The sequence below is a fragment of the Mustela nigripes genome, chromosome 1 (genome assembly GCF_022355385.1).
Source record: "Mustela nigripes isolate SB6536 chromosome 1, MUSNIG.SB6536, whole genome shotgun sequence".
In the NCBI taxonomy this organism is placed as follows: Eukaryota; Metazoa; Chordata; class Mammalia; order Carnivora; family Mustelidae; genus Mustela; species Mustela nigripes.
This window is the reverse complement of record NC_081557.1, coordinates 7,036,345-7,168,467: the sequence shown is the minus strand read 5'-3', so window position 1 is coordinate 7,168,467 and position 132,123 is coordinate 7,036,345. Positions and strand designations below refer to the sequence as shown.

General features: G+C 53.9%; 6 protein-coding genes across 10 annotated transcripts; 1 reads left to right on the top strand and 5 right to left on the bottom strand.

Annotated features, from left to right (window-relative positions):
- Positions 1-6,173: 6,173 nt before the first annotated feature.
- Positions 6,174-28,576, bottom strand: EHD1 (EH domain containing 1). Its single transcript, XM_059402013.1, has 6 exons — positions 28,507-28,576; positions 26,890-27,316; positions 22,989-23,086; positions 11,286-11,698; positions 8,511-8,675; positions 6,174-8,150 (listed from the first exon to the last, which is right to left on the bottom strand). The coding sequence occupies exons 1-6, from the start codon at positions 28,532-28,534 to the stop codon at positions 7,626-7,628; spliced, it is 1,656 nt and encodes a 551-aa protein (XP_059257996.1). The 5' UTR covers positions 28,535-28,576; the 3' UTR covers positions 6,174-7,625.
- Positions 28,577-41,581: 13,005 nt separating this feature from the next.
- ATG2A (autophagy related 2A) lies at positions 41,582-61,302 on the bottom strand. Of its 3 annotated transcripts, none has more exons than XM_059401953.1 (41): positions 61,014-61,302; positions 58,750-58,912; positions 58,507-58,659; positions 58,247-58,349; positions 57,687-57,822; positions 57,448-57,546; positions 57,038-57,134; positions 56,785-56,949; positions 56,538-56,678; positions 55,756-55,993; positions 55,526-55,670; positions 55,339-55,431; positions 54,776-54,934; positions 54,418-54,661; positions 53,983-54,079; positions 53,711-53,870; positions 52,887-53,029; positions 52,659-52,798; positions 52,386-52,546; positions 51,608-51,758; positions 51,313-51,512; positions 51,131-51,211; positions 50,793-50,899; positions 50,609-50,701; positions 49,521-49,591; positions 49,217-49,293; positions 48,487-48,657; positions 48,242-48,368; positions 47,944-48,155; positions 47,142-47,350; positions 46,736-46,871; positions 45,109-45,315; positions 44,822-44,923; positions 44,657-44,741; positions 44,427-44,559; positions 44,270-44,342; positions 44,020-44,102; positions 43,659-43,780; positions 43,358-43,512; positions 42,343-42,495; positions 41,582-42,259 (listed from the first exon to the last, which is right to left on the bottom strand). In XM_059401953.1, exons 1-41 carry the CDS (start codon positions 61,182-61,184, stop codon positions 42,023-42,025), a joined length of 5,793 nt encoding a protein of 1,930 aa, XP_059257936.1. In that variant the 5' UTR covers positions 61,185-61,302; the 3' UTR covers positions 41,582-42,022. The 3 variants fall into 3 exon arrangements, with proteins under 3 accessions (XP_059257936.1, XP_059257945.1, XP_059257954.1); XM_059401962.1 differs by having other exon boundaries at positions 48,493-48,657; XM_059401971.1 differs by lacking the exon at positions 58,750-58,912 and having other exon boundaries at positions 61,014-61,301.
- A 4,358-nt stretch (positions 61,303-65,660) lies between these two features.
- On the top strand, positions 65,661-73,840 carry PPP2R5B (protein phosphatase 2 regulatory subunit B'beta). Its single transcript, XM_059401984.1, has 14 exons — positions 65,661-66,133; positions 66,608-67,066; positions 67,830-68,026; positions 68,517-68,618; positions 68,752-68,844; positions 68,971-69,101; positions 70,177-70,236; positions 70,335-70,443; positions 70,956-71,009; positions 71,081-71,131; positions 71,250-71,369; positions 72,250-72,377; positions 72,592-72,693; positions 73,055-73,840. Exons 2-14 carry the CDS (start codon positions 66,868-66,870, stop codon positions 73,200-73,202), a joined length of 1,494 nt encoding a protein of 497 aa, XP_059257967.1. The 5' UTR covers positions 65,661-66,133; positions 66,608-66,867; the 3' UTR covers positions 73,203-73,840.
- GPHA2 (glycoprotein hormone subunit alpha 2) lies at positions 73,834-75,010 on the bottom strand. The gene is made up of 4 exons (XM_059387041.1): positions 74,925-75,010; positions 74,645-74,817; positions 74,298-74,482; positions 73,834-74,167 (listed from the first exon to the last, which is right to left on the bottom strand). The coding sequence occupies exons 1-4, from the start codon at positions 75,008-75,010 to the stop codon at positions 74,066-74,068; spliced, it is 546 nt and encodes a 181-aa protein (XP_059243024.1). The 3' UTR covers positions 73,834-74,065.
- Positions 74,727-106,347, bottom strand: MAJIN (membrane anchored junction protein). Of its 2 annotated transcripts, XM_059401997.1 has the most exons (12): positions 106,163-106,347; positions 105,539-105,702; positions 97,399-97,515; positions 88,834-88,879; positions 85,829-85,904; positions 85,532-85,657; positions 84,445-84,476; positions 84,048-84,139; positions 82,726-82,789; positions 78,852-78,924; positions 77,986-78,103; positions 77,080-77,378 (listed from the first exon to the last, which is right to left on the bottom strand). In XM_059401997.1, the coding sequence occupies exons 3-12, from the start codon at positions 97,497-97,499 to the stop codon at positions 77,333-77,335; spliced, it is 774 nt and encodes a 257-aa protein (XP_059257980.1). In that variant the 5' UTR covers positions 97,500-97,515; positions 105,539-105,702; positions 106,163-106,347; the 3' UTR covers positions 77,080-77,332. The 2 variants fall into 2 exon arrangements, 1 of the variants encoding a protein (XP_059257980.1); XR_009404720.1 differs by lacking the exons at positions 77,080-77,378; positions 77,986-78,103; positions 84,445-84,476; positions 85,532-85,657 and adding exons at positions 74,727-74,817; positions 75,069-75,369 and having other exon boundaries at positions 84,048-84,180.
- A 12,290-nt stretch (positions 106,348-118,637) lies between these two features.
- BATF2 (basic leucine zipper ATF-like transcription factor 2) lies at positions 118,638-124,757 on the bottom strand. Of its 2 annotated transcripts, none has more exons than XM_059401931.1 (3): positions 124,631-124,757; positions 123,238-123,339; positions 118,638-120,301 (listed from the first exon to the last, which is right to left on the bottom strand). In XM_059401931.1, the coding sequence occupies exons 1-3, from the start codon at positions 124,667-124,669 to the stop codon at positions 119,615-119,617; spliced, it is 828 nt and encodes a 275-aa protein (XP_059257914.1). In that variant the 5' UTR covers positions 124,670-124,757; the 3' UTR covers positions 118,638-119,614. The 2 variants fall into 2 exon arrangements, with proteins under 2 accessions (XP_059257914.1, XP_059257922.1); XM_059401939.1 differs by having other exon boundaries at positions 118,638-120,298.
- Positions 124,758-132,123: the final 7,366 nt, after the last annotated feature.

The following is a 132,123-nucleotide window of genomic DNA, read 5'->3' as shown; positions in this document are numbered from 1 at the left end:
ACTCCTGGCTGGGCTGGACAGGGGGTTCTTTCCGTACGGGCCGGGAAGGCTGCCTACATCTCTGTGTGGTCCCAGGCCCAGCCCTACCGGGCCCTTCGCCGGCCCCTAACTAGGTAGGGGATGCCCGGGGCAGTTCAGCTTCCCTCGCTTCCTTGGGACAGCGACTGCGTCTTCCTTAGTTCAGGGAGAGGGGGCTGGAGACGCCCGCGGCCCCGGAGCCGGATGGGAGTTGTAGTCCCCTCGCTCCCCGGGATGCCCGCCGCGCTTGGCACACCCCCCTACCCCCAAGAGCGGGGCAGGGGTGGGAACCTCGCTAGTTTCTGATTTCATTTTATTTGTGTCGTTACAGCCGACCTGGGAGACAGGTAGGTGAGGCAGGGATGGTTACACCCATTTGGCAGATGGACACACTGAGGCTTGAGAAGGACGGAGGTGAATGGAGAGTCTGAGGGTGAGGAGGCCCCGCAGCTAGACCCTGGAGTGGAGCTGGGCTGGCAACTCCACCACAGGCTTTTCAAGCCTCGGCAGGAGCAAGGCCTGTGGCCAGCCTGGAACGTGAGGGCCAAGGAGAGGTGGAAGCTGGGCAGGAGGAGGTGGGAGGGGGAGGGACTGATTCTGTCCAGTGACATTTGATTTCTGCCCAGCTGTCTCCAGCTGGGCTGGACCGGACGCCAGGGGACTGTGGGTCTGTCCAAGAGGAGAGAACAAAGGGTGGGGCATTTTAGTGGCTTTAGACAACAAATTCTTCCATTAGGAGATCTCTTTGGGGATTTGCCTGCCCCCTCAGACGGGGACCTCGTTGAGTCCAGACAGGGTCATTGCCAGTGTTGGTGGAGGAGGCACTCTGTGAATGTCAGCGGATTTGAACCGAGCCTCCCTGGCGGGACACAGGGGACTTTCTCTCAGGTGTCCCATTTGCTGTCCTCTGAGACTTGCCCTGTGGCTTCCCTGTGCCCACCGTCAGCGAAATGGGGAAATGGAGTCAGGCTGTCTCACTCACTCCTGGCAGGGAGTGGGGGCAGGAGTTCTGGGGTGCTCTTACCTGAAGCATTCTGGGTCCTCCTCATGGGGCAGGGCTGGGGTGGAGCCCACAGGAAGAGTCCCCCCTCTACAGACCACAGGAGGGCGACAGAGACCAGAGAAGGGCCAGGTGCTCAGGACCAGTCCAAGTGCCCATTTCCTAAGGAACTAGAGGGTAGGCAAAGTGTCCTGGGTGGGAAGATGGGCCATTCCCCCTGCCCCTCTTGGACACCCTGATTCCCTGCTCCCAGCCCCCAGGGATTAGCAGTCACGGGCCAACCAGTGAGGCCTCTGGGTCCTGGATCACTCCCAAGTGCGACCTCTGGCAAGTCCCTAGCCTCTGACTGCTATTCTCAGACAAGGCTATCCTCTTGCCCAGAAGTCTCCATCCCCACAGGGACCTGAATGCCTGGAATTCCTGCCTTTTACTAGGGGCTCCCTATAAAAAACATCACAACAGGGGCACCTGACTTGGTCAGTCCCTAGACCCTGGGACTCTTGAAATCTTAGGGTTGTAAGTTCAAGCTCCAGGGTGTAGAGATTACTTTAAAAAATTAAAAATCTGGGGCATCTGGGTGGCTCAGTCATTAAGCCTCTGCCTTCGTCTCAGGTCATGATCCCAGGGTCCTGCTTAGCAGGGAGCCTGCTTCTCCCTTTGCCCCTTCCCCTTCTCATGCTTTCCTGTCTCTCTTTCTCAAATAAATAAAATATTTTATTAAAAATCTTAAAAAGAAAAGATTCCATGCCCACATTGGACAGCAGAGGGGAAACTGAGTCACGGGCCACAAAAATGGGAGTCCTGCCGAGGTCTGCTTGGGCTGAACTGGGACCAGGGCTCGGCACTCCCCCCTATCTGGTACTTGGTTCAGTTTGGTTCTGTATTCACTTTTGTCACATCCTTGTTCCAAGTCTCAGTTTCCTTATCTGTCAAAGGAGGTTGGGTGCTCTGCCCACTCCCGCGGGGCTCCAAGGTCGGAAAACCTCTCAGCACTCAGTCAGTGCCTGAACTCCTCCTCCAGCCTCCACAAGCACCTGTCCTCCAGCCCTGAGCCCAGAAAGCTCTTGTACCCAGGGTTGCTTTGTCTCAGTACATCTGTCTCTGAGCTTAGGTCCTTGCCCCAGGGACCCCTGTTGTGGGCCAGCCCGGTGGGTGCTCAGCGGGTGAGTCTGAGCAGGAAACCCCCCACTACTTCCCTCTTCCCTACTGCCATCTCGTTCACTGCTTGTGTGAGGCCCACCCAGATGTGGCACCTGCTGCCCTCATAACCTCTTCTCCCCTCTCTTACCCAGTCCGCAAAGAGCAGATCTCCGGATTACACCTCACATTCCATTCCTGCGGTGCTTCTGAGCATCTCAAAGGGACTGCAGATCTGTTATCTCCGCCAGGAGGGGGTTATTATTTCCCTCCTGTAATAAATTAATACCTTGAGCCTGGGGAGGGGGGAGGGGGGCAGTGCCAGCTTGCCTCCTGACCCAGGCTGCAGGTCTCCGCCAGCGCCGGGGAGCAGGAGGGCAGTGTGTTGTGCCTTTATGCTGGGGACAGGAGTGAGGAAAGACCAAATGACAGTGGACTTGACATAGAACTTCTGCAAAGGGCCTTAGACGGTGTGACCTGGGCTTAGTGGGGGACAGAGGCCAGCCCAGATAAGGGGGTCCCAAATAAGGGGCAGGGAACCCTACTTCTCCTGCCCCCCCGGAGTATAGCCCTCTGGGGCTGTGAGAAGCAAGACAGGTTCCAGGGTCTCTCACATTGACAGCCACATCGTAGGCCTCCCCAGCCTGGTCTGTGGCTCCCCTTTCCCCCAAAGTCGAGAGAGAGGCAGCCCCATGGCTGAGGCTGAACCCTTCCCAGCCGTGCTCGGGAAGCCGCTCTAGCAGATGGTCCCACAGGGGTGACTAGAGTGCCAGACTGCACTGGCCCTTGGCCGCCCCGGAAGCAGTGACCCACTCCTGCCCTAGAGGACTGGGGAAAACTGAGAGGCTGGCTGTGGCCTCATACAGCCCTCCCTACTGTTGACAGGGCATGTGGTCTGCGGCCCCTCTCTTTCTGGGCCGTGGTCTCTGTGCACCAGGGAGAACTGCCCAGCTCAGGCCAGAGACGCAAAAGAAGACGGACCACCAATGGCTGCTGGAGCTTGTCTGTCCAGGAAGAGTGTGTGGTTGTCGCGGAGGCAGGGTGGTTGCTGTGTCCTGCTGCTCAGGCACTCGGGTTTAAGGGCACTGTCTGTCTGTAGGGGTGGCTTTTCGGGGAAGAGCTGATGGAGATGGTGCAGTGGGGGCCCCCCCACTCCCCAAGCTAGTCTTGGCAGCCCAGCATGCCCACTCCCCTGCCCTCCCCAGCACACCGGGGGTGTGTCCTTTGAAAAGTCCAAAGCTCCAAATGGGTGGACATATGGTGATTTCATCATCCTGGTTTTTCTTCCAAAAACCTTCTCTGTGCTGCTCCAACACACTACAGGGGCTCCCACGCTCCACAGCCGTGGTGGCCCCACGTGGTTTTATAATTACCAATCCCTCTGGGTGCACAGGAAGCCAGGCCCAGGAGCCCCTCGGCCACCACCCCCTGACCCACGGGCGCCACCCAGTCTGTGAGCCGCTTCAGGGAAGGGTGGGCCCTGCCTGCTTTGTTCTGGGACTTGGGTGGGGTGCTGGGCTTCCCCGCACCAACCCTTAACACCCCACCCCCGCACCAACCATAGCGGGTGGCTGGAGTAGGGCACCCCAGGGACCCAGCCTCAGTGAAGCCGGGGTCCCTGCATTTGGCACCGAAAGAAAACAGTCTCGGGAAGGGAGAGGCTGAGTTCTGCCAAGTGGTGGAGCTGGGATTCTAACTCCTGCCTGCCTGGCCTGAGCCCCACAGTAGAAGAATAGAAGAAATGCTCATTCTGGTGTGTTCTCATGTGGAGCATGAATGTGTGAAACAGCTGCCACGAGGGCACCTAGGTGGCTCAGCTGGCTGGGCGTCTGTCTACCTTGGCATGGGTCTTGATCTGGGTCCTGGGATGGAGCCAGCTCCCTGCTCAGCAGAGCTCCCTCTGCCCCTGCCCCTCCCCCTGCTCGTCCTCAAGCTCCCGAGCGCACGCTCTCTCTCTCTCTCTCTCTCAAATAAATAAGATATTTTAAAAAGGGGCACCTGGATGGCTCAGTCGGCTGGGTGTCTGTCTGCCTTTGGCTCAAGTCATGATCCCAGTGTTCTGGGATCGAGTCCCGCATAAGGCTCCTCGCTCAGCGGTGAGTCTGCTTCTCCCTCTGCCTGCCACTCCCCCTGCTTGTGCTCTCACACTGTTGCTCTTTCCAGCAAATAAATGTTTTAAAAATATTATAAGAAAACAGAGCTGCAGAGTGCAGCTTAGACAGGGGTGGCACCCATGGCTCCCTGGGTGCTGGACTGAGGTGCCCCTCATTCCAGGAGCTCTGGGGGCCGAGTGCAAGCAGCCCCCTGTTCCCCAGACTAGGCTCTGAAGAGGGGTCTTTTGCCCAGAATTCTGGCCAGCTGTGGGGTGGGGAGGAGGAAGAGATGTAGCACCGGTCCTCAGGAGGGTTGGCCACACTTGAACCTCAGCCTGGGAGAAGACACCCCACTCCTCCCAGCTATAAAACACAGACTAGGGGGGCGCCTGGGTGGCTCAGTGTCTCAGTGGCTCAGTGGGTTAAAGCCTTCAGCTCACATGATCCCAGAGTCCTGGGATCGAGCCCTGCATCGAGCTCTCTGCTCGACAGGGAGCCTGCTTCCTCCTCTCTCTCTGCCTGCCTCTCTGCCTACTTGTGATCTCTATCTGTCAAATAAATAAATCTTAAAAAAACAACAACAACACACACACAGACTAGGGACACAGGCTCTGAAGCAGCAGTGGGGCAGACAGCTGCCGGGGGCCTCTCCTCCAAGCCTCAGATGGGCAGCACCCCTGTGCAGTGTGGGCCATGGCTGGAGGCGGCCGAGCCCGCCAGCAGCGCCTCTCACCCACTTTCCGTAAGAACTTGGAAGTTTTGTTTTCTTTCTCTAGCAGCTCGAACAGCACGCTCTACCTCTTGGGTGACCCCTGGAAATTAAGGACTGTCCTGAGCCTTCAAGGCCCTGGGCCGGAGTGACCGCAATGGACCTTCCGTGTGGGGTTCTCAAACCTGAGTCTTTCACACAGACTTTGGGAGCACAGCGAGCTTTTCTTTTCTAAGATTTTATTTGTCAGAGAGAGAACACAAGCAGGGGGAGAGGGCAGGCAGAGGGAGAAGCAGACTTCCCACTGAACAGGGAGCTGGATGCGAGGCTCGATCCCAGGACCCCAGGACTATGACCTGAGCTGAAGGCAGACGCTCAGCCGACTAAGCCCCCCAGGCGCCCCATGAGCGATTCCTTTTTAAAGGCTGCTTCCGAGCGCTGGTAGTCTGCAGTCGGGCCAACCGGGCTGGAGTCCCCAGTTCTCCCCAGTCTCCGGTTCCTGGCAGTGAAATGGGAAAAAGCGATTTCCTGGGTCTTGGTGGTCAAGGCAAACCCTCGGAGTGGTACCGGGAGGGCCGGCGAGCCCCCGCTAGCTCGGCCACTGGCCATCAGACCAGACACCTGCCCTGTGGGCTGCGGCCCACAGCCTGGCCCTCAGAAGCCACGGGCACCTCTCTGTGACCTGCTTTTTGCTCCGGCTTGACCGGTGTCCACCCCAACCACATCTCGAGTGTTCTACCTTCCAGGGTGCGTTAGTTTCAACTGGCCACGGTTCCCTCTGGAACCAGCCCTTCCTAATTGTGTTTTTGTCGCTGGTGTGCCTGCTGGGCCTCAGGGTCTCCAAGCCACCCTGAGGCTAGCAAGCCACCCTGAGGCTAGCATGTAGACCAGTAAACCCCTGTCTAGGTGATCCCTCCTGGGGCCGAGCGCCCCGTGGCACCCCCAACTGCCTGAGGCTAGGGAGGGGCCCTAGCCCCTACTCCCGCTTAGCCTGCACCAGCACAAGGACCAGAGGCCATCAGCAGCATGGCAGGCCTCACTCTGTGCTGCCGAGCTGAGCATCCCGGGGAGGGGACCCCCCCCCCACTGCACCCCGGCAGGCTTGCCCAGCGGCCTCTGTGGGCGCCTCCACCCTCCTAATGCTCGTCTGGCGTCCCAGCAGGTGCTGTGTGGGGCGCAGGCCCCAGGGAGAGACAACTCAGCACCAAAAGCCAGCTTCAGTGCAAGTCAACTTGTTTTTTAATGCAAGGGGGAAAAAAAAAAGTCGTCTTCTGTTGCTTTTCCTTGCCATAGGCAGGTGGGCATGAGCTAGGGTCCCTCACGGCGACTTCCCAATCAGGAGGCTGCCGCGGCCCTCAGCGGATACTGCACACACCCGTGGGCTGAAGCCAGCGCAGGTAACTTAGACCCTGCGAGAGCCCAGGGAGCAGCCCTGGGGGGCTGGGGTCAGGGGGCGCAGAAGAGGTCCGACGGAGGAGTCCCTGAGACCTGGCCTGGGGGGGTGCCCGGTGGGACGTGTGCTCCCCTGCCCGTGGCTCCAGCAGGAAGCCAGTGAGTGGGGTGTGTCCTGGGTCTCCCCCACCATGGCTCTGCTGGGAGAGCCCGGCCAAGGCAAAGCTGAGAGGTGGCCTGCCCCGGCTGCTCTGCTCACTGCCTCCAGTCCCGTCCCTCAGTCCGGGGGGATTGATTCTGAGGGCATCCGAGACATCCGCTGCCCTGCTTTGCTCGAGGGGAGAATGGAGGAGCGGGAAGGGGCGGGTTGTCCCTGGTCTCTGATGTCTGGACCTGAGGCCCCGGGCGGGAGCACCAAGCCAGGCCAGACTCATGGAGGCCACCACCCATCCGAGGTGGGGGAGGAGGAACACCAGAATGTTCCAGGAGCATGAAAGGGAGAAGGAGGAAACACAAACCCTGGGGTCCCCAACAGGGTGTGCTCTCCAGGTCCCACGGCGCCTGGGTGGAGCTGCCCCTAGTTGGGAAGTTACTGGAAAATTCGGTCAAGTAGGAAAGGTGTCACTTCACAGAATAAAAGTAGCTTATGTTTTCCTGAGGGACGTTCTCACATCCCCCCTCATTCCCTGGAGCTCATAAAAATGGGAGCTGGGCTCGTTTCTGTGACTTTCAAGCTGGGGTGGGGGGATGTGAGAGCGGAGAGCAGGGCCCGCGCACGGGGGCTGCCCGGGAGGGCGAGGTGGAAGGCACCAGACCAGCTTATTCCGGGAGCGTGGGGAGGGGGCAGAGCCGGACAGGGAAGGAGCCACGCGCTCAGCAAAGCAGCCCTCAGCTTAGAAACCAGCGGGAATGCTGGGGTTCCTGTCTACACATGGCCCCGGGGTCCCCACAGCTGCTGGGGGGGGGGCGTGTGCTGTACAGTAGAGCCGGGGGCGGGGAGGACAGGGGCTCACGTGCGTGGGGCTGTCAGACGGAGGCGGCAAGAAAGAACGCTGCCTCTAACGTTATATATTAAAAATATCCATAGTTCTTGTGCACAAAATTCCATCATTCACATACAAGTACCACCCGCCTCCCTGCTGGGCCCGAGAACAGCCTGAAAAGAAAGATGGTGGTTTTCCTTCGCAAGAGCCGAGGAACCGCGGCTCAGTCTTTATGGCTCCTCCCCCCCCGGGGGGGCCGCGCTGGCGGTCGCGCTGGCGGTCACTCAGGGCGGTCACTCGTGCCTCCGCTTGGAGGGTGGGACCAGGTGTGGAGGCAGGTCCGCGGGCAGCTCGTGGCCCTCCAGCTTGACCTTGATGAGGTGGTTGGCCAGGGCAAACTCCTCGTCGTCCAGCAGCCCGTCCTTGTCCACATCGGCCAGCTTCCAGATCTTCCCCAGCACCGTGTTGGGCAGCTTGGACTTGACCATCTCCTTCTTGGCGTTGGCGCCCGTGATCTTGCCGTTGACAGGCGACAGGGTGTAGAAGATCTCGTCGTAGGTGGGCTTGTCCTTGCCCACCACCCACTCCACGTCGTCGATGCCCTCGCCGGCGCCCTCGCCGTAGCCGTGCCCGAAGGGCCCGTTCATGGTGCCGTCGAAGGCGCCGCCCTTCACGGCCTGGGAGGGCATCAGGGACTCCTCCTGCCGCACCATCACCATGAGCCGGGCGATGTCGTTGGCCAGCATGTCGTCCACCGTGTCCAGCAGCTTGGGCTTCAAGGCCTGGAACTTGCTGAAGTCCTGAGTCTGCAGGAGCTCCTGTGGTGGGCAGGGGAGGGGGGAAGGCCGGGTTAGGTCCCCGCAGATGCCAGGCCAGGCAAGAGCTGGGCCCAGGTCACGACCCCACCCTGGCTCGCCCCTCAGCTTTGGCTCTGGAGCTTGTAAGGTCAAAGTGGCAACAGCACCTTCCCTTGAGGGCTGGGGTGGGGGCAGGCGGGGGGGAGGGGGGTGCAGCGAGGGAGGAGCCCTGAGGGTGCTGGGAGGCTTGGTGCTCCGCCCTTCCCCCCACCGCTCAGGGTGAGTCACCACATTCCCCTCTGCGATGTCATGGCCCGCAGCGGGGTGCTGCCACTGAACTCGGGGGGCCCCTGTGTGGGAGGCCAAGTGGGGCAGCCATACCTGCATCTTGCGGAGGCTCGGGAAGTCCCCGGGGGAGATCTGATGCTCCCGCTCGATCTTCTGATAGATCTCTCCCAAGTTATTCACCAGCTCCTTCTTTTTGCTCTCTTTCCCAAACACATTGGGCATCTCCTTCTTGAGGGAGCTGATGATGTAGGCGTGGACCTGGAAAACAGGAAGGGACACCATGTCGGGAGGGGCCGGAGATGGGCTGCCCCAGGAGGCTGAGGTCACCAGGGACCGCCCGCAGCCGCCCAGGGCCCGTGCTCTCTGCGGCACCGGGCACACCCCCAGCTCCGCACCCCACAGCAGAGATACAGGACCTGCTGTCCCGCCATCCGCAAGCACACGTTGGGGGCCGCTGATGTCAAGGTCACAAAACCCCAACGCAGCCCGAGCTCTGCTCAGTTTATCACCCGGAATGAGTAAGTGTTAAGAAAAGCACATAAGCTGCTGCCCAGATGTTTTGAAGTTCCTCTAAGCTCGGTACCTTACTTCAACGTCTGCCAACGAAGGGCGGCACACCCGTCATTCCCCGCAGTGAGCTGGTAGCGTTGGCCGCCCTCCAAGGCCACGGGCTCTCGGATCCCACTGCCTTGCCAAGGAACGTCCAGGCATGAAGGGCTGCAGGCAGCCAGCCTCACCCTCCTATTCCCAGCCCTGGCAACTCGATCCCCTCAAAACCCCCCTATAAGCTGGACCCTGTGTGTCCCAGGCTGGGAGCCCCACCGGCTGAGAACAGCTCGAGGGAAGCAGGCCCGCCGCGGCAGGGCAGCCCCCGCTCTGCCCGTCACCGGCCCGTGCGGCTTGGCACGAAGAGCCACTCGCTCCAGGAAAGGGAAGCCGTCTGGAACCCACAGGTGCGGGACAAGATCGGAAGCCTTGGGGTTTTCCGGGCACGGTGACTCAGGGTGCCCACAGGCCAGGCGATTACACACCACTTGTCGGTGAATGGAGAGCCCGCCCGTCGTTCCCTCCCTGAAGAAGGCTGCGGGAGGGCACAGGTGGCCCCTCTGGTGGGGGATGGTGTGGGGGGTGCACTGGACAAAGAGGGAGGAGCTCTGCCCTTCCCTGCAGCCTGGAAATGGGAGGCCAGGAGCCAGCGACATGGATTTTCTCACTGGTTCCCTTCCCAGAACCACCCCCCTCCCTGGGAAGCTTCCAGAAGTGAGACATGTGGAAAACTGAGGGTTCCTGGATCCCCCAGAGCAGATCCTGCGACCTCACTGTGCAGACAGATCCCCAGATGGTTCAGTGATGCAGGGTGGGGCCCGAGAGCTTGTCCTTCTAGCACATTCCGGTGGGATCCACGAGCACTCTAGGTAACCAGTGTGGAGACCAGGACTGGTGGTAGGTGAACGTTGAGTTCTTTTTACTCAAGACAGTAAGCACCGGGGCGCCTGGGTGGCTCAGTGGGTTAATGCCTCTGCCTTCAGCTCGGGTCATGATCTCAGAGTCCTGGGATCAAGCCCCGCATCGGGTTCTCTGCTCAGTGGGGAGCCTGCTTCCTCCTCTCTCTCTGCCTGCCTCTCTGCCTACTTGGATCTCTGTCAAATAAATAAATAAAATCTTTAAAAAAAAAAAAAAAAAAAAAAAAAGACAGCGAGCACCAAAATGCCACCTGACTTCAGACCTTGTGATGGCGTGGCGCAGCCTGAGCCACTGTGTGGGGCCCCTGGTGGACACTCAAAAGCCAGAACTGCACACGTGCGGTGCGTTCCCAGAGCCAGGAGCCCGGGACTCAGGGTTCCTCTTGGTTTTCGCCGGAGGGGGCCTGCCACTGGAGAGGAGGCACCCCTCCTCGGTCCTTTACTGGGGAGCCTGGGGTGACTGTCTTACCAGCCACAGTACTGCCTTTGCCAAAGCCCTAACCCCCACAGAACCCCTTCCTACACCTCCAGAGCCCCGAGGCAGGTGTGAACACCCCTGCCCTCCACGGCCAAGTCGTCAGAGAAGCAGTGATGCTCAGGGTCCCCGTTGAAGCCGAGCTTGGAGCTCCATGGATCCAGGATCTGCGCATGTGCACAGAGGTGGCCGGGCTACATTGTGGGATATGTTCTGCCCCTCCGTGACCGAAGGGGCCTGCTGGTGGCATCCACCTCCATTCCCAGCCCCAGCCAGTCTCCCTGAAGTCTGTAGGCAAGTGTCGAGATTCTAGGCTTTTGGGCGATCCAGATGCGCCAGCAGAGGCCAGCGGGCCCTGTGCCTCCCCAGGGGGGCAGGATGGCTCACAAGACCACTGGGGACCAAGGCCACCCAGGGTTCTCCCTCGGCTGACAGGCTTGCCCCCCATCTCTCTGCTAGCTCCCTCCTGTCCTGGCATATGTACCCATGCCCACCCGCGGCCTCCCAGTGGCCACCTTCTGCGGCATCCCACGACAGGACAAACGACTGGGCCTGGCTTTACTCCACACATTCCACCTTCCTGATACGACTAGGGCGCGCTGGAAGTGCGTGTCAGTCCCCACTGTGTCCCCAGCAGCCCACCCGTGCGGAATGCTCGACAGGCCTGGGCGGGGATGCCGGTAAGACCTGCCCTCGCCTCCTCCCCACTTCCCAGGCTGCCCCTGGCCCAGCGCACCCCTCCTGATTAACGTCTGCATGCACCAGGAGGACTCAGTTGAGAAAGGGCCGCACCCATGGGTGCAGAGAGGACCCATTTAGACACAGGGCAGAGGTGCGGCAGTGGGTTACGGGGATGGGTCTCGGGCACCCCAAGAGCCATGGCAGCTCGATCCTGGGGCCCTCCCCAGCAGTCCCCCCCCACAAGTCTACCTTGGCCAGCCGCGCCCGCTTGATGAGGTCATTGAGCTTCCGGAGGGCAGCGTTGCGGGGCAGAGACTGGATGTCTTTGAAGAGGTCCTGCTCCTCCGCCTCAAAGAGCTTGCGATTGTCAGGGATGAGCAGCGGGTGGGACCAGAAGGAGCCGATGTAGACCCTGACCACCTCAGGAGTGTTGATGATCTTGCCCAGGGACCACATGAGGGCCCCGTAGACCCGCATCAGCTGCTGGGTCTCGATCTGGTCCGCCTTGTTCAGCACCACGCGGATCTTGTCCTCGTGGTTCTTGAGGGCCTTGATGACCTCGGAGAACTCGTCCGAGATGTCCAGCTTGTGGGCGTCGAAGAGCAGGATGATGCGGTCCACCCGCTCGGCGAACCACTCCAGCACGGCGGCAAAGTCGTACCCTGCGGGAAGAGCGGGCTGAGCTCGGGGGCACCGGGGGCCAGGCTGCTCTGAGGCTCTCCTCCCCGACTCGACCTGGGACTGCCCAGCCTGGGCTCATTTAAATCCCCACCGTGTCCGCACGGGGCCAGCACAGCACCCAGAGCGCAGGGCCTTGGGTCCCCCTATTTCTGTGTCCGCCCGGTGTGACCCTCGCCCACAGAGCACCTGGCACGGAGAGGTGCGCCACAGATAACGCAGAAGTCGTCACAAAATCCAGGGGTGCCTGGGTGGCTCAGCGCGTTAAGCGTCTGCTGGCGGCTCAGGTCCTGGGATCCAGCCCCGCGTCGGGCTCCCTGCTCGGCAGGCAGTTCCCCCCCTCCCAATACCTCCCCCCCACTGTCCTGCTTATCCTCACTCTTGCTGTCAAATAAATATATAAAATCTCAAAAGAAAGAAAAGAAGTCACGAAGTCTGAGCTCTAAGGCGGCAAGGACAAGGAGGGGAGCTCAGCACAGAGAATAAGAGAGACCCGGCTGCAGCCTGCCCGCGACATGCTCTTGTATGACAAGGACAGTAAGGAACAGCCGTAACACCTGCAGCTGCTACTTGCGGGGCACCCGTGCCGGCACCCCCTCCTCTAGGAACCTCAATTATTCTCCACAGCAGGGGCCGGCCAACAGCAGCTGGCCCATCACCTGCTCCGTATGTCGGAGTTTGACTGGGATATGGCCACATTCCTCCGGACCGTCTGTGGCTGCCCGGGTCTACAGCAGCAGAGTTCAGCTGTAGGACGGAGACCACAGGCCTACGGCCCAAACCATGAACTCTAGCCCATCTCTGCCGCCCAGATAAGCCTACGCAATGCTACGCATCACCACCCCCAGGTCTTCAACACTTCTCTAAAATGAGGTAGCTGGACTACATCAAGTCTAGCTCTCAACTCCAAGTCCCCCACCGTCCAGTGGAAGCCTCCTGGTGGACGTGGCCATCTGTAGCAGAAACTGCTCATTGGAGCTCTCCCTCGAATGACAGAATGGACCAGTTCTAGCTGACTTCTGGCCCGCTAGTTTAAGACCGCATCTCCTAGCCTCTCCTGCAGCAGACATGAACAAGGTTTCTAAGACCTTTGTCCTCTTTTCCCTTCCTAAGGAATGGAATGCAGATGTGATAGCAGGAGCAGGAGCAACCACCTTGAGTTCGGAGATGAAAGCTGAACGTTCAGGATGGCCTTGAACTGTTACTTTTCACGTAAACTAGCGGATATCTGATTTAAGCCAAAGGATTTTTGGGTCTCTGCAACAGCACTTTAACCTGTACCCTATTTCTTTTTTAAGATTTTATTTATTTATTTGACAGAGAGAAATCACAAGTAGATGGAGAGGCAGGCAGAGAGAGAGGGAGGGAAGTGGGCTTCCTGCTGAGCAGAGAGCCCGATGCAGGACTCGATCCCAGGACCCTCAGATCATGACCTGAGCCGAAGGCAGCGGCTTAACCCACTGAGCCACCCAGGCGCCCCAAACCTGTACCCTATTCCACAGCCACGTCTCTTCGAAATGTTTCCACTTCTTCCACTGCCCCCAGAAGGAGGGAGGTTCTATTTCTCATCTTGTATTTTTTTACTTGTAATATTTCTTTCTTTGAGAGAGAGAGAGCGCGCACGTGCGAGCACAAGCCAAAGGGAGAAGCAGACTCCCTGCTGAGCAGGGAGCCCAGCACGGGGCTCGATCCCTGGACCCTAGGATCCTGAACCGAGCTGAAGACAGACACGTACCGACTGAGCCACCCAGGCGCCCCTATTTCTCAACTTTTAGGAATAAAGATGAGAAGATGTAGGAAGACCACGTGACAACAATGGCCTAAGAGTCTTTGGGAAGCTTGGCTCAAAGCCCCCGAGCTACCATTTCCTCTCCGGGTGATTCTGGGCAAGCCTCCTTTGTCCCTGGGCTCCTGGTTCTTCACCCAATCCCCACACGCCATGTCCGACACAGGCCGGGCCTCTTAAGCAGCAGCAAACATACCCCAGAGCACAGTCGAGCTCCTGAAAGTAAGCTGGAGAAGCTGTTTCCCCAGAGAAGAGCCTGAGACCCCGGCCAGCTACGGCACCCCCACCCCGGTCCTGACAGCCGGCCCCAGGCTAGCATTGCCTGCACAACATGCTCGCCACCCTGAACACACTGGGATGTCGCCATGCGCTGTGTGGACTACAGGTTACAGAAAAGTACCAGGTAGAGGGAGGGAACAGAGAAAAAGGACAGAGTGACCGACGGTGCCATGAGGAGGGAGGGCAGCCCTCCCTGGCCCCAGGGGAACCTGCTCAGTAGGTCAGCAGGGAGGTATTCAGCTGCTCCGGGTCCTGCCAAGGCTCCTGGACTGAATGCAGGTCCCCAAATGGGCTCCTCAAGAGACGACTTCTACTCAGGCCAGAACCGGGACCCCACTGCCAGGGCTTTAAGATATACAGTTAACAGTGGGGCGTGCCGAGGGGTGAAGCATAAACATTCTGGCCACCAGGTCCCCCAGGTTCAAGTGCACTGCAGAACTGTATGCCCGAAGCCACAGCGTTCCAAGCCTCGCCCCACACTTAAGGACTCAGAAAGACCGTGGGCTCTTAACCAAGATAGACCTGGATTCGACTCGCAGCGCCAGGCACTGACTGAGACCTGCTGTCCCTCACTCCTGAGTTACGATTTCTCGATCTGTGGAATTCCAGAAACAATTCCTCCTTCTATGACTATAGAGCAGATGAGATCAGGTCACACACCCACACACGCACGCGCACGAGCGCGCACACATGCTCCCACAGGCAGGAGCGGCCGAGGGGCCTGGGCCAGCACTACCAGTCAGAACTGAGAGTCACCAAAGTTCAGCCTGGTCCTGGGGCCAGAGGCCAGCTTTCGTCCTCGGGGTGAGACTGAAACCTCAGGAAAACCTCAAATTCACTATTTCCGTTGACTTAGCACGCAGCCTCGCCACAGCTCCAGTGGGCAATCCGTGCCCCCGCCCAGTGTGCCAGGGAGACAGGCCACCCTGATCAGAAGCGGCCCCTCGACCAGCTGGAGTTTCCAAAGGGGGTCAGTGGGAAGGGAGGTGGACCAGGGCGGAGGGGGCAGGGGTGGGGGAGGGGGCAGTAAGGCCTCGGAGAATCTGAACTTGAGCCCAGGCAGGGCAGCCATTCGCCTACCCGAGGCCCATGCTGAGGGTCAGAAACAGCCGGACCACCGAACTGTCCGTGCCCAGAAGGTGTGAGGAGGCCTGGAGCCAGCACCACAGGCCACCGGGGGCAGAGGATGCGGCCCCCACGGCCCCGGACACCACGCGGTTGGCTCCGAGAGAAACTCCTGGCAGAAACCGCGAAGGGAGGGCAGAGCAGCAGGCTAGGGAGACTCAGGACTGAATGACGGCTCCCGCTCAGCAAAAACAAGGCCCAACTCCTGCCCTCACCACCCTGCCTGTCCTCAGACCTCCACACGCTGAACGAGCCCAGATTCGCACGGCTGGGGAGGCAGCGGCGCCAGAGGCGAGGTGCTGGAACCAGGGGTTCCCTGATGGGCCGGGCTCCAGGCCAAGTTCATTTTGGCCCAGGAGTCAGGACAGCGCAGAGGGAGCTGAGCTCAGCCCCCGGCCTCCACCCAATGTCCCCCGCTGGTAGGGGCCCAGAAAGACTCCAGGAATGACAGAGAGGAGGAGGGGGAGCAGCCATCTCTGAATCGTGGCGCCCGAGTCGCCACGGGAAGAGCCAAGAACTCCAAGTGCTCCCTCCTGCCCGCCCCCCCCCCAAGCCCCGTTATCCGCCAACACCTGAAGCTGGAGCCAACAGAGCTAAGTCCATTTTTTTTTTGTGCAGGTGAATGAAATTTCCTGTTTATTATGAAAAATGCTCCAAGTTTTGGGGCGGGAGACATGGTGCCTGGCCAAGTACGTCCACGGGTCACGAAAAGGGTCACGGCACTTAGGCACATGGGACGTCATCACAGCTGTATGACCGCGCACAACCACGTGGCTGCAGCCTCTGCCACGCCCACCCGGCACCCATCTGTCCACCAAACCCTCACTCTGGCCTGATGGATGGTGTCTCCAGGGCTGGACCCACAGCAGCAGCAGCACCAAAGCCTCAATGGAGGCCAGTGCCCCCACCGTAGGCATCACCCAAGGCGGTGAGCCTCCAGGCTTCGGGACACACGAGGGGTCAGCCTCGGCCCCAGGACGCATTGGGCCCCTGAATCCACAGTGTGAGGAAAAGCCGGTGCCGTCTCTGATAAGGGGCAAGCCCTCGCACAGAAAGCTCTGGGACTTAGGAAAAATTTTAAAATAAGCCGGGCACAAAGGGACCAACGCTGCACGATTCCATGCATCCAACGTCCGCAGACACAGAAAGGAGAGCTGAGGGGGCCGGGGACTGCAGCGAGGGGGCCGGAGAACGAGTGGTTAACGGGGTGCTGTTTCTGTCTGGAAGACGGAGAAGTCGGAAAGGCAGATGGTGGGGACCGTCACACAACGCCACGAACGTACTCGATGCCACCGAACCGTGCACCGAGAAGGGTTATTACTGCGGTCAGTCTCAGCGCACAGGCACAGACCTGGGGACCCGGGAAGAGGGGACAAAGAAGAGTCGCTTGTGCCCTCGGGGCAACCTGGCTGAGGGCTGGGCTCGGCCTCGGGAAGCAAGCACACAGGGCCACGCGAACAGGACATCCAAACGTGCCGCCCGTCTCCGCTCTGTCCTCACCCGGCCTCGTCTGGGCCCCTCGGGCTCCTCACCAGGTCTGCCGTCCTGACAAGTGTCCCGCTCCCCGCCACGGGCACAGAGGTGAAAGAAAGGAAGTTGTGACAGGTCCTCGCCCTCTCCTGGCGCCCTCCAAATACAGGTAGTTCCAGCAGCTAGGGGAAAAGCTGCTTCATACATTCCAAGTTTCTAGAACATCAACAATAGAGGGCTTGTCTGCAAACGACTTTTGTTTCCTGCCATTCAAGCTGCGTGGGCCTTGGTATTTCTTGCCGTGGCTCCCACCACACACGTTTCCAACCGGTGCTGGGCACGGGAGAGGGGGCGCAGGACAGCAGGGGGACGATGAAGGAGATGAGAGAGAACCAACGTGGTGGCCGAGATTCCTCTGGCGGGCACTCTCTTCCGGGAAGGACTTTCCTGGTGTCACTCAGCGGCGAGGAGAAAGGGGCCTCCCCACTCCTAGGTATTTACCCAAGAGAAATTAAGAAACTGAACTCCATGGGGCGCCTGGGGGACTCAGTATGTTAAAGCCTCTGCCTTGGGCTCAGGTCATGATCCCAGGACCCTGGGATCAAGCCCCACATCGGACTCTCTGCTCAGTGGGGAGTCTGCTTCCTCCTCTCTCTCTCTGCCTGCCTCTCTGCCTACTTGTGATCTCTCTGTCAAAAAAATAAATAAATAAAATCTAAAAAAAAAAAGAAAGAAAGAAAGAAAGAAAGAAAGAAAGAAAGAAAGAAAGAAAGAAAGAAACTGAACTCCACACTGTACTATGCAAATGTCTGTAGGAACTTTATTCAAAAGGGCCCCCAATTGGAAACGCCAAGGCTCTTCGGCAGGTGAATGGATCAGGCATGAGGTACACAGGAGGAATGATGGGTCAATGTTCTCAAACATGACGAACACCCCCAAGCATGGAAGACTTGTACCGGGCATTCTAGAGAAGGCAAACCCTCACGGATAAGTATCAGGTCCGTTGATACTGCCGGGGACCAGAGGGGATTATGAAGGGGAGCAGGGAACTTTCCAGGCTGATGGAAAGACCAGACGCTGATCATGGCGATGGTTACGCAAATGCTTCCTTGAGCTGCGCGCCTAACAAGGGCGAAGACCTCAGTAGCTAGGACTGGGAAATGGGCAAAGGGCGGGGAAGGACCGATGGCCTCTGCAATCAGGCAGGCACTTGAATCCAGAGCCCTCTACTCCGCAAGCAGCTGTGTGACTCCAGCAGGCCGTGGCCCCTCTCGGAGCCCACTTCTCCGTCTGTGACGCGGGGATGTCCCGTCTCTAACACGTGGGGCTGCTGTGGGCACCGAAGTGGTGCCTGGTGGCCTGTAAGCGCTGGTAAATGTTTGTTCTCATTTACACCCAGGAACTGTATTTCGGGCTCAAGGAGTGCAGACTCAGAGGGCTGTGTGGGCAATGATCACCTCTCATGCTCAAAGAATGCCCCGTACCACCAAATATAAACAGAACATTCACAGGCGCCCGGGCCAGCTGCCAGCTCACAGCCCCCCGAAGCCAGCAGGTGCCGGGCGCCGGCTGGTCCCACTCCTCCGCAGCCAGCGGCCCACGCCCCTCGGCAGAGCTGCTGCATTCCCACCAAAGGCTGGGCCAAAAGCTGTCCGGGGACCAGAGTGGGGGTGGGGCGAGAGGGAGGCCTGGAGGCGGCCAGGGGGCCAGGAAGGGAAACTCCGGCTGAGTCAGTGCTTCCCTAGCCTCTGGACTCCTCAGGGTGTTAGTCAGAGAAAGGTCTTTCTAATCAAAGTCTGGGAATTCCTGGATTTTTTGGACATCTGTTTGTAATTAGCTGACGCTGCCTAAACATGTCACTGAGCATGAGATACTAGGGCAAGGGGCCAGCACACGGGCTGCAGGAACTCCCCAGGGTCCCTGGCTCAAGTACGGAGCTGGGGCCCGAACCTTCCGACCTCATCCACTCTGTGCGCATGCCGAATCCAAGAAGGGTGCAGCGCGTGGCCTAGCCAGAGGCTTGCAGGCCATGTCATGGAGCAGTCTACGGACTGCAGAGAACCCCGACCTCGAAGGAGGGCCTTTAGGGATGGGGCAGCTCTGGAGGCAGTCGCAAGGGTCAGCAGGAACAGGGGGCTGCCCACAGCGCGGGCCCCCTCAGAGTCAGAGGACTTCAGGTCTGCCCCTGGAAGGCCCTACCTGCCTACTGGGGCGGTTTCCAGGCTTGGAGGGAGCCTGGGAACCAGGGGTCAGTCAGTAGGAGGGCCAGTGAGAAGCCAGCCCTGGCCAGGGGTCCTACACCCATCCGCAGAGGGTCTGGGGCGGGGAGGTGATCCTGGCTAGAGCCTGAGAACAGGGAAAAGGAAGAAGAGACCAGCATGGTTGTTCCAAGCCCTGGACCTCGGGTCCATTTGTAAACTAGGAGTCTGACTTCAGGCTGGGAGAGAACTGTCAGGAGAGCTCAGAAGCCCCGCAACGTCACCACCCAACAGGTCAAAGACATGCCCGATCTGGGCTCTAAGTGCTGTTGTAGGCCGGGCTGGCGTGTGCCCTCTCCGTAACGGGGTGGCGGGTGGCTGGGGGGGCTGGGGGGCGGGAGCACTGCTCCTGCTGGGCCCACAGACACACACCTGCCCGTGCAGCCTTGTGCGAACGACTTAACCTTCCCAAGCCTCAGCCTCCTCGTCTGGAAGGCAGCAGGGCTTCCCCATGTGTAGCTGTGTGACAGCTAAGGGGCGCCGGCTCACTCCGAGGCATTGGTACAGACCACATACAAAACGGCGGGCCCAAGGCTGGCCAGGTGTCAGCTTCCAAACCCAAGCTGAAGGAACACTTCCCTGCGGACACAACTCACGTGAGGGAAATCAGGGCACAAAAGTGACAATACCCAGCTCACAGCCACAAGGTGACGATGGCAGGGAGTGCCCCGGCCAGGCCCCTAACCCCCAGGCTCGGGCCTCCGCCTGAGTGCACCTGCCCCCCACAACCCCGGGACCCACTGTGGGAAATCCCTGCTCTGGCTTGTGACTGCGCAGGCACAGGCGGGAGCCTGGGAGCGAAGGGCGCCCGCCCCACCAGGCCCCGGATGCTCTTTGGAATGCCCTTTATCAGTCACATGGCACTCAAGAACGAATGTTGTCCCCACAAATCACCTTTCTCTGCTGACACAGGAGAATGTTTTATCTTTAAAGTCACTCGGATTATGTGCACCTGGATGGCTCAGTTAGTTAAACGACTGCCTTCAGCTCATGTCATGATCCTGGAGTCTGGGTATCGAGTCCCACATCAGGCTCCCTGCTTGGCAGAGTCTGCTTCTCTCTCCGACCCTCTCTCTTCTCAAGCATGCTCTCTCTCTCAAATAAATAAAATCTTTAAAAAAAAAAAATGTCCCTCCAATTAGCACACCAGGGAAGTGCAGCTTGAGACCCCCACGGAGGCCCCTTCTTCCTTGAGTAACTCTTGGGAGTCTCTTGCAGAGCCTGGCCTATATCCTGACTGCTCTGGGCCTACACAGCCCCTGTGTTATCTTTCCAGAAGGTATTTCCTCACACATTAGGGACCACAGGAAAAAGGGGAAGAAGCCAGGAGGGGCCTGGCAGATACGGTGGGAAATGGACATAAATGTAATTAACAACTCTAATGCAAAAGAACCTTGTTTCCAGGGAACAAGATCCGCAGACCAGAGAACTGCACGCTGCTTGCCCAGGACCCGTGTTTTCTGCTGGTCCTATCTTGCTGAGAGGGAAACACCTGCTTTCCATGCTGTCAGCAAAGGGAGCAGACAGGAGAGCTGGCCGCGGAGCCTGGAACGCACTGCCCTCCTCTGACTTCCTCTGCTGGACAGGGCCACACGGGACCTTTGCAAAGACTGGTGGGTGGGGCCTCTGAGCAGACGGCGACTCCTTTCCCTGTCCAGCTAGCGGCCACCTCCCTCGAAGACCACAGGCAGCACCGCGGAGAGGTAATGCGCGATGGTCTCTCTCTGGCTGATAAAACACTCACACCAAACATATTGCAGAGCAAATCCCAACTTAGTAACTTTTAGTAAAAGAAACCAAGACACCTTGGGTCCTGGAGGGAAAGAACTGTCCAGTAAAATCAGTTTGATCTCGCTATTTCACAAAAGGAAGCCCTGCTCCAATCAGATTAAACCCCACTCCACCTTCCTGCCCACCATGGGGTGGGGGAGCAGCTGCCCCAGGACAGAGAGGGGTCAAGTCTCACACCTGGAGGGGGGCAGAGGCAAGCAGGGGAGAGCCCTGGCGTCCCCTGCTGGCTTCCTCTGCTGAGAATCTGCCACCTGCACAGACAACTTGAGGGTGGAAATCGCCCTGCACACCTCATGTCCCCCCCCAAACACCTCCCCCATCACATGCACCCTATGTCCACAGATCCACCCCCAGACAGCCCAGGGAGGCGCCGCCGTGGGGCCCATCCCAGAGAGAGAAGGTCTAGACACCGCTGCCCACCATTTGCCGACCAGGAAAGGAGGCCAGGGGCAGAAGGCGCATCCCAGCAGAGAGGGCAGGGTGCCCAGAGCAGCCAGACCTACCCTCCCAACCCATCAGCCTGCTGGGCTCCCTGGACCCAGGCTGATGTGTCAAAGACACACCCCCCCACCCCCCCGCTGCAGGGGCACGCCACAGCACTGGGGGAAAACAGTGGTCCCCGGGGTCATAAGGGTCACAAGAACCCCGTACCCTTTCCTGCAAATGCCTGAACTCCCAGCTCTGAAGGTCACAGTGAACACAGCCTGAGATGTTAAGCCTCTTTTTGTAAGCTACGGTCCCTATCCCGGCCCCTATCCGAAGACCTGCACGCATCGACTGACCCCTGGGCTGGGAGCGTTGTGCGCAGCACAGAGGCGGCTTAGTTCTCTACCCCATGGCCCCAGTTACAAGTAGGCCCCATGCCTACTCTTCCAGATCATTCTGAAGATACCACTAGGGAGCCTCCAACGAGGTCCCTCTAGGATAACTCAGGCTGGAAGTAAACAGAGGATAAATCCCTCCTTGTGGGTCTTTCTCTTGAATGCTTACCAAGCATTTTCTTAAAACCAGCTTGGAACAAGAGCAGTAAGAAAGGAAAAACAGCCTTGCTCTTTTATTTTTAAAGGTTTTTTTTTTAAGATTTTACTTATTTATTTGAGAGAGCGAGCAAGAGCACAAAGGTGGGGGAGGGCAGAGGGAGGAACAGACTCCCCGCTGGGCAGGGAGCCTGAAGCAGGACTCAATCCTGGGATGCAGAGGATCCTGACCTGAGCCAAAGGCAGACACTTAACTAACTGAGCCACCCACACGCCCCGTATTATTTCTTTAAGTAATCTCTACACCCAACGTAGGACTCGAACTCACAACCCTGAGATCAAGAGTGCGCCTCCAACTGAGCCAGCCAGGAGCCCCAGCCCTTGCCTTTTCAGAAGGGGTCCCAAAGCTGCTCCCTTGAACTCCCAGGACTGTCTTTCTCACTGGGGTGCAGAAAAGAGCTTAAAACAGACTGAGAGACAGAGCAGTTTCAGGGAGCTCTGAGATAAGCCCTTACTGGCAGAGGCCCACAGCCTGGATTTAAAAAAAAAAAAAAAAGAGAGAGAGAAGCAAGGCTTCTCAACACCAAGAACAGGGCCCCCACCCCCTGGGAGCCACAGCAGACATAAACATCCCCCAAACGCCAGGTCACCAGGTCGCTGGCTTCAAATGCAAACTTCACCAAAACTGGGCAGCTCAGAGGGGAAGGGCCATGGGGAATGATTTGCAAGTAAATGATACACAAATCTGGTCGCTTCTCCCCCACCCGTGGTCTGAGCCTGATTTTTCCTTTCCCCATCTGCAACTGTAGGCTCTGCTCCTGGCCTGCCCCCGTGCAAACCGCCAGAAAGCATTCAGGCCCCGAGGCTCCCCGCCCCTCCACAAAAAGGAGCCGCAGCAGAAACAGAGCCCAGCTCAGGTTCATCCTGAACCGATCTTCAGGAAAGCGTGGCAAAGTCAAGACAGGAGCCGACACAAGCAGGGGCTAGCTGCCCCGGCACTCAGCCCAAAAACCTTCCAGCGTGCACAGCCCCTGGGGAGGCTTCTGACTGCCAACCCCCAAGCAAACTAAACCCTTTTCCACGAGCCCCCAAACGTTTAACAAACCCCTGCAGCTTCTCCTGTTGGCCGGCCTGCTAGAGTCAAGTGCTCGCTCACAGACCTGCTAGGCTTACCAGGAATTCAGACGGCTTAGCCTTTACACCCCAACTAAGGTGAGGAAGTCCTAGGGGAGCAATGATGCTGGCTGGGGGACCTGGAGCCCGGACACAGAGTGACTTCCCGTGACCTCACAGCCAGCCCAAGGTGCCATCTCGCCAGCCTGCCCATCTCCCAGCATGCCCCAGGGGCTGGAAAGCACGAGAGTCATAAGATTGGCTGTGCTTGCCCCCAGACAGCTCTCTGTAACTTCGGCCCGGGAGCCAAGGGAGAGAGTAACTCCTGCCCCGTCAGGGCTCAGCACGCCGAGCAGACACCTGGCCGATGTCAGATGGGTTCTCACTTGGGCTGGGAGGGACCTCAGGGGCAGCACTGGTCCGGGTCCCAGACCGCAGATGGAAGGCACCCTGGGCTGTGTCAGAGCCTGTTTACCTCTGCTGATGCGCTGCTTCTCTCCAGACAGGATCCCGGGAGTGTCGATGATGCTGATGCTGTCCAGGACCGGGTTGGGCAGCTGGGCACACATGAACCTGCAGGGGAGCGAGAGCCAGAGGGGACATGTCAAGACTCAGCTCTCGCTGCTCTAAAAGTGACGGGGCTTTCTGTGCACCTTCCTCTCCACCTCTGCCTTCTTTTCCCAGACCAAGGAGTTTAAAGGAGTTTCTAGCGTATCCGGGGTGGCCACTGAACTCTGTACTGTCTTTTTTAAAAAAGATTTTATTTTATTTTATGAGAGTGCAAGTGAAAGCGCACGAGCAGGGGGGAGGAGCAGAGGGAGAGAGAGAGAGAGAGAGAACCAGACTCCCCGCTGGGACACTGACTGAGCCACCCAGGCGCCCGCCCCTCCACTCCGTGGTGTCTTAACTGAGAACCCAACCAGCAGCCAATCTGGCCTGCCTCAGCATTTCCCTCACATTAGCTTTTCCCCCAGGGTTCAAGAGTTCAGCTTTCAAGTTGCTGATGTGTTAGTGCAAACTGCACGAGCCTGAGTCACCATTCCATTCCAGAAGGGAAACATAAAGGTGACAGTAGGAGTTAGTAAATTTCCTCACACCCGGAAGGTGGGGAGAGGCTTCCTTACTGCTGCCGGGACCAGCCGACCCCTCCACCCAGCTGCTTGGATGAAGGGATGGCAGGGGGCGGCCAGTAAAAGCTGGGGGATGCGTGGGCTGGTTGGCGGGACAGGGAGTCTGGACCGGGAGTCTGGACCCCATTCTCTGAAAGCCGGAGCAGGCTGGAGGAGGGACAAATTTAAGCCGCAGAGAGGTTGGCAACTCCTGGGCCAGGGCCTAACCGTGTGTGCCCAAGTTCCCACTAAGCACAGAACAGCCCAGAACAGCAAGAGGCTGTCCCAACTGATATCAGAGATTCTTTACTGGACACAGAAAAAGCTCCTTTAAAAACCTCTGAAAAAGACATTGTGAGCAAAGAAAATACTGACCCTTTGTCTGTAGGATGCAGGCTTAAAGCTGCCTTTCCAACTGTGGGGAGGAATCCGAGCTGATAAGGTTCTCCTTTTTCGCCCTCCCCCCTCCTACCCCCAAGTGACCAGTGGCCAGGCCTGGGGCAGACCGCCAGGGCGAGGGGTGGTGTCTGCAGGCACAGCGGGGCAGAACCAGCTGACCCTCAGACCTTGGACCCGGTGACTCCCCCTGCCAGCAGCAGCGCACGCCCTGATTATCGGTGCGCCAGCCCTGGGGATCCTGCTGGGGAAGGGTCAAGGAGAGAAGCCCCCATTAAAAGAACCAAAAGTAGAACTGGCTGGAGTGGTGACATTACACAGCACCGCCTTTAAAGGAGACCTGAGAGTAAGGGAATGGGTAAGACCCGGAAGTGAGCTGTCCCGAGGAGCCCTGGGAGCCTGGTGGGAAACAAGAAAGGGAGCAAGCAGTACAGACAGAGGCTTCATCTCCCACCAGCAAGGACACACCGACTGCATCTCACCCCACAAGTGGCTGGTGGCAGCCACACAGTGAGTTTTCATAGGCTGCTCGTAGGATACCTTGCCTGCAGCCTGCCTCGGTCTGCTCCGTTGGATTTTAGTCTTAGAGCAGACACTTAATGGTGAAAAGGGCAGAAAGTCAAGTTCATGACTCAATAGGTCTCTTTAAGCTGCTGGGAGAGGCTGTGTCAGCCAGAGAAGAGCCCCCTTTGTATGGCCTGGCTGGCCGGCTGGCGCGGCTGGCGCTCCTCCGTGCACTCCACAGGCTGACACAGCTTGGGGCCTCTAATCCAGGGCAAACCCGTGCCCCACCTCCTCCCCACCCCTGGGCTGATAAGGACACTTAGTGATCAAGAACCCTCTGGAGATCAAGTGGCAAGAGGAAAATAAGGGGCACCTGGGACTCGTCAGCGGAGCCTGAGACTCGATCGCAGGGGCAGGGGTTCAACCCCATATTAGGTGTGGAGCCTACTTAAATTAAAAAAAAAAAAAAAAAAAAAGGGAAATCAAAGTGTGCTTCTTGAATCCCGAGGCACCAACATCATCAGAGTGTCTGTCCTGGACCCAGCATCCCTGACCTGTGTTTTTTTCCCAGGCAGAAGCAGCAGTAGGCAGTGACCGGACACATGAAGGCCAGTCAGCCAGCTGGCCCTACAGTAAGCTACCCCGGTGAGCTCAGTAAATCAGCAGAGCCCTCTAAGCGGGCACGGAGATTGGGGGGTGTGTGTGTGCCCAGATGAGTCTATGATCCCATCTGACTGAAATTTTAGGTCTCCAACTTCAGAAACACGTCGCATACTCCATTTCTCCTTTCAAAAGCTGTCTGCTCTCACACTCAGAAGTGGAGGCCCAAGGACCCAAGGCGCAGCACCCCTCCTTCTAGCTTCCCATAGTTGTGTGTGAAAGTCAAGACCTAATAATGCTTGGAATTCCCAGCACAGCAGCCAAACTACGCACAACGCCGTCCGGTGCCCACCAGCTAACAGTCCCGGCCAATCGCGGGTCCACTGGCGCAGTAATTCCGGGACACAGCGATTCTCCAGATCAAGGTGAAGAGGGCCGTGCCTCTCACTCAAAGGGCTCTACACAGCTCCGGCCGTGACACACAAATGCCAACAGCCATAAAACAGGAGGCCAGGCTTAAATGCCCGAAAGGGGCAAAACAACGTAATATGAGTCTGCCTGTCTTCTCAAAGTCAGCTCTGTGCAGAGAGGTAGGCTGGCCACTGGCCTGGATCGGGAGCAAGCTGGTTCACCCTGTGCGGCTGGACAGTGTCTGGAAAGGAATGTGATCACACAGGGTGGAGACCTGGAAGGCAAGAGTCAAGGATTCTTTCCTAGGCTCTTCCCTGACACACACTTTGAAAGGCATGTGCAGTCACTCCTTGAATGGGGGGTGGCAGGAAGGGCAGATCTGTGAAGTCCTTTGGTATGTCCCTGGGGGTAGGGGTGGGGACGGGGATGTTAGAACCACTGACAAGCGCCTTTGAGTTCCTTTAGAGAAGAGTGAACTTGGCTGTTGGACACCACAGAAAATCAATGTGTTTCCTTCCCAGCAGCATGAGGGTTAGACTCTTGGAGGATGACCTGTATCACGAAGAAGCAAGATTTCCTCCGTCTAACTGGGGAAACTGAGGCCCAAACAGGTTAAGGTACCTCCTAGTGAGGGAGTCAGGGCCTGGATCTCATTCGTGGGCTCCCAGTGCTATAGACAGGCTGCTTCCTGAAACCCTTAAGAGAGCACAGGCCCTGTGGAGCTGCCCCCCAGGGGGAGTGTTCACACTCCATCTGTCTGCTACCTCGTGGGCGGCCCCCAAACTCAGCAGGCCACAGCAGATCCTCCTTGTCCCTCCCACACAAAACCAGCGGTCCCCAGGGAAGCACAGCATAGCACAGCACAGCAGCAAAGGGAATGACTAAAGTTTCACATATTTTTCCAGGACACTTATGCAGCAGCCACTTGAAGGAAGAGGGGAGGACAGGGACTGGTTTGAATGAATTCGGTGCATCCAGCCTGGGACTAACTACACTGGGAGGAGGTGGAGACAAGAATCTCTCACCTCCCCAACTCTGACCCCGGTTCTGAGGAGAGTGGGGCTGGGATCTGCGGGACGGTGCGGGAGTTAAACTGATAACCTGGAAAATTCTGGGGTGACCGAAGCGGGGGAGGGGGCGGCGATACCCACCGCCAGACCTCCCGGTGGGTTTCTCGTGCGAAGCGGCAGGGGCCCCGGTCCCAGGGAGCGGTCGCAGAGGGGCTCGCTGGGGCCTCGGAGACAAAGGACGATGGGGTGGGGGGCGGGCCACGACCACAGTACGGCCGGGACCCGAGTGCGGCCGCCCCCGGGGGTTCCCCACCGCCCCCCTCTCCCCGGCGCCAGGGGCGGGTACCTGTTGAGGAAGGCGTTGCCGAAGGCGTTGAGCTTGCGGAAGGGACGCCGCGGGTCGACCACCAGCGCGTTGCCCGGCACCACGCCCTCGGTGGGGCCGTGCATGACCGCGATAAAGGAGTCGGTGGTGGGCTCGGGCCCGATGCGCATTCCCGGGAAGTCCTGCTCGATCAGGTGCCGGATGAAGGTGGTCTTGCCCGTGCTGTACTGGCCCACGAGGAGCACCATGGGCTTGTTGTCGAAGTCCGCGTCCTCCAGCGCGGGCGAGTGGAACTCGTGGAAGCGGTAGTGCTCCTCCAGGGGCAGCAGCTTCTGCGCGTACAGCTGCCGCAGCCCCTCGGCCACCGTCTGGAAGAGCTCCGGCTCCTTCTTGCGGCGGGCATCTTTGCTGACCCAGCTAAACATGCTGGCGGGAACGGGGCTGGTTGCTGCGGGGCAGAGCGGCGGCTGAGAGCGGGGCGAGGGCGCGGAGCCGAGGCGGGGCCCGGCCGGCCGGCGGAGGGGCGGCGGGGCAGGGGGCGGGGAGCGGCCCGTACTGCGCAGGCGCACTGCACGGCCCGCGGAGCGTCCTCTGCGGAGTGGGGCGCGCGCCTCGCCGAGCCGCCTTTATAGGGCCGGACCCCATGCTCGGGCGCGCGCACCGCCGCCGCCGCAGCCGCCGCCGCAGCGCCGAGCCGCGGAGAAAAGGGCAGGGGAGGAAGGAGCCCCGCCCGCGAACTCCGCGCCACGTCCACCCCTCCCCCGCCTCCCATTGGCCTATTCCAAATATCGCGAGCGCCGCTCGCTCTGCTCCCCGCCCCTGGCCCGGCTGCCGTGGCAACCGCACCTGTTTTCGCCCCTCCCTCGGTGGGGCCGCGCACGCGAGTGCTGCGGTTGGGACGGCGGGAGGAGAGAGTCGGGCGCGAAGAGGTCCCGGAGCCTACGGGCCTTCGAACGTCCGCGAGACGCTCAGTTAGACACCCGGGTCCCCGGCTGCGCGGCCCACCCGCAGTTCCCCCACGAACGGTCCTCCCTCCCCCGCTGGCTCGGAATCCCCGGCAGTAGCGGCGGACCCCCGGGGAAGGGGCGGCCCGCGCCTCCCGTCGGAGCCGCCCTTCCCCGCCGCCTCCCCGCCCCTGCTTCCCTGATACTACTTCGCACCCTTCTTGATCTGCTTTGGGAGAGGGAGAGAGAGAGGTGGTAGGGGAGGCGGGCTGGTGAAGAGGGAAAGGGGAGTGGGGAGGGAGGCAGAGGCCCCTGGGGAAGATCCGACTGGCCGCAAGACGCCTGAGCTCCCCGCAGGCCGGTGGCGCTGGGGCTTGGAAGAGGCCCGCGGCAGTGGAGGACACAAAGGGCACTGGACATGTGGGGGAGACGAGATGGCCTCTCCGCAAAGGCTGCCTCTGCGGGAGGAGGGGTGGGGGTACGAAGGAAGTGGAGGCCCTCTGGCCCGAGTTTTGAGGAAGTGAAATCGGAAATTCCCTATGTGGGGAGGAGGCGAAATGTGGGGCAACAATGAAATCTTGTGGGAAACTTAGGGGAAATTAAAAAAACCCAAATACTTCTGCTTTCCTCTCAGGGTCACCAACAGTTACCCTCTTTTACCTCTGGCCCGGGGGTCCCCCCCCCCCCACCTTACCAGTTCCTGGCTGTTCCATTACGCTCATTCCCCCGCCATCATTCCTGGCCACACATCGGCCCCCTTGGCTGGCCAGGCTGGTGAGAATCTTCAGCGGGTGATGTCAGAGCTGTGGGGCCGGTGATTGTTAGGTAACCGGTATCCGGACACCGAAGTGGAGGGGGAGGGGTGGTGGCACAGCGGGGGGGGGGGGCGGGTTGGCAGGGACTCCTAGGTAGATCTGAAATGCATGCAAGAGCTTGAAGACCTCATGTCCAACCTTCTCGCTTCTGGGAGGTGTGGAATGGAGGCAGGAACTCAAGTCTGAGAATGAGCAGAGTTCTTAAGTGGGCTGGGTCAAGTGGGAGCCAGAAGGGGCAAAGTGGAGGGGGAGGGGAGGCCTCCGTGTCTTCTGAAGAAAGAAAATCTTCCCTCCATCGCCTCCCTGTTGGAGAGCCCTGTCTGGACTCTCAAGCCCATGACTTTTATTTGCTTTTATTTGGGGTTTCATTAGCATTCTTTTCATCAATACCAGTAAACCAGAAGCCACAAGACTCTTTTCTTGGTGGCCTGCTCAAAAGAACATATTGAGAACTCCTAAGCAGGGCTGTCACCAGAGGCTGTGTGCCAGCTGGTGATGGGGAACCTTGGGTGGGCCCAGTCCAGACTTCCTGGGCCAGCCTTTTCTAAGGACTTGCCTCCTCCATGGCGCTTTGAGGGGTCCACCCCGGAGATGCAGTTTCTGGACTGTTCCAGGGAAGGGCTCGGGGCTGAGGCTCCTGAAAGAGGCGGTTGTTCAGTGGCCTGAATGAGGCTTCTAGAAGGCCCCTCTCGGCAGGGTTCACACTGACCCGCCAGGGTCCTCACATCTCCCCAGAGTCCTCTATGCTGGGAATAGCCAGCCCAATAAAACTGAAAACAACAAAATGTTCCTGGGTTATTTATACATGAAACTCCAGCCCCCTGTTTGTTCTATAGGGCCCTTGACTTTCTCCAAGGAACACAAAGGACTGGAAGAAGGGGTCTCTCCCTCAGTGGGGCTCCAGGGGGGCGGAAATTAGTTTCCCGAAATTCATGGAGTTGGCGCTTGGATCCTGGGCAGCTTCCTGATCTAGTAATTCCCAGATTGTGAAAAAGTCCTAACTCTCTTTTTGTATTTGAAGCCCTGTGGATTCTATTTGGTGGGAGTTTTGTAAATCATTAAGTGAAACATTTCACTTTTGGTTTCTCTGTTTCACTTTCTGTCTGTCTTTGCCCAGGGCTGTGACAAAAGACTAAGGAAGAGTTCAACTATTTTCCTTTTTCCGTGGAAATGAGGCCCATCCCCCACTCCTAGTGTTTCCTTCGTTCAAATTCACCAACGCACACCTGCCCAACCAGGCCTTGTTCTCTAGGTCTCCCCAGAGAAAAGGCTTATCTGCTTCCCCTGGAGGTGATCTGCTCCATCCCGTAATGGCCTGGTCTGCAGAAGATTCTACGTACAAGGCCCCTAAAAACAACTTAAAAAAAGAGAGAAAAAAAGCAGACTTTTGTCCAAATATGGCAGAAGAGTCAGGCCGGCGGGAGGTGGGGGGACCAAAAACACATAGGTTTGTTCCTGGAAGAGTGGTTCATTCTTCCTGCTGAGAAAGTCTGTGTAGAAACAGCTTTTCTGTCAGGAGGAACAGATTTGGCCAACAGTGAGTTTTGTCAAATCAAGGTAAAGAACAGGGGAGGTCTGGTCCTCTGCAGTCTGGGGTGTCCAGCACCGGTCACAAGGGCATCCTCTGTACCCCGCGAATCCTCTCAAAGGGGAACGGCAGTGCACGCGGCCATAGTGCTTGGGTCCCAGCAACAGTTGCTGCGCTCCAGGGACCTCTGAAGGTATCCAGCGGCTGGGACAGGCCCAGCTTGGAGGTGACGCAGAGTGTCAGGGCCGCTCAAGATCTCTGCTTTCTGATCTCAGTGACAAGAGCCCAAGGCCCACGGATGGTGAGTGCCCGGCCTGGAGTCACTCAGGCCGAATAAGAAGCTGGGCCTTTGGAATCTTAACACGGCCCTCTCCACGCTCACATCTTGAAGTTGCAAGTTCAGGGTCGGGCCGGTGGCCACGCAGTGGGAGAGGGTTTCCAGAACCTTCTTTCCAAGTGCAGGCTGGGGTGAACTCTGCCTGTGAGCTCTGCAACCCCGGGGCCCCAGCCTGCAGGTTGAGCAGGGTGCTGTGGGTACAGAACCCGGTAGTGCTTTGCGGAGCCGAGCCCCAGAAACCTCTGAGCGCTTGGTGGTAGACACTTCGCCCACTGCTGGGCTTCCCAGCACCCCCATCCTGCGGGGGCCCCCAAGCCAGGAGCTGCTGCTGAGCCCAGAGCGCTATGTTAACTCTAACCCCCACCCCCCCGCAGGAAGGAAGAGGCTGAGGTTAGTGGGAGCCACGGAGGAGGTGAGGAGGCCATCGGCCACTTAGGAAGCTGCCAGGACTGGTGGGAAAGATTGGGACGTTCGGTCTCAGCAGTCGGAGGGGACACCTGAGGGGCTCAGATGTTGCTGCCCGAGGGGCCACAGCTGTAGCCCCACCCGTGTGAGTACAGGCCACTGCCCCACCTCAAGTCCCCTCCAGGCACGCTTCTCTGCTCCAGCAGAGACTCTCCCTCACCATAGCCTTGAGGCCCTGTTCCCCCATGGCATGGGGTGGGGGCTACCCTGCGCCCCACAGGCTGGGGGCTGGACAGCAATTCTGTGCCCAACACGGTGTTACACATGTCTACCCAGGCACAAGCCAGCTTCTCTGGGCTCTAGACCTGCCTCCCACCACCCACACCTCTGTGGGGGCCAGACACTGTGCCCAAAGCCACCCTCCGGGCCCGTCTGCTGACCTCCAGCTCCCTCCTCCTTCCTCCGCTCGGTCTCCCTGAAGTTGGGGTGGTCCGTGCAGCTGCCCCAGGTGACCTACTCTGCCAAGACTCAGTCTCTCAATTCCCTTTTGGCCTAGCTGGAACATTCCTCTGACCTGTGTCTTCTTCATCCTGCCCTAAGTACGGGCAACGAAAACAGGCCATCTGAAAAGGGACTGGGATCTGGGGAGATGAGAGGACCCAGGCCTGCAGAGACACAGGCTGGGACTCATCCAAGGGCAGGGGCGCAGCAGGACCCTTCCCAGAGCTGGCGTCGAACCCCTGTTTGCTATTCGGCTAGCCTGGCCTCCGGCCCCTTGGGTTCCAAGACCTCGCCCTGAGACCCCCCATCACTGTCTGCTAGTCATGATAGGCAGAATTCTGAGCTGTACCCAATGTTTCCCACTCTGGTGTACACACCGGCTATAGAGCCTGTGGTTGTGACTGTGATGGCTTTCCTCTGTGATAGGTCACGTTCAGTGGCACAGTTGACCTTATTCATTTATGGATTTATTTTAAAGATTTTATTTATTTATTTGAGAGAGAAAGAGAGAGCTTGTATGCACAAGAAGGGAGGAGGGACAGAAGGAGAGGGAAAGGCAGACTGGAGCTGGACGCGGGGCACGATCCCATGATCCAGCGATCGTGACCTGAGCCAAAGGCAGACCCTCAACCAACTGAGCCACCTAGGCGTCCCTGCAGTTGACTTTAGATAGGAGAGTCTCCCAGTGGCCTGACCTAATCACAGGAGCTCTTGAAAAGCACAGATATTCTGCCGCTGGTGGCAGAGGAAGGAAGTCAGAAATGCAAAGCACAAGAAGGAGTCAAGGGGCCAGTGTTGGCTTAAAGATGGAGCGTGGCCATGTGGAAGGAATGTATTGGCCTCTAGGAGCCGAGGCTGACAAGTGGCAAGGAAGCCCAGTCCCTGCGAAGGGATAACAAGAACAGGCACGGAGGGAGACTCCTTCCGCCCCCGAGCCTCCCGCTGAGAACTCAGCCAGGGTAGCCCCGGCATCAGCATCTGAGACTTGGGACTTCTGACCTGCAGAACCAGGAGCTAAAAAACATTTTTTTTAAAACACTCTATTTAAAAAAAAATTTCTTTTTTAGATTATTTATTTATTTATTTGTCAGAGAGAGAGCGAGCGAGAGCAAGCACAGGCAGAAAGAGTGGCAGGCAGAGTCAGAGGGAGAAGCAGGCTCCCTGCGGAGCAAGGAGCCCGGTGTGGGACTCCATCCCATGACGCTGGGATGATGACCTGAGCCGAAGGCAGCTGCTTAACCAACTGAGCCACCCAGGCGTCCCACTCAATTTTTAAAATTTTTTTAAAGATTTTATTCAGGGGCACCTGGGTGGCTCAGTGGGTTAAAGCCTCTGCCTTCAGCTCAGGTCATGATCTCCGGGTCCTGGGATTGAGCCCCACATCAGGCTCTCTGCTCATCGGGGAGCCTGCTTCCTCCTCTCTCTCTCTCTGCCTGCCTCTCTGCCTACCTGTGATCTCTGTCTGTCAAATAAATAAATAAAAATCTTTAAAAAAAAAGAAGAAGATTCTATTCATTAGTTGACAGAGAGAGACACAGCAAGAGAGAAAACAGAGGTGGGGGAGTGGAAGAGGGAGAGGGAGAGGGAGGAGCAGGCTCCCCGCGCAGGCCAATGCAGGGCTCGATCCCAAGACCCTGGGATCATGGCCTGAGCCCAAGGCAGGCACTTAAGACTGAGCCACCCAGACGCCCCATAAGTGGTTGTTTTAAGCCACTGAGCCGTGGTGGGTGTGTCTTTTGGTCAATGAACTATTTCTTCAATTGGCAACACCTGGCGGCCAATCGTGACAAAAAGAAAAGGAAAGACACTCACAGTGATCTTGGAGTCAGTAACTGATAAAGCAGATTGCAACACTGAACAGGGTGCTGCCTGGCTTGATACGCGCGCACGCATACACACACACACACACACACACACACACACACAAGGCTCCGAACAGAGATTTCCCTCCCCAGGAAACATCTGGAGACATTCTTGGAGGTCACAGCTTGGGGATCATTGCTGGCATCTGGCAGGCTGGAGTCAAGAATGTTGCTTACTGGGGTGCCTGGGTGGCTCAGTGGATTAAGCCTCTGCCTTCAGCTCAGGTCATGATCTCAGGGTCCTGGGATCAAGCCCCACATCAGGCTCGCTGCTCAGCAGGGAGCCTGCTTCCTCCTCTCTCTCTGCCTGCCTCTCTGCCTACTTGTGATCTCTCTCTCTCTCTCTCTCTCTCTATTTCTCTGTCAAATAGATAAAGAAAGAAAGAAAGAAACAAATCTTTAAAAAAATGTTGCTTACCATCCTACCACACACAGGACGGCCCCCAACAGAGAATTACCCAGCCCCAAATGTCCATAGAAGGTTGAGATCCCCCCCCCCCCAACTTGCACCCAGCCATTGTTAAGAAGCAGTGTAGCCTAAGGGCCAAGTGGAAGGTCAGGTTCCAGTTCTACCCACTGTGTGATCTTCAGCAAGACTTGAGGTCTCTGAGACCAGATGTCAGGAAAGCACCTACCTCTGGGGTAAAGGAGTTACTGTGCAGCGTGCACAGAAAAACAAAGTCAGCTAACTTGAGCGATCACAGGAAATGTCTACACCGCTACGCTTGCATCATAGGAGCTGGGGCAATTTTTGTTGACTTTTCTATATTGCCCAAACTTGATATAATGGACACATTTGATTTTCTTAATTGAGGGGAGAGGGAAAGCTGAGGGACAAAACAACTGGCCTGTACTTTAAAAAAATTTTTTTTAAAAAAGATTTTATTTATTTGACACAGAGAGATCACAAGTAATCAGAGAGGCACAGAGAGAGAGAGAGAGAGAAGCAGGCCCCCTGCTGAGCAGAGAGCCCGAGGCGGGGCTCGATCCCAGGACCCCAGGATCATGACCTGAGCTGAAGACAGAGGCTTAAGCCACTGAGCCAACCAGGCGCCCTGGCCTGTACTTAAAAAAAAAAAAAAAAGTGAGATCTTGAAAAACAAATCAAGGCTAAGGACAATTGCAGACTAAAGAAGGCTGAAGGGAGCTGGTAGCCACATGTGAGGTGTGATCTCTGATTATTGGGACAGCTGGTGACATTGGAAAGGGGATGGCAGGGGCGCCTGGTGGCCCAGGGGGTTAAGTGTCTGATTTCAGCGCAGGTCGTGATCGCAGGGTGGTGGGATAGAGCCCCCGCCCAGGCTCTAGCTGGGCAGAGTCTGCTTGGGATTCTCTCTCTCCCTCTGTCTCGGCCCCTCCCCCTGCTCCCAAACGCTCTCTCTCTCTCTCTCAAGTAAATGAATAAATAAAATCTTTTTTTAAAAAAGTAACAAAAAAATAAAGTGGATGGCATGTTCCATCACAGCACAGGATTGCTTCACTGTCTCCGGGCCTAAATTTGGGAACCATATCTCGGTTGTGTAAGAGATGTCATTGGGGGGGGGTACATGTTGAAATATTTAAGGGTGAAGGGTCATAACCTATGTAACCTTCTCTCAGATGGGTCCGAGGAAATTCCAGGGGTGTGAGAAAGAGAAAGAGAAACCAATTGTTGCAAAATGTTACTCTTATTGGTGAATCCAGGTGAAGGGTTCATTGGTAACTTTTGCTCATTGTACTTTTCTTGCAACTTTTTTGTTTTGGCAAAAACAAAATCAGGCCTGTAACTAGGTGCTCCTCCCCCGCCACCCCCTGGGGACCGGGCCAGTGTGAATTTGTTGCCCCCTGCCGGACACAGCCAAGCGAAGTCCATTTATAGTAAAAGGGAGAAACCGACTGTTTTTCCCTTGGTGCGATGGAGTGCCGCACCGCCCTGAACGCACGCTAGTGACCTCCGGGGACGGACGGACCGACGGCAGGGTTCCACTGGTATAATAAGCACACGACAACAGCGACAAATGCAGGCAAAACGAACACATATTGTTTTAGGCTGCATACATGGTGGGGGGGGTGGTGAACAGGGAAGGACAATGAAGCGATGATTGTAAAAGGCAGCACTGTGCTTACCTAGGGAGGGGTCACCTGGAAGGACACTTGGGGGGGGGGGGGAGCAGGCTCTGCAGCGCAGATATTTTCTTATATTTATTTATTTGAGAGAGAGAGTGTACGAGCGTGGGGGAAGGGGCAGAAGGAGAGGGAGAGAGAATTTTAAGCAGACTCCCTGCTGAGCGAGAACCACCCCCCTTCCCCTCCCCCGCCACCTTCCCCGCATTGATCCAAGGAACCTGGGATCATGACCTGTGCGGAGATCAAGAGTCAGAAGCTTAACCGACTGCGCCACCCAGGCACCCCAGAGATTTTCTTTTTTGAGTGATAGTTACACGGGGACTTACTTTATAATTACATAAATATACACTATACATTTATGTTTTATACATGAGTAGCAGCTGTAAAAGTGCCAGCAAGGAAGCCCCCCACTTTGTGCCAGGTGCGCCCTGAGTGCCTGGGACCCGCCACTGTGTTGAGGACACTAACTAACGGATTCTGGCCGCCGCCTCCTGGGAAGGCTGGGGAGGACTCCCTGCGGTGGGGAGGAGGGTGGGAGCGCCGAGCCCCGCCGGCTAGGGAGGGCCGCGGCGCAGTGCTCCCCCTGGTGGTGGCTGCGGGGAGTGAGGCTTGCAGAAGAACCGGCTCCCCTCCATCCTAACCCCCAGCCCCCTGCCTCCTTCTGTCTGCCTCTTTTCCCCTGTTAGTGCCTCCTCCTCCAGGGTCACCACCTATTCCTAGGATTCACCTCAGGAGAAGCTGGACTCGGACTCCCCTCTCAGGGAGACGTCCCTGGGGAAAGGCGCTGCACTCTGACCTTTGCTTCCCTCATTGGCTCTTGACTGTCAGAACAGTGAATTTGCATGCCCTCTCTGCACGCCTGTCCTTTCCCAAAAGTGTGGTGAAGTCTGGCCCTTACTGAGGGCCTCCCCGCTGCCCGCGCTGGCTGACCATGACCGTGGCTCCAGGGTCGGATGCCTGCCTCCCCCCAGGCATCTCCCTCCACTATCAGTCCCGCAGCTTGTGTTTATAAAGATACCACTCTGCGCCCGTCCCAGGTTACAGGAAACCAAAAGTCAGTGGCTGATAATGCCCGGGGTTCACAAGTTGGGCGGGAAATAGCTAGGCATTGGTGGTGGCTGTGATGCGGACCCTAACAGAACTCCCAGAACATGAATGGGACAGCGAGCAGCAGGGGTCCCAGAGGGCTCAGGAGGACGTGAGAGCAGGATCCAGGTGAGGTGAGATGGGCACAGGCCAGTGAAGAGGGAGGAGCCTGTCCGCGGCAGCTGGGTCTGCCTTGCTCGGGAGTTGGAATACGATCTGTGGGAGCCCGCAGAGGCTCTGTTGAGGCCAGTGGAGATGGACACTTAAGGCAGGGGACGTGGTGGGTGGATCTGGAACACTTACTGCGGGGGGGGGGGGTGGGGCAGGCTGGAGGAGTGAATCATGGACTTTGCCCTCAAAGAGTCTCAGACCAGAGCTGGGGTAAGATAAGTGCACAGAGCTCTCAACCCTGCATGAGTAAGACAAAGGGCTGGTGGGAGAGGCCCACAGCGCCCCAGGTGCTGTAGAGGGGAGCAGCTCCTGCAGTCACTGGAGGGACCTCTGAGCTAGATAGAGATGGGGGTCCAGGGAGCCGAAGCAGATAGGGCCCCCGCGAGCAAAGCCACCCTGGGAAAAGTGACTGTCGTAAGTGCCAAGAGAGGGTGCCTGGATGCTTGTCTGCTGCCTAGTCCGTGGAGAGAGAAGGTTCAACTACTCTGTGCCCATATTATTTAAAAAAAAAAATCTTATTTATGGGGTGCCTGGGTGGCTCAGTGGGTTAAAGCCCTGCCTTCGGCTCAGGTCATGATCTCAGGGTCCTGGGATCGAGCCCCGCATCAGGCTCTCTGCTCAGCGGGGAGCCTGCTTCCTCCTCTCTCTCTTTGCCTGCCTCTCTGCCTACTTGTGTTCTGTCTGTCAAATAAATAAATCTTTTAAAAAATAAAAATAAAAATTCTGTTTATTTATTTGATAGGGAGAGAGAGAGAGCGAGAGCATGAGAGAGCACAAGTAGGGGGAGCAGCAGAGGGAGAGGGAGCAGACTCCCCACTGAGCGGGGAGTTCGATGCGGAACTCTATCCCAGGACTTGGGATCATGACTCTGGGATCATGACCTGAGCCGAAGGCAGATGGTAACCGACTGAGCCACCCAGGCACCCCTGCTGTGTGGCTTCAGCAAGATGTGCCCCCTCTGAATCTGTGTCTTCACCTCTGGAACAGGCTCATGATGGCAGCTTTGCAAGGTCGTCGAGCTGACCCCAGGTGACGGACCTGCGCAAGCGCCCAGCGCGTGGAGAGGCACAAGAAATGGCTCCTGTTATTATGCAACTCGAACTTTATTCTTAGGTGTGTGTTTCCAGTTTTGAAAAGTGTATCTTTTAGCAGCAGAAGCCTTTTTATTTAAATGAGAATATCTCCAGAACTGCCTCGTATCAAAGCCAGGCAGGAGTGAGGCTGTGCGGGAAACTGGCGCAGGGGCTGGGTAAGCTGGCAGAGAGACTGGGTCTGAGTCCTAGTGGGTCTGGCCCCACTAGGGTCTACACCGCAGCTGGTGGCTGGAAGCGGGGAGCCTGTGGGGTTGGGGATCCGAGAGAGAGGAGGGGGGCAGCTCTGGGTCCTTGTCCTGGGGGGGGAGCTCCAACACAGACCGGGGTCCAGGGCCCTTGGGCTCTCTTGGCCACATGGGACATGGGTAGTGCTCCCTTGGGGTGCACGACAGAGGCTTAGGATCTGTTCAGACATTTATTGAGCACATACCTGGGCCTGGCCTGGGCTGGGAGCTGAGCTCCCAGGTGATGGGGTGGATAGAAACCCTGGGAGAGTCCAGTCCTCTAGGGAAGTGCAGGGTGCTAGGGGAGTTGGGATCAGGTGGGCTTCAGGAAGGCTTCCTGGAGGCAGCAAATTCATGGGCAGAGCTTGGAACAGTTAGTAAGGGTGAACCTGGCCAAAAAAGAAAGAAAGAAAGAAAGAAAGAAAGAAAGAAAGCAAGCTGGAAGGTATTCCAGGCAGAGGGAACAGCATGGGTAAGGCCCAGAGGCTTGCCGCAAACAGTCCATATGTAAGTGAGGACCTAAAGCAGTGAATCTCCCAGGAGGGGAAATGGAAAGGCAGGAAAAAGACAGGAGGGAGTTTGGCCCGAGTGTGCATTAGGGTAGCAAGTAAGTCATCATTGCCCTGGGGTACCCCAGCCCAACCCTTCCCCGCAGGTCCTGGCGGCTGGCATTGAGGCGAACATACCTGTGACCTATGGAATTGGCAGCCAGAGGGGAGATGAGAGCACTGGCTGTCAATTCATAGGTCAGAGCCCTGTGCACTCGGTCTCGGCAGCCTGCGGATGGCCCACCGCCCTTGGCCAATCTGGGCCTGGGAGCATGGCCTGGGAGGTCCCTGGTGGTCTGCTGGGCAGCAGCCGGTTCCCCTCCTCCATAGGTACTGGCCCCCGTCCCCGATAACAGCAGCCCCACTGGAACCAGTGGGCACTTCCACATGGAGTTGCTGTTACAGGGGGTGGGAGCCGACTGGAGGCCGGGGCCCCGCCTGGCTGGCAGCTCCCCCCCGGGCACAAGTCTAGGGGAGGATCTCGTGCCCACCTGTCGGGGCTGCCCAGGTCCTCATGACCACAGGCCCATGGTCTTTTTATTGAGGCTCCTTATCATCTGGGCCCACACCTGAAGGCCCCACACCAGCCCTCCTTCTCCGGGCGAAGTCCAGGCTCAGCCCCGGCGGGGCTCATAAAGCCGGGAGTGGCTCCGATTTACAGCTCCTGGGCAGCCTTTGCCCACTGGGCCACCCCCACACCCTCTGTCCCCAAGTTCCTTGCTTCCGCCTTTCTTTCCCAGCCAGCGCCGGGCCTCCACCCTCTGCCCTTTGCCTACCCTTCCTGCCACAGCCTCAGGGTGGACAGACAGTGAGGGACACCTGGGCATCTGTCAGTCTCCAGGGACCGCCGACTGCCCAGATTCCTGGGGATGGCCCCAGATGAGAAGCTGGAGGCAAGACTGAGAGGGGCGGGGGAGACAGAAAGTAGGAGAATGAGGCCGAGAGGCCAAGAGGGAGGCAGATGTGGAACAGGAGGGAACTAGAACGGAACAGAGCACAAAGGGACTGAGAAAGGCCAGGGGGAGGGAGAGGGAGAACAGGGAACGAAGAACGCTTAGCACCTCAGTGGCCTGAGAGCCAGCAGGGGTCTGGGAGCTGGGTGACCTTTGAGCATGTGGCTTAACCTCTCAGAGCCACTGCTGTTTCCTCACATGCAAATCAGGCCTTGTGAGGTCCCTCCCGCCCTCTGGCCCCCACTGTTGGGAAGCCACCCTCCCATCAAGCTCTGGTTCCATCCCTGCTGTGGGGAGTGAAGGGGGCTGCTTGCTGTGGTCCCTGAGCCAGACCAGGACCCCCAGGAGAGCAGACTTTTCTCCTGCAAGGTGTGTTCTCGCCCACCCTCCCACCCCCCCGACAGGATCTGGCCCGAGAGGTTTCAGTGACAGGTTCCAATGCCAGTCCTCCCCATCTAGGGGACATGTTGGAGAGAACCCAAAACTTCTAGAGAGAAGGGGGACCGGAGATTCTGAGCCTTGAGAGTGGACTTGGGCCATGCCCTCCTCTCCCGGCAGTGGAAACACCCAAAGAGGCAAAGGAAGCTGCCCAAGGTCACGGAGCCGGGCCTTGAGGTCCGTCCCGTCTGGCGACTTCGCTGAAGTGGCCTCCTTCCCCTTGGGATGCAGTCAAGGTAGGATGGGGGGTGCCCGGGCAAGAGTCCGTTGCCTGGGCGGACAGGCCTGTGAATGAAGACACCATAGCGGGTGACACTGCCCACCCGCCAAAGCCCAGAAGGGCCTCCCGAAGACACCCAGGCAAGGCCAAGCGCCAGGCTTGGTGGAGGCAGTAGCGGTGGCCCCCCAAGCGCAAGTCCTGACCCCCTCATCTCACAGGTGGAAATGGAGGCCCAGGGCCAGAAGGGACTTGCTTAGGTCACCCAGCAGCTGCCTTGGCCCTTCCCTTTTTTCCTCAGAAGGGTTGGGTCCCTTGCAGCAGTGGCAGGGCCCAGGAGAGCCCTGGGGCCAAGGGGGGCTGTAGGGGTCTGACGGCCTGGGGCAGGCTCTTACCTGGGTGCCTGGCTGGCCCTCGGGGCGCGAGGAGGAAGTGGGGACGCCCTGGGCCCTGTGCCTTTTGAGCCGTTGGCCCAGCCCCTGGCGATGGTTAATGATTACCCTGCTGTCTGTCCATACGGAGGGCAAGTGTGGTTCGAAGGGCATGGAAGCCTGGACTGTGCCCAGGCAGGGTGGGGCACTTCTAGGAAGCATCAGGCTGGGCCCCCATCCATCCCTTCTGGGGCATCAGACCCCCTCCCCCTCATTTCGGCTTACCGGCCCAGTGACCATGGACAGAACTTCTGCGCTATTCATTTGGTGCCAACACAAAGGGGACAGCAAGGACCCAGAGGGGACTGGGGGGACCTTTGCTCACCCAAGAGGTCTGCAGATAGCAAGTGAGGGTTCTCTAAGTCTGTGCCTCTTAACCTGAGCCTCAGTTTCCCCACAGGCCCACCTGCTTCCGTGCAGTGCTCGTGGGGAACCGTGGTGGGGTATGATCAGATTAGCTCCTTCTTGTTCGGAAGCAACAAGGTATGTGTGGGGGGCGGGGGGGGCGGTTTACGATGGGCATTTTCCCTACACCATGTCAGTCTCTGTGCGAAACTGACCCTGCTGGTTGCTGGTTAGGGATTACCAGGAGGGACCCGAAACTCAGAGACCAAGGGCACAGCCTCAGAATACATGGTCAGGGTCTGAACCTTCTTGGGGTACCCCACAGCCTGACCCTTTGCTCCGGCTCAAGTGTCCTCCCAGCTGTCCCCTCACCCAGGCCCTAGGTAAGGCTGGATCCTGGGCTCTTGCAGGGCTGGAGGCAAGAAACATGGTCTGGGTGAGGCGAGCGCCAGGCCGCCTCTTTCCCGCTGCCCTGGGCTCCTGCCACACAGAAGCAGGGCCCATGGCGAGGAGCACAGTGCAGGGACAGTCGGGGGAAGGACTGTGGGGGCGGACAGTCGCTGGGGCCAGTTTGAACCTGCTGGGGAGGTGTGGTGACCCCTGCTGGTAACAGGGGAGGTCCTGGGGCAAAGGTGGGGATCTGGGTATGGGCCAAGGTCAAGGCTAAGGCTGAGGCTGGGGCAGCGCAGGCACACAGGACAAGGGGGCTGGCGGTGGGTGCAGTTTATTCCACGTCATGCAGACACGGACCCACACGCTCAAGGAGCTTAAAAATACATTGAACCACACAGTGTCTGTCCCCTACCTCCCCCCAGACACAGAAAGACACTTGGCTGAGTGGGGATGGGGTCTGAGGGTCCAAAGGCCTCCGTCCTGGGACAAGGTGGCAGTGTGGGCCCAGGTAGTGGTGGAGGCAGTGTCCTTTCTCCCCAGAAGAAAGTGCAAAGACGGGGCTGAGGCCCCAGGCAGGGAGGCCTCATTCTCACAGCGATTGGCAGGTGGGCCGGGCAGGGTCCTTCCAGAGCCTTCCCCTGAGGGTTTGCCCGGCTGTGGACCGAAAAAGCTCTGGGGAGGTGCAGGAGCCATGATGGCCCTGGGGCTGGCTGGGCGAGGAGGGCGGCCGTGCCCCATGTCCTGGGTGCCCAGTGCTCAGTCTTGGCCTTCGTCCGAACGCCACTTGAGAGCGTGGTCCTTGTGTGCGTCGGGAAGGATCTGGTTTCGCATGCCCCCAAGCAGACTGGACGTGGCCTCCGTGGCGAGAATGAGGGGCTTCACCACAGTGGGGGGCAGCTGGCGGATCACGCCCCCCACGGCGCCCGTCAGCCCCTTCTGCTCGTGCCCCCGGGAGGCCACATCACAGATGGTCTGAGCCGTGTCCAGGATGCCCTGTGGAAGTCGGAAGTCAGCCACTGGGGGGTGGGGGGTGAGGAGGCGGGTGTGGGACTGGGAGGAGGGCAGGGTCGCATCACCTCTCGAACGGTGTCATAGGCCTTTGCCACACCCTCCCGGAGGTCAGCGGGCTGGTGGCCCTTTCGTAGCCTCCGCACTGAGCGCTTGTCCTGCAGGGAACGGGGGATGGGCGCGGCTGGGGACAGGATGTCGTACACAGTCTCAGCTGTGGCCTGAGGGAACACAGAGGGCACCCGATGAGGAGCCAGCCCAGGCACACACCACCCCCAGCCCTGACGTCCCCAGGCCAGCCCCAGAGGAGGGTGTCGAACCCCTGGCCAGCCCGGGGTGGGGTGGGGGGGCATCACGCTTCCGCCTGCCCCTTGGCCCTGCGTTATGTGCTGCTCCTGGGGGTCCTGCCGATGCTTCCAGCACCCAAGTCAGGGGGCTTCAGGTGGAGGGCATACCTCCTGAGGGGATCATCCTCAAGTCCTCTGGACCCCCAGCCCTCCTTGGGTGGACCGCCACGCGTGGACCCTTGCCCCATCTGGGGGTCTCTCTGGGGCCTGCTTCTCCTTCCAGCGTCCTGGCTGGACATCTCGCTCCGGCGTACAGGGGGCTGCGCATGCAGATCCCAGAAAGCACCGAGCTCCCCATCATCTGCGCGCTCATCGGCCGGGACCGTTGCAGAGGCCTACCTCCCCTCGCCCTCCTACTGGGGTTCAGGGCACTAAACCACAGCTGCTTGCAGGACTCCCACGCCTCCCCGGGGGTCTGTCTCTGGGCCTGGCAATGTGCGGGGCTTGAATGAGTGAGGGCCAGTCTGTGCCTCAGTTTTCCTGTCTATAAACAGAGCCATAGTCCCCCCCCTCCTCTCCAGGAGCTGGCCAGGAGCAGACTCAGGAGGCTGCAGGGCGCCCACATTCTGGGGGCTTGCTGTGGGAGTCACCAGGCCTCCCCCGTGCAAGACTGTGTCTCAGAGAACGAGACTGCGCCCCCAGACCTGCCATCCTCAGTAGCGCTTTGGGGACTGATGGGGCACCGTGGGGCAGATCCGCTCGGCCCTACCCGGCCTGGAAGCACGAGCCCGCTCACCTGGATAGCCTGCACCAGGCGGTTGCTGAGTTCCAGGGCGGCCGAGGCTGTGGATGAGCCAAAGGAGGCAGCCCCCCGCTGCAGCCCCCGCATGAGGCGCCCATCCTTTCTGTACTGCTCGATGGGCAGCCAAAGCAGGTCCCGGAACCCTTGGACTGCAAGCACGGGGTCGTCAGACATGCCCGAGGCTGTGCAGCCCGCGCTGACCCTGGTTTAGGACCTCCTCCCTCTCCTCCCAGGGCAGCGTCTAGGCTGCCCCAGAGTCAGAGCCATTCCCAGGGCCCCCACAGCCGCCACTCACAGAGCTGGACCACCGAGTGCATGGGGCCCACCCCCCCCAGCAGGCCGGGCAGCTGGTTCTTCCGGATGTCCTGCAGCCACTCGTTGAGAGCGTAGCCCAGCACCTTGTCCACGCCCAGCAGTCTGGGAAGGGGAGAGGAGAGGAGGGTCTGGAGGCACAGCCCCACACGGAGGGCCAGGGCCTGAGGTACCCCCCCACTCTCCCCAGCAGCCGCCCAGCCCAGTGCAAAGGATGACTGTGGCCACTTTACAGAGCGGAAACTGAGACACCAGAGGAGTAATGACTCGGCCAAGGCCTCGTAACCTGTCAGGATGTGGCAGGGGGAGACGGGGGACCCTGAAGGGAGGCTGGGGGTGCTCACCCATGTCGGCAACAGAGCCGCTTCAGCTTCAGCTCGGAGCAGTTGAGCTGGGCCAGGCCGATGAGGAGGCCGGCGAACGTGCCCTGGGGAAGGAGAAGGGATTCGGGGCGCCACCCAGCCCATCGGAGGCCCTGGGGACCGACTCAGCCGCCAGTACAGCCCGGATACAGGCTCCGGCCACACCCGGGCAGAGTGGGGACCCCCTAGAGGGATGGCGCACACAGCCACTCCACGGGACAGCCCCACTTACCACCTGGTCCATGGTGACGTGCTTGCCATGGTAATCCAACCAGATGGGCACCTCGGACGTGAAGCGGAACTCCCTGGGGATGGAGGGAGAGCGGGCTTGGTTCCCGCCCCCGCCCCCGCCGCCTGGGCGAGGACCCCCAGCAACCCCCCCACACTACCTGAAGTAGATGGGCTGCTGCTCGGCTGAGCAGCTGTGCCCACCGCCCGCCGCCTCCCGGGAGCCGGTCATCTCTGCGTCCTCAGGCAGGCCTTCCTGGACACTGCTGGGCTGGACTCGGGTCTCGGGGCGAGCTAGGGTGGGGGACACCGATGGGGGGGTGGACCCAGGGCTGGTTGGGAGGGCGGAGGTGGGGGGCCCAGGCCCTCCCCTCCCAGCTCAGCTTCTCACCCTCAGCGGACGTTTCTGCCGAGACCACGGGGTGGATGCCAGCCGCCAAGCTGGTGAAGAAGTCCTTGAGGAAGAACAGGGCGTCCTGCCGGGGAAGGTGCGAGTCAGGGGGGCCCAGCGGCCGTGGGGCTCACCGCAGGACCTGCCCCTGCCTGGCCTGCTCACCTGGTCCACGTTGAGCCGCAGCGGCATCAGCGAGACTCGGAGACAGCACTCGGGTCCACCCGGGTGGGTGGCGGGGGCCACATGTAGCGCTTTGATGGTGAGCTGGGGGACAGAGGGCAAGCTCTGGGTACCTGCCGGGCCCTGGGCCCCGGCCCCCACCCTGTGCTCAGCCGTGGCTGCATCTGCACACGTGGTGCCCTTGGCTGGGCCCGCCTGAGCCCCGGCATTCTCCCGGGCCCCCAAACCCCCAGGCTCGGCCCAGGGTGGCCAGCGGGGGTGGCCGGTACCATGTTGGAGTGGGCGCGACGGGGCATCCGCTCGCTCGTGTGCAGGTACAAGAACTTGTTGATCTGGGAGGAGGCCAGCCGGTCTCGGACCTCTAGCTCCTGCACAATGAACACCTGGCGGGACAGCGGCCGCTCCTCTGGCTCCTGGCTGGGGGCTGCAGGGCCCGAGGTGGGCTCCGCCGGGTACACCTCGTGCTGGAAGCTGACCTGCGAGGCCGATGGAGGCCTGAGTCAGGGAGGCAGCACCCCGCCTCCCCCAGCCCCGCGCCGGGCTGCCTCCCCATGGTCGTTCCAAGAGCATTTTAAACTCCGCTTGGCACACTGAGCTCTTGACCTGAAGTTTTCCCCTGAAGCCACTGGCTCCCAGTCCCTTCCTATCACCCAAGAGGCCCCCGTGTGCCTGTCACCAAGCGCCAGCACCGCCCTCTGCCTCTCCATCACCAGCCGCCGCCTGGCTCCTCCGCACATGTCTCCAGTCTCCTCGTACCTGTGTCGGCCTCCACCCCTGCCCCCTGGCCTGGAGGCTGCTGCCCCCTCAGCCCAGGACAGCCTCCCACCTGGGCCCCTCGGCACCTTCTCCACTAACCCAGAGGGATCTTCATCCAGCACCCGCCCACCCACCTTGCGCCCTGTGAACACCCCCTTGGGGCCTGGAGGGGCCCAGCCTCTGCCTTGCTCGGACATGCCAGCCCCACTGGCCTCTCTCTTGCACCTCGAACAGCTCAAGGCCTTTCTCGTCTTTGGAACGTGGCCCTGGCCTTCCCTCTCCCCCACACCCAGTGCTGGCTCCCCAGCCCTACTGGCTGCAGGGAGCCCCCGAGTTTTCCTGGCATGACAGCCCCGTGTGCTGGGGGAGAAGGTCCGCACCGGGTCGCCCTCAGGGAACCGGACCTCCACTCACACCACCTCAGGTCAGCCTGGCAGCCCACCCAGCCTGTGGTTCCTCCCCATCCAAGTATCTCCAGAAACGGACCGCTGTCCCCAGATCTGCGGCTGCCCCTACCCTCCCTGCTTGGCCACCGTCACCTGCTGACTGCATCTCATTCTGGTAAAATCCAAAACCGTCCTGTGGTCTGCAGGGCCATAGGCCGCCTGGCTCCTGGTCAGAACCACGGCCACCCTCCTGGCCCGGCTGCGGTCCTGCTGGCCACATGCCCCCACACACAGCGGAGATGCTCGCGGCCCGTGGCCCTCATGCTGACACCCTCAGCCCGCCCCCTCCCGCAGGTCTCCCTCCAGCCCACGGGTCTCCGTGCCCACGACACCTTCTCAAGAAGACGCGGGGCTCCTCCCCCTGCTCCCTGCGCTCCACCCCGCCCTGGCTCGCTTTCCCCAAACATTTATCTCCTGCCACACCGTACAGATCCACAGACCCGTAGCTCCCTCCACTACCACACATTATGACAGGGAAGCGGGGCTTCTTTCTGCCGTGCTCACTGCTCCCTCCAAAGTCTAGAACAGCACCTGGGGAGTGGCATGGCTGTGCCCTGCAAACACTCGGGGACATGGTTCCTGACTGGGGACCTGGAGCTAAGTGGCCGTGGTGGAGGGCTGGCTGGGTGCCAGGGATGGCATGGCAGGCCTGTCCCCCATCCAGGTGGCTTTCTATACTGAGCCCCCAGCTCACCTTGCTGAGCTGGATCTCCATGAGGACATGGTGCTGCCTCCCACTGCCCCCCTGCGTACGCCAGGAGTTCTGGGGCCGGTTGGGACCGGAGCAGCGGGAAGGGGAGCCCCTAGGGCCCATGAAGCTGCCTCTTGCCCTGGAAGAGGGACAGGGAACAAGCTGACACGGAGGGACACCCTTCCTGTCAGAGCGGGCCCTTCAGCGCGGGGCAGGAAGCCCTTTTTGGCCTCAGCCCCGGGGGTGGGTGTGGGGGACAAGGAAGGAGAAAGAACAGAGGCCACTGAGTCAAGGACGCGGCTTAAGATTATCAGCTGCTGAAGGTCAGAGCTGACCTCCAGCCCAGGCCCCATCTCCTGGCCGGGTGGGCCCCATGGCCCTAGTGGCCGCCTTCACCCGTCCTTCTCACCTGTGGCCAGGGTGGGGGCCAAAGTCCCGGCCGCCATAGAGGTGCCAGACGAGCGAGACCTCCCGGAGCACCACACGGCTGCTGGGCACGGGGAAGTGGGCAGGTGCCCGCAGCAGGTCCGTGCTGCCCAGGGGCCGGGAGAAGTACCCGTCCTGCACGATGATGGGGCCGGGATGCAGCTGTGTCACCACGGGCTCCCCATCTCGGGGCTGTAGAGAGGCGGGGGTGAGTCAACGTATGTGCACAGACACCTTCCCCAGTCCAGGCCACCCTCTCCCAGCTTCCCCCCCATCCTCATATCTCCCCCCCGCACCCCGTTCTGGACAAAAGGTGACTCTCCTGGGTCACCATCCCCAGAAGCTGTGTCAAAGTGCTCTGTCCTGGGGGCCGGTGCGGGGGGTAGGGGGGTAGGACCCAAGTGCCCCGTGCTCTTGCCAACCCTATCTGCCTGGGCCTGGGTCTCGCTTGCATGTGGCCTTCCCATTGGCTCCTGGGGACCAGCCGGTCCGCACCCCACCAGTCAGACGGTTCTCTCTCTCCTGCTAACCATCCAGCTCCTCTTCCTCCCTTCCCTTGATGTCCTGTCCTCGGCCCTGGATGTCATTCTCTCTCTCTTCCTCTGGAAATCCACTTGCTCCCTCAAGGCCAGTATTCACAGGGACTGTCAGGGACCCAGACCTGCCTCCCCGGTGGCAGAGACCACCTCCTACCCCTCTAGCAGCAGGAGCTCTAGAAGGCTGCGGAAGGAAGCCACCCTCTCCTACCACTTCCTGGCCCTGCCCAGCCCGCCCCCCCCGCACACCGGGATGCCGAGGCCGGGAGCGTCAAGGATGCAGAACTCATCACTGTCCAGAGTGTCTCCATCTCCGTCTTCCTTTTCATCTTCCTTGACCTCTGAGCGGGACCCCAAGCTGCTGGCAGGGGCCACGACAGGGGGCAAGTGGGGCTGGGCCCCGCTCCGTTCACCTGGGAAGAGGTAGACTGACACGGGCGAGGCCTGAGGGAGGGGGCCACCTGTGGAGCGAGATGCCAGTTTTGGAGGGGATGGCTGATTTGGGTGACTGATTGTCCTCTGGCCCCAGAGCACCCCCGCACCGCACCTGAAGGCTGGGTCAGCTCCCGTAAGCTGCGCTCAGTGTCCAAGAGGGCGTCGGCCAGGTCCCGCTGGTTGATGAGAGCTGTCTCCACTGGGGGGCAGGAGGGCAGGGAGGCAGGGCTCTCGGAGAGCTGGGCCAGGCCGGGGAGGGGTAGGATGAATGAGCGACAAAACGAGGGGTGCCACCTCCTCCTTTTCCGATGCCAGGGTGCTGGGGGAGTTCCCGGAGCCGGCAGGGCCAGGCCTCACCTGTACCTTCTGGCCGGCGATCTCCGTGGGGCTGGGGGGCCGGGGCGGGGGGTGCAGGTCGCCCTCACTCATCACATACTGCAGCAGGTTGACCAGCAGGGCGCAGGAGTCCGCACAGCTGTGCACGCGCACCACGTTGTTGGAGCAACGCAGCTCGAACAGCGGCTGGCTCTGGGGAGGGGTGCGGGGTACAGGGGCCATCAGTCGGGGCTTCATCCCCACCACGCACAGACGGGGCTCGGCCTGGTCTTCCCTGGGCTGGGCAGCCTGCCGCCCAGCACCTCTGCTGAAGGAAGGAGCAATTGGAGCCCAGAAAGTGAGGGGGCTTCCCTCAGGGCCACGCAGAGAAACTGGAGTGCCCTCCCCCCCGTGACCATGTTCCAGGGCCCGGTCCTCAGTTGCTCCCCTTAGCCTGGCCACGTGCAGCCCGTTACCTCCATCTGACCAGGGAGGACACAGGCCCCACAGGGCCCGCTGACTCCTAATACACTGCTTCGGCCCTGGCCGCAGCTGCCCCCTGGTGGGGGGGTTCACACGATGGGCCGCCCTGCTGGCAGGGGGACTGGCCCAGAGCCCAGCATGGAAGGGCAGTTAGTGACTGGAACCTGAGCCCAGACCCAGGGAGCAGAAGGGATGAGACGGTTCAAGAGGAAACGGTGACCGCCTGCAGGCTTCGCCCTCCCAGCCCCTGCGACCGCTCTGGCTCTGGGGGACTCTGGGCAACTCTCACCAGCTTGCCCTCGGTGCTCCCCTTCCAGGTTTTAATCACGAGCTCCAGAAGGTCAACATCCAAGACACAGACATAATCTGCAGCAGAAAGCGAGAGAAGTTCCAGTTGCTTCTTCACGCTGAGCCCCTGGCCCAGCACCCGAGCGGGAGAAGCGGGCGTTGATCTAAGCGCAGCGCTTGGGGGCGGGTGGGCGCGGGTGCTGAGACCCGGGCCAGCAGCTGGGTGAGGCTGTCCGGCTGCTCCGGGTGCGGCCTGGGGCTGTGAGCCCTCAGAGGGGAGGGGGCCCCGTCCAGGCCCTGCCCACCTCGCTGCAGGTCCGGGGTCTCCACCTCACACTTGTCGGACAGGTACAAGGCTGAGTCATCGAGGATGAACCTGGTGGGGAACAGGGCTGAGAAGGGCCCAGGAACCGCTGCAGGGTGCAGCTCCGTGGGAGCCACAGGGCGGGGGCCCCCAGAGACAGGCAGAGGGGCAGCCACAGGGGGTCCCAAACCCACAAGCAACTAGCGCTGGGTCCCCTCTGGCCTCAGTCTCAGTGTTCATCTCTGTATACTGGGCCTGTCTCCTGGGCCGCAGGCCCCGAAATAACGCAAGCTCGCCTAGGTCAGAGGGCAGAGTGCACGCTCCCAGTTTCTCCCGCTTCTCTGCCTCATCTAGGCCTCAGGGCCTCTTTTCTGAGGCCTAAGGAAAATGTCCTGCTCCCTTACCGACTCTCCCACAGCATTCACTGTTCTTTCAGTCAGTCCTTATTTTAGTGGCAACATGACACGAGCTCCTTTAAGATGTTCTAAAACACAGGACTAAGAAATCATCTCTAATCATATTCTCTAATCCCGAATTCTGAGAAAAGCGCCCTATGCATTTTCTTTTATCTGCTCTGTGAAGCCCCAGAGTATACAAATAAACCTTCATAAATCTTAAAAAGCACCACCACCACACAGAGCTTTCTAGCTCGGGTTTTCAGTAAATGCTGCATTACGACGGCTCTCGTGTTCTTCAATGTCATTCTTCAACCTGACTTTAATGGTCAGGTAAGCCACATTTACTGACTCAAGTTGTCATCTGGGGGCATTTAGGTTATTTACAAGTTTTAAATGATACGACAAAGGCATTGCATTCCGCCCCTGTTATCTGTGTATCCTTAGAACAAGCTCGTCTGTGAGATGATCAGCTTAGCACAAATGCTTTCAAGGCTCTGACAAGGAGAGCAACTGTGGTCCAGGAAGGTGGAATCAATTCTCATTCCTGAGCAAGGAATCGTCACCCAAATGTATAGAAAGGCTCAGGGACGGGCCTGAGGACACATAGCAGGTAGGCAGGACCCTGGGGGAGTAGCAGCTGCAGCCCAGTTTTGGGGGCGGTGTGTGTGAGCTGGGTGGAGGTGGTGCGTACCTGAGCAGGAAGGTTGAGGTGTCCATGATGATGTTGCTGGAGAGGGTGAAGGTCTCCGCGGTGACAAGGACACGCACAGGGAGGTAGAGGGGCCTGGAGGGGTGGGTCACACATGTGCTGGGGTGGGCTCCTTACTGAGAGCCTACCCCCGGCCCCTGGCTCTCGGCCCACCCAGCCTGGGTACCTGTAGTCCACGGCGCAGGAGAACAGGTGAGTGTGTAGGACAGTGATGACGGTTGGGGGCAGGTAGCCCAGCACTGGGTCATCAAGCACATCTAAGAACTCTAACAGCTTTGGGGGCCAGGACGGGAGGGGTGGTGAGGATCAGGAACCTCTTCCTTCCTCTAACCGCCTCTCCGCCACACCCCGCCGCCCCAGGATGGCTCCCCACGTGCTGCCCATCCCTCCTACCATACCCCTTGCCTTCGCTTGGAAGCCAGCTCTGGCCCAGCCCAGGCCCCTCACACTGGCCTCCACCTCTCCAAGCCCAGAGACCCGCCTGCCCACCCTACTTTTGCTCACCTGGGAATGCCAACTTTGTTCTGGAAGAGCCATGAAGTGGCGCAGGGTGGCCCTGTGCAGCCGCAACGTCACCAGGAACTCCTGGAGGTGGGACACAGTCAGCCCAGGGTACCCAGACCACCAGGCACCAGGAGGCAGTAGCCCCTACCAAGCGGGTAGACCAGAAGCAGGCACTGTTGTACCTTGACATTCTTGTGGGGGTCCAGATGGATGCGCACAGCTGTGGACAGCATGTGGGGCCCCCGGCCCTGGCCCCTGGGGCCCGAGGCTCCCCGTTCAGTCACCCCTTCCTCCGACGGGTAGATGGTTGGGGCCAGCTGGGCCGGAGGGGCAAAGCTGGGCAGATCCAGGCGACTGGGCAGCCGGGAGTCATCCACAGTCGCTGGGGAAGCAGCTGGTGAGCCCCTGCCACGCTGGCTCACCGGCAGCCCCCCTCCCAAGGCCCTTGGCCCTCCGGCAAGTCCCCTCCCTTCACACCTCGGTGGTAGAGCTTTGCCTTCTCCGCTTCCAGACAGAAGTAGCCGAGTCCTGGCTGGCCTCGGTACTGGGAGACGCTGAAGATGGTACCTTGCTCCACATCCAACACCAGCTCCCCATGTGATGTCTCCAGCCGCTGCCCAACCTCGTCCTGCACACAGAGCATGGGGCGTGGCCTCACCAGGGCCCTCCCCCAGGGGCGTGGCCTCCCATATTCTGCCTACATAGGACCAGCTCTGGCTCCACCCAGATTCACTGACATCCCAGAGCAGCACCTGTTTTTTTGTTTTTGTTTTTTCCTTTTTAGAAAGAGAGTGGGAAGGGGCAGAGGGAGAGGGAGAGAGAATGTTTTTTTTTGGCGGGGTGGGGGGCATCCTAAGCAGACTCCACGCCCAGTGTGGAGCCCGATACGGGGCTCTTGAGATGATCAAGAATCAGACCCTAAGCAGTCTAAGCCACCCCAGCACCCCATCACTTGTGTCTTTTGCCAGAAGGAGAGTTATCCCTGCCCTACTTGCCATCTGGCGTGAGACATTGCCACCCCCTCCCCGGACCTCTGGTATGACACCTTCCATACAACAGGGGCCAATGGGGTGTGTTGGGATGGTTGGGGAGGCATGGGTGGGTTCTGCTCGCCAGACACACCACTCTCAGCCACACTGGGCTTTCATTTCCTAGATTCCCAAACTGGAGCTGCTCACACTGGTCTTCCTCTCCTGCCAACAGTGGGTGGGGGCACCAGAGTCTGCGGGGCTCACCTCACTGGGGCTGCCCTCACCTTAGTCTCACAGAGGGCTGTGATCCGACCCTGCAGCACAGTCACCAGTGTCGAGAAGGTGCTCTGGGAGCGAGGACTTGGGGACTCAGGGGCAGGGGGCTGGGGAGCACCCGATGCCCCTACTGAGAAGAAGTGGGCATCCTCTTCATCGGAGTCTGAGTCTGGGGTGAGATCAAGGAGCCAAGTGGGAAGGAGACCTGGGAGGGCTGCCTGAGCCCTGCCCAGCTCTGGGTGGTAGGGAGCTCAGGACCCCAGTTGGGACGTCCCTCCTACCCAGCTTGAAGGCTGACTTGCACATCTTGAAGTTGTCGTGCCAGAAGCCCGAGGGGCCCGGGAAGCCAGCGGGGTGAGTGGCGGGGGCGGGGGCGGGAAGCAGGTCTGCAGGCTCCCACATGAGCAGGTCGTTGTTGATCCTGGGGCAGGTGGAGGGACAGTGGCGGTGAGGGTGGCCCAGCCCCGCCCCTCCCCACACTCCGCCCCCACCTGTGCCCGAGTTTGCACCTGTTGTACAGGCTCTCGTAGACCTCCTTGCTGGGCAGGAAGATGTGGGCGCTGGGCAGGAGCACTTCTAGGCTGCAGCGTGACAGCGCCAGGGCCCGGCTCTGGAAGGTCCTCATCTCCTCAGGGTCTCCAGGAATCACCATCTAGACAGGCGAGTGGAGAGAGGCATCTGAGAGACTGGGCTGGCTCGGGAACCAGACCCCGGGCTGCACCCTGACTTCCTATCATTCATTCTTTCACTCTCATTTGTTCATAGGAGCCCCTCTCTGCTGGGACGGATGGCAGCCAGCTCGTGCGAACGCCGACCGTGTGCCAACCCCGCGATGAGGGAGGACCCCAAGGAAGTCAACTCCTTTCACCTCGTGGTGATAAGCCTGTGACGCAGGTCACTGTATCCACTTTCAAGACGAGGAAACTCATCCGTGTGTAACTCTGAGATTACACCAGTTCCAAGAGGACGAGACCACTGAATGGAAGTGCCTAGATTCAAACCCAGACCACGGGGCCCAGAGACCAGGTCCTTTACTGTCTCTCACTCAAATCTCAGCACCCCCAGAGAAGAGGATGGTGAGGTCCACACATACATTGTCCACAGACGTGGTTCTGACCTTCCCGATCAATGACCTGTGCCGTCCGGGGCCTGCCCTCTCCAGTGTCCTCACGCCCAGGCCCCATGAGCCGGGGCCACCTGACTCCCCACTGGTCTAAGATGACGGAAGAGATGACATTCTTGCTGGTGCCAGGTCACATCCCCTGGTGCCTCAGGCGGTCCTGTCCTCCTGTCCCACAGCCACCAAGTGGCTCCCCTGGGTTCGGCGCCTTACCTCCTCCGTCTCATACATGGTCCTCTTGGAGGAGAAGGGTGAGGGCTCCGGCTCCCGCAGCTCACACGGACTCTCGGCCGACCGCTCCAGCTCCTCTCCCTTCTCGGGGGCCGCTTCCCACTGGGCGCTGCTCAGCTGGGGGTGTAGCGTCACCGCTATCCTGCCAGGGCACGGGACTGTCACTGGCCTGCCAGGCCCCCGGAGCCCCAGATCCCAGCTCAGGAGCTAAGCGCTCCTCTCCCGCCTATGCCTTCCAGAGCCCCCCCATTTACTGGGGCAGGAAGTATTTGCGCCCGGGGCTCTTGGGATCCAGAGCTTTGGAGACCCGAAGGCAGGGGACAGGTGGCTTCTCTCCATCTTCGTAAGTGCCTGGAAGGTAAGGAGGAGCAGAGGTTGTCACAGCTGCCTCTCCCCATTCCTTCCCCCGTGGGAGGTGAGGTCGGGGGGCCTGGAACCTCCACCTCAGTGACTGTCCTTTATCATTTACAGGCCCGTGCTCTCTCTTACACCCACAATCTGTTGCAGACCAGCAACAAAGGGCCCGCTCTGCTCGCTCTCAGGCAAGCCTAGAAATAGGCAACGCTGGTACCTCACGGAGCTGGTAAGGTTTGGGCCAGAGTCTGTCCCGATGTTGCCTCAGTCCCTTCCACACCTCTCCCACGGGCCTGAGGCCCTGCCCTGGGGACTGTCCCCTGGGAGGCTCTCACCATGCAGGTCGGAGCAGGTCAGTTCCAGGCGGGTGGGGATCGGGGGACCAGGACCGCTGTTCAGCTCTGACCGGAACTGGGGCTCACTCAGCTCCAGCCGCAGCTGCTCGGCCCGCACGGCCCGGCCTGCCCAGGGGTCCCGCTCGGGCCGCAGGTCAGCGATGGGGAAGCGCAGCTGCAGCGTGGCCCGGGGTGCCGACAGCCGCACCACAGTCTGCTGTTCGGCAGCTGGTGGGGGTTCTGTCTGCGGGAGGACGGCGGGGGTGGGGGGGAATCAGAGCCACTGCCGGGGGCCCTGCCATTGTGGCTTCGAGCCAGAGGGTCCGCGCCAGCTCCCTGGCCCAGCCGGGTCTCTTACCAGGAGGCCAGCAGGTGGCTCGGGAGGGGGTACAGTGGCTAGGCGCAGCACGGCAGCCAGCCGGTCCAGGGACCCCAGCTCCACATCCGCCTGGAAGTCAGCCAAGTCCAGGGCCAGCTCGGAGTGGCAATGGCAGGTAGCGGGGCGCCGGGGTCGGCTCTGAGGGCGAAGATGCTCAGGTCAGCGAGGGCTGTAGGGCAGTTGAGGGCAGGATGGGAAGGCATGCCCTTGAGCAGAAATGAAACACAGAGCCCTCCCCAGTGGTGGGAAGGAAAATTCGGGCAGAGGACCTGGAGAGCCTCAGCACGCTGCCTGAGAAGGATGACCATGTTTGTTTAATAAAAGCCGCCCGATATTTGGAGACCCGCCGGGGTTTGCCCAGATGAGCCAGGGAAGGGGCAACCGGGCACAGAGGATGCCTTGCACAGGGCCCAGCCCCCGAGGGCTCCCAGATGGGGAGGTGCGCTCTGGCTGAGCACGGGCACAGGCGGTGGAGGCGGGGAGCAGGGAGGTACTAACGGAGGCTGAGAGGCGGGAAACAGCCAGGGGGTGGGGTGGGTTACCCTGGACACCCTGCGGAGAGTCTGTGTATGACGCAGGTGGGCACAGGGCCGAGCTGAGGCCTGGGAACCGTGGCTGCTGGGGAAGCTGAGGACCTGGCACGGGACACAGGAGGCCAAAGTCAGGCTGAGCTTCCACATCCGCTGGAAGCTGCAGGCTCCGCCGTGCACACCGGCTCTTGGTCCTCACCTCTGTGTACTCGGGCTCTGACGTGTCCCTGGGCCACAAGCACTCCAGCACCTCAAGCTGCCCGAAGTGCACTTGTGTGCTGGTAGTCCGCCGGCCCCTGCCCGTCCGCAGCTCCCAGGACAGCTGCACAGCTGTCCCCGTTAGCCTGTGACGAAGCAGCAGGGTATCAGAGGTTGGGCTTATGGGGGTGGAGGGAGTCTCTCTTTGGGGTCCCTGCCTTGGGCTTGTACCGGACATGGCTACAGGGACAGGCCCTCTGGAAGCGCGGCCGGAGATGGTGGAAGTCACGGGAGCCGAAGGGCCCATCTTTGGTGGCATCAAACTCCGAAAAAAAGTGGGTGGTGAGGTCAGGTGGTCCGGAAGATGGGGCAGACGTCTGCAGCAAGGTCAGGGTCATACCCCCCAAGGTCATCTTCACTAGCGAGTCCGGGCGCAGGGTGTCCGGGAGGGGTGTGGGGGCCATCTTGCCTGAGAGGACAGAGGTGTCACCAGGGCCTTCCCAGGGCTCATGGGTACCCCAGGTAGAGGGTTGCTCAGACACCAGGCTGGGGGCTGGGAGAAGCCCCAGCCCTGAAGGACTGTAACTCTGGCATGGGGCTTGGCGGGGCGGGGCTAACCCAGAGTCTCCTTAGCCAGATACCGACCTAGGCTCAGTCCAATCCTCTCAAGGAGCTGGAAGAACAGGGGCATAAAGCACTCAGACTCGTACCTGTCAGACGCAATCCCTCAATAAACACTGGCCAAACCTCATAGCCTGGCAAGGCCAGATCTTACTAGAACCTTTTTACGGAAAGGGAAACTGAGTCTCCAAGAATTTAAGTGCCTGGCCCCAGATCACTGACTTTGAAACCTGGCCTCTATCCACTGTGGTACCAGCCTCCCCCCTGAGCATCCCCAGGGAACCAAGTCACCCACGGTGGGCCGTAGCATCGGTGGGGGGCCTCCTGTGGGCACATGACATCACTCGGGCACTGAGGCCTCCTCCAGCTCCTCTCGCCCCGGGAGCACTCACCAGTTGGGTGGGCATGGGCAGAGAGCCGGCGGGAGGCCACGTCGCTGTGCATGGAGGAGCCCAGGTCTACATCCGAGAGGGAGAGCTCGGAGAGTGCTGAAGCCACACTGCTCGTGAGGCCCGCCATGGAGAAGAAGAGGTCTGCGGGCGAGGGCAGGGGAGGTCAGGGAAGGCCACACTTGGCCCCCGTGAGTCCCGCACCCGGGCCCGCTGCCCCAACAACCGCCAGGTCTGGCCCCACGCCCACCAGTACTGTCCAGGTTGACAAGAGGGTTGCTGAGGGGTTCTGGGCTGAGGGGCTCGGCCACAGCCCCTGCCTGCAGCTGCTGGTTCAGGTCCTGCTCGATCAACCACAGGTCTTCGGCACCTAGCGGGCGGCTCTTGTTCAGCTTGTCAACCAGGCCCCCGGGATCTACGGAGGAGGACACGTCCTTGTGTGGGTCCAGCCCATCCGGCCCCTCCCCAGCCATCCCAACATCTGCAGCGCCCGGAGGCCTCACCTGCGAGGCTCACGGCGCTGAGCAGTTCTTGAAGCTGCTGGAGCTGCTGAGGGGTCAGGAGCAGGTGCAAGGAGCCCAGCTGTCCAGCCACCTCCAGCTGGGGACAGAAGGGGCCAGAGGGGCCCACCATGGAGCCTACACCTGCCGCCTCGGCCCTCTGAGAGCCGCCGCCCACCTGCCCTCACCCAGAGGAGGGAGAATGCCAGTTGCCAGGCTGCGCACCCTCACCAAGCAGCTTTGTGACCCTGGCCACAACTTGACCACTGAGCCTATTTCCCTACTGCCAAGAAGGCAGTAACTTTCCCCCATCAAAGAGCCTGCTTTGTACGGGGTGCGGGGGAAGATTGGCACTGCCGAGGAGTATCCTGAGATGGGGCCCGCTCCCTCCTCCACGGGAGCCGGGGACCCACCTTGGGGCCTGGGAAGGCCTCATTCTGCTTCAATTTCACTGTCAATTCCATATACCCTGAGCAGCTGCCGATCTGCAAGGGGGGTTTCGGGGGATCTTCCTGGAGGCAAAAGGGTATAGGAGGGAAGGGAATGAGAAGATGAGGTCAGACATGCTCAGGAGGGATGGGGCCCAGTGGGGCAGGCGGACAGGAGAAAAGTGGGGAGGAGAGAAGAAAGGCAGGGATCCGAGTGAGCCCACCTGCGCGGGGAGCTCCTCGAAGTGCAGGCGGACTCCTGCCAGCTGCAGCAGCTTGTGCAGGAAGGCGGGAGGCTGGTGCACGTCCACCGGCGGTGCCTGGCTTGGGTCCCGCACTGCCTCATCACAGTACTCCAGTCTGGCGAGTGTAGGATCAGCCCTCGCCCCAGCCACCGCAGGCTGGAGCCCCTCTCCCCACGCAGTATGCTGTTCTAGGGGTCTGCGGCCAGAGAGGCTGGCCGACAGAGCTGGCCCGTCACAGCCAGACCATACTGGACCTCCAGGGCCAGCCCTGGCTCTTCAGACCCTCCATGTGTAACCTGATCCTTGGGAGCCCCAGCCACCCTGGACCGCCAGTACCCCTTGGCCCCTGGATACCACTGCGGGCTTGTAATATGGTTTCCCTACCACCATGGCCACCACCCAGTCCCACCCAAGCTTTGCCGTGCTGCTTCCCAGGAGCCCAAGCTGGGGAGAGGGGCAGGGGCAGGGCCCATACTGTTCAGCAGCCCCTCACTGCCCCCTGTCTGCACCCCAGCCCACCCCTCGGGGCACGCCCCTACCTCTGTACGTGGACTTCTACTGCCACGCCGTGCTCCCCATCACCCGGCGAGTGCTCAACCCTCACCACAGTGTCCAGGAAGGTCACCTTGATCCTGCGCAGCACTGAGGGATGGGAAGTGGTCTCAGGCCAGTTGGGACAGCAAGAGGTAGGCAGAGTTTCCCAGCTGGGGCGGCCGTGTGGCCATCCTGCTGTCTGGGGCCCCCGTCTTGTGGGCTACGGAGGGGTAGACAGCAGGATACCCACGAGAGGCCTATTTACCAGTCTCAATGGTCTGGGCAAACATTTCCAGGCCCTCCAGGGGCTGTGGTGGCTCAGAGGGCTCGGGGAGCCCATCCCGGAGGCACTCCTGAGCCAGCTGCAGGCTCGTGGTCATGCATGAGGCCCAGCTTTGCGAGTCGGCAGCCCCTGGCCCTGCGAGGAGGAAGAGGGTATCAGAAAAGGCAGGCCTACTCCTACCACCGGGCTCCCCACGCTCGCACCCCAGCCTTGCCCTGCCCTCACCGGGGCCCTGGCGAGGCTGCAGGGTGAGCTGGAGGCCTGACACGTGCACAGTGCAGTGGTCGGTGAGCAGCGCAGCCCAGGGCACGGCCACCTCGATAGAGCCCACGAAGCCTTCCACCAGCTCCAAGGGTGACTCGATGGACTCCAGCACTTCGTTCACGGACTAGGCACGGGGAAGAGACAGAGCCGGCTCAGGGAAACCCCAAATGGGGCTGTCTCCTTGGCTGCCACACTCCTTGTTGGTCTGCCCTAACCCTGGAGAGCTCCCTGGTTCTCCCGGCCGCCACCGTGGGCTACTACAGAGTTCTGCCACTGCTTTAGCTGGTTCCTACTCTTGGTCCATCCAAACGTGCTTCAGCCTTTAAGCCAGAGGAGGGGGCAGCTGAAGCATGAAGAGGAGGAAGCCAGGCAGAGAGGATGGAAGGTAGCATGCTCCAGGCATAGGAGCGGCATGTGGAAAGGCCCAGCGGAGTGCAGCACCTATGTTCTCTCTGGGCAAGGAGTTCAAGGAGTTCAAGGGGAGGCTGGCAGAGGACTGAACGGAGCCAGAGGTGACCCCCGCCCCCCAACTCTGAACACTTGGTACAGCTGTACCTCTTTGAGATACAAGGCTGAGAGCCCCTGGTTACCAATGGGGAAAGAGCACCACCGCCATCAGGGAGCTCCGTGAAGGCAGGAAGCCACCTGCCTGCTCCGTGTGATCCCAGGTGCTGTATGGTACCACCCAGAGAAGTTGGATCCAAGAACCAACAAACACATGGCAGAACTAGAAGGCTTATAGAGGTCAAGCTGAAACTCCTTACCCAGAGATCCACAGATGGGAACTGAGGCCTAGAGAGAAGGAACTAGTTTAATCACTCAGTGTACTGTGAGGACTGCGACTAGGAAGACAGGCCTCACCCCATCCCAGGCTCCCCATGCACTCGGCTTCTTCTGGGGTCTTCCTGGCAGGGGTTGCAGGCTGAGCCAGTGGGAGGAGGGGCTGGCTATGAAAGGACCTGCTTTCCACCAGCGGGGGGTGGGGGGGGACGACTCCTCCCTGGAGGCCAGCCCAGAAAGCAGCCTAGCTGGGAGTCATTTCAATCCCCACCAAGAGGGCAGGGCAGGGCAGGGCAGGGCAGGGTGGGAGTGTTTTCTGGAACTGGAACTACAAAGAGGCAGCCTAGAGGTCTTCGCCATTTCTTTCAGGCCAGCCTAAAAGTCAGAGGTCAGAGAAGGCCTTCACTAGGATTCGCAGACAAGAGGTTATCAGGAGGTGTCCCCAATTCTGGGCTTGGCGGTCTCCCTCTGCCCCTACATTTGCTCAGCAAGTCCTGGCCTACCCCTAAACCTAAAGCTCACTGCATTTAGGCCGAGAACCCTGTCTGCCCAGACAGAAATTTCGCTGAGAAGCCCCGACCCCATGCCCACCCCTGCTGTTCTGGAGTTGGGGGGCAGGGTTGACCCAGTGCCAGCCTTGGCCTGACACCTCTAACTGGTGGCTCCCAGTTTGGATGAGTTGTGAGTCACTGCCCCTCAGCGCCCCCAGCCTCCGGTTTCTGACCCAGACTCCTGCCTCCCTGCCTCCTCAGCATCTCCCTAGCCCTCCTCCCCACCTGAAGAGGAACCTCTCCACCCTTCCTCAGGGGCTTGCCGGCAGGTAGGGAGGCTGATTCCCAAGCCCCTCCCCAAACCCCACTGGGTCCATCCCACTCTCCCCAAAGCAGGAAGTAGGCAGCCGCAGCAGTCACACGAGGTGTTGATCAACACGGGTGCTGACGCGGTTGTTGACATCCACATCCTGAGGCGGACGCCACCCACTTGGCCCAGGATCGGAGGGTCAGGAGGTCAGAGCACCTTTCCTACAGGTGCTCCCAGCAGGACTCTAGACCCCCACCAGCCTTGCCTGACCGGCTAGCTGCACGGCCCCAACTCTGTCCCCGCCCTGGTCCCGTCCTGTCAGAGCCCCCTAGTTCCTTCGCCTTTCTCAGCCCCCAAGGACCACAGCTCTCAACTCAGGCCCCAAACTCGATGTGCTTATTCTGGCATTCCACAGACAAGTGACACCCCCCTCCTCAACCTCACTTTCTCCTACGGTGAAGTGGAGGCAGGGACCCCCTTCCCACCCAGCTTCTGGCTCTGAAGCCGATCAGTCGCCTGGAAAGGGCCTGACTCCCACGGCCTCTCCACGCCCTCTGCCCGGTCCCCCAGCCTGACCCTTTAGCCAGGATCCTCAGGTCTCGGCGCACCGCCCCGGCTTCCCGATCTCGGGCCTCGTTCCTCACCCAGATCTCCAGGTGGATATCCCGCAAGGCAACGCTGCCCTTGTACAAGTCGAGGCTGAGCTGATCCAGGCTGAGGTGCTCCTGGAAGAAGTGACCCAAGTAGTGGTGCAGCAAGTAGCGGCATACCCGCTCTTTCACACAGTTCGACCATGGCCACAGCCATCGTGACATCTCGGAGACCGCCGGGCCCAGGCCGCCTCTGCTCGCCGACGGCCGGCGATCCCTGTCCGGCTTCGCAGTTCACTAGAGCCCCCGGCTGTCCCCGCCGCTTCTCTCAGCGCCAGGCCGCGCCCCCGGACCCTCAGCCACGCCCCCCACGCTCACTGCCATTCGCCGTTGTAAAGGGCGAGGCCTACTGATTGGCCGTGGAGGGCGGAGTCTTCGAGCACGAAAAAGGGACTGGGCTCTCCGCATGATATAGTGCTCCCAAGCTTGATTTACGCCTGCGTAAAAATTCTGTGTGGGAGGACCTTTAGCCTCCCTTCTACGGGCTCTGGGAAGGCTGGGGCTCGAGGTGTCAGCCCCGCAGAGGAGTGCGCATGTGCCGACTCTTCCACCTCCTTGAGGTAGTTGGGGAGTATTTAAAGGGACAGTGTCTCATCAAACTTACCAGCAAGCTTCCCGGGGGAATGAGTCTGTGTGAAAACTCCTCCAGCACGCGTCCCAGAAACAATTAAGTGAGTAAGCGTTTGCATTTTACAAAACGCTTTCCAACTTTTATTTCATTCAAACCTTACCATCCTCTAAGGTGGCGGTTTTACTGATAAGAAAACCATCTTAGAGATAAGAAAGCAAGTTTACAATGCTTGCTGTTAAGTTCATCGCCCAGGAAATCTTTTTTCACCAGTCCTCACCTGGAATGCAGATCAGGAAATTGACCCAGCCTCCCTTCTCTCTGCATTTGGTCAGGCCTCCAGCTCCTCTGAAAAAAAACAATAGTTTTTCTTATCTCTAACCTAAAATTAATAACGAATGGATTCTAAACCCCTTGGGCAGGGTTCTATTGGTTTTGTACAATTTTTATTTATTTAAGTTTTTTTTACATTTTTAAGTAGTTAAAAAAAAATAGGATTTCATAACACTTGAAAATATCCTGAAATTCACACGTGAGTATCCATAAAGTTTCAGTGGATCGCAGCTACACACACTCGATTAAGTACTGTCTGGGTCCCGCAGCAGAGCTGAGCACTTGGTGCAAGGTGTGGAGGGGGGGCGGTTGCAAAGCCTCAAATAATTATTTTCTGGCCATTTACAGAAAGTTTGCCAACTCTTGCTCAACAGGGTTGGTCACCCAAGCCCTCTTACATCATGGTTGACTTAAAGGATACCCACAGGTAATTATAATCCTATTTTAGCCTTGCTAGGGAGGTGGACTCTACTGCAGTCTAATGCTTGAAGTCAGCCTGAAGCAAGGGCAGGACGTGAGGGCAGGACCTGGTTTCCAGTCCTGTGTGGCCTCAGGCAAGTTACTGTTCCTCCAGGCGCCTGTTTTATCCCCTTGTCACCAGAGGTTCGATTAGTAGGTGGTATAGCTCATTTTCTTGGAAGGGACTAAGGAATAACCTCAAAGAGAATTCAGGGAAGCACTGGGAAGGTTCCATTCAAGGAGGCAGGCTAACAGGAAAATACTTGTGGAATGAATCAAAAGATCAGCCTTTCCCCGTGACAGGCCAGGGGCAGTGTTGTATTCATAGCACATATATTCAGTTCGTAATAATTAAAGTGATAGACACCATGAATGGAGCCTGTGTGATGTCCTGGGCCACGGCCTTGTCACTTTCTAGACATTACTTCATTTGCTCTTCAGCACACCCTTGGAGAGAGGTACTATTAAAATCCCCATTTTACAGGAGAGGAAAACTGAGGCCATGCATCTAAGAGCCTATGGAGCCAAGTGAATGAACAAACATCACTTCTCCCAAAGGCAGTGGGGATGGAAGGTATATTCTGGAGTCTAGGGAAAGTTGTCCTGATGTCCAGACTAAGAGAGGCGGTCATTCCCCTGCTGTGAGAATGGGGTACATCATGTTCAAGGCTTGGGAACACAGAGCCATTCCCAGTACCCAGGCCCCTGATCTGGTGTGGCTGCTTCATGGGCCAGCTTCCCTCCAGTGAGGCTGTACCCACATCTGTGACATAGCGCAGTGTCTGCACACAGCAGAGAGATAAACAGGACTCAGAGGGGCACAAAAGTCTTTCCTGCTGCCTCCCCCAGCGTACCATGAGATCCACAGAAGACCAGCTCCAAAGACATAGTAGTTCCAGAATCTAGCCAGGGCATTGGAGTAGGAGCTGAAAGGGAGAATAAGAAATACAGAGTAAAGAGAATGCTATGTTATCAGGAGGGAAGGTGGTGTGGGGATCCCCCAGGGGTATTTCTGGGGTGAAGACCCAGGCCATGGTTCCTCTCCACAGAGATAAAAGGGGGGAGGGTCAGGGTTTATGGGGCTCCTTGGGGGCCTCTCCATATTAGTTTAGGTACAAACTCAATAGGTGGGGCACCTGGGTGGCTCAGTGGGTTAAGCCTCTGCCTTCTGCTCAGCTCAGGATCTCATGAGCTCAGGGTCCAGGGATGAGCCTCGAGTTGGGCTTTCTGCTCAGCAGGGAGTCTGCTTCCTCCTCTCTCTCTGCCTGCTTCTCTGCCTACTTGCAATCTCTGTCAAATAAATAAATTAAATTAAAAAAAAGAAAATTTAAAAAAGAAAAAAAGAAACTCAACAGGCAAACCGGTTGCTGAAGGCCTCCAGGGCCCTGGGGGGAGGCTCTCCCTTTTCCAGGGATGGGCTGCTTAGAAGAAGAAGCCCCTCTGGGAATTCCCTCAGTGGCCTCTGGATAGCTATGGAAGGGATCATGGAAGGTAATCTGTGGGCTGTGGCTTTTGACTTGGTCCATGATGGAAGACCTAGATTTTGCATTTTGCCTAAATGGTGGTAAAATACACATAACAAATTCTACCATCTTAACCATTTCTAAGTGTACAGTTCAGTAGTATTAGGGATATTCACATTGTTGTGCAACCAATATCCAGAACTTTTTTTTTCTTTTTCCAGAACTTTTTCATCTTGAAAAACCGCAACTCTGTACTCATTAAATGCCAGTGCCAAAATCAGTGAACTGTATAGTATGTGAATGATATCTCAATAATGATGATTTTAAAAAAGGATTTTTATCTAATACCCCTCTCCCCCAGGTGACATTGTATCTATTTTGAGATCTAGTTCAAATGCTACTTCTTATAAGAAGTCTTATGTCTTCCACCATTCAGACCCCCCAAATCCTCAAACGGAGCACACCTTTTCTATAAAACATGACCTCTCCACACTCATTCTGGCCTGGAGATCCTCAGAGTTCAGGGCACTAGCCCCCAGGGAGCTGGGGTGGGGGGAGGCTGGAGCTGGTGTCCTCCTAATTCAGGCTGGGACGTCTGTGGTCCTAGCTTTGTGACCTTGGGCAAAGCCCTTCTCTTGTCTGGGCTGGGAAGGGGGTGGGTCCTCATCTGGCTGGAGGTGGTTCTGTGGGCCTGCTGTCCCCCAGCTTTTTTCTGCAGGGATGTGGGACAGGCTTCGCTTCTGAGCCTGGGAGATAGGCAAGGAGAAAATTTATGGGTTTTCATTTGACAGTTAAGGACACCAAGGGCCAGGTGGACAAAGCCTGCTGAAGACTTCCAAGCAGGGGGCTGCTGGCCACCTCTTCAGTCATAGAGCCCTGTACCCTGCCTGGCTAAACTATGGCCTTTGCTTTCTGTAGCTCCAGCAGATGGGCACCTCTCGGGGAAGATGGCTGGTCACCAAGGTATAAGGCAGGGTAAGAAGATTCTGAAAATGGCCTCAGTGTCCAAGCCTCATTGCTCTTTTCTTCTGCTTGCATGAACCGGTTAGTTGTTGATCCTGACAGAACTTCTGGATGAAGATTTCACAGTGTAGTGTAGGGGATGGGGTTAAGACATATAAAGGATATTGGGGTCCAGAGTCCTAAGAAGGAGGCCCAAGACTATAGGACAGGAATATTTGTCCAGAACGCCAAACTCCTGGAATCCCACCTGTACCTTGGATGCCCTGCAGTAGAGTTTTAACAAGAGACCCCACTATCACATCTTAGGGCCCAGAGGAGCTAAGGGTCTGTCCAGGGAGGCCTGCTTGCCCGGGAGGGGGGTGGCAGTGCCAGGGAGCACCTCCTACTTGGATGCTTTGCCATTCCAAGGCTGGCCCTTTAAACCCCAGACCATGATGTCACCATAGACAGCAAGGGATGGGAGGGGGACTGCAGGCCTGAGGGCGGACTGCATTTCCCAGCAGTCTTGGGTACACCACACCTCTCCCAGCAGGCACTGGCTCACTGCAGAATATTAACCAGTTCCGTGCCCGTTTCTAAGTCGGGTCTGCTGTCCGGCCGTTCTGGGGTGAGGGAGGGATTCCCCAGTGGGTGGAATGCTTGGGGCACAGATGAAGCAGGTCAAATCTTTGGGCCTGATATAGGATTGGTCCTCTTTCCTGCCAGGGTCCTGGCATCACTCCCAGCTTCCTGGTGCAGACTCCGGAGTCCTCTCTTCCGGTGCAGTCTCCTTCCTAGAACGCAGGAGCCTAGCTCCAGTTGGACCCCATCCCATTCTGCTTAAGCTTTGACCCCAGACTCCTGCAGGGGTTACCCCTGGTCTGGCAGGACCCTTTAAGCCGTGCGGGGACTACATTTCCCAGCGGCCCCGGGAATTTCCTGACGCAGCGCTCCCCTCCCTCCACCACCCCCCCCCAGCCCTCGGGGAGGTGCGGGCCGGGCGGGGGGAGGTGACTTGATGTCATCCTGAGCAGCTGGGCGGCGGGTGCCGGTGCGCACAGAGCCGGGGTTCCCGCGGCGCAGCGCGGCGCTGGGTCGGGTCCCAAGACTTGAGGAGAGGTCCACACGCTGCCGGGGTAGCCCAGAGCGCGCCGACCGCCTGCACCCCGACCTGGGGCTGAGCTGGGGGCATGCTCCGGCTCTCCCGGAGCGAGAGAGAGAGAACCCAGGAGCGCCGCCACCCAGAGCCAGCGCCCGGAGCGAAACCGCTGCGAAGGAGACCTGAACAGCCTACCCCTCCCCACTCGCAGCCCCCGGTGGTCGGGGACGGAAGTCGGGGCTTCTGAGAAGTGAGTGTCCCCCACCAGGAGGCAGATGAGATTTGGGGGACGAGGAAGGAGGAGCTGAGGTAGCGGAGCTTGCCAGATTTTAGAAGGGAGGGGTGGCGTGGGGATAGGGCCCCCATTCTTGGGGAAGTCTCTGGTGGCCTGGATTAGTGGAGCAGAAGGGGGCCCCATTCTGTTAGGGGCCAGGGATAAGGATGGGGTTCCCCATTCTACATAGGGACTGGTGTGGGGGATAGGCCCCATCCCAAGAGGGGTTGTTTTGGAGCCTGGGATCTTTCCATCTGGGAGAAGGGCGGGACATGCTCCTTTGGGAAGGGGTTGCACCTACTGTATTTAGGATCTGGGCGAGGGTAGGAGGGAAATGAAGATTTGAGCACTCGGACTTGGGCAGCCCCACACACTGTCTTTCCTGGAAGAACTGACAGGCTCTCTCTGTTTCTTTTGCTGGTCTCTCTGCCCTGACTTCATTTTCAAAAGAGCCAGGGTGAGAACCCTCACTGGACTCTTCGGGACCCCCAGGAAGGACCTGAGGCCTGAGCCATCCTCCTCTCTACTCTGCCTGCCCCCCCAGGACTGGGCAGTTGCCAAAGGCCCTGGGGGGGGGCCCAGACTGTGGTTGTGCCCACCCCCCCGCCTCCAGGATGGGCCCAAGTTAGTTAGCCTCACCCCGTTCGGCATCCTCCAGGCCCAGAGGGAACCCCGGGGGCTCTGAAAGCTTGACCCACCACCTGGCTGCCATGGAGACGAAGCTGCCCCCCGCAAGCACCCCCACCAGCCCTTCTTCCCCGGGGCTGTCGCCTGTGCCCCCACCCGATAAGGTGGATGGCTTCTCCCGCCGTTCCCTCCGCAGGGCCCGGCCCCGGCGCTCCCACAGCTCCTCTCAGTTCCGCTATCAGAGCAACCAGCAAGAGCTCACTCCGCTGCCCCTGCTCAAAGGTGAGCCGTGCTCCTGGCTGCCAGGGTCCCTGAGCCCGACGGTGGGCAAGCAAAGCTGCAGCGGGTAGTGACATGCAGCTGGCAGCTGCGGTTAGAGGGTTTAGATGGCCCCTTCCAGGCGAGGGACTCCACCACTAGAGATGACCCCCACCCCCCAGCCCTCCAGCCCTCTCTGCTGACGCATGGCCTGACTGGCCTGTCATCCTTGGAGGTGGGGCATCTGGAAGTGGCGCCACCCTGGGGGGCAGACCAGGGCCAAGGGTGGGGCGCATAGCCTGGGTTCCAGGAGGCCACAGCTAGGGTCCTGGAGCAGGTGCTCAGCCCGGCTCCCCGTGATCACCGTGTAGTTTCCCCACCGCTGGGCCGCAGGGCCCCCCGACTGGCTAAGCCAGGGAGCACCCAAGAGATCCTCAGCCCCCACCGTCCTCCCCCTTTCTGGTTCTTAGAACAGAGCGCCGGCTGGGAGAGGAAGGCATGGCAGTTTCAGGCACCTGTGGAAAGCCCAGGCTTCCGGGGTCCCTTCCCTGGCTCTGAGTCAGGCCATCATGCCGTCTGCGCCTGGGTTAGGAGGGAGAGATGCAGCCTTTACCCTGCAGGAGTGGAGGATGGGACAGAAGTCGTTTGCTCTCTGCAGAGAGTGGGGGATGACACAAGAGCAGGGGGTCTGGGGGCAGAGGAGGCCGCTCTGTGGATTCGGAGGGCACGCCAAAGCCGGGAGCTGTGGTAACTGGGGCACAGGCTCAGCCCCCTCCCTTCTCCCCAGATGTGCCAGCCTCTGAGCTGCATGAGCTGTTGAGCCGGAAGCTGGCCCAGTGTGGGGTGATGTTTGACTTTTTGGACTGTGTGGCTGACCTGAAGGGGAAGGAGGTGAAGCGGGCGGCACTCAATGAGCTGGTGGAGTGTGTGGGGAGCACCCGGGGGGTCCTCATTGAGCCTGTCTACCCAGACATCATCCGCATGGTAAGCGCTTGGCCCCTGACCTCTGGGGGAGGGCTGGGGGGACATGGAACCCTACTGACCTGCTTCTGCAAAGAAGAACCCGCCACTATCGGTCCCCCAGCCCCACTGCCTCCCTCAGCGCCTCCTGGGCCTGACCCACCATGCACTTCGACTTATGCCCTCCCGAGGCCCGGTGTGCCTGCCCACCACGTCCCTTATTGCCATGGCCTGGCTCAGGCGCTGCCTCTTCCACAGAGTTTCTTAATGTTTGAGCTAGAAATCTCCTTTGTGTTGACTAGAATGTCCATAGACCTTACCGCTTAACATCTTGTCTTCCCCGTTGGACTGTGCCCACTAGAGAGCAGAGATGTGTCTTATTTCTGGGTTCCCAGCCCCCTGCCCAAGGCTTCCGTGAGGCAGGCGCTGAGGCTCATTAGAACTCTGGATAGGGGACCTCCTGGCTTCTGCCTCCGACGACTCTTCCTAAAAGAACCCTGCCCTTGCCCTTCAGATCTCAGTGAATATCTTCCGGACCCTACCACCCAGTGAGAACCCTGAATTTGATCCTGAAGAGGATGAACCCAACCTGGAGCCTTCTTGGCCACATCTGCAGGTATGGGGGCTGGGGAAGGCAGGAAGCTGGGTTTCCGTAGAGGGGAGAGGGTCTCCTATGCTGTAGGGCTGTAGGGCTGGGGGAAGAGGGGGGCTGTTCCTGAACTCACCTTTTTGTCTGTCCCCTCTCCCAGCTGGTGTATGAGTTTTTCCTACGTTTCCTGGAGAGCCCAGACTTCCAGCCCTCCGTGGCCAAGAGATATGTGGATCAAAAGTTTGTGCTGATGGTGAAGTGGGGAGCCCAGGCTGGGTGGTGCCATGGGACAGGGGCAGGCTCTCTGAGGGGTGTGGGGATAGGATGGAAGCAGCCTGGGCTTGGGCTCCCCCCTGACCCCTGACCCTGGGTCCCCTAGCTCCTGGAGCTATTTGATAGTGAGGACCCCCGGGAGCGCGAGTACCTCAAGACCATCCTGCACAGGGTCTATGGCAAGTTCCTGGGGCTCCGGGCCTACATCCGCAAACAGTGCAGCCACATCTTCCTCCGGTGGGTGCCTGCTGCCTGCCCAGCTGAGACCTGGGGCGGGAGGGGAGAGCTACAGGGGAGAAGAGGGAGGCAGAGTCTCCCGTGAGGTCAGCAGGGAAAGGGTATTTATTTCCATTTTACAGATGAGGAAATACAGACTGAGGGAGATGAATTGGTTTGCAGGGACTAGGTCAGTCCTGGGAGCCTAGGATCAAATCTTCTGACCTTTATTGCTACCAAGCCATAAAGACCCAAGTAAAGAGATTGTTTCTGCAAACGTGGATTGAGCAACAGTGCCCAGTGGGGACAGGGGCCCACATGGCCTTGTAGTTGAGATTGGCTTTGGAGCTCAGTGGCCTTTCTGAGTTTGGTTCAAATGTTTAGGTGAACGTGGGCACATTATTTAAGTTCTCTCATCTCTAAAACGGGAATGATAGCTCTACTCCCCCGGGGATGGTCATCAGGGTGAAATGAGACAATGTCTCCAAAGCACACAGGATGTAGCTCTTTGGCCAAGGCTGGGAATCTGAAACATTAGCTCTTACGGTATTGGCTACAAAATAGCCGAGCCCCGGTCCCTGTTCTCCAGGAGCTCCGGGTCCATCAGATCCCCCGGCTTATTAACTTTGGGGCAGGAGTTGTTGAACTGCTGAGCCTCGATTTCTTCATCTATATAATGGATCTAATAAACCCTATCTCGCAGGATAATTTCGAGAAGTATGTAGCACAGAGTAGACACTCTTTAAGTGTTTGTCATTCTTTCGGTTGAAAGGCATGAAAGCCAAGGATGCAAGCTAGGGGGCCTGCGGACTGGATGGGGTCCCGAAAATGAGAGTCAGGGTCTGGGGGAGAAAGAGACAAGTTGGAATGCCTCATAGAAGAGAGGTCTGAGCACCAGGGCCTGGGCTGAGGAGGGTGATTCAGAGGTGGGTGTGGATTTCAGGGGGGCCTGGTTTGGGAAGGGAGCACAGCCTCTGGGTTGGGAGACAGTCAGATTAGTGTGCAGGGTGGGGGCGGCAGGCACGATGGCTGAAGGGGGCGCTGGGCCAACTCGAATTGCTCTGAACCCTTCCGCAACCTCCCCTTCTTCTCACAGGTTCATCTATGAACTCGAGCACTTCAATGGTGTGGCTGAGCTGCTGGAGATCTTAGGAAGGTGACTCTCTGGGCCTCGGCTGGAGCCTTAGGATTCTGGGAGGAAAAACAGAGGCCGCGTCATCTGAGCCCTCCTCCTCTCTTCTTCTCCCTCCACAGCATCATCAATGGCTTTGCGCTGCCCTTGAAGACCGAGCACAAGCAGTTCCTGGTCCGGGTCCTGATTCCCCTACACTCCGTCAAGTCACTCTCTGTGTTTCACGCCCAGGTAAGGCCCAGGCCTGGCCCTGCCACAGGAGAGAGATCCTGGCAGAGGCAGGGCAGCTGTGGGGTCAGCCCGCACTAAGTCATGAACTCCTGGGGTCTCCCCTCACCTTTTTTCTTTACCAATTCTGTTCCGTCTACCATAGAGAATTTCCACGACGCTTTAAGGCTGATGTCAGACATCAGCTTCAGGAAGCCTTCCCAGTCCTCTCCCTCCCGACCTGCTCTAGGCAGGATTAAATTCTTCTCTTTCCATATTCCCATAGATTGTGATGTAGATTTCAATTATGGAAACTTTTGTGAAATTTATAAGGGCTATTTTGGTGCCTCTTCCCTCTGGAAGGACACTCTGTGTCCCCGCACACAGAGCATGGTGCTTGGCCCAATCTAGATAGTCAGTCGGTAAATGCTTGGCGAATGAGGGAGGCTGGGTAAGGGAGCGAACATCTGGCGTGCGGTCACAGTCCCTTCCTGACCCCAGTCTTCTTTCTCCCCCCAATCCCCACCCCCCCTCAGCTGGCATACTGTGTGGTGCAATTCCTGGAGAAGGACGCCACCTTGACAGAGCACGTGAGTACCTCTGGGGGGGAGAGGCAGGCCGCACCCCTGCAGGTCTGACTCTTCTGCCTCAACTCCCACAGGTGATCCGGGGGCTGCTCAAATACTGGCCAAAGACCTGTACGCAGAAAGAGGTATGAGGAAGGGCTCTGATGTCCCCCAGAGCGGGGATGGGGGGCCCCGGTTCCGGCGGGTGGTCACATGTGGGTGGGGGGAGATGGGAACTGCGATCTCCTGTGTCCCGAACCCCAGGTGATGTTTTTGGGGGAGATGGAAGAGATTCTTGATGTCATTGAGCCCTCCCAGTTTGTGAAGATCCAGGAGCCCCTCTTCAAGCAGGTGGCCCGCTGTGTGTCCAGCCCCCATTTCCAGGTATGGGGTGGGAACAGGTAGGGGTGGGATCCGGGGTATGGACTAGGAGGGCTGGCCAGTTGACCTAACACAGCTCCCTCCAACCTCAGTTTCTCCTCTGGACCCACCAGGGTCTGATAACGGGGCGATAACTGGACTTCAGGTCGGGAGACCTAGGGGCAGGCCTCAGCCCTTTAACCCCACGGGCTAAAGGTCCCAGGCCATCATTTGGCACTCGAATCTGATGACGCTTCCTCATCTGTGGAGTGGACCACAGTAGTCTCTTCACAAGGTAGTGATGAGGACTAAGGAGAGTGTAGTGCTAACCTAGCTGGTAAACTCAGGTGTGCTCCAAAATGGCTTGTTATCCCCGCTCCCCTCTTGGTGGCTTTTGATGTCATGAGTCCCACTCCAGCGCCCAGCCAGGCAGTCCCACTTCCTCAGGCTGGTCGGAATTGCTATTTTCCTGCACGTGTGTGTGTGCAGACTTTCGCCCATTTGTCTGTGCCTTAACCTGGTGAAAATCAAGTCTTCCTCACAGGGAGTCTGGCATTGAAGTTTATTAAACACCTCGTTTGATTCTTACAACAGCCCTGGGGAGAGAGCTATTAAGAGCCCCATTTTACAGTTGAAAAGACCGAAGCTGAGAGGTTGAAGGCCTCAGCCTGGGTCATCTGTCCAGTGTGTAGCAGAACTAGGATTCAACCCTGAGCGGTGGACTCCAAATCCAGTGCTCTTTTGTCTTCACTATACTGTCTTCTCCAGTGGGTCAGATGAGCCCTGAGGATTGGGTGTGTGGAGGGTGGGGCACCCTGGGTTTGGTGGGTAGAGGCGGGCACCAGGCCTTGCACCTGCGGGGACGCCACTGCCAGGCGCCCACTCTGCCCCCTTGCTGTCCCAGGTTGCAGAGCGGGCTCTGTACTTCTGGAACAATGAGTATATCCTGAGCCTCATTGAGGACAACTGCCACACTGTGCTGCCTGCTGTGTTTGGGACCCTCTACCAAGTCTCTAAGGAACACTGGAATCAGTGAGTGCCTAGGCCTTGACCTAACCCACAGAAGCTGGGTCCAGGGCCGGCCGGTGCAGACCCGGGAGGGTCGGGGCTGGGGAGAGGGGCACGCTGAGAGCAGAGCTGTTCAGAGCTGCGTGTGCGTTTGGGGAACGGTGGGCAGAGTGCAGGGAGGGAGGCGGTGCCCGGCTGAGCTGTCACCGTTTCCTCACCCTCCCCGGACCCTGCCAAGAACCATCGTGTCTCTGATCTACAACGTGCTCAAGACGTTCATGGAGATGAATGGAAAGCTGTTTGATGAGCTCACAGCCTCCTACAAGCTAGAAAAGCAGCAGTGAGTGTTGGGCTGCGCCTGGGGGGAGAGGGGAAAAGCAGGATGGAGCCGGCTGCTGTGGTTGGAAGGAGCCTCGGACGACGGCCCCACATCCTGTGTGATCAGGGTTTAGTCTGTGGGTTCCTGCTGGGCCGTGGACGCCCAGCTCCCCAGTGCAGCCTCCAGTCGTGTTCCCAAGTTGTCTCCCAGGTCTGGAGCTTTCTCCCCTTCAGTTCCATGACCACAGGCTAGGGCCTGTTTCCCAGCGCTCTCTTCCCTAAGTGGAAAGTCCCGTAAAGTCCCTACATAGTAGGGTGGTGGTGAGCGAGGCTGGACGGTGGGTGGGCTCGGGTAGGGGAGCTGCCTCACCCTCTCTCCTCAGGGAGCAGCAGAAGGCCCGGGAGCGTCAGGAGCTGTGGCAAGGCCTGGAGGAGCTACGGCTACGCCGGTTACAGGGGACCCAAGGGGCCAAAGAGGCACCCCTCCAACGGCTTACACCCCAGGTGGCCGCCAGCGGGGGTCAGAGCTAGAGATCCCCTAGAAGGGGAGGAGCTAAATCCAGAGCTATCAGTCCCTCCATCCCCTCTCCTACCCAGGGGCCTAGAGAGACGCGCACCTACCCCTGGCCTTGCCAGAGTGGGCTCGGAGGGCTCCCTGCCTGGCCCAGCGTGGGCAGCTTCCACTGCGGGGGAGGAGGAGAGGAGATGGTGGTCCTGGCAACAGAACTCTCAGGCCTTTGTGGCAGGACTTGACCAGGGCAGGCTTGGCCAGGAGGCTGCCGCTGCGGACTGCACCTGCCCTGCAAAGCTGGGCTCCAGACTGCAGGCAGGTTCTCCCCCTGCTCCTGCCTAGAGCAAGGGGACTCAGCCCCACGCCTGCCCTGCCTCGTGCCAGCACGAGGTCCTTCCTCACCCTACCATGGGATCCATGGTTTATTTATTCTCCCCAGCTCACCCCCGACACATGCCCCTGGGGCATCCTCTTTCCCTCCTCTCCCTCACCCTGTACTTCCTGGTCCCCTTTTTATTTATTGGGCAGGGGGAGGGGTGAGGGCATAGGCAGAAGAGATTCCCCGTGTCCTAGGGTGGGGGGTGGTGTCACAGTTAACCATGGTCTGTCCCCCTTCCCCTGGCTGGGGGTAGACTTAATAAAGAGAGAAACTTGAGAACTGCTTGCTTTATTTAGGGGTAGGGACAAAGAACCGAGTGAAATGATGACAGACTGGTTAGGAGGCCAGGCCGAGGCAGGGGAGGGGCCGAAATTGTCCTCTTCTCTCGAGGTGACAATCACAGAATCTTAAGAGAGCTGGCTGAACCTGTTGTCCTCAAGGAGGCTCAGGATATAGAGGATATACTCCAGCTCAGACCCTCTGACCAAGGAGAAGGAAGAAGGGCTAGTAGCGCGAGAGGCGACACATGTCACACTGGCAGGTCCTGGCCGTGAAGATCTCCAGCTCCTCCCTCCGGTCCCCCCCACACTGCAGCTGCACCTTCACCTGTGGGGGAGGGGGACCGTGTTCCACTCACGTGGCCATCCATTCCATCCATTCTTGGGCCATCTTGATCCCCGTCTTCCTCTGTCTCTCCCCACCCCCAAAGAGCCACTACCGGGCTGGGCTCTCTCACCTTCCTCAGGCCACTGATGGTGCAGCACTGAGAGACTGAGGTCACGTTATGTCGATAGCCACTGGCCACCAGCACGGAGTACCGGGAAGGGAAGGCGCTAGACTCACAGTGGCCCACACAGGCCTGTGCCACATGGGAGCCCTGGCAGGTGCCTTGGCGGTCACTTCGCACTGTCACATTGAAGGCTAGAAGGAGACAGGCGAGTGGCAAGCAGTGCCTCTGCGAAGCCTCGCCTAGCTCCTGTCGCTGGAACCTCAGGGTGGGTCCATGGCGGGTGCTGCCCGCCCTTCCGGCCCGTGCATCAGCTCTCTGCCCCCACCCAGCTGTCTGTTCCCAGGGTTACTCACGGTGCAGGTGGCAGCCTGGGATGGGTGCCTGGCGACCCCAACCTTCCGTCACTGCCAGGACCAGCAGGCAGAGGAGCAGCGTTTGGGGGGATGCCATGGGGATCTGCAACAGCGGGTAGAGCGCGGTCTCGAGAGAAGTGTGCAGCTGGGAAGGCCAGTCCTTTACTGTGTGCCTGCAGGTGAAGGAGCCAGAGTTAGGCTGGTTTTCCTGACTGGGGGGAGGCGAGCCCGGGAGTGGGGCTGGCTTTTCCTCTATCTGCCTTTGGGTGCATGGGCGTGCGTGTGCGCAGCTGTCAGCCCACTGCAGTGATTCTCCCGCGGAATCTCTTCTACCATCTGGAGCACAAACATCAGCCTCCCCTCCATCTGCCCCATCTGCAGGCCCCAGGCCCTCCCGGGGCTCCTGCTGCCTCTGGGGGCTTACCACTTCCGAGGCCCAGGCACTGAGTGGCTGGCCGAATGGGTTCCTCAGATCTCCGGACGGCTCCGCTCTCTGGATCTTTATTTGCCGCGTCTGGAGCCACACCCTCCTGGGGATCAGCTTACGGGCCCGCCTCCCCGGCAGAGGCCTCCGAGCAACCCCACCTGGGAGATGCAGCTCTGCTCTGAGGCGTGGTCCTCCGAGAGTGACTGCTGTGGCTTTCTGCGGCCCAAGGTCCAGGGCTGGGGGAAGTGAGATGTGGAAGAAAGCCCGGGAGCCGGTGGAGTGGGCAGCTTATGTGCAGCTGGGGAGAGAGGGATCGAGCCTGGGCTGCGCTGTGGCCGCCAGGGTTCTTCTCTGCTGCGTGACTTTGGGCAAGACACTCCCCTGTTTGGGGCCTTACCACCCCAGCCCTAGAGCTACTAAACTCATCCTAGCTTGTCCCTTATCCACTGCACAGGAAAAGGGTTGAGAAGATGTTTTTCAGGACAAAGGAAGTGACACCAGTAAGGGGCTCCTGAAATACGCTGGGAGGCAGAACTGGGGAGATGGGGGTTCTAAGTCCGTTTCAAAGCTTCATTTTCACTTGTCATCCTGGGGGTCAGCCACAGAGTGTGGCTCTCCTTTGACCCTGGAATAACAGGGACCTGACTCCTGGAACAGTCTGAAGCTGTCAACCCCAGCAAAGCCCGTGGTCTAGTCGTGGTCTAGTCCAGCTCTGGCTCTGGTTTTACAGGTAAAGCAGCAAAGGCTTAGAGAAGGAAAGCTACCAAAGGTCACAGAGTCAATGTCAGGCCCAAGCTGCTCTCCATACCTGGTGCTAAATTACACCTGGGGCAAAAATGGGGCAAGTTGGAAAAGATCCCTGGTCAACAGTAGCTGCACGGACTAGGGCACGCCAGAGATCAGAAAGAAGCCTGTGGTGATTTGGCCCCCCACACCCCAGGGCCACTGCCTCACTGACTTACTCAGAAAGGCAGGGCCAGCCACACACACCACCCTAGCTTGAAGGTGCCTGAGAGCTCACTGAATCCTACCCCTTTGTTGTTCAGATGAGAAAGTCTGAACCAGAGAGGAAAGTGTAAGGCCTCACTGTAAGCTAGTCTGAGTCAGAGTGGCACTCGGCTCTCTAGATTCTGGAGTTGTGCCTTTCAGCATCTTTGCAAAGTAGGCCATGTTCGGGACCATAGGACAAAGGCTATAAGCGCAACTTGTCCTTAACCTTGCAGTTCCCCTTTGGCCCTTCTCCCCTCAGCACTTGGGCCTGTCTACACCAGCTAGGTCTTCTCCCCATCCCAGTAATGTGGCCAAACAAGGGGACCCCAAGGGACTTCCAACATTCCAGCCCCAATTCTCCCATTGATCACGGGAACCTAGCATCCGACAGATCATCAGTTCTGTTTAAAGACTAGAAGTGACGAGGACTCACTATCTCACAAGGTGGCCCATTCTAATACTGGATATTTATAACAGATTCCTTTGTTCTGAGCTAAACTGAGTTTCCCTAAATTCCCATCTATTTGATCTGTGGCCACACAACCAAGTCTAACCTGTCTGTCCCAGATCAGCCCTCGGGTTACGTGAAGTCAGAGCTTGGGTGCCCCGGGCTTCTCCAGTGGCCCCAACCCCGGGCCAACTTGCAGTTAATCTGAGAAGCTTTATTTTACTTTACTGTCAAAAGCCAGAGGGATAGGTGAGTGGAAAGCATTTATCTCCTGAGAGTGTACTCTGAGGCCAAACTGCGTGGGTTTGGGATAGATGAGATCTTGAGGGTCAGCAGGGCTCAGGAAAGTGAGTCTTCTAAGACCCCATTCTCTAAGCCCTGGTGCAGAGGCTAAGGTTTGTAGGCGGGTATGGACCCCACCCACCCAAAGCATCCCCCCAACAGTAACTAGGCAAACCCAGGGGGAGGCTTCAGGCTTTGCTTCCCCGTATCTTCAGGAAAGAGTTTGCTCTCTCTCTACTTCATGAAATTCAGTCAATAACTCTTCATAAATAATTTATTTTCATTAGGATCCTAAGTGCTGGAGATGAAAGACCTAAACTGGCCCTTAGAGCAGTACAGCTCTCAGACTGGAACATTTTAGGAAGTTCTTTTCTTAGTGTTTTAAATTGAAAAAAAAAAAAAATCCATTGTAAAGGGGCAAAGGATAAGACAAACCCACAAGGGGACTCCGGGAGTTTGGAGCCCGCGTTCCCCATGACAGAGGCTGGAATGTGAAAAGTCAGTGCGAGAGGACACTCTTCCCCTGCTGCATCTGGAAGGCTCACTGGCTGCTCCTTCTGAAGAAATAGCGAAAGGGGAAGAGAGATCTGTGGAAGGAGAGCGGGATGGTTTGAGATTCGGGAGGTCCCTCCCTTCTCCCAGTCCCATTAAGGCTCCATTAACTAGGACATTTTTGCTTTGGGGAATCACTGTATGGATTCAACTCTGGAGCCGCATTTGAAAAGGTACCCAAGTTAGCTGATACTCAGGAGTGGGGCATGACGAAGGAGAATTGCAGTGGGGCGGCTGAGCTGGAGAGAGAGAAAGGGATCTGCGGACTATCTTCTGCAGAAAGGACTCTGAAGACACAGCCTGGATGCAGAGGGGGAGAATGGAAGCATTTTGGTAACCAAAGAGTCCGAATGACCCAATGGTAAGACTCGTCTCTGTCCAAGCAGCATTTGTGGAACGAGGTCTAATGCCAGGCACATTGTGGGGGGGGGGCGGTGTAAGAATGAACAAGACACAGTCTTTATTAGATTCAGTTAGGGCCCTTGTGCAGAGTCTCACTTCTCTCAAGTATCCTGGGGGAAATAGAGATTATGCAGGTAATCTGTTTTCTTTTCTAACTTCCCTGAGAGACTCGATGAGGCCGACTCTGGAGCTAGACTGCCCTGGGTCTCAGTGTGATGGTGGGAGCGACACCTGTCCTACCTTAGAAACCCAAAGAAGCCACTGGTTCCCAGCTCTGGGGGTCCTTTAGGTGGAGGTGGATGGTTTTGCTGCAGTGGGGGGATGATCTGCTGGGCTAGGCTGTCCTCCCACTTAGAATCTCCAAGGAAAACAGGGAAAAAGTGTTAGTTTGCGGACTGCTTTCATGGGACATCGTGTGGACCAAGGGCAGCCTTACACCAAGACTTGTTTGTTCTGACCTTCCCAGTTTCATCTCAGCTCTGGAGATGTTCTTCTAACCTTGGAGTATTTTCTGTTGGGCCCCTGAGAGTTTTACACTGCTCAAGTCCTAGCCACCGACCACAGATGGTTTTCGCATGGAATGATGACTTGTTGAAGAACTCACGTGCTTACATCCCAGCATCTGTGATGACTACAGTCCATACCGAATCCTTATGCTAGACAACACCTTAACATGCATTCCCAGCCCCTCCCAAGCATCCACTGCACCTTCAATATTAACACTAATGCCCTGAAGGGAAGAGGTGGAGAGACAGCTTCCCAAAGATAAATCTTCAACGAGACAAAAAAGTGAAACACATCCCTCCCAACTTTTCTGCAAAACTTATCACTCCACACAGAAATGTTTTCAAATAGTGTGAGCATCATTTTCACCATCAGAAGCACAAGAAGTACATGAATTGTTTCCCTTTGCTTCTCTTTGGGGAGCTTTTATTATTTAAGGACAGGCCCCCGGACCCGGAGGATGGCCAATAGGCATCTCCACCAGAGCAAGACACATCGCCCAGCAAGTGTGCCCAGACTCAGAACTCCACGCTGCTCTGCTCATGAGAGAACTCAAGAGGACAGGACGATTATTAAAAAAGAATAAAATTCCCAGAACCTACCCTGTTCCTGGATATCAGTGGTGTTAAATGTTGGGGTGTCCTGCCATTCCTGCTGGGTTTTTCTTTCTCCATTCTGATAAAAAGAGGACCAAGAAAAGTTTTAAACTTTACTCCTATAGAGCTGAATGCTATTTGTTGACTGTTGACTGGTGGTTAGCCAATGAAGACTTCATAGGGCAAGTGCTATTAGAATGGGGACTTGATGGCTGAGTGGGATTTTGTCCTAATTAGGGTGAAGAGATGGTCAGGGAGAGTAGGACATTCTAGACAGGGACATGATGTACAAAGGCACAGTACATTAACAAGTAAATGTGATGAGTGTGGCTAGAACTGGGACAGTGAAAACATGACTATGGCCTAAGCAACAAGCACAACTACAACTCAATCTTCTCTCTGGGCTACTCCATTGTAGAACTTCTTTTGTACTTTGAAGGGGACATCCTATAACCCAGTTCCAAGCCCACAACATTTCCAGTGGACACCCTGATATTCAGATTCATGGTTCATGTATTTCCTTTGGTATTTTCTGCCAACTGGCCATTCCCCTCACCTGGAAAGGACCTGAGGGCCTGACTACTGTAGCAGTGCTGAGAAGCTCCTTGAGCCATTGTGCTGGTGAAGAATCCTACAGCAAGAACTACGTAGACTGGCAGGTGGGGCAGGAGGCAGAGGTATGATAAGCTTCTAGGAAAGTTAGGATGTAGCCCCCATCCAAAGCATAAGCTGTATTTATTTTCTTTCTTTCTTTTAAGATTTGATTGATTGATTGATTTTTGAAAGAGATAGTGAGCGAAAGAGAGAGCGCACAAGCCAGGAGGAGAGGCAGAGGGAGAAGCCCACTTCTCACGGAGCAGGGAGCCCAATGCGGCTGATCACCAAACCCTGAGGTCATGACCTGAGCTGAAGGCAGACGCTTTACCGACTGAGCCACCCAGGCACCCTAAGCTGTATTTCTAAGAGAAACTTTTCCACAAAACCTCAGATTCCAGAAAACATAGGCTGCTACTTAAGTAACATTCCTGTAAACATGAAAGGGCACTCTGGGGAGGAAGAAAACCATCTCTGACCTCTTCTGCGTCTCCAGGAGCACTGGTTTACAGGGATACAGCTCTGATTTGTAGCTTGAGGAAATGATTCTTACAGATTTAATGAAACTACGACTAGAGCTTAAATTCTGCTGCATTGGCCCTAACGAAAGCATCTACTTAGGCTGGCAGTGGGGAACAGAAGGGCAGAGGCCCTGGGGCAAAGGTAAAGATCTCCTGACCAGGGGAGATTCCCCTTACAAGACAGTCTAGCATTTGTGCTCTCCTGAAAACTTGACAGATGTCTTTTTAGGCAAATGTCATAAGAAAGGAAAAAACACAGCCTGAAATAAGATTGAGGGCACCATCTGGGACTTCCAGCAAGACATAATGCACTTACAACCCAACACAAGGTTGTTCTCTGTATGTTCAGGGCCAGATCTGCTTAGATGTACAGTTGAAGCAGAGGTGGCAAAAAAAAAAAAAAAAAAGAGAGACAAAAAACTACACACATGACAATCTGTTTTACTTCTGAACTCTTCATCTGCTCTCCCCTACTTTTTATCCTTAGGAAGTGTGGGATCTCTAGTCTGGGACCTGAAGTCATAAAGGGAATGGGTCTGCTTTTCCTTCCCATTCCCCCCAAAACACCTCTTATGAAACGGACACCTTATTCAGATACGTGTTGTGTTCTAAGCTTTCCCTGTACCAGATCCTAGTGGTGTCATGTTCAGACATGACCGTCCACACTGACTGTGACCCAACACCCTGAGTTCCCCAAAGGGGAGAGGAAATATTAAGCATTGGACCATAGGAGCAAATTTAATTTTTCCAGCTCAAGTGACTTACACTGAGAGTTACTGTGATCAGTCTAATTCAGGAGAAATCCTCTCTCCGGGAACAGGGTCTACAATGGAGACTGTCATTGGGCTTTGAGTCAAAATCAATAAACATGTTCCTTTTGGGTTTTTTTTTTCTTGTTTTTCTCTAAACCGAGTATCAGGTTGAAAAGGTAATTATGTTGAGTAAGAAACTGTGGGTACTGTTCTTGAGGGAGATGATGTGTCAAACTAAGAATAGGAAGGTATGAAGGATAGAGAGTGAGGGAAATGTTCTTTTAATAGTAATTCTCTGGGTTGTATAAAGCGTCTTTGTTCTTCAGATCTTCATGTACTCCTCCTGTACTTTCTCATGTCTTCTTCTTCCTTCTTGAAGGGACGGGAGTATAGAAGAGGGCAATCACCTGCCTATCATCACTCAGTGGGCCACTCTGCACAATGGGTCCTGTGCCCTGCCCCTACTCTGAGAGGCAGAGGTCCGAGTCCCTAAGGGTTCTCTCTTCCCCCAACTAAACAGTAAGTTACTGGAAAGAAACCAGGTTTTACGTGTTTGCATGCATCCCAGCAACTAACACAATATCTTGCAAACAGGAGGCAGAATAACCATTTAGAAATGAAAATCACATTGGGTGCCTGGGTGGCTCAGTGGGTTAAGCCGCTGCCTTCGGCTCAGGCCATGATCTCAGGGTCCTGGGATCGAGTCCCACCTCGGGCTCTCTGCTCAGCAGGGAGCCTGCTTCCTCCTCTCTCTCTCTCTGCCTGCCTCTCTGCCTACTTGTGATCTCTCTCTGTCAAATGAATAAATAAAATCTTAAAAAAAAAAAAAGAAATGAAAATCACTTTACTTTTCTACTTTAAAAATGTTTTAGGGAAATTTTTAGGGAAATCCTGTGCTCTTGAAGGCAGCCTTAGGCCCTTCATGATCGAGCCTGTGCCAACCTCTGCAGTACAATTTCTTAGCACTGTACTTTCCACTTAAGCCAGCCCCAGGCACACTGGCTTGCAGTCACCAAGTGCGCCGTACTCCTTCCTCTTGGCCTTAGTTCTCTGAGCTCCTCTGGGAGCCCTGCCTCACACCCACCTGATTTGGGTGATGTTCCCCTTTGTGGTTCCTTTGTTCCCTGTACTTCCTTTATCCCCGTACGTAGCACCATCTATCAATAATGATCTGCCTAGCTTTATACCGTTGGCATTTTTAGAGGAGGGCACGATACCTCTAACACGCGGCACGCAGTAGACACCCAGTAAGTCTGCTGAATAAATGCACGGAAGGTGTTGGCTCTGTGACTGGTCATGCGACGGGACTTGGGAAGGCAAGGGAGGTGAACTAGGAGCATTTAAATGTGGAAGGTCGGAGCTACTTTAGAGTGATCAGTGAAAAGTAAGAAAAAGGCACAAATAGCGGCTATCTCAAGAGGGGAAGAAAAGAAAAAGAGCGCTCTTCTAGAGACTACTGTGGAACAGAGGCTCTGAAATGGAGTAGCAGCAGATATAGGATATAGGAATAACAAAATGGGGAATAAGCCTCACAAATGAAATCGAATACTACTGGGATCAGCCCGTGGCTGCCCTACAAAGTTTTCTCTTACCAGTACCCCATGCTGATACACGCCTAGCTCATCTATGAAAACTAGATGTTCCCAGGCTCAGACCCCAGTTAGATGATGGCAAAAAGGTTTCTAAAATGAAAAAAATTCTCCATCGGATCCCACCACAATTCAAGAGACCTGTTTTCTTATCTCACTGCAGAGTACAAGAAGCAGCCTTTTAAGCTGAGAAGAAAAGACCTTTTCATAAAAGGATTCACCCACGTGCAAAATGCGGCCATTTTGGGGACAGGTCGCGGCAAGGCTGGAATGGTTGGATGTTGCTCTGCAGATGGTGAAACCTGAGAGTGAGTTCAGTCGGCTCAGTCTGTACTTAGGACCAAGATGCGCTGGTAACAGGAAGCCTGACTTGTAACAGAGCAGGAACAGCCAGAAGCCTTAAAGCCTCCATTTTGGTGCTTACCCTCCTGGTATCCATAAGGGGCTTCTTTTTGCTGGGGCCTTGGCTGGAAATCCCCATCTTGGTCCTGAGTGGGGGAAAAGCCCAGGAAATGTTACTGGCAGCAGCAACATCACCACATTTAAGCAAATGTGGCCCAAATGAATATTTCAGCAGGTTGGCTATTTTTATACCACTCCTGGCCTGCAGAATAAATCGTGTGGCCAAATTCTCTTTGGGTGCTGCTTTAATTCACAGCAGAATCCCAATTTGAGATATTTAGCGATCTGGGGTTGAGAAAGGAAAAATGTGATTGCCGGCAGGTAATCGGATTTTTAAATACTTGCCTGCATCAAACCCAGAGAAAGGCAAGACCGAGGCCTCATCCCCATGGAAAATTCAGTCAAACAGAACTGAGCAAAGCTTCATACCTCCAAGTACCTTCACATTCCACCTGGCTGGGAAAGAAATTTCCTAACTCTTCCCTGACATGTGCATTTGGAGGATAGAGGGCTCAACCCCCCCTCATGGTCCACCCTTACCACTCCTGTGTGAGACCACGCCATCCCAGGAAGGGAGGAGCTGCTCTCTGTGAACACGGGCTGAAAGCACACTGGGCTGGAGGGCAGACCACATCTTGGATTATTCTAGCTGCCGTCTCTGGGTGCTAATAAGAAAGACTGTGTTCCTTACTGATTCACTCTGTCCCTGACAGAGACTGGGAAGAAGAAGGTAAGTAACCCCCACGACAGCAACTTCGGCAGGTTAGGGATGGGCTCAACATTGCCGCTAATGTTGCAGCATCTCACGCAGTAATTGGTACATAACCTCTTACAGACATTCCCATTTTAGCCTTAATTGGTACATAACCTCTTACAGACATTCCCATTTTAGCCTACTCTATCTCTTAAGGTAGAATTCCAAATGTTTACAGCTTACTAGGTAAAATAGAATTATATATATATATTTTTCTCATTCTTTTGCAGGTTTCTCTATGTTCTTGTATAATATTTGGGGACTTCCAAAGTCTTACGCTTTCTGGTAGTATGACCATACTAAATGTTCACTAAGTACGAGCCAGATTCAACGGTATAGATCTGATTGCATTTCCTCCCAGCCATTGTCTGATGAACAGAAGAATCCCATTTTGCCGAAGAAGGAATCGTGTTCCAATTGTATTGCAAACATCAACTTGCCTCCTTTCCTTAGTCCACCCATGGAAATAGGCAACTACCAATGAACCCAAGACAAAAAGTGACTCACTGAAGGTCAGGATTGCGTGGCAGCAATCACTGGCAAAGCTTAGCCAGGATGCAGGATTTAGACTCTCTCCCAACACCACTGACCTGTCCAGCGCTGGCCTGCTGGGGGAGCTGGGCACTTCCACTCGTTTTCGTTTCCTCGTCATGGCTCCTGCTGCTTTCCTCTCTGCTAGGACCTTCAGAGAGGAACCCGCCTCCTGTGACTCCTTTTCCAGAGCTGCTCACAGTTCAGGAGGGCACAGTGAAGAGAACTCCCCATCTTTAAATTGCCAGAAGTGACTTTTAACACCAGCTTTTCAAGTAAGGACAGGCATTCTGTTAGAGACGGTCTCAGAAATCTAGCCACCAGTAAAAAGATGGTCTCATTCTAACTGCATCTGAGCAGCGACCAAGGGGCAGAGGAAGAGGTGAGAGCAGAACCTTTTGGACAACACAAGGCAATAAAGGCAATTGTTATCTTGTATAGAAAACGCAAACTTACCAAGCCAAGAGGACTGTCATTTATTGGCTCCCCTACAATAGGAAATTTAAATGTCATAATGGTTCAAGATGTTGTTTCTTTTTTTTTTTTTTAAGATTTTATTTATTTATTTGACACACAGAGACATCACAAGTAGGCAGAGAGGCAGGCAGAGAGAGGGGGAAGCAGTCTCCCTGCTGAGCAGAGAGCCTGAGATCATGACCTGAGCCAAAGGCAAAGGCTTAACCCAGTGAGCCACCCAGGCATCCCAAGATGTGGTTACACTTGGATTTCTGGCTATCATTTATTTCTCAGAACTTGTCCTAGACAAAAACCTGTGTCTGCCCTTCTTTCTGCCTGATATCACTTTTGGTAGAAATACAATGTCTTCAAATTCTCTTCCTCCCCCATTTTAGAACTATTGTCATCTATAAGCTCAAAAGTATTACATTCGTACTGTATTCTAATGATATGCCACTTAAAAGGGAATGATCCTTACTAAAAGAAACAAGATGCAACTTCAAACATCAGTGATAAACAAACTGGGGAGATATTCTGAAGCAAGGCCTTTGCACTCTTTTCCCAATAAAACTGGAAGGTATGTTTGTCCCTCTGAGTAAAAATAGCAATGGCTTTCAGAGATTAAAAATTGGGAATGCCTTTAAGACATCCCTAAGGTGAAAGTCACTGCATACTCTAAAGTGAAAGGAGGTATTTTTTATAATAGATCGCTTTCGCTGAGTGATTACTGTCAGAGTTTGTACTCCTTTTCACCTACCAGTATGTATATATATTTAATCCTGTTAACAACCCAACGAGATAGGTACTATCCTTATTCTTCACCATTTTACAAAGAAGGCACAGAAAGATTAACTAATTCATCTAAGGTCATACAACTGTTAAGTGGCAAATCCACCAGGATCTGAACCATGCAGTCTGGCTTGGAGCACTCGGTTCCTAACCTCTGCCCCGTGCAGTGCTGGGGCCCAGTCTGGCTGACCATTTTGCCATACTGAGCGTGCACTGCTAACCCATGGACATTCACTGCTAACCCAGGGACATTCATCCCTATTTCTTCTCTACCTCTCACTCCCATCATTCTACTTACCAGGTGACAGGTTTTCATGAAACCATTTCATCTCCACATATAGAGTGAAAACAAATGGGTAGGGGACCAAGACAATTTCCCCATGCTTGAATTTCAGGTGGGACACTCTCTCCCATTTGCTTTTATCTGGAAAACGGTGCTAAGGAGTGAGGAAAGAAATCAGTCCGTATGAACCCTTGATTACTACTTTAAGGATAAGACCCTCTCCTTTCCCTGGTTTGGCCTGTGGGTTTGTGGCTTCCATTTGGATCTCCAATGTGATCTGCAGCTCATTTCTATCCAGAAATGAAAGGATACAGGGAAATACAATGAAGTGCTCTGTAGCAAATGGCTGCAGATTGTCCAAGTTTCCCAAGACTACACGAATAGAATCCTGGAAAAAAAACAAACCAACCAACTTGAAATGACTTTAATACTGTCTGGTCCCGGCCAATCTTTCCGTCTATACCTGGCGCTGCTTTTTCTATACTCTGTATTCCATTAAAGTTGAACTATTCCCTGAACATGCCTTCTGTTTCTCCATTTCTGTGTTCCTGCAGAGTCTGCTCCTCTACCTGAAATGCCCTTTCTACCCATCAGCCTATGTCCAAATCTTACCTATCCTTTAAGGGCCAGTTCAAAAGCTATCTCCTCCGGAAACTCTTCCCTGATTTCCCCAAGTTGTAAATTAATTAGTCTCTTAACTTCACAGTAGTTAGCCTTGGATCTTTATTACATTCCATCCACATATGTTTTATTTTCCTTACTGAGAGATCTGGAGCTAGAATATACACCTGATTTATTTTAGCATCCCTTCTATGGTGTCTACCTCAAGTAAATGTATACTGACTGTGTGAATGAATAATACTGGTATTTATTGATTTGTAGTTTTTTTACTTTAGCTTAAGTTCAGCCTTTTCTTCTACTTTTTAAAAATCTTAACTGATTAGTCTCTAATTAACCTATGCTTATTAGTATTCACCAACTAAACAGTTTGGTATCATAAAAAGACTACTGGATTTCTATGGGGAAAACACCTGAATTTCAGTCTTAATTTGGTCATTTCTCTAAGCCTCGATTTCCTTGTATTGGGGCTCACAGAAGGCAGAAATGGTGCTTTATTTATTTTTTTAAGATTTTATTTATTTATTTGACAGACAGAGATCACAAGTAGGCAGAGAGGCAGGCAGAGAGAGAGGGAGGAGGAAGCAGGCTCCCCACTGAGCAGAGAGCCCAATGCAGGGCTCAACCCCAGAACCCTGAAATCATGACCTGAGCTGAAGGCAGAAGCTTTAACCCACTGAACCACCCAGGTGCCCTGAAATGGTGCTTTATTTATCTTTGTATTCTCTGCACTACCATAGTATCTGGCTTATAATTTTAAAGTTTATTTATAATCTATATGGCCGACATGGGGTTCAAATTTATGATCTCAAGATCAAGACTCATATGCTCCACCAACTGAACCAGCCAGGAGCCTCTGTCTTATAATCTTAATAGCTAACATTTATTGAATAATCATGATGTCAACTGTTATTGTTACTATACACATTAACAGTTATAGAGACCTTATGAGATAGGCACTCTATTATTCCCTTTTTATAGACAGGGAAGCCAAAAGAAAGAGAGGTGAAACAACTTATCCAGTTCCACAGATAGTAATGGTGGAGCCAACATATGAACCCAGGCAGTGGGGTTCCAGAGTTTACCCTCCTAACCATGAAGCTCACTACCTATCAGTAAACATTTTCTGGATAAATGAAAGAGGATGGTAACGTCTGACTCAAAACTGAGAGTAAGAACATATAAGAAGCACTTAGAAAGATTTGGTGGGCTCATAAGTGCAGACAGACGCTCTCTAGCTGTGATGATATATGGAGCTGCTCACTGTGTGGCCAGCACTGCACACATCCGACTCGAATCGTGACCACAGCCTGGAGACAGGGGCTTTTATGAACTTCACTGACAGGTAGAAAAATAGAATACAGGTAACTTCCCCCAAATCCCAGTGTGAAGGCAGAACCTAACTCAGATCCAGATGTGACTGGCTCTAATGTCTATGCTCTCTCCACTTTACTATGCTGCCTTTAGTTTTTCTCTGCCCGAATTAACTGAAGCAAAGTAAAATAAACACTTTCTATTCACTACTAAAATAAGCAGAAAACTGTCATGGTTCTATATTAAAATAACTGTTAGTTATAATGATGTCTGTGAGCTCCTACAAGAGCCTAACATATCTTTCAACACTTAGCCAAAGAGGGATGCCTGGGTGGCTCAGTCGTTAAGCTTCGGCCTTCAGCTCAGATCATGATCCCAGCCTCCTGGGATCAGGTTCTGCATCAGGCTCCCTGCTCAGTGAGAAACCTGCTTCTCCCTCTCCCACTCCCCCTGCTTGTACTTCCTCTCCTGTTGTGTCTCTGTCAAATAAATAAATAAAATCTTTTTTAAAAAACAACAAAAAAAACACTTTGCCAAAGAGCTATAGATAGATACCATACCTTAAGGCTATGACTTAAATTTCTGGTTTCATAGAGTTTTGTTTGTATATTTCATTGTATTCAAATTCTTTGAAATATGGCAGCAGATGTGTTCATAAATTAGAACAGTCCTAAATCACTGAGTTGTGAAGTTAGAAGACAACCTAATTTAGCACTCTCATTTTATGAATGAGACAATTAAGACCACGAGAACGATTTGCTAGGGGGCTGCACAGCTAATTGGTGGCTCAGCCAGGGCTGGAATCCAGGGCCAGCACCCAGGGCTATAACTCCTTGGACAATGCTTTCACCAGTTTACAAAGCTGTTGACTTGCTTGATCTTCTTCCTGTGGGAGAACCTAAAGCTGGGTAGAAAAGGAATGAAAATGAAGTGGGAATAGAGCAAACTGCAAATGTTTCCAATTAAAGCGAAGGCACAGCAGTTTTGTCTGTGTATTTACAGTTGAGTTTCCTGAACGTCAAGTACAAGGCAGTAGTTGGGAGGGTGAGGTTTCCAGAGCCCTGGAAGGCGGCAGTCCTCCAGAAGCTTTCCCCATGCCAGCTGCCACAAAAGAGAGCTGCGGAGGGCCAGGAACTCTGGTGGAAACAATAGAACTCCACCTCAAAGGTGCTGACACTTCAACTAGGAGAACTGACAAAGGATACAGGCTTTAATTTTCCTGGAAAAACAGTGAAGTTTCTTTGCAGAGGAAATATGGCAGGGAGAAGCCAAGAGATCAGGTGGAGGCTGTGACTCAGTTCACAGGAAATAATTAAGATCTGGATATGGACACATCCTTGGCTTAAAGAATAACTTTCCCAGAAGTCATGTGCTTCTTTCCCTACCTCCAGCTCCTGGACGATGACTTCCTTATTCTCTATGTCTTTCCCTCTAGAAGGTAAACAGATCAGAGGTAAGTAAACCGAGAAGGAAAACTGTGAAGACAGTAGACTCTACTGTCAGTAAAGTGAAGACAGTAGAGCAAAAAGGACACCTCCATTCACGACTAAGTAACAGTTGTGTGTGTTGACAGGGCTTGTGGGAAAAGGTGATCACCTAGGTGATGTGGTCTGAGAACCGGTAGGAGGTGGTACCAAAATATCTTCTCCAGTAACCCGCCAAGACCCGAAATTCCCACTGTGAAAATTAATTTGTTAGAGGTGTACTCAAGTGTAGCCTGTGGACCGTCAGGAGTCTTCAAGACCCTTTCAAGGGATCTCAAAGGGCAAAACTATTTTTATAGTAATAATAAGATGTCATTTGCCCTTTTTTGCTGTGTTAACATTTTATTTTTTAAAAATTTTATTTGGCAGAGAGAGACACAGCAGGAATACAAGCAGGAGGAGTGGGAGAGGGAGAAGCAGGCTTCCCCCTGAGCAGGGAGACGATGAGGGGCTCGATCCCAGAACTCTGGGATCACAACCTGAGCCAAAGGCAGAGGCTTTAACCCACTGAACCACCCAGGTGCCCCCCGCCCTGCTTTTTTTTTTTATATATATATTTTATTTATTTTGCTATGTTAACATTTTAACCGTTAGAGCAAAAGCAGTAGAGGGCAAAATCGCTGGTGCCTTTGCACAAGTCTAGCCAGTTGCACTAAACTGTACTATCAGTTGTGGTCATCTTAACTGCCACACAGGAAAAAAAAAAAAAATCCAGTTTCCTTTATATTTCAGGAAGCAGGAAAAAATTAATAATTTTATAAAATCTCAACCCTTAAATACATGTCTTTTTAATACATAATGTGATAAAATGGAAAGTACTCATACAGTACTTCTGCTGCACACCAAAATATGATGGCTGTCTTGAGGAAAAGCACTTGTATGAATACTGCAAACTGAACTAGCTGGTCTTTTCATGGGATGTTGTTTTACTTCAATGATCAGTTAACAGACAAACTGTTCAAACTATTCAGATTTAGGAACGTGACATTTTCTCATGAAGAGTGAGCTTATCAATTCAAGGAAAGCAACTGACAGGGCACCTGGATGGCTCAGTGGGTTAAGCCTCTGTCTTCGGCTCACGTCATGATCTCAGTGTCCTGGGATAGAGGCCCACATTGGGCTCTACTCAGCAGGGAGCCTGCTTCCCCCTCTCTCTCTCTGCCTGCCTCTCTGCCTACTTGTGAGCTCTCTCTCTGTCAAATAAATAAATAAAAATTTAAAAAAAAAAAAGGAAAGCAACTGACAGTTTGTATCAATGATACATTTTAGGATTTCCAGCAAAAATTTGAACTTTAGAAAACTTCTACCCACCACACTGAGGTTGACAACTTTCAAATTTTTAAACACTTTTCTAAGATTGGTAGGGATATTAGTAAATATGATTTTATAATGTTGTATAATGAAGTGTGTCGACATTTGGATGATCTATAGAAGTCAGTGAATCAATATTTTCCAAATGACCAATGAAACACACCACGTTACAAAATCATTATAGGTTAAAGGCTCATTTACAGCACAAGACATACCAATGGGTTTTAGTGTAGCAGAGTTCAGAAAGTTCACTGATATGATTCAGATTCCATACTGCAACTAACCTTTAAAAAACTACTACATTGGGGCGCCTGGGTGGCTCAGTGGGTTAAGCCTCTGCCTTGGGCTCAGGTCATGATCCCAGGGTTCTGGGATTGAAGCCCCTCGCATTGGGCTCTCTGCTCAGCAGGGAGCCTGCTTCCTCATCTCTCTCTGCCTGTCTCTCTGCCTCCTTGTGCTGTCTGTCAAATAAATAAACAAAATCTTAAAAAACAACAACAACAACAAACTACTACATTAAACGGGGAACCTGTGGCTCAGTTGGCTGAGCGACCAACTCTTGATTTCAGTCCTGCTCATGATCAATCTCAGATCTTGGGACTGATCTCCGTGTAGGACTCTAGGCTCTCTGCTCTGTGTTCAGGGCGGAGTCTGCCTGAGATTGTCTCTTCCCCTCTCCTTCTGCTCCCCAAACCTGCCTGCCCTCTCTTTCTCCCTATCTAGACAAATAATAAAGTCTTAAAACAAAACAAAACAAAACAAAAAAACTACCAGGTTAGGGAAGCCTGGGTGGTTTAGGCAGTTAAGCGCCCACCTCCAGCTTTTGGCTCAGGTCATGATCTCATGGGACGTGAGACAGAGCCCCCAGCCCAGCACTGTGCTGTGTCTTCTTGGGATTCTTTGCCTCTCCCTCTCTGTGTGCCTCTACCCACACGCAGGCACACATTCTCTCTCTCAGAGAACTAAATAAAATCTTCAAAAAGAAAAAGACTCTCCCTTTGCTTCTCCACCTGCTTTCTTTCTCAAATAAATAAATCTTTTTTAAAAACTACATTAACGGGGCACCTGGGTGGCCCAGTGGGTTAAGCCGCTGCCTTCGGCTCAGGCCATGATCTCAGGGTCCTGGGATCGAGTCCCGCATCGGGCTCTCTGCTCAGCAGGGAGCCTGCTTCCTCCTCTCTCTCTCTGCCTGCCTCTCTGCCTACTTGTGATCTCTGTCAAATAAATAAATAAAATCTTAAAATAAATAAATAAAAATAAAAAATAAAAAACTACATTAACGTGGCACCTGGGTGGCTCAGTCGGTTTAGAGTCTATCTTCGTCTTCGGCTCAGGTAATGATCCCAGGGTCCTGGGATCAAGTTCCGCATGGGGCTCCCTGCTCAGCAGAGAGCCTGCTTCTCCCTCTCCCTCTGCCTACTGCTCTGCCTATTTGTGCTCGCTCTCTGTCAAATAAATAGATAAATTTTTTTTTTTTAAAGATTTTATTTATTTATTTGACAGAGATCACAAGTAGGCAGAGAGGCAAGCAGAGAGAGAGAGAGGAGGAAGCAGGCTCCCAGCAGGGAGCCTGATGCGGGACTCGATCCCAGGACCCTGAGATCACGACCTGAGCTAAGGCAGCGGCTTAACCCACTGAGCCACCCAGGCGCCCAATAGATAAATTTTTTTTAAAAGATTTTATTTATTTATTTGACAGAGAGAAATTACAAGTACACTGAGAGGCAGGCAGAGAGAGAGAGAGAGAAGGAAGCAGGCTCCCTGCTGAGCAGAGAGCCCGATGCGGGACTTGATCCCAGGACCCTGAGATCATGACCTGAGCCGAAGGCAGTGGCTTAACCCACTGAGCCACCCAGGCGCCCCTAAATAGATAAAATTTTAAAGAGCTACATTAAAACGAAACAACTACCACTTGTCAAGTTTTGATGAAGGGTCAAAGAAGAATTTCCACAATGATCTGTGAAGGCTATTACCAAATCCCTACCTTTCCCAACTACACATCTATGTGGGGCAGGATTTTTTTCATATAACTCAACCAAAAAAAAAAAATTCACAACAGATTGAATGTAGAAGCAGCAATAGTCTAGCAGCCTTCTATTAAGCCAGACACTAGTAATTGCAAAAATTTAAAACAATATCCATCTTCTCACTAACATTTTGTCTTGAAATATGGTTTTTCCAATAAAAATGTATTAGCATTTAATGGATATATTATTATTTTAAATTAACACACTTTAAAGTTGTAGTAAGATATATATAACCTAAAATTTGCCATTTTAAACATTTTTTTAAAAGATTTTATTTATTTATTTATTTATTTAAAAGATTTTATTTATTTGACAGAGAGAGATCACAAGTAGACAGAGAGGCAGGCAGAGAGAGAGGGGTAGCCGGCTCCCTGCTGAGCAAAGAGCCCAATGCGGGACTCGACTCCAGGATGCTGGGATCATGACCTGAGCCGAAAGCAGAGGCTTTAACTCACTGAGCCACCCAGGCGCCCCAAAGATTTTATTTATTAAAAAAAGATTTTATTTATTTATTTGACAGAGAGAGACACACAGCGAGAAAGGGAGCACAAGCAGGGAGAGAGGGAGAGGGAGAAGCAGGCTTCCTTGTAGCAGGGAGTGCAATGTGGGGCTCAATCCCAGGACCCTGGGATCATGACCTGAGCCGAAGGCAGACACTTAATGACTGAGCCACCCAGGCACCCCTTTTTAAACATTTTAAGTATACAATTCAGTGGTATTAATTACACTCATAACCATGGTGTGTAACAATCACCACTGTTTTCAAAGTTTATCTTCCCAAACAGAAACACTATACTCCTTAAGCAATAATTCCCCATTCTGCCCTCCACCCCACCCCTGATGACCCCTATTCTACTTTCTCTCTATAAATTTTCCTATTTAATATTTCATGGAAGCAGAATCCTACAATATTTTTTCCTTTTGTTATTGGATTATTTCACTTAGCATAATGTTTTCAAGGTTTATCCATGTTGTACCTATATCAGAACTTCATTTTTTTTGCAACTTTCTTTTTATGGCTGAATAATACTCCATTGTATATATATCTATACACACCATACAGATAACTCTATTTTGTTTGTCCATTCACCAATCTGATGGACCCTTGGGTTGTTTCCGTCTTCTGGCTTTTGTGAATAATATCGCTACGGTGTTGTACAACCATCTGCTTGCATCCCTGTTTTCAATTCTTTGCGGCACATACCTACAGATGAAATTGCTGGGTCATGTGGTAATTCCATGTTTCATTTTTTGAGAAGCTGCCAAATTGTTTTCCATGGCAAGTGCGCTACTTTATATTTCCATAAGCACTACACAAGGGCTCCAATTTCTCTACATCCTTGCCAACTGTTATTTTCTGGGTGGTGTTTTGTTTTTCTTTTATATGGCTATCCTAGTAGGTATGAAGTTGTCTCATTGTGGTTTGGATTTGCATTTCAGTAGTGACTAATGATACTGAGCATCTTTTCATGTGCTTATTGGCATTCGTGTATCTCCGCTGAAGGATGTCTAGTGAAGTCTTTTGTCCATTTTAAAACTGGGGGTTTTTTTGCTGTTGAGTTGTACTTCTTTCTATATTCTAAACATTAAAGTTCTACCAGATATATGATTAACAAATATTTCCTCCCATCTGTGAGTTGCCCTTTAACTCTGCTGATAGTGTCCTTTGATGCATAATTAAAAAAAAAAAATTTAGGGGCACCTGGGTGACTCAGTTGTTAGTATCTGCCTTTGGCTCAGGGTATGATCCCAGGGTCCTGGGATCGAGCCCCTCATCAGGCTCCCTGCTTGATGGGAAACCTGCTTCTCCTTCTCCCACTCCCCTTGCTTGTATTCCCTCTCTCACTGTGTCTCTGTCAAATAAATAAAATCTTTAAAAATTTTTAAAAATATTTAGTCGGGGGCACCTGGGTGGCTCAGTGGGTTGGGCCTCTGCCTTTGGCTCAGGTCATGGTCTCAGAGTCCTGGGATTGAGCCCCCACCTCGGGCTCTCTGCTCAGCAGGGAGCCTGCCTCCCCCTCCCCCTCTGCCTGCCTCTCTGCCTACTTGTGATGTCTCTCTCTGTCAAATAAATTAAAAAAAAAAAAATTTAGTCAGGCACCTGGGTGGCTCAGTAGGTTAAGCATCTGCCTTTGGTTCAGGTCATGATCCCAGGGTCCTGGGATTGAGCCCTGCATTGAGCTCCCTGCTCAGGAGGGAGTCTGCTTCTCCCTCTGCCCATCCCCTCCATGCTTTCTCTCTCAAATAAATAAAACCATTATAAAAAATTTTTTTATTTAGTCAAGTCCAAATTTATCTAATTTCTTTTGGTGTCAATGTCTTTGGTATTGTGTTTAAGAAACCACTGCCAAATTCAAAGTCATGAAGACTTGTCACTATGTTTTCTTCTAAGAGTTTCATAGTTTTAGCTCTTAAATTTAGATCATTGATTTATTTTTTAAAATATTTTATTATTTATTTATATTGGGCGGCAGAAGAAGAGGGAAAAGGAGTCTTTTTAAAAAATTTTATTTATTTATTTGACAGAGAGAGAAATCACAAGTAGGCAGAGAGGCTGGCAGAGAGAAAGGAAGAAGCAGGTACCCCACTTAGCAGAGAGCCCAATGTGGGGCTCAATCCCAGGACCCTGAGATTATGACCTGAGCCGAAGACAGAGGCTTAACCCACTGAGTCACCAAGGCGCCCCAGGAGAAAGTCTTAAGCAGATTCCACACTGAATGGACCCCAACATGGGTCTCAATCTCACAAGCCTGAGATCATGACCTGAGTCAAAACCAAGAGTTGGTAGCTCAACTGTGCCACCCAGGTGCCCCTAGATCTTTGATCTATGTTTAGTTAAGTTTTGTATACAGTATAAGGTAAGGGTCTAACTTTATTCTTCTACATGTGGATATCTACTCTTCTCAGAACCACTGATTAAAGAGAAGAGACTGTTCATCCCCTATTGAATGGTCTTGGCATTCTAGTTAAAACAAATTGATCAGAATGCCTGGGTGGCTCAGTCAGTTAAGCGACTGCTTAGGTCATGATCCTGGACTCCCAAGACTGAGTCCCAAATCCAGCTCCTTGCTCCGTAGGGATTCTGCTTTTCCCTCTGACCCTCCCCCACTCTCATGCTCTCTCTCAAATAACTAAAATCTTAAAAAAAAAAAAAAAAGTGACCATAGATGTGAGGGCTTATTTCTGGGCTCTCAATTCTATTCTATGGTCTATAAAGTTGTCCTAATGCCATTACCATACTTTTTGATTACCTGTAGTTTTGTAGTAAGTTTTTAAATTGGGAAGTACAAATCTTCCAATTTTGTTCTTTTTTTTTTTTTAGATTTTATTTATTTACTTGACAGATCACAAATAGGCAGAGAGGCAGGCAGGGATTTTCTACATGTAAGATCACGTTTTCCACAGATATAGTTTCACTTCTTCCTTTCTAATTTGTATGCATCCCTGTCTTATTTTTGATATTAAGGGAAAAGCTTTTTCTAAAAATGATTGTGACATTAGCTGTGGCATTTTCCTATACGGCCTTTATCATACTGAGGAAGTTCCCCTCTATTCCTAGTTTATTGACCTTTCTTATCATGAAAGGGTGCTGGATTTGGTCAAATGTTTTTTCTTTTCTTTTTTTTTAAAGATTTAATCCATCCATTTGACAGACAGAGATCACAGCAGGCAGAGAGGCAGGCAGAGAGAGAGAGAGAAGCAGGCTCCCCGCTGAGGAAGGAGCCCAATGTGGGACTCGATCCCAAGAGTCTGGGATCATGACCTGAGCTGAAGGCAGAGGCTTTAACCACTGAGCCACCCAGGCGCGCCCCTTTTTTTCTTAAAGGAGGTAAAAGTTTACTGAATACACCTCAAAGGAGTGGCAGACAGTACAGCAGAGGAGTGGCTGTCTGCCTTGGATGCTTTTTCTTTATCAGTTGGGATGATTATGTGTTTTTTTTTACCCTTCATTCTATTAATGCAGTGTACTATATTGGTTGATTTCTTTTTTTAAAAAAAAAGGTTTTATTTATTTGAGAGTGAAAAGAGAGAGCATGAGAGAGACAGAGAGCACAAAAGCAGGGGGAAGGGGCAGAGGGAGAAACAGACTCCCCACCAAGCAGGGAGCCCAGTGCAGCACTTGATCCCAGAACCCTGGATCATGACCTGAGGTGAAGGCAGATGCTTAACTGACTGAGCCACCCAGATGCCCCTATACTGGTTGATGTCTGTATGCTGAACCATCCTTGAATTCCTGGTGTAAGTCCCAGGTATATGAACAATGCCAGTCTCCTCATTAATTTTTTAGAAATATACTTGTTTTTTTTTAAGATTTACTATTTTTTTTTAAGATTATTTATTTATTTATTTGTCAGAGAGAGAGAGAGAGAGAGGGAGAGCGAGCACAGGCAGACAGAGAGGCAGGCAGAGTCAGAGGGAGAAGCAGGCTCTCTGCAGAGCAAGGAGCCCGATGTGGGACTTGATCCCAGAATGCCGGGATCATGACCTGAGCTGAAGGCAGCTGCTTAACCAACTGAGCCACCCAGGCGTCCCTACTATTTATTTTAGAGAGAGGGAGAGCATGAGCAGGAGGAGGGGAAGAGAAAGAAGAAAAGAGAGAATCTCCAGCAAACTCCCGCTGAGTGTGGTGCCTGATGTGGAGTTCGATTTCACAACACTGAGATCATGACCCGAGCAGAAATCAAGAGTCAGATGCTTAACTAAGAGAGCCACGCAGGTGCCCCTAGAAATATAGATATTTTAAATAAAATATATTATCTGTTAATATTTATTGATATATTATTTTTAAATTAATAAGTATGCTATTTTAATTTTTGTTTTAATCTTTATATGACACATATTGGCAGGTATAACCACAACTATCAAAACCTCTTTAGGATCCTTGATAATCTTAAGAGTGCAAAGGGATCCTGAGATAAAAAATATTGAGAACCCCTGCTCCAAATGTATGCCATCACTAATTTAGAAACTTACTTGAATAATAATATATGGAATATAAAATATCTGGGAAAGAGAGTCCTACATACTTCAGCCAGTCTCCAGGACTGAGTGAAGGCAGAGAAGAGATGACACATGGGAATGTACCGACCTGTATTTGCAAAGGCTACTCTCCTAGCTTTAAAATTACCTGATGCTGTTGCCGTATCTAATTTTGAATTTATACACATTGGGTCCTGCGTGAAGAAACCTCGTCTCTGGAAACGGGTAGGTGAAGGGTTTTAAACTCATACTTCCAAACGATAGCCTAATAAAACAGAAATATGAGAGAATTATTAAAAAGCAAAAGACAGTTCCTTATCAACTTTATGGTATAGGAAAGAGAGCCTGCCCAATATATAGCATCTCTTTATGAGTAAAATATTCAACACTCAACATCGGTTAGTTTTTATATTAACTGTCTACATTAATCACCTGGATCATTCTCCTACCTGCATGGGGAAGATATATGGTGATTGGGGATAATCTCTATCCTTGAAATCAAAACACCTGAGTTCAAGGCTTGTTGTTTGCCTTACACCTCAGGCAAATCACTTCTCTCCGTGAGACTAATAATAGCAACATCTGATGACTCACAAGGTTTTTGTTAAGATTAAATCTATCTCCCAAATATCTCCTGAATCTATTCTCCTCCCTTGTCCCCACTTTCCCTGGAACCTAGGGCCAGTGTGAAGAGGGCTCAAGTCAAATAATGAAACAATCCAAATGCATCAAGGTGGCATAATTAGGAAGACCTCTGCTGTTAATTTTAGATGAAGTTAAGGGATGAGCACACCGTCCTGTCACAGCTAATACAGCAAATAAGGATGTACACTAATGTTTTCCAGTGCTGCCGAGGAACGCCTTCTCTTTCCTAGCTCTCAGCCATTCTTCCTCTTTACCCGCTTGTGAGACTGCCCGTGCCACAAGAGTGCCTACTATCCTCTTAGCACTTGCTTTACTTTTCCTATTCCAGAATCTTTGCCCACTTGAGGTCCTCTCTGAGGGAAACTGGAGAAAGGGGAAAGATGGAAAAAGGAGAATGGCAGGTCTCTTCTCCTTCAAGGGGGCATTTGGGACACACTCAAAAGTAAGAATCAAGCACAGTGATCAGTGGTATTCAAAGTCATTAGGACTTTTCTGTGCTTCTTTTTACTTGCAGGGATAATAAACCCTGCATTTTCTGTCTCTTCATATGGAAGTTTAAGTAATAAATAATGAGATTAGAGGTCCAGAGTTCCTGAGGATAAAAGCTACCCACACACAACACAAAGTATTGATTTCAGAGGCAGCTAAGATGCCATAGACCGAACAGGCACAAAGAAAGAATAATTCAGGGTTGAACCTTAGCTCCCGTTATACCCCTCCTTATTTTCTCCAGGCCTTGGTTTTCTTAGTTATACAATAATAACAAAAACTAACAATAGCTTTTTGTTATGCCCTATTTTAAGTGTCTTACATATATTACCTCACTTAATCCTCACAATAAGCCGGAAATCAATAGTCTAAATTTGATAGATAAGGAAACCGAGGCACTGAGAGATGAATTAACCTCCCCATAGTTATATGAATGTTGGAATCGGGATTCAAAGTGAGGTAATACAGGGCCAGACTTGATGCACTTATCCACTTTCCCACTCTGCTTTCTGAGGATTTTAGTTTTTTTAAAAAGTACATTTTGTAAGTACTAAAATATTATATACACATAAAGGACTATTTTTATTATTCTTTCCTCCATATTACCCCAATACCATTTCTACTCAGCAGGGAAAACTCTTGTTTGGTGGAGTCAGGAGATCTATGTGCCCAAAGAATGGAATTTCCCACAATTTGCAAAGTTCATGTCTGGGCCTGCCAGTAAAGAGATATTCCAGTGTCTGATCTTGGCTGCTTGGGATTAGAATGACAGGAGGCTGGAGCCAGAGCCCATGAGACTATTTAGACTAGAATTGCAGTCAAAAGTGAAAAGAAATAGTTGGTGCCAACTGCAAAGTTACCAGAGGGGAAATATTGTTCATATCCTGAAGGGAAAGGAAAAAAAAAAAAGCTCACTGATTCCCATGTCCAAGGCATGGGAGGAACTGAACTAGATTTGATTGTGTTTTTGGTGCTAAGGTGACACTTTTTCAAAGTAGGAAAGGAGTCTACCGGTAAGACTTGGGTTGCTGCCACAAAAATTTAGCTTTCACTTATTCAGAGGGTTCTCCTAAAATGCAGTCACTCTTATCAAAGACAGAGGGCTGAGGGATCAGAGTAAAGGAAATGAAGGACATTTGCTGGAAATGACAGTCCAGAGAGGAAACTTCATGCACTGTGCCACAGCTGGTTGCCTGAGAGAGGTAAAAACAGCCCTCTCTGGCTGGGGCCTGCCTGTTAATTGCTGGCTGCCTGCTTCAGAAACAAACACCACACACACTAATTACCTCATTTGAAAATAAAGATTAGAGAGCATAATCCAGAAGAACCACGTAAGTGGTGGTGGTTCAAAGATTTCACAAGGTTATTTTCCAACACGAGTACTGCAGTTCATGACGACACTATGGGATCTTAACAGGTGAAGGGTCAGACTCTCAACCCATTTTTAGGTGATCAAAAAACATGATGGGTTTAAAACAGAAAAGATTAGAGGCAATATCCATTAGTTGGAAAGACATAAGACTTGGAAGGGGAGGATCAAGGCTTGAGTCCTAGCTCTGCCTTTTATTAGTCATTAGACCCCGAGCAAGTCACTTGGCCTCATCATTTCTGTTTCCACACCTGCAAATGGGAATATGATTATATTGTAAATAACACTTCATAAGCTCTAGAGTATTATATAAACATTAGCTTTTTGATATATTTGAAGTTTCTCTCTTAATGCCTCACTAGAAAAGCAAATTTAATAAGAGAGGAAAACTATCTTTCATCTCAGCGCAAAAATCTGACACATCCCAATCAAGAACCTTTCTTTGAAAATTCCCCCAATAATTAGCTTTAAATGACATACTGGCAAGGATGTTAGATTTTTAAAGGTTTTTAGTCATTTGTTTCCCATAAAGAAACATCTGGGTCAGTGCATGGAATCTAAAGCAGGGCTGAAGGCTCTATGAGGATAATGATATTGACTACTGCGGTGGAAGGAGATGATAAGGAAATCCTGTCATTCAATATATCTGGGGACATTTGATGGAAAAATCCTCCACAGGGTTAAAGAACAAAAGAGCTTTCATAAGCATTTATTCAAAATACATTTACTGGGCAGATCTAATACGACAGGCTCTGCGACAACTGAGGGTGGGCAACAAGATAGGGAAATCCCACTGATACTGTGGATTTACTACCCAAGTTTTAGAACTTAGATTGAAGACGGATGACCAGTTTCTCCTTTTGCCTTCACAAGTCCTTGGCTGGTCTCAGACATCTGCCTGGCTCTACTAAATTATATTCAGAATAGAGGTTCTATACTAGAGAATATTTCCAACTAGAGACTCACGGTTGCCTATAGCCTCAAGTGCCCTTCATTTTATTTTTATTTTTTATTTTATTTCATTATTATTATTTTTTAAAGATTCCACTCATTTATTTGACAGACAGAGATCACAAGTAGGCAGAGAGGCAGGCAGAGAGATAGGAAGGGAAGCAGGCTCCCTGCTAAGCAGAGAGCCCAATGTGGGGCTCAATCCCAGGACCCCGGGAACGTGACCTGAGCTGAAGGCAGAGGCTCCAACCCACTGAGCCACCCAGACGCCCCGTGCCCTTCATTTTAGAGGGTATGAGAAGAAACTGATTTCACCAAAGTAGGAAATAAGTTCCACAAGGTCACATAACTCAGAATGCAACCAGGATTAGTTCTCCCCAAGACTGCTGATTCCTTTGGCCCACACATTTTCCATTACAACACATCACTGTCAGTCACTTTATAAACTGTAATCCCTGGTTATCTCTTAATTGTGGATGACTAGAGACAAACTCAATCTGGGTACAAAGGGATCAAATCAAAATGTAAGCTTTTCTGATTAAATGTTCTTAGAATTATTTCTTGGAGGTGTTAAAGGGTCACATTCACATTTGTTTGTCTTCAAGCTCTATTTTCAAAAGGAACTATTCTCGGTTTCTTCACCTTGCAGAGTGACTAGGACAGCTAATGAAATAATGAAGGTATAATTGCTTATTGTAGCACTCTACACAAAGGTTATTCTTTACTTAAAAACAAATCAGGGCACCTGGGTGGCTCAGTTGGTTAAGCCACTGCCTTCAGCTCAGGTCATGATCCTGGGGTCCTGGGATCAAGTACAGAATTGGGCTCCCAGCTCCTCGAGGAGTCTGCTTTTCCCTCTGACCTTCTCCCCTCTCATGCTCTCTCTCTCAAATAAATAAAACCTTTTAAAAAATGTTTTTAAAAAGCAGTGTTAAAATACGGGACAAGAAGATACTAATCTAAGACGACCCAGGATACTTTCATGCTTATCAATGTCATTTTTCCTCATTAGGTTTCTTCCCACTCTTTAGACACAATCTTTAAAATGCTCTTGGCATTTGTTCAGGAATACATTTGCTCTTGGAAGTGTCAGATTTTGTTTTGTTTGAGAGGGGAGGAGTAACTAAAACTAACAGAGAGGTAGGAAGATGCCCCAGAATGAAACTAAAAGGCCTACTGGACAACTCAATAGACCAGAAAGGAGTCTAAGTTAATCTCTTCTGCTACTTTTGGGACCGAAGTGCCACTTCCACTTACATCTTAACCATCCTAAAAGCTATTGGAAAAACTGCCTTTGGTCGATAGGTCCAGATCTGTGCTCCCTATTCTGGAAAAACAATAGAATGATATTGCTTCTCTCCACCCTAACCAGAAGCTGTGGCTTGTTTAATAACAATCAACCTATTAGCATTTTAACATTATAGTGCAGAGCTCTAAACATCCTACCAACTCCAGGAACCCGAAAAGCATTTGGATGTAAAACTGCTGGCAAAGAAAGACATTTTATTTTTTGGTTACACCATTGGGTGAGTTGCCCTGAAGCAGTTCATGTAGGAAAGAAAATTTTAAATGGGGGGAAAAAGTACCAATAGTTTCAGAAGGACAAGTGGTGGAGAGAAAAGAACATCTTCCATAATTTTGAGCTAAAAACTCTTTAGTCTTTGATGTACCTATCTCAAGGGTCTTAGTGACAGAAGACTAATAAAGTGTAAAAAGAAAGCTTCTAAAATATACAGCTTTGTTCTTGCCATGAAACAATGGCAGATTCTGAAGAAATTAAGTTAATAAGAAAACGAAATTACTTTTTATGTAAAGACAGCAAATTTCACACAGGAAATTTGAAATATCTTACTAACTTTAATCCAATGCTGGTGAGATACTGGGGAAATAAGAATTGTATTTACAAAAAGATGTATCTGACTTGAGATCATCTTCTAATTTGGCCAAGATCATACAAGGGCAAGACTAAAACTCAGATGTATTGCTAAAGCAAGATAGTCTAGCTGATTATGAACTGGCCTACACACCATATTAGCCTCAATTCTTTATATTTTACCACCTAAGCCTAGCTCTCAAATAAGAAAATCAGTTATTATTGCTAAGAAACATAAAGCTTTGTACTTTGAAAAACCATCAAACCATAGGGATCTGATGGTGAACTGATCTTAACAAACAATCTCATATTTATAAAGCACTTTCAATGTATATAATGCTTTCCTGTCCCTATCCCACAAGATCAAAAAACCTCTATTAAAGTAGGAAGGCAGATTCAGCTATTTTATACTCTAACTGCTCTCTTCATTTTTACTTGATTTCTCTCATTCTCATGTTCATTCAACATTCACTCATTCGGCTCACAAATAGTCACATACATACTATGTTCCAGAAACGAAGTGCCAGAGATATAGTGGAGATAGTAAGAACTTGGTCCTCACCTGCAAAGAGCTTACAAATAATTTTAAGTGTGATGACTGCTACAAAAAGGAATAGGGTGATGTGGCAACATGATAGAGACTCTTACCCTAGAATGGAAATCATGGAAGCCAACTGTAAGTAACAGACTCACATCTGAGGGATGAGTATGAGTTAGGGAGGCACCAACAGAGAGTGGGTCTGGGGTGGGTACAGGAAACAGCAGATGTAAGAGTCCTCAACTGGGAGAGAGCATGGCACTTTCAAAAGACAGAAGTGTAGTGACCCAGAAGATAGTGGGCAAAAAGGACAGTGCTATGAAAGTAATAGAGAGATAAGCAGTGGGTCAGCTGGCATACATCTGAGAGCCTACTATGCACTAGGCACTGTTTAGAGTAGGTAACAAGAAAGAGCATGTTTAGAGTAGGTAACTAGAAAGACATGATAACTTGTCTTTAAGGGCTTACATTTCAGGTGTGGAGAGCAACAATGAACACATAAATATAACCTGAAGTACTCCAAGTACTCTAAAGAAAAGAAAATAGGGCTTTAGAGTAAAGAGTGACTGGGAGGCTGGTTTAACTACTGAGGCCAGGGAAGGCCTTTCGGACAAGATCACAGCGGAGTTGAGGCTTTCGTGGAAAGTGGAACAACCATGCAAAGTCAAGAGGAAAAGCATGTCAAGGTGGAAAAAAAACCCAGCAAGCACAGATGCCCTGTGATGGGTGGTTTAATGGATGGAAAGGTCAGTGTGACTAGAGCACAGAGAATGTAGACAGGCTAGAGGGAGATGAAGTGAGAGAAAGGCAGGAACCAAAACATGTAAGGTCTGTAGGCCACTGTAAAGAGTTCAAATTTTATGGTAAGGGTTTTAGAAAGAAAAGTGAAATGATTTATGCTTCAGAAAGATGAACTGTACATGGGGTACCTGGGTAGCCCAGCTGGCTAAGTGTCCAATTCTTGATTTTGGCTCAGGTCATAATCTCAGGGTCATGAGACAGGCCCCCCCTCGTTGGGCTCCAAGCTGGTTGGGGAGTCTGCTGGAGATTCTCTCTCCTTCCCCTCCAACCCACGATCATGCACTCTCTCTCTAAAATAAATAATCTTAAAAAAAAAAGGTAAAGAAAAGTAAAAAGAAAGATGAATTGTACAAAGATAAGAGTAAAAGCAGGGAACCAGTCAGGAAGCTTTTGTAGTAATTCAAAGGAAAGATGCTGCTGATATTGACTGGAGTTTCAGTAGTTAGTGAATAGTTCGGGTATATTTTATCTTTTTGTTTTGTTTTGTTTTGTTTTAAAGAGCCCCATGCGGGACTCGATCCCAGGCCCCTGGGATCATGACCTGAGCCGAAGGCAGAGGCCCAACCCACTGAGCCACCCAGGCGCCCCGTTCGGGTATATTTTAGACTGATGGCCTAGGTGTGGGAATCAAGGATAGCTCTTATGTTTTTAGCCTTTGCTAGTTTATTAGGTAGATAATGGTACATACCCTTTACTGAGCTGGGCAAGGATTCTAGGGAGAGAGATTTGTGGAGAAAACTCCCATCATTCTGTTTTGGTTAAGTCTGAGAGGCCTTTGAAAGATTTTTTTTTTTAAATTTATTTGACAGAGAGACATCACAAGTAGGCAGAGAGAGAGAGGAGGAAGCAGGCTCCCTGCCAAGCAGAGAGCCCAACGCGGGACTCGATCCCAGGACCCTGAGATCATGACCCAAGCTGAAGGGAGCGGCCCAACCCACTGAGCCACCCAGGCGCCCTGAGAGGCCTTTTAGACATCTTGGTGGATATGCCAAGAGGGTGGTTGCCTAGTGTGCAAAGATGGAAATCAGGATGGAAATATAAATTTAAGTCATCCGTGTTTAGATGGTATTTAAAGCTACTGAACAGATGAGATCATCTAAGAAGCTATAGCTAGAGAAGGGATGAAGGCCTTACTTACAATCCAGGTTATGACTCATGGAGTCTAGCCTAAGAGCAATAGGAAGGCACTGAAGGGTATAATAAAGAAATGACCACACAGCTGTGAGTTAAAGATGTGTGTATCTGGTTGTACTGTGGGAAATAACCCAGAACAAGAGCAGATTTAAAAAAAAAAAAAAAAAAAAAAGGGACCAGGACCAGCCTGTGGTTCAAGGCAGAGGCTGGTAAGGAGGCTGGTAAGGAGCCTGGTTTGCAAGATGCCTAAGAAGTCGTCTAGCTATGACTGCGTGAATTGACAGGGGAGGCAGAGAGAACAAAGATCATTCCTAGTTGCTTGAGCAACTTATTGAAGAGGAAAAAAGGGCCAGTTCCTGGAAAAGGTAGCCTTACAAAGTAAATTTTTGAGGGAGAGGATATGAAGTCCTTATTGGGACATGCCCAATGTCGAGGTGCCAGAGAGAGGTTTTAGGTGGACTGCTGGGGTCCTGTGGCGGGTGTGCTACCTGCGGGTGCGCAAACGAAGGAATCAGGTTCAGAAAAGCCGAGGAGGTACAGGCAGCTACGGGCGCTGGAATCCTTCCACTTTCTCCGATGCCAAGATTCAGTGAACACAGACGCCTCACCGAGGGCCGTGACTCCAGTCTCTACCCCCGAGGTGCAGTCAGGCCTTAGAAGGCAGAAACTCGCTGAGATCCCGAAGACACGACGGGCAAGAAATGTCTCCATGGGACAAGTCTTGCTTTCATGGCAACCGCGAAGCCTGGGTCCGAGGGAGGCTGCAGACCCGAGCGCAGCTTTCCTTCCCGGGGCGGGAGGGGGTCCCAAGTGGGGGAGGTGTCCCAAGTGGGGGAGGTGTTCCAAGAGGGAGTGGGGAGGGGGGTGTTCCAGGAGGGGGTGCGGCCAGAGGCAGCTCCGCGCCCCGCGCCGCTCGGCCCGGGAGGCGGGTCTGCACCGGCGCGCCCCCGCCCTCCCTCGCACCCTCGCGGCCCGCAAGCGGCCACGGCCTGGCCCTCGGGGTTGGGGGTGCGGCTGCGGAGCGCCGGCGCCGGGGCTGTAACTCTCCCTCGGAAAATTAAGGCAACGAAGCGCGCACCTCAGGGGAGAACCAGGGCGCTGTGGGCCGTTACCTCATACCCAAGAACTTCCCGGGCCCGGCCGGGCTCTTACACAGGCTAAGGGTTCTTCGCGCCTCGTAAAAGTGGCCTCGGCCTCGGCTGCCACGAGAGAGCGCCCCCGAAAGGGGCCGGCGTCGACTGCGCTCGAAGCGCGTCTCGTGAGCTCACTCACTCCCCGCCCGAGATTTGGCTTTTGCCGCGCGCCCGTCACGCGTTCTGCGCGCGCGCAGCTGCGCTTCCTGCGCCCTTTCTCGGCCGACTGGGCGTTCTGCGCATGCGCAATTGCTCTTCCTGGCCTCGCCCAGTTGGCGCGCTCTCCGAGGCTGGCCAGATGTGCGCGTGCGCGGTGCGGCGACACCGCCCAAAGGTTGGGCGGAGCCGAGGCTGGGAGTGACCCATAGCTCCACCCGCCGGGACGCAGGCTCTTGGCGCCTTTTTGTCACTATGCAGCCTGTACACATTTTTAAAAAAAGATTTTTATTTATTTATTTGACAGAGATCACAAGTAGGCAGAGAGACAGGCAGAGAGAGAGAGAGAGAGAGGAGGAGGAAGCAGAATTCACATGGAGCAGAGAGCCCGATGTGGGGCTGGATCCCAGACCCTGGGACCGTGACCTGAGCCGAAGGCAGAGGCTTCAACGCACTGAGCCACCCAGGCGCCCCTGGCCTATACACTGTTGTTCATTAATCGTGCACACAGTCCCTGCCGTGGTCCGGTCAGGAGCTGTCTACCGCGGAGTTCCTACTACGTGTGGAACATCGTGCAAGCACTTTCTGTACTCTCTCTCCTTTGATCCTGTCCATGGTGTTGTAAAGCTGTTATTAATATCTTAATTTTAAAGAGGCCTGGGAATGGGAGCGACTTGTGGAGGTGCAAGAACACGAACAGGGATCTCTGATTTCAAAGTCCAGCACCTTCCCTTCCACTTCCTGCTGATCAAATTCTGACCATGTTGTGAATTATTAAGCGATTTGGCCCCACATCACTGGAGGGGTAGGAGGGCTGGGTTTGCTGCGTTCCTGATCACGGATGGACCATGATCGCAGTCCCAGCTCATACCTATAGTTCTCCTGCATTCTTCTGCCTTCCTCTTCACGCTCTTGCTGTGCCTCTGCTTGGAATGTCTCCCCTACCCCCTCCTAAAAGCTCTACTCCACAAGCCCAGATTGTAAGCTCTTCGAAGGCTGACTCTTGTATATCTTTTGTACACAGGAAACTAAGCTCCTCCTATTGGGTAGTACACATAAATTCCTGGAAAAGGCGAGGCAGGAAAAGAAAGAAAAAGAGTGGGTGGAGGGCGGATGAAAGACGAAAATTGGTCTCACGAGGGCACCTGCTCCATCTTAAGAAGGCATCTGCTATGCAGTGTCCCAATAAGTGGGGCTTGTGGGAAGTGTGACCTGGTAATGCCAGATCTGATTTTCACGGGAAATTTCTCAATTAAAAAAAGTTGGCAACTGATTGAAAAACTTGAATATAATGTGGACTGAAACTAACACATGTGTGACTCTGACCTTCCTTGGCACAGAGTAAAAGTTGACCAAGCCAGTCAGACTTGAGTCCCAGGCCAGCACAGCCTTTGGCATCTGTTGTGCACATATCCCTTGCACAATCCATGCTTGGGAACCAAGAGAAAGACCCTTTTTTGAGCAGGGGCAAGGGATGGGGTCCATGCAGAGTAAAGGAATCAGGATTCTGGTGAGGCTGGAGAAAACTGTTCTGTGCCTGTTCTGTTTACTTGTAATCTACCTACGTTGATATTATTTGTAGCTAAGATTATAGTAGGCAAGGTTATGAGTCTTAAATGGCCACTTGTGTGATGTACATAATTTCCTATGGAGGATGGCAGCCGGTCGGGTGTGATGGACAGGGGAAATAACCAACCAGTGGACACAAATACACTTTAGTTTCAACCGGACTGGAGGGAAATAGGCAGAAACCCAGGGATTCTAACCAAAAGTCTTATTGCAACCCCAAATGACCAAACATCCAACTTCCTGTCATCAACAATTTCAGTGTATCAAGTGAAATAAAAGGAACACGCAAACACTTTGAATGAGTAAGACTGAATGGTCTTCCAGGGGACAGATACAAGCACACACTGCTGTAGAGGCATGACAGCAGCACTTGGAGAACCGGAGGCAGCCTCCCAGCCCAGGTGGTCCACGTTATTTCTTTCCAGTTTGAGGAGGGCACCAATCCCATGGTTGGGTACCATCTTTTGTGATGAGGCCAGGCTCCTTTCACTGGGGCTCTGGCTGAGGGTCCATAACGGGATGGAGCTAAAGGAAGGGATTCTTACCTGAGATAATAGGAGACCCTTGGGCCAGAAAAGTGGCAGAGCCAACACCTAAGCAGTAATGTTAAGGGCCAAAATTCCAGGAGGAACTTAGAGCAAGTGGTGTTATCGAGAAGGCGGGCTGTGATAAGCATTTCAATTAAGAGGGTGGATTCAGGAATCCTGAGCCCAGCAGATAAAGGGATAACAAATATTTACTCAATCAACAAATACTTATTTGAATAACTATAAGCACTTTTCTAGCCCTTTGGCAATACATTAGTGAAGAAGACAAAATTAGCTGTCTTTATGGAGATGACCATGAGATCAAACTATACAGGAGGATTGTAGCTTGCTATCGTGAGCCAGCCAGGAGGGCTGTATGACCCACTGACCTTGCCTAAAGAGCTGGAGGGGACACAGACACTGTGACACTGGTCGCTGCAGACAAGACAATGGGAAGGGAGCCCCTTGTGGGCCTGAGGACTGCCTTGTCCCTTGGGATTCTTCTTTACTTGAAACTGGTATTACATTTTTTATTATTATTTATTATTTTTAATTTTTAAAAAAGATTTTATTTATTCATTTGAGACAGAGACAGGAAGTTTGAGCAGGGGTGAGAGGCAGAGGAAGAGGAAGAAGCAGACTCCCTGGCAGATAGATGGCAAGGCCCGGAGATTATGACTGGAGCCAAAAGCTGATACAGCCATCTGAGCCACCCAGGCACCCCAAAACTAGTATTACATTTTTTTAAATTACATGTAGTACAATTTACTGTTGTTGGTGTATATGTCTATGATCTTTTTTAATTTTTTTTTAATTTTTTTTAAAGATTTTATTTATTTATTTGACAGAGAGAAATCACAAGTAGTTGGAGAGGCAGGCAGAGAGAGAGAGAGGGAAGCAGGCTCCCCGCTGAGCAGAGAGCCCGATGCGGGACTCGATCCCAGAACCCTGAGATCATGACCTGAGCCGAAGGCAGTGGCTTAACCCACTGAGCCACCCAGGCGCCCCGTCTATGATCTTTTTTAAGGTTTTATTTATTTATTTGACAGAGAGACACAGCTAGACAGGGAACACAAGCAGGGGAGCAGGAGAGGGAGAATCAGGCTTCCTATCGAGCAGGAAGCCCGATGTGGAACTCTATCCCAGGACTCTGAGATCGTGACCTGAGCTGAAGGCAGTCGCTTAACCCAGGGCCCCAAGTCTATGATTTTTTTAACATACGCATAGATTCAAGGATAGATCAGAATAAAGAACGGTTTTGTCACTCCAAAATTTACCGCAGGTTATCCCTTTGTAGTCAAATCCCCCCTTCCACCCCAACCACTGACAAGCTGTTCTCCACTCCTGGTTTTGCCTCTTCCAGTGTGTCATGTACATGGATTCTCCAATAGGTAGCCTTTCGGTATTGGGCTCTTTCTCACTCTTTCTCTGAGTGATACATTCAGATTTTTGAATGTTGTATATCTCGGTAGCTCATTCCTTTTTATTGCCAAGATATATCCAATTGTGTGGATATTTCACCACTTTTTAATTATTTGCCCATTGTTGGACATTTGGGTTGTTTTCCATTTTGGGGAATTTCAAATAGAGCTTCTATAAGGATCGACATCCCAGTTGTCGTATGACCTTAAAAGGCTTCATATTTCTCAACAGATACTGAGAATGGGGGTCGCTGGGTTGTATGGCAAGTGTATGTTTGACTTTGTAAGAAACTACTAAACTGTTTTCCAGAGTGGCTGAACTGGTTTGCATTCTCATCTGCAGAATATGAGAGTTTGGGTTGCCATGTGTCCTTGTCCATTTTCTGTTTTTTTTTTTAATTTTTTATTTTTTATAAACATATATTTTATCCCCAGGGGTACAGGTCTGTGAATCGCTGTCCATTTTCTGTTTTAATTTGGGGGGGGGCATTCTTATAGATGTTTGTGGTATCTAGTTGTAGATCTAATTTGCATTTCCCTCATGACTAATGATGTTGAGCATCTTTTGATATATTCTTGGGATTCTTGAGAATTAATAAACTTGTACTGCAACTCATAAACCGATCCACAGTGCTAGAGAGACTTCTATGGATTCACACATGGCCTGGCAGACTGGAACATTTTAGCAGCAGTGCTCGGCACATGATAATAGGAGTCAGAGCACATAGGCTAGATCTGTCCAGCCAGCAAGCAGGTGGCTAGAGGCTCCTGGTGGCTGAGCACGGTCTTGTCTGTTCCATGCTTTAGAGAGAGGCAACTGCCTTTGCCTTCAGGACGTGCCCCTTGTGAGACTCTATATCGTTCCTGCCATGGTTTTTCCCCTGGATCTCCTATTTAACATCTTCTTTTCTTTGCTAAATGACTGTTTATTGCAATGCACTCTGCATGCCAGGCACTGTGCTAGGCTCTAGGGTCACAAAGTTGAAGAAGATTCCTACTCCCAGTAGGTTCTCATTCTAACAGGGGGATTAACAAAAAGCAGCTTTTTACTTTTAAAAAATATATTTTTGGGGGCGCCTGGGTGGCTCAGTGGGTAAAGCCGCTGCCTTCGGCTCAGGTCATGATCTCGGGGTCCTGGGATCGAGCCCTGCATCGGGCTCTCTGCTCAGCAGGGAGCCTGCTTCCTCCTCTCTCTCTGCCTGCCTCTCTGCCTGCTTGTGATCTCTCTCTGTCAAATAAATAAATAAAATCTTAAAAAAAAAAATAAAAAAATAAAAAATATATTTTTTATTTACTTATTTGTGAGAGAAAGTGAGCTCACAAGCAGGGGGGAGCAGCAGGCAGAAGGAGAAGCAGACTCCCTGCTGAGCCAGGGGCCCAACATGGGACTCAATCCCAGGACCCTGAGATCATGACCTGAGCCAAAGGCAGCTGACCCACCAAGGCACCCCCCGCCTCCCCCCGGGGAGGATGATTCTTAACCAGCTAGGAGTCGAGAGGGCTTCCTGGAAGAGGAAAGACCAAAAAGGGGTCCTGAAGGATGTGTGGCTGTTGGGCTAAGAGACACAAAGAGGGCATTCCAGGCAAAGGGACAAAAGACCCAGAGATAAAAAATAGCATGTTGTGTGTGCACTTCGGTGAGAAGCTCAGTTTTACTCGGATCTAAGGATAGAGGTGTGGAATGGCAGGAGATGGAGTGAATGAAGGAGATGGGGCTGGATCATGGAGAAACTTGTGCTGAGGCACGTGAATGTATCCCCAAATCTATAAGGTGTTTCTAAAAGCTAGGTTTTGGGGGACACCTGGGTGGCTCAGATGGTTAAGCATTTGCCTTCGGCTTAGGCCATGATCTCAGGCCTCTGAGCTCTCAGATCTCAGGTCCTGCTCTTTGGGGAGCCTGCTTCCCCCTCTCCCTCTGCCCCTCGCCTCCCTTCCAGTCCCTTCTGTGCATGCTCTCTCTTTCAAGTGAATAAATAAAAATCTTTAAAATCAATCAATAAATAAAAGCTAGGATTTTGGTGGGGCTCAGTGGGCTACGCATCCAACTCTGGATTTCCATTCAGGTCAGGATCTCGACCTTGAGATGAAGCCCCGTATGGCACTCTATGTGTAGAGTCTGTTTAAGATTCTCTCTCTCCCTGTGCCCCATCCCACCTCTTATATGCGCTCACTCTCCCTCATAAATAAATAAATAAATTTTAAAAATAAAAGTTAGATGTTGGTTTTAGAAGTGCCTTCCTTTTCTACTTTGTTGATTCTATCTCATCCTTCAAGGCCCATCTCAAAGTCCTCCTCTTCTGGGAAGTCCTCTCGGATCGCTCTAGCCAGAAAGAACCACTCCTTCCTGCTGCTCTTTGCCCTGCTTTGCACTTTCTAGTCAGTCTGCCTGGAGGGTGGCAGATATAATTTGTCCCACTTTGGGCTCCTCATGATACTCGATGCTGCGCCAACTCATAGAAGGTGCTAATTGACGAATGTGAATGAATACGTGAATGGAGGAAGTTTTGGGGGCAGCCCAGCTCCAGAATCTGATCATACTAGTCCTCAAATTTGAGCACGCGTCAGAATCACCTAGAGGGCTTGTGGATTGCTGCAATTAGCCCCCCAAGTTTCTGATTTATAGGTCTGGAAGGCGGGGGGGGGGGGGGGGGACCTGAAAATGTGCATATTGAATATGCAAAGTTCCCAGGCAATCACATGCTGCTGGGGAAGACCACGCTCAGGGAACCTTCGATGTGGCTGTGATTACAATTCACGTGCCTCTCATAGCCAAGCCGTGGGCCAGGCATTATCAAGAGGCCCTCATTGCTGCTTCTTATCATAGCCATCTGACCACCTAACCCTTCAGAGGATCCCTTCCTGGAATTTCCTTAGTCTTGCCCCTGGTCCAGCCTTTGGAGCTGGAGCTGGGCATTAGAGTGCCCTCTCCTGGTCCGTTGCTTCCAGGGACTTCGTAAGGCTTCTCAGAGGAACCCTGGTGACATGGGTTCCTTAACAGGCTTCTCTCCCGCTGAGTAGTTCCACCATCGAGCCCCAGAGGACAGAACAAATCCTGGGTGTGACCTGTGAGGAAGCCTGGGATATAGCACGGCTCTTTCTAATAGGGTCAGAAAGGGGTCTTGTCTCCTTTAAGGGCTGCTGCTTCCTGGGCCTCTGCAGCTCCCCATCTACCTCTCCCAGGGTGGGAAGGAGCCCGTTCATTAACAACTCCACTTCCTGCAGCACCTGGGGCTCCCCCTCCCCGGAGTCCCTGCCACCTCCTTTGGGCTTCCCAGGTCAATTACCAGAGCCAGGTGATAGTCCTCAGCCCTCAGCTGGGGGAGGCTGGAGGCCAGAGACTGGCCTGGTGGGGCCACAGGGAAAACTGGCACAGACAGGCAGCCCTGTGCCTTTAAGAAAATGTTGTGTTGAATTAAATAAGAGAATTTTAGCTTTGGGATGCCTTGGCAGTCACCTAGGTTAAGTTTTTCATTTTGCAGGGGTTCTCCTTGCAATATCCTGACAAGCAGTTGTGCAGCCTCTGTGTGGATATTCCTGGTAATGGGAACTCACTATCAAATAAAGCATTAGATTGATAACAAAATATGCCTTTCTTATTTTTTTTTAATTTTATTTATTTGACAGGGAGAGACACAGTGAGAGAGGGAACACAAGCAGGGGGCGTGGGAGAGGGGCAAAGCAGGCTTCCTGCCAAGCAGGGAGCCCAGTGTGGGTCTCCATCCCAGGACCCTGGGGATCACGACCTGAGCCGAAGGCAGATGCTTAATGACTGAGCCACCCAGGCACTCCAAAATATACCTTTCTTCATAGAACCTGGGCTTGACTGAGAGATCTCTTTCGTTGGTTATCTTTGCCCTAGGGTCTCTTCCCTATCTCCCCTAACCAGGTAGACACAAGCCCAAGACAGTGAACAAAGCCTGCAGAGCTTGAGCAAGCCATTGAATATGCTAGATCTAGGAATGACCTCTCCAGGGAGATTTCAGTATTCACTGGTGTAGAAAAACAATAGGGTGCAGACCTTTCAAAATGGAATGAAATTCTGCATGAGCGCACACAGAGATACCCACAGTCCCCTAGCAATAGTCTTCTTTCTGCATTGTAGGATGCCCTCCAAAAGGCACTGAACCACTAATCCAAGAGGAAAGGTCTCAGGTTCTCTCCTGCTTGCAGTCCTTTATAGCTGACCCAAGATCAGTTTCTTCCCCTTTAGCTTTCCTTGAGAGCAGATTCTGATCTGTCCATGGTTCTGATTGTTAATGGATTTCACTGGACAGCCATGTGGGTCCTTTCACTCATTTCTTCACGATCACTAACATTTATTGAGCACTTACTATGTGTCAGAGACTGTGATATCCTCCTTACATTTAGCCTCTTTTTACTGAAGTCTATCAGATGTAATGAAGAGCACAGATCATAAATGTACAGCTTAATGAAGTTTCATACAGTGAATCCATTTCATACATCGAACCAAAACAAAGATCAAGAAATAGAACATTATCATCACCCAAGAAGGCCTTTCATCTCCCCTTCCAGGTGCTACCCTCCAATTGTAACCACTGCCTTGACTTTTGACAGCACAGATTACTTTGTTCCTACTTCTATACTTTATTTATATAAATGGATCATACAAACTGTCTTCTCTTTTGTGTCTGGCTTCTATAGCCCAACATTATGTTTGTGAAGTTTATTCATATTGTTCTAGATGGTTGTGGTTTATTTACCCTTGTTGCCATGTAGCATTACCTCGTGTAGAACATTCCACAATTTAGGGTCACCTGAGTGGCTCGGTCATTAAGTGGCTGCCTTCAGCTCAGGTCATGATCCCAGAGTCCTGGGATTGAGCCCCACATCATGCTCCCTGCTCAGCAGGAAGCCTGCTTCTTCCTCTGCCTGCCACTTCCCCTGCTTGTGTTCCCTCTCTCGCTGTGTCTCTCTCTGTCAAATAAATAAATAAAATCTTAAAAATAAAATTCCGCAATTTATTCATTCCACTGCTGATGGGGCATTTGAGTTGTTTCAAGTTTTCTACCACTATGAATATTGCTGATAGAAACATTCTTGCTCATATCTTTAGATGAACAGATGTCTTTCTATAATATATAAGATATTTCATATACATGGATATATGGATATGTATACACATACATACATATACATTGGGTGGAATGTGGTACATTTTTCAATTCCCATCTTTCAGATGAGAAACAGAGCCTTGAAGAAGTTGACCTAGGAAGTAGTAGGACATGAGCTGGGATATGAATCCTATCCTGTCTGGCATTGGAGCTCAAGTTCTCTAACCATCATGCTTTACTGCCTTCCAGTGCATGGGCCATTTAAAAGTATTCATGATGCTGGGGCGCCTGGCTGTAGAGCATTTGACTCTTGATCTTGGGGATGTGGGTTAAAGCCCCATGTGAGGTGCAGAAACTATGTAAAAACAAAATATTTTTAAAAATATTTTATTTATTTATTTGACACAGAGAGAGAAAGAGAAAGGCAGAGATCACAAGTAGGCAGGGGGGCAGACAGAGAGTGAGAGGAAGCAGTCTCCCCGCCGAGCAGAGAGACCCATGTGGAGCTGGATCCCAGGACCCTGAGATCATGACCTGAGCTGAAGGCAGAGGCTTAATCCACTGAGCCACCCAGGCGCCCCAAAATAAAATCTTTAAAAAAAGAAAAAAAGTACTCATGATGTGCCAGACTGGTTGCTGCTATTGAGGGAGATAAAAAGATAGGAAGGCACAGTCATGTAAGAAAGAAAATGATAGATGGGTGTGATAGGAGTCTGAGGGAAAGGGGGTTAATTTTATCTTGGAAGATCACAGGAGGCTTCCTAGAGGAGAAAGCGCCTAAATAGAAAATGCAGGGGTCAGATTATGGGCATGCCAGGATGATGAGGGAAAGAGTGCCAAGCTGAGAGAGTCTGGGGGCAGAAGAAGAGGAAGTCCTCATAGAGTCACAGCTGCAAGGGCCCTCAGGGGTCACCTTGCCCAGTCCCTATTGTCCATGCATCCATTTTTACATTGCTGACTTCCAAATTGATATACTCAGTCTTGACCATCACCCTGCTCTCTAAACTCTTTTCTATTTAGTTGGATGACAAACAGGCATCTCAAATTAAGATTGCCAAGACAGGGCTCCTGATTTTGTCCCCACGCACTCTAAACTGCTCCTCTTCCCGTCTTTCTGGTTCTTTGAAACTACCAGACACCAACTACTCAGGCCTCCAACAGCATCATCATGCTTCCTTGCTCCGTTTCCCTGCATCCAATCCATGAGCCTCTCCCATCAGCGATATCTACAAAGCATACCCTGAATGTGATCTCTCATTACCACCTCCCCACTACCACCCTGGCCATGATTACCATCACCACTCATCTGGATGACTGCAACGCCTCCTTCCTGCTTTCCCTGCATCCATGCTCCTTTGGAAGGCCACAGAGAGAAGCCTTCTTTGCCTCTTACAGGTTCTGGTGGTTCCAAATGTTCCTTGGTTTTGAGTTTCCTAACTCCAGTCTCTACCTCTCTCTCCATGTGGGTTTCTTCTCTGCACCTTCTCTTCCAATTATTGATGACCTCCTTTTATTGGTCATTAAATTTAGGGTCCGCCTGGATAATCTACAATGATCTCATCTTAAGGTCCTTAATTACATCTGCAAAGATCCTCTTCCCAAATAAGGTCACATTCATAGGTTATAGATGGACACAGCTTTTATGGATCCATCATTCGACTGAGATGAATCTCAGAAGCTAAGAGAGTTTAAATTGAGTTTAAGCTTTAGTTCTCCAGTGAGTGATTACTTTTCAAAGCGTGTTAGACTCTTGGCCTGCACATACTTGCTATCTCAGCACCGACTGTCCATGCACCCCTTCAAAGGTCATTCTGTGGAGGGAGTGTCTGCTGCAAGGCTAACTTGGGGCCATGAGTCTAGCCAGGGACCTTGCCACTACCCCAAACGCACCAGATCATTGCTGGGGTATAGCCACCGTGACTAAGGGCCAAAATAGTTTCCTTCTGAAAAACAATCTTCCCAAAGAGAGCTAGCTACCGGCTATGCTGGTAACAAAAGGAAAAAGACAGGATCCAAGAAAGTGCTGGTTTTGACCAAAGAGGGGGTAGGTAACCATCCCCAGTGGTTCCCCCCTTCCTGGTTTTTATGCCCGTGTGTAATCCCCTCCCCTCAAGCATAGGCTGAGGCTACAATACAGTAAAAGTGTCCGGATCATTTCTAAAATTTCCGTGGCTTCTGTATTGCTCACCTTTTCTCACTTTCCAGCTTGCTTTCTGCGAGGGAAGCCAGCTCCCATGTCGAGCTGCCCTGTGGGAAGGCCCACATGATAAGAAACTAATCGCTCCTGCCAACAGCCTACAAGAACCTGAGGTCCTTGGTCCAGCAGCCCGCAAGGAACTGAAACCTGCCAACAACCTTGCGAGGAGGCTTGGAAGTGGACTCTCTGAGGCCCGCGGACAGCCAGTGAGTGAGCTTGGAAGCTGATGTCCCCGCCCCAGGTGACCTTCCCAGTGATGCAGCCTTGGCCAACACTCTGACTGGAGTTCATGGAAGACCGTGAGCCAGATGACCCACCCTGAGCCATGCCCAGATTCTTGCCCCCACGAAAACTGCGAGATGCTAAGACATTTGTCAGTTAAGCCACGACATGTTGGAGCAATTTGCAGAGCAGTGATAGATACATTCAGAAATAAACTCCGAGGATATATTCAACCATGTTGAAGCCTTATGCTATAATAGTAACTGTGTTTACAAATTTGAGGACTCACAGATATTAGCTCATATCCCTTCCCAAGAATCCTACAACATCTTCACCCACTCCTTTTCTTTTTTCTATTTTTAAATAAACATAATATCAAACTATAGTGACAGTTACACATTCTATTTTTTTCTGCCTCATGTGTTGAGCGTTTCCCCATCTCATTTACTATTCTTCAAAGCATTCTTTTTCCCTCACATCTCTTCAGCGGCCCATTATAGGAATGCATCAAAGTTAATTTAGTCACTTCCCTCCCTCTTTTATGTTTTGAGCTTAAGGTGGGGTTTTAATGCCTTGGGTCACATTGATGAGTACGTGCCGGCCCCTTCAAGCTGGGCTCATGGGAGGAGTATGGGGCAGGTAGAAGGCAGGATCATCTGTGTTCGATGAACACAGTGCTCCTGATGTCCCATCAGGTCTGTGCCACTTCCTGGCTATGTGTCCTTGGGCTTGGTACTTAACACTCCCAGGCCTCAGTTTCCCCTTCTGAATAGTGGGAGTAATGCCCATACCTACCTCACAGAATTATTAGAGGCATAACCTGGAGTTAACCCAGCACAGTATCTGACAAATTTTAGGGTATATGGACTCAAGCCAGAACACAGTATCCTCGCACACACACACCCCCTACTCCTTGTTGAGTCCTGGACTCAACATGGTACACGGACTCTCATTCCAGACTCCAGCTGACCCCCAATCAAAAGCACCTTGGCTTTCCTCCCACCAGCCTGCTCTCCGTGAACCTGTGCTGACCCCGGCTGGGGCACCATCTGCAATCCTGCAACCATCACACTTGGTCTAGTTGTGTGGTCCTGGGCAAGTTCAGCCCGGCTCTGGGTCTCAGCTTCCTCCTCTGCGATATTCAGAGGAGATTAAATGGGAAGGGGTACGAGGGATTGCCCACCTCTAAATAGAGTTTAGAGGAGGATTAGTCCCTCTTCTTTCAAAGGCCTTCAGTTTCAACCGTGCCGAGTACGACCAGAGATTTAACGAACGGGCAAAGGCAAAAAGAATTGGAAAACACTTTGATTTATTTACCATAACATGTGTGCCGAGACTTGTGCTCAGTGTCCCGGAGTGTGTCAAATACCAGCATAGTGTCTGTTTACATGTGTGTGAAAATCTGGGGGAAGATTTGGGGTTTCTCATCTCAGGCTCCTTACAGAGCTTGTCCTGAGTCTGAGTGAGAACCCCTCCCTATGACCCCATCCCGGCGATACTGCCGCTGAGCTCCTGCCTGGGAGAGGCAGGGAGCTATTGGGGAATAGCCTGGAGAGCTGACCTTGGAGAATCTTCCACAGGTCTTGGTATGGCTATGGGTGCCCCTCCTGCAGAAATCCCTGGAGGGGGACTGTTCCAGGCTTCTCCCCAACTCCAGACTTCAGGTTCAGTTCCTTGGCACTGAAAACACTGCTAGGGGACAAAGAGTCCACTTCTGGGCCTTCTGGGCCCCTGCCTGGCCTCTCCCCATGCAGGCTTGGACTCTGGACTAGCCCCAGCTAGGGCGGGGTTTCAGGAACTGTCCATGGCTCTGGGAATCGAAAACCAGAAGGAAAAGCTCCTCCCTGCTCCCAGCACGTAAACCTCCTCATACCAGCCCCCAGTTTCTAGGACTTTAGCTCCTAGGGTGCCTGGGTGAGGATCCCACCAGGAGAAGGAAGAGCAGATGGTGGTGTTTCAGGTCCCCCAAAAAGACTTTGTGACCTTGGGCATGTCACACGGCTTCTCTGGCCTCTGTCTCTTTATCTAAAAAGGTGGCGTGACCATCTGGATTTTTGCGGAATGACCATGAAGTTGAAATAAGATAAAGGCGGTCACAGGGCCCAGCGGAGTGCTGGGCAGCAGCAATGACGTTCTTTTCCTGGTGAAATGGTGGGCCAGCTGGTCAACCAAGAAAGGCAACCTCCAGTGGAAGACGAGGAGATGCCTGTGTGCTAAGGCTGCTACTTCAGCCCAAGGAAGGGGCTAGCTCAGCTCCCAGGGATGCGTTAGAAGTGGACTTGAGCAGAGGAGAGCAGGGGGAAGGCCAAGAGGGGGTGGGGGCTGGGATCCACCCCCAGCCCGAGCTGATGTGCAGCTGAGAGCACCCCAGGCTTGTGCTCGCTACCCTGCAGGCAGGCCACCCCCAGAGCCACTGAGAGGTTGTCAGCGGAAGACCCCAGCTTCCCGCTGGTGGGGTACTCCATCACAAGGGGTTGTAGAGGGCCGCATAGGGCTGGGGGGCTGGGCAGTAGGGTGTCGAGCTCAGAAGAAGGCCTTGGAAGGCTGGAGCCAAGGGGTGAGGCTGACTGGACAGGGCTGGGGGATGGCTGGGCAGAAGGTGCAGTGACCTTGGTAGAGCCAAGGGACAGAGAGGGCAGAGGGGACACGGGGAGGCCAGGCGAACTGTGAGGCTGCAGATCTGGAGAGAGCCGGTGAGCCGAGGGAGAGGAGACTGGGGTCTGGAACAGGCCCAGAGGCTCCTGGCAGCCATGTTGTCCGTGGAACACGGGGTCTGGGGGCCGCTCCGTCTGGCCCCAGCCGCCAGGGGTCCCTGGAGCCAAGCAGGTGGCAGAGTCCACGAGGCACATGTCCTCGTGTGTGCGCAGGGTCCGGCTCCACCACACCAGCTCGGCCTGCAGGGCCTGGATCTCCTTCCGCAGCACATGGTTGTGCTTCTCCAGGGTCTCGTGCTGCTGGGGGCAGAAGCAGATAGGTGGGGGAGGGGATGTCAGCCAGCACGTGTCTTCTACCCAGCCCCCAGCATCCTGAACTTAGGGGGAAAGGTATACTGCTGTCCAAATGCCTGAGCAGGGGCCCCTTGGCTCCTCTCTGGCCGGCTCTCCCACAACCACCCAGCCCATCTCTCCCATTCTGCTCCTACTGGGGAGCAGACTGGCCTGCACTCCACTTCTACCCCCAGTCCCCTGAGCCGGCTGGTCTCCACCAGCCGGCCACCTCCACTCACCTGAGAACTCCATCAGCCTCCTGACTGGGGCATCCCTGAAACCGTCCTGTCCTCTTGGCCCAGAGGAACCATTTGGTAATTATTACATCAACTGTACGTCCAAGTTCAAGACCTTCAAAGTCTCCCCATGCCTCCCTGGGCACCGTGGCCCCAGCTCACCCTGGAGGTGTATCTGTCTGACATCTCCTGCTCCCCTGAACTTCCTGTCCCTCCGGTGGACTCTGCTTCTTCACATTTCCTGTCTCCTCTGCCCGCACACTCTGCCAGCACCTCCCCCACTGGGCTAACCCTGACATGGCCTTCTCATGACCGTTTGGAGGTCATTCTGTCTTGCACACCTCTAGGCGGCTTCATGCCCTTGTCAGACCTCCCTAGCACCCAGAACTGACTCACGGGGGCACTGTGAGAGGAGCCCTGGGTGGTGTTTGCACCAGAACGTTCTACTCGGCACTCCTGAACCAGCAGCTGGTAGGTTCTGTTCTGCTGGACTCTGCGTTCTGCTTACCCACTGAGAGCAAGCAGTTTCTAAACGACCATTTATAGTGACAGCAATGAAAGAACTTTCTTTCCACGGCTCCAAAGGGTGAGTGACTTCCTCTGGTTCCCTCCCCTACATCACTACTTTTGTGGACAATTTTTTATTTATCTTTTATTTATTTTCCTTTTTTCATTTATTTGAGAGAGAGAGAGCCTGCGTGTGCGGGGGAGGGGGAGAGACAGAAGCTCAAGCCGACTCCTGGCGGAGCACAAGGCCCCAGCCAGGCTCCATGTGGGGCTCGATCTCATGACCCTCATGACCTGAGCCGAAACCAGGAACCCACGGAGCCACACAGGCACCCTTTTTGCAGACAGTTTTTAAAAGGAGAAGCCACGAGGGTGTTTTACATAAAAAAGTTGCTGCAGACATGAACTCAAAATGCAAACAAGCCTCAAAACCACCAGCAGCCCTACTCCTGGGCTGGTCTCTGCATGTGGAATGATATTTTTAAAACCCGGCATTAGGTCACCTCTCACCTAAATTCTCCAAAGGCTTCAATTCACCTCCAGAAACGGAGTCACTCGCTGGGTCCCTCCTATGTTCACTCGCCACCTCCAGGCCGCTCACGTGTTACCTCCTCAGGGAAGGAGTCCCCAGCTCCATCACCTCGCCCTCCCTGCTCCCTTGTCTCTTCCCTGCTGTACTTGACCCCACAGTGCTCATCACCAGCTGACACCCCAAACCCCTCATGGATCATTGATTTTCTGTCTGGCTCCCCCATGAAAATATGAGCCCTGGAGAGTGTGGGGTAGGCTTTTGTCTGCTGTGTCCACAGCTGTATCGCCAATGCTGAGAACTGTACCTGCCACACTGGAGACACTCAATAGAACTTTCTAGAAGGAAGGAACACGTGAATGCATGAAGTCTCTACCCTGTCAGGACGGTGCCCTGGTTCTCACTCATACACACTCATGCCAGCGCTATTTCATCTGCCGGCAATGCCTTTTCCTACCCTCATCCGTTTGGAAAACTCCTATGCATCCTTTAAGACCAGCTCAGACTCCATCCCCATGGACACCCCGATTCCGTGACCTGTGTGTTGCCCCACCCAGGTGCTCCTAGAGCGCTTTATTCTGACTCTATCATCTGCTCCACAGGGCACAACTGAGTTTCTTCTATTTGTCGGGCCCTGTTCCAGGGATGGGGAAAGAGCAGGGGACAAAATCATTCCCTCCCTTCACAGTGCTTCCAGTCTGGTGAGGGAGACAAGCAACAGACCTCTAAAAATCTAAGTCAGAAAACAGGTAGCAGCTGGGTCTGGAGATCGGGTGTTTTAGGAAAAGCCTTCTGAGGAGCTGACATTTAAACCAAACCGCCGGAAAGAGTGAGGATCTAGCCGGGCTGAGGTCTGAGGCTAGAGGGAATGGTCTCTGCAGAATGACTGGGTGTGCGTGGCCAGTGAAGGAACAGGGAGAACAGGGTGTGGGGTTAAGGGGAGGAGACAGCATAGGACCTTTGGCAGGGAGGGTTGTGAATTTCACTCAGCGCTCTAAGGACTAAGGTGTAAGCAGCTTTCCCAAGGGCCAGGTCCTGAGCCCAGCTCTGAATCCCCTTCCCTGGGATGAAACTGGTGATGTCCTTTCTCTCTGCACAGAGGAAGAAAAGCTCCAAGGGTCAGGTTACCACCCAAGGTCAAGTTACCATCCAAGGTTAAGAGGCGAGGAAAGTGGAGCCTCCTACCCCGCCCACCGCCCACTGGGGTCCTTTGCCTCTTCTAGTCTCCACAAGGGTCCTGACTGTGGGCAGGGGTTGTGGTCTCCATTTTTGGATGAGGACAGGGAAGCTCAGCCAAGGAGGTAACTTGTAGGTATGAGTGCCACGGACTGGGACTGTAAAGCCAGTCCCTCTTCAACCTGAACCAGTTTCTCTTAGGGTGAGTGCTTGTCTCTTCTCCCTAGATCCGGGGCGCCTCAAGGGCAGGGCTGGGCCTCGGACACACCTTTGTGTCCCCAGAGGCCACCCCGAGTCTGGCACAGTTTGTACTCAGCACCTCTCTCCGGCTCAGGCGACCTGGGAACACACAACCGTGGAGGGGGAGCTGCTCACAGGCAGGGAGATGGGGATGGAGAAGAGGCAGCCAGGCCAGGTAAGTGGAGTCAGGGTCGGGAGAGGAAGGCACCCCTGACCTGGTGCAGGGCGTCCGCCTTGTCCGTGTGCTTCTGCCGGCTGCGCTGGGCCGCTGCGCGGTTCTTCTGTTTCTTCTTCAGCCTCTGATGGTCCTCGGGGTCCTGCAGGGTATGAGGCAGAGAACTCAAGGGTTCCGGCAGATGCCTGCACCCTCTGACCTGGCCATCTGTAAAGCCACACCCTCCCCGATCCAATTCCCCAAGGGTCTCCCGTCTCCTAGAGGACCTCCTCTGGCTTCCTGGGCACCCACACACGGCATCGCTCGCGTGGTACACCTTGTTGCAACACCTGCCTCACCCACACATCCTGCTTACAGCTCCCGATGGGGGAGGACACATGGAGAAGCCCAAAGCCTCAGTTCCAATGCAGACAGAACTGACTTCACGCCTACGCTCTCCTTAGCAGCCATCTGGCTCTGGGCAAATCGCTCCCTTCTCTGAGCCCCACCGCCTCATCTGTGCAAGAGCCATAAAACAGGCATGCGCCTCGTCTGCAAGGTCAGGACCAGGGTCCGATCCGGCTCTGTGAGCCCGTGCCCAGCCCAAGCCCAAAGCTCATATTCAGGGACTCAACAGACATTTATGGAGCACCTACTGTATGCTGGGCACTGAGCGAGGGAGACAGAACCGCAAATCAGGCAGGCAAAAATCCCTGCCCTCCAGTTGCTGACATTCTAGGGTGGCTGCAACCTGGAAGGAATGCATGAGTGGACCCGAAGCTCCCCAGCAGTGCCCCTCCCCTTCCCCTGGGCCCCACATTAGGGGGTCCTGGTCCATGAAACTTAGACAAGATTTTTAACCCCAATGCCCAAAGTTTTGGAAGGTCAGGCAAGAGAGAATGTTGGAGCCCCACAGCCCAAATCCCCCTTCCCCTAGGTCACTCTGCAGGTGTGTTCTGAGTGTAGGGAGCTCAGATAAGACCCTGTCCTCCCTGGCTGAGGACTCCATGCTGCTCAGTTCAAGGTCACTAGAATTGCAGGTGCTGGGAGGCCCAAGAGACTGGAGCCTGGTGGGGGGAAAAGACCTGTGCTTGACAGAAGGAAGTGGGCTTCTGGTCCTTGGGTCCCAGGAGAGGAACAGGGCCTCCAAGGGAAGCCAAGCCAGGGAATTTGGGGAGGGCAGTGGGGGGAGGGGTGGGCGAGGGGACAGCCTTATTCAGAAGCCACATTCTAAACGGGAACGTGGCTCTGTCCCCTGAGAGCAGGAAAGCCCGCATTTCAATCACCTGGGGAAACTGAAGCCCAGAGAGGGTTTATGTGGGTCCCACGGTCACACCGCCCATAAGTACAGAGCTGGGACTAGAAGCTCTGAACACGTTCCTCCCGGCCTAGAAACTGGGGACGCTTGGCCCTATTCCCCTTCTCATCCCCTGTCCCTGGTTCCCTGTACTCACCGTCCTGGTCAGTAGCCCATTGCCCCCACAGAGGTGCATGGCTTAGGCAGAGGGTAGGCAGAGGCTCAGTTGGGGTGTCCCTCTGCCACTGTGACCTCCCAGTGCCCTCTGGGGGCCCAAGGAAGTGGCAGCTCTTTAAATCCCCGGTGACCACTCCGCCCCCAGCAAACCAAGTTTCAGTTTCTTCTAAAGCCACCAGCTGCTCAGAATCCCTGGCTCGGGTTGGCTCACGTGGCTGGAATTTCCTAACATGAACTGGCCTTCCGGTTGGGTCCCTTTTCTGGAAGGAGAATGAGGGAGGGTGGCCAGAGGAGGGGAGACCAAAAGCCTGTTAGGGGGAGGGGTGTTCTGGGGGAGCAAGAGCAGGCGGCCAGGCGCAGAGCCAAGAGGGGAAGCCAATGGGGAGCCGAGGGCTCATGTGGGACATGGGAGGGCCTCTGGGCTCTGGCATTGCCAACCGTCCATGTTCGCAGCCCACCTCTGGCCCGTTGGAGCTGCGTGGCTTTGAGAAGGTGATTCACCCTCTCTGAGCCTTAGTTTCCTCATCTCTAACCAGTGTAGGGGGTGGAACAAATAGCTATTCACAGCTTCACAGAGGAACCAAGCAAGACAATACAACCACCCCCAAACCCTCTGAGACCAATGTTGAGGCAAGTGTGCAAAAATAAGCAATGGCCCTTAAGTAGGAGAACAGATGGATAAATTACTGTGTTTTCATTCAACAGACCACGCAGCAGGAGAGGGAGTGGTGTCTAGCGGTTAGGAGAACAGCTTCCAAGCTATGTGACTTGGGGACATAATTTCACCTTTCTGGGGCGCCTGGGCGGCTCAGTCTTAAGCGTCTGCCTTTGGCTCAGGTCATGATCTCGGGGTCCTGGGTCAAGCCCCACATCGGGCTCCCTGCCCAACATGGAGCCTGCTTCTCCTTCCCCCTCTGTCTGCTGCTCCCCCTGCTTGTGCTCTCTCGCTCCTTCTCGCTCTCTCAAACAAATAAACACAATCTTAAAAAAATAAGAATTTCACCTTTCTGCGCCTTTGTTTTCAAATCTATAAAGTGGGGATAAAAATAGTTCTGATGGGAACGTGACATGAGTTGAAGCGGGCAAGGCACCTGTCACTGTGCTTGGTACAGAGGAAGAGTTCAACAAGTATTTGCAGCCATGAGCTGTGGCCGGTTCGGAGCTGCACTGAGCATCGCGTGCCTGCGAGTCCATCGTGTCCAGCGGGTTGAAAATCACAAGCTGCAGCAAGGTCCGAACAACACCAGTTCTGTAAGGTGTAATCATATGGGTACGCGAATTTGTAATAAAAGTATAAAAATGTGGGGCGCCTGGATGGCTCAGTGGGTTAAGCCTCTGCCTTCAGCTCAGGTCATGATCTCAGGATCCTGGGATCGAGTTCCGCGCCAGGCTCTCTGCTCAGCAGGGAGCCTGCGTCCCCGCGCCCCGCCCCCCCCCCCACCTGCCTCTCTGCCTACTTGTGATCTCTCTCTCTCTCTGTCAAATAAATAAATAAAATCCTTTTTAAAAAAAGGTATTAAAATGTGCATGTGAGGGATGCCTGGGTGGCTCAGTGGTTTTAGCCTGGGTGGCTCAGTGGTTTCAGACCTCTGCCTTCAGCTCAGGTCATGATCCCGGGGTCCTGGGATTGAGCCCCGCATCTGGCTCCTTGCTCAGCGGGGAGCCTGCTTCTCTCTCTGCCTCTGCCTGCCACTCTGCCTGCTTGTGCTCTCTCTCTTTCTGACAAATAAATAAATAAAATCTTTAAAAAAAAGATTTTATTTATTTATTTGACAGACAGAGATCACAAGTAGGCTCTGCCTAGAATCCGGCACCAAACCAGCCTGGGCTTTAGATTCAGACTCTGCTCTGATATTAGGAAGTAGGAACTCGAAGGTCGGTGACCTGCAGCGTCAGTGTTGTATCTGCACGCTGCAGACGACAATGAGATCAAACCTAGTTTACAAAGTTGCTTTGAAGATGGAAAAGAATGAGCTGAGAAGAAAGCTCTTTGCATATTGCAAAGTGCTCTCCCACTAGAATCCATTCCCGTTGGTGAGACTGGTGGGAACGCAGGATTAACGAAGCCTCCTAATTTGGCCTCCGTCCTTGAAAGGGGCCTTGGAGCAGAGGCTGAAGTGGGGCACCTCCTGCGGGGAGGCTGCCTTGATGTCTCTGGAAGATTTTTGTTCCAGAAACCAAGAGGGCCAGGTCATCGTGCCCAAGGCAGGCCCCTATGGGCTCAGTAAGCCAGTGCATGAGCTCCAAAGGGAAGGATCTGGGGAAGCCACACACATAATGTAACCAAGAAAAAATATCTGTGGGTCAGGGGGCAGTGGCTAGGGCCCCATTGTTCCCCAACTCAGCCCCCAGCTCCAGACTCGGATCCCCAGTCTTTCCCTCTGCAGACCCTAGTCCTGGGAGGAAGGGAGACAGTCCCTGAGTGTGCCTGTGGCCCCTCTCCAGAGGCCACAGCCCCGGAGGAAGTCTGAAGGAGGCAGCGTTTATGGCTGGCCCTCCCTGAGGCGTGGCAGGGATGAGGGACACAGAATGGGTAATGTTTAACCATGAATGGCTGTGCGTGGCTTCCCCCAGACTGGCTGCACAGGCTTCAGGGTCCCCCAGGGCAACTTCTCACTTAGAAGGGGAAGACACTAATGCCTGGAGAGGTCAGGTGGCCTGGGAGGAGGGGACAGAGCTGGAGGCAGGACACGCCTCTCCTCCGAGGCTTGAGTCCCCGTCCATAGCCAGGTTGGAAGGGCTTGATCCTCTAGGTCAAAGCCCGAGGCTCCCACAGTGGGAGGCTTGGAGGCCTCCCCAGACTAGAGCTACAGAGTGAGACCTTGGGCAATGGTTCTTTCCTGTCTTACTCTCTGAAGTATCCCCAGGGCCTCAGACACTGCCTCCACATAGGGGGTGTTCAACAGATGAATGAACGAACAGAAGTCCTGCCGACAGCTTGTCAGAAACCCCAGAAGCTTCCTGGACAAGTAAAGAAGCTTCTGCCTTATTTATTCCCATAGGACCTGCTTTGGGTTCCTGGGGGTCTCTCCTTAGCCAGCCTCCTCATTTTACCAGTGAGGAAACAGAGGCACAGGGAGGATAGAGTCCCCCAGCTGGTTTGAGAGATGTCCTGCCCAGTTCCTTCCCACACCTTACAGGCTTGGAGGGATGCTGGAGGTCTCTAGTTATCCAGGAATGAGGAGCCTCTGGCTAGGTCTCCCCCACCGTGTACACCCCTCACTTGAGGCCTGGTCTTCTTTGCAGAGCAGAGAAAGAGGCCAAGTGGTTGCGGATGGAGCCGAGACTGGCTACTGGCTTCCCACTTGCAACTGTGGATGGGCCTGCCTGGGAGTGAAGCCTCGGCCACATCGGTTCACACTCGGCCCAGGACAGGAGCCACACACCCAGCACATCAGCTGGCAGGGAGGGGTGGGGAGTCTACAGCAACAGAGGACACTTCCTTCTGGGGAGATCAGAGGTCTTCCAAAGAAGAAACTCTTCAGCAAGGACATCGAAGGACAGGTAGGCTCTATTCTGGCACCTGGACATTTTTTTTATAAGATTTTATTTATTTATTTGACATATAGAGATCACAAGTAGGCAGAGAGGCAGGCAGAGAGAGAGAGAGAGGAGGAAGCAGGCTCCCTGCTAAGCAGAGACCCCAATGTGGGGCTTGATCCCAGGACCCTGGGATCATGACCCGAGCAGAAGGCAGAGGCTTTAACCCACTGAGCCACCCAGGTGCCTCTGGGACATGGAACTTGATCTCGGGTAAGTCACTTAACTCTTCATGCCTCTTTCGTAAAATGGGCATGATAAAAAAGGGATTTGATGAACTCATATGGAAAGGGCTTAGTACAGTGCCTGGCACACAGAGAGTCACATACACATCAGTAAAACTTTTAACAAAGGTATTCAATAAATATCTGATAAATTTTTGTTCACATAACCAAAGGCTTGTATTTTATTTCATTATTATTATGTATTTTAAGAAAAAAATGGTGGAGGGGTGCCTGGGTGGCTCAGTTGGTTAAGTGTCTGCCTTCGGCTCAGGTCATGATCCTAGAGTCAGAGTCTTGGGATCGAGCCCCACGTTGGGCTCCCTGCACAGCGAGGCGTCTGTTCTGTCCTTCCCCCTGCTCGTTTTCTCTCTCTCTCCCTATCTCTCACTCTCTCAAATAAATAAAAAATCTTAAAAAAAAAAAAAAAAAAAAAAAGAAAGAAAGAAAAGGAAAGGAAAAAAAGGTGGAGTCCATGAGGGATGAGATTTTTTTCCCCCTAATGAAATACCTTCTCAGTGGGAAAAAAAAAAAAAAAGCGTTGCTGTCCCTGTGTAAGCAGCAGTACTTAATATTTCAAATCAGTTGCTCGGGGCGCCTAGGTGGCTCAGTGGGTTAAAGCCTCTGCCTTCGGCTTGGGTCATGATCTCAGGGTCCTGGGATCAAGCCCTGAGTCGGGCTCTCTGCTGAGCAGGAAACCTGCTTCACCCCGGCCCTCTGCCTGCCTCTCTGCCTATTTGTGATCTCTCTCTGTCAAATAAGTAAATAAAATCTTCAAAAAAAAAAAAAACTTGAAATCAATTGTTCAAAAGTTCTCATGCTTATAAAGGAGTATTAATAAAAGGTAGGAAATTAGAATTCTCGGTTCTTACTTTTCTAAGTGATCTAACTCCAGCTTACGTTACTGACATGTCTAGAGATACCAGCTTCAGGCACAGCTGGATCATGAAGCCCAGACAACATCATCAGGAGCCAATGTCTCACCCTCGCTCATCCCACATGTTTCCACAAAGGGCCAGGACTTGGTTTGGCTTAAGTCATGTGGCTATTCCTGACGTCAGTCACTGTGGCCAGGTGGTAAGGTAAGATAGGCAAGGCTGGGGTCCCAGGCCCATCCTGGAGTCCAGGAGAAGGGGTCAGCCCTGTCTTAACCCAAGGGATGAGGGGTGAGGGAAGGGCAACCCCCACAGGGCTGTTGGCAGAAGAAGGGGAAACGGATACTGGGCTGACGCCACCATCTTGGCTCAGATTCAGATACGCAGAGGCTGCCGCTAGCCGTCTATCCCTTGGCGGAGTCACATCCCTAGGTGGGATGGACTCCATGCCTCCCATCTCTGACATCAACCCTGCACCCCCTCTTTCCATTGCTTCACAGGGACTCGGGGTGGAAAAGTGGTGGCTTGCTGAGGGGAAGATTCCAGATGAACCGAATGCTGGGCTGGGACTAGGGCAGCAACATCGTGGGGACTCCCCAGGGCGGAGGGAAGAGAGGACTTTCACTTCAGCAGGGCACCCTGTGAACACCCATCCCAGCTGCCATCTGCAAATAGCCGGGCTTCCCAGGAACTGGATGACTTCACCAGGGCTCAGTGACCCCGTCACTGCTCAGTGGTTAGTGGAAGCTGGGGCAGGTGCCCAGCCCTCATCCTGCCAGGCCTCCTGCTGCCCCCAAGCTTTGTGCTTCTGATTCTCTGTTCCTTGAACATACACATCTTTCCAGCAAGCGGACTCAAACTTTGGGAGTGGGCAGGGAGTATAAATAATCAACAAGTGAGTACTGGGGTCAGCAAACCTTCCCAGGGCTTTGCAGGATGTGACCCGGGGGACAGCAGCTCCTGGATTTTTCAGGTGGCCCAAGTCCCACACAGGCTATGGTTCAAATGCCTGCTCTGTCACTTCCAGCTGTGTGACCTTAAACATGGCCTGTGGTTTCTCTGGGCCTCAGTTTCCTTGTCTGTAAAATGGGGATAATACCCTGGCCAGAGCTGTCATGATGATGGAAACCATGGATGGAAAGCAGTCACCAGGGGTGCCTGGGTGCTCTGTGGGTTAAGTGTCCAACACTTGATTTTGGCTCAGGTCATGATCTTAGGGCCATGGAATCAAGTCCCACGTCTGGCTCTGGGCTCCGGTTGTGAAGTTTGCTTGAGATTCTCTGTCTCCCTCTCTTCCTCTCTGCCCCTCCCCCTGCCCACACTCTCTCTCTCAAAATAGATGAAAATAAAATCAGGAAGGAAGTCACCAGCAAATTCCCTCTTTCCCTCTTTTCCCAGAGTCCCTGGCCAGCTCTCCCTTGTCCCATCTCCAGGGTCTGCTGCAGACGGCAGAGAAGCCCAGGCTGGGAACCCTGCTTAGATCCTAGACACCGAGAGGAGGGACTGTCACCTTGGCCTTTGAGGGAGCCTCTCCACTCCCCAAATGGCATTCCCTCATGTTGTCTTTGGTGTTGGTTCCCATAAGAGCTCTGGGCCTTGTTTGGAGGCTAATGGTGGGGGGCCGGGTGGGGGGCGGCCAGGCAGGGTCACAAGCCAGAGTCTGGAGAGGCTTAGTGCGGTGGGATATATGAGCCCAGCTCAGCGTGGCCAGTGTCCCCCAAGCAAGAGACAAGAGAGCACGTGTATTGGCTGACCCATCCCAAGTACTGTACCAAGGGGGTCAAGAACTTTGGCAAGGCAGCTTGGCCGTAAGTCAAGGTCAGAAGACTCGAGACTGCCCACCTGGTCTTCCTGGGATGGCGCCCCGAGTCGGGCTTTCTGCTTGGCGGGGAGTCTGCGTGGCCTTCCCCTCTGTCTTCCACATCCCCACCCTCTGGCTCATGCTCTGTCTCTCTCTCAAATAAATAAAATCTTTTTAAAAAAGTATTAAAAAGATCCATATCCAGCACCAGAGATGGATAATCCAGGAGGGGCAGATGGAGCAAGGTGGTCCGAACACACCAGCTTCTAGTTGCAAGATAACGAAGTACTGGGGACGACGACGTAAGGGGAGACCCCCCAGGCCCAGAGCCAACAGTGCCTCGAGAGGTATAGGGAAGTTACGAGAATAAATCCTAAGAGTTAGCATCGTAAGGAGAATTTCTTCTCCTTTTTCTTTTTCTTTCCTTTATTGTATTTACATGAGAAGCTAAACCTATCACAGCAACCATTTCACCAGGTCAAACCATCATGCTGTAGACCTTAGGCGGTGACCGAGGTCAATCATTTTGCCTCTCAGGTTGCCGAGGGAAGGCATAGCTACCACGCACCCCACCAGTCCGTTCACCCCGCCAGGCGCCGTGGCCACGAGAAGCCTGGGCACAGTATAGCTCTCGAGGACCCCACAGGCACACGTGGTCGTGTTTGTTGGAAGAGCTCAGGCTCTCAAGACCTTCCCCCACTCTAAAGGTTCTGGAAAAGCCTAAGGATGTCATGTGCCCTTGGACGGAGGTGTGCGTGAAGACTTTGTTTTGTCATCTGTAAGTTGGAGTGAGGCAGCCGGGCTGAGGCCAGGAGTGAGGAGGCCTGGACACTCCTGCTTGCCCTGTGAGGATTTATTCGGCCGGGGCCGGCACGTCGTACACACCCACCGGGGACAGCGCCTTTCCTGGGTGCTTGCGGTTTACAGAAAGATCAGGGGTGAGAGTCCTAGAACGGGCCAGAGCAGAACTGTGGTCTGAAGGCCACGGCCATTCCAGCGCACGCACTCCGCCTTCCAGCTCTCCGTTTACTGATTA

Coding starts and splice junctions, on each gene's coding strand:
- EHD1 (XM_059402013.1), bottom strand. CDS start 28,534: ATGAGCGTAATGGAACAGCCAGGAACTG. Junction 27,317..28,506: donor AATGGAACAGCCAGGAACTG/GTAAGGTGGGGG, acceptor TCTGCCCCGCAG/CAACCAGCCCCGTTCCCGCC. Junction 8,151..8,510: donor CGAGCCTCCGCAAGATGCAG/GTATGGCTGCCC, acceptor TGCCCACCACAG/GAGCTCCTGCAGACTCAGGA.
- MAJIN (XM_059401997.1), bottom strand. CDS start 97,499: ATGAGTTTAAAACCCTTCACCTACCCGTTTCCAGAGACGAGGTTTCTT. Junction 84,140..84,444: donor ATGACAGTCCTCTTGGCTTG/GTAAGTTTGCGT, acceptor TCCTCTCTGAAG/GTCCTAGCAGAGAGGAAAGC. Junction 78,925..82,725: donor CCCTTATGGATACCAGGAGG/GTAAGCACCAAA, acceptor TCTTTTTATCAG/AATGGAGAAAGAAAAACCCA.
- ATG2A (XM_059401953.1), bottom strand. CDS start 61,184: ATGTCACGATGGCTGTGGCCATGGTCGAACTGTGTGAAAGAGCGGGTA. Junction 56,679..56,784: donor TGTCAACCTGGACAGTACTG/GTGGGCGTGGGG, acceptor CCTCGCCCGCAG/ACCTCTTCTTCTCCATGGCG. Junction 48,369..48,486: donor TCGCCGGCCAGAAGGTACAG/GTGAGGCCTGGC, acceptor GGCCTGGCCCAG/CTCTCCGAGAGCCCTGCCTC.
- GPHA2 (XM_059387041.1), bottom strand. CDS start 75,010: ATGGAGGGGAGGCTGATGTTTGTGCTCCAGATGGTAGAAGAGATTCCG. Junction 74,818..74,924: donor GGGCTGACAGCTGCGCACAC/GCACGCCCATGC, acceptor CTTCACCTGCAG/GCACACAGTAAAGGACTGGC. Junction 74,168..74,297: donor CCATCAGTGGCCTGAGGAAG/GTGAGAGAGCCC, acceptor CCTCCCCCACAG/GTGAAGGTGCAGCTGCAGTG.
- PPP2R5B (XM_059401984.1), top strand. CDS start 66,868: ATGGAGACGAAGCTGCCCCCCGCAAGCACCCCCACCAGCCCTTCTTCC. Junction 69,102..70,176: donor TGCAGCCACATCTTCCTCCG/GTGGGTGCCTGC, acceptor TTCTTCTCACAG/GTTCATCTATGAACTCGAGC. Junction 71,010..71,080: donor ACGCCACCTTGACAGAGCAC/GTGAGTACCTCT, acceptor CAACTCCCACAG/GTGATCCGGGGGCTGCTCAA.
- BATF2 (XM_059401931.1), bottom strand. CDS start 124,669: ATGCACCTCTGTGGGGGCAATGGGCTACTGACCAGGACG. Junction 123,340..124,630: donor ATGGGCTACTGACCAGGACG/GTGAGTACAGGG, acceptor CATACCCTGCAG/GACCCCGAGGACCATCAGAG. Junction 120,302..123,237: donor AGGCGGACGCCCTGCACCAG/GTCAGGGGTGCC, acceptor TTCTGCCCCCAG/CAGCACGAGACCCTGGAGAA.